Here is a 144,179-nt window from a genome sequence, read left to right on the forward strand (position 1 = left end):
GTAAAGCTACTGAGAAGTCAGAGGTATGGACTATTCATTTTATCTGCAACAGCCCATGTTCCTCATAATGAGGATCTCATTCCCGATTTTGTGTAGATGATAAGGGTTGTTTGTCCCCCATTATGTAATCATTGTATTTCTATATGTTATCTAAATTATAAAGGCCCCCTTAGTATAAATAAGAATCATAGAAATCATGAGGGACAGAGAGAATAATCAGACACTGCCATTTTAAGAAAATAATCAGAGTGTGGTCATGGAGTAGGTATCGTTCTGGCCGAACCACATAAAAATTTCGGTGTTGACTCACGTCTAAAAAACCTTCGTATTCTTCTTCTTGGCACTTTGGACTTACCGCGGCCCAAAATGAATTAGGGTCAGATGAAATTGAACGTCGACAAAGACTTATCTGCAAAATATCAGATAAATTTATTTGAATCAAATACATTTATCTTGAAAGAGAGAGATAAGAGGTCACATGAGATCTTTTTCAAAGATAATCAGATAAGTTTAACAAGCACGTTAAAAAGGACAAATATCCGAAATGATTCCTATATCTGATCTTTTCTCCATCTTATCTTGATTAACAAACACCCTCTAAGAGTAAATTAATCGTAGACTCTTTGAATTTTAATTCTTTGACTTTAACACTTTTAAAATTTTTTTAAAATTTTTTCAATCAATTTATATATTTTTTTAAATTAACGACGACACCATTAGAAGGGCCAAAATTTTGTAGTAGTTTTAGAGAATTTTGAAAAGTTTAAGAATTAAATGGGTGAATTCTAAAATTTAGATGATATCAAAGATAAACGAGCAATGTTTTAAAAAATGTCTGGTTGAGTCACTATTTAATGAATTATTTGACATGTTTGATATAACCTTCTTACTTATGAAAAAAAACTCATATATTTGGTTACAAGACTACAAGTAATTTTTCAGGTGAAAAACTCAACCTAATTATTAGATTTTTAATAATACTTATAGAGCTCTTAATTTATTAAAAAATAAATAAAATCATTAATAAGTAACTTTTCATATTATTATATACAAACTTCTGAAAAAATCTATAAGTTTAAACTCGGTGTGGGTCCCACAATCCTTATTATTATGCATAATTTTATTGTTACAAATCAATTAAAAATAAAAATACTAAACTTACCTTAAATGAAGGAAAGAACTAATGATTTGAGAGAGAAAAATATAAAAAAAAATATAACTACGAATCTTAATATGTTTTTAAAAATAAGTAAAATTATAATTTATGTCTAAAGAAATGAAAAATAAATCAATTTATAACAATTCATCGTTGAATTGTAGAAGCATGTTAGTCTTTAGTTTATCTTTGAACTGCGAAAATAAAATAATTTTTAAAATTTAAAATTAGAAGCACAAATATGGTGTTCGAAAATTCAATCAAAAATTATATTCACTAAGATAAAAATTCAAAGAAAAATTATGTGCTTGAAAATTCAATCAAACATCATATTTATGAAGGAAAAACAACAAAATCTAGTCAAAAAATTCAATTCTTTGAGATTATTTTGCTTCCATAATTTAAAATAACCATTTGGTTACATTTTTTTTTCTCTCCATTTTCTCTTTCAAATAACCATTTGGAATTATTTTTCTTCACTTAAGGGTAAGTTTCGTATTTTTATTTTTAATTAATTTATAATAATAAAATTATGCGTACTTATTTAAAGTTATTAAGAAATTTAATAACTTGTTATGTGTTTGCAAACATCAAACTATTTACATATTAAAAATAAAATTAAAAATAGAAAAAAAAATATTGATTTCGTCAAATTGAATTATTGAAGTGGCTTGCTTCCGTCCACTTGGGTTGGGCCCAAGGCCCATACTCAAACTAAAGCTCAGACAAATAGGTTGAGCTTTATTATTATTATTATTATCATTCAAATAATTTCATGTAATATAATTTACAAGTTTATAATGTATGAATTAATGATGATGTTAAATATAATCTCATGATATGATATTAGGATTGGCTAGAGATGATATTAGGATAGATACATCCCAGCTTGGTTGTCGTTGTTGTCTCTTTTTTCGCTACCTCCAACTTCTAGATCAACTACTTAACGTTGTTATTGTCGTCATCGCTCCATCCCTAACCTTTCTCTCTCTCTCTCTCTCTATATATATATATATATATATATTTTTAACATATCATTTTTTTTTATTTTTTCACGTGTACACGAGGCCCACTCAAATGTTTTTTTCATGACAGGTAGCGTGCCACGTCATCAATGACATGTGTTTCAAAATGATTTCGAGTGTTGGATAAAATTACACCTAATTAAACCAATTGAGATACAATTGACAAAATTGAAACGTTTGGATTAGATTGCAAAAATACAAAAATATTTGAATTTTTGCTACTATTACCCCTTATTTTTAATATTTGAATATAACAAACCAAAAACAATGGAAAATTGAAATAATCTAAAAAATGTGATGTAAGATCACAACATTGCTAGAGAAATTGATGGAGTTAGTCAGTTAGGGTTCGATTTTCATTTCTTTGGAACCCAACCCAAATCCTTGGGTTCCCAATGGAATCCAATATCGAACTTAGTTGGGTAAAAAAGATGGATGGATCTTTTGCTATCGTCATCCTCATTTCCCAAGAAGACAATAGCCAATGTCGCAATTTCTTTCTTTACTTCTCTATTTGTCTCTTTCTACATTAGTGCCAATAAAATTTTTTTAGTTAAGAATTGCTCTAAACCACAAGAGAAAGAGAGAGAGAAAAAGGGGGGGGGTACTTTTGATATTTAGAGGAATCTAATGATGGTATGTTAACGACAAGAAAAAACTACAACATAACATTAAAGCTTAAGATTATTTATTATAATTTTTCAAATGTAGGGTTATTGCTTGCTATATCCTAAACCTTAGAGGTATTGGGCACATTTTTTCCTTATTAAAATGAATACCTCAACCAACATATGGGGTGGTAATCTAGTGATAGATTGCGTTAATGAAGAATACAATAATATGGAGAATATAAATAAGAAAAATATAAAAAAATAATAATAATTTGAGCTAAGACATAGGTATTTTACTTTATCGAAAGAGATTCAAACTCTTTACGGTAAGTTTGTATCCCTAAATAATGTAGTAGAACCTCTTGTGACTCTCTCCTCCAAGATACAATAGGTTGATCGAAATGTCGAGCGATTCAAATAACTTAATTTCTGCATAAGAACTTGAGTCTCAAACTCTATTAAAATTATCTTACTTTATTAAAAGAGATTCAAACCCTTTATGATAGGATTTTATCCATAAGTAACGTAATAGAACCTCTTTTGACTCATCTCCTCTAAGATATAATAGGTCGATCGAAATATCGTGTAATTCAAATAACTCTTTATACAAGAACTTGAGTCTCAAACTCTACCAAAATAGCACTTTTCCCAAACTAGTAAATTATTGCACTAAAGAAATAGAAACTCGTGATGGTCCAAAAGAAAGTCTATTTATAGACTCTCGTGACCTCCAAGATTAAATACGAAAATTAATATAAAAAAAAATAAAGATTTCATATTCTTATAAATGATAGATTACAAATTTACAAGAATGTAAATTATAAATTTAAACTTAAATTTACAGTGTAACCCACCAAATAAATGCAAGATATAATGCCTGTAACCATTAATTTTTCATGAACACTCCACGTAATGCACAAGAGTTCTATACGAAATTCAAATATTTACGTAATTCTTAAAATTAGAATACATAATTACCAATAAATTGTAAACATGGGTGGTTAGGTTGAGTCCAAATCTTGTGAGTGCGACAAATCCCTAAATAACGTGTAATTTATTTATTTATTTATTTTTTTGAAGGTGTAATTTTCAGCTATTGGTTGGTTGGATATAAGGGGCAGGAATGGAGCCACGATGATTGTGGTGCCATTCTTCTTCAAGGGTGGCCCCACCCATGAAATTATATTATTATGGGATTTAAGGACGAAGCTACAATTCAAACTTAATAAATGCAATTAGTGATTACCATTTACCCAACCAAAGACCTGCCTAACCATAGCAATTAAATTACACTTAATTCAAGTGTGTTAATAATTCCAACCATCAATTTATCTATTTATAAAATGAATAAGAAATCATTTTTAAAGGTAACCCTTAATGTGTTATAACGAAAATTTGCATTAATATATTATTATATTAAATATATCTAAATAAGGTTTGAAAGGGAGAGCTTGCATTTGACCAAAACCTAATTTTGTGGGCATCCATATATATGTGGGCATGTCCATGCTTTAATGCAACCGTTAACTGTAAGAGTGGGGGCCTTTTCATTAAATTACATACCTATAGCTCACCTACTCCTGCCCCCTACCCTTCCTTATGGAAAATATTAAGGTATTTTAAGTGGATGTTATATATATATATATATAAAATGTTCGTTGTTGCTCTCTCTCTCTCTCTCTCTCTCTCTCTCTCTCTCATGCTTTCTGGCTGGCCACTGCCTATAGTCACTCCGATCCCCTGATCATATATTCATATAACCCCAAATGTGTCTGCTTCCCCAAAAGCAAGCTCCTTAGTCTCCTTCCTCTTTTAACAAATTAATAAATTAAAGCTGCTCTGCTGCAGCCCACCTGCCTTGCCTGCAGCTGTGTGTGTGTGTGTGTTCGTGGAGATGGCGGCGGCAATGGGAGGCGATGGGGAGTTGAGGGGTGGAGGGACGGCGTACTTGGTGTGGGAAGATCTGACGGTGGTGCTTCCCAACTTCGGGCATGGCCCTCCCAAGCGCTTGCTCGGTGGGCTGAATGGCTATGCTCAGCCCGCCCGCCTTACGGCCATTATGGGCCCCTCTGGCTCCGGTAAATCCACCCTTCTCGATTCCCTCTCAGGTACATATACATCTCTCTCTCTCTCTCTCTCTCTCGATATATATATATATATATATTTGGAGATTTATATATACAGTTATATTGAAGCAAATATCTGGTATTGATTTGCGTCCAAATCCAAGTGAGCCTTATGAAAATCAATAAAATTGTGAGTTGATTTGGCTATAGATTTTATCTCTCTCTCTCCTTTTCTTTATTGTTGCTTCGTTGAACATAAAGTTTTAAAAAGGAAAATGCTATCGGTACACCCAAATTGGGATGTTATAAATTCTGAAAACTTATAAATTATTAATTTCGTGCAAATAATAAATTTTCTTTGTTATTTTTGTTTCCCAAATTGGGATGTTAAAAGATTCGTGGGTATGGCAGATCAAGGGTATTTTCGTCAAATACAAAGTGAATTATTGTGTGTATTCAATCATTAATCACCATATAAAATAAATAAAATCTTTCTCATGTACTATTTTTTTAAAATGAATAATATAAAATTATATCAAAATAAGGTTTGAATACTTTCTGAATCAAGATATAGAATAGCTGAAAAATATTTTAAATTTTTTATTAAATTATTTATTAAATTTTTTGAAATGCACTGAAGGGTATATGTGTCATTTTTTTTTCTTATCTATGAGAATTAAGATAAATTTATCTAAAGAAAAAAAAATAAATTTATCTGAAAAAATCTAAATAAGAAATCATGTGACTTTTTTTTCAAGAGTCACTAAATAAATTTAATAAATATAATAAAAAATACTTTTATCTGAAATATTTTTCATATGTCAATTTTTTTTGTCTACATCTTAGTTAACAAACACTATCTTAAAAGACGTAAGATTTTGCTTTTATTTTTAGAGTTTCAAATGAAAAGTTTAATTTTTAATTATTCTAATAAAAAATAAAATTTGAAATAATTCAAATGATTGAAAATTTGGCAAAATAGTATAAATAGTTATAGAACTTTACTCTAAAGTACAAAAACTCAATGAACTTCAATTTGCAATTAAAAGGTTACTGAACTTCAATTTAGTATATAATTTCATAACTATCGTCAATTACCATTAAAAGAGGTTAACGAAATATTGACGTTTTTCTACTTTAGTACAAAGTTCAGTGACTTTTTTGTTCTTTTGTGCAAAGTTCAGTGACTTTTTTGTATTTTTGTGTAAAGTTCAGTAACTATTTGTGTTATTTAGCAATCCAATTTATTACCTACGTCAATATTCCGTTTCTTTAGTTAACAATTGATGGTAGTTATGGAATTATATACTAAATTAAAGTTTAGTGACCATTTAGGTACAGATTGAAATTCAACAATCTCTTTGTACCTTAGCGTGCAGTTCAGTAACTATTTATATTATTTATCCTTAAAAATCCTATATTATTCTTTGTAAGATTTAATTTTAATCCATTAACAATGAAATAATTCTTCAGCATTTTAAGTGAATAATGTTTCACAATCCAAGACTATTCTGTGAAGAACTTCTTACACTTTGATTGCATTCAAATTAAACTCTTTCTTTCATCCATTGAGGTTTTAAAGGTAATCTCTTTGGCCTCTTTAATCAAATGGAGCTGAAACAAAGTTAGGGGACCAGCAAAACAGTAACAATAATTTCACCCAAACAAAAGAGAGGACCCAATAGCAACAATCAACAAATAATAATAGAATGGATGGGAGAAGAAATCATCGAAAAACATAATTTTTGTTCAACATACAATACTTGCAGGTCTCCAAATTCAAATCCCACAGTCGAGATTGAAGAATAAAGAGTCTAGAAGCTCCTGTCCAAAACTCAGATTGATTCCAAAACTCATATCAATCGGACCATAGATCACCAAAATGTTCACAATTGCGCAAAGCTGGAAACACCCGCAAAACAGCTTCTTTCCAAAAACAAAGTACTGTTCTAAGTAAAAATAGTATGTCTATAGAACTCAAAAACAAGATCTAACCATTCAAATTAAAGCTCCACGAGAGTAGAGCACTAAGTCCAAAAATCGCGAAGATTGGACCACGGGATACTTTGAATCGGCTGTTTGGTCACAACTGAGTTTTTCTCTCTTTTTTCTTCTCTCTTACTACTTCTCTTTCTACGGACTTAATTACAGCAAAGGTGTTATAAGCACAAAATTGGACCAAGAAAAAGAGCTTCTAAAGTGGGCTTTTGTCCACCAAATCTGGGCTTTTCTGCACATAGGAAGGGAGCCCAACCCAACAACCTTAAACTTCAATTATAACACCAACACAGGGCAGCTACATGACAGTTAGCAACAAAAATGTCGCAGGCTCGCTTGTGCATTGCGCCAAAAAAACAGAAAGAAAAACACATCAACTCTCCTGTGGTCCAAGTTGAAGTACACAATATTATTAACTGAAAAATTAGAAGATGAATTATGCACTCTGTGGTAAAACAAAATGTTGACATTGCTGCAGGCAGGCTGTCAAGAAATGTTGTGATGACTGGAGATGTTCTTCTTAACGGGAAGAAGAGAAGTCTTGATTATGGAGTAGTGGTAAGCCACTTTTACATATCCTTTTGAGCTTTTGAAATATGTCAAGGCTGTAGATTAAAAATGTTAAACTTCCTTTGAAATCTTTGACATGTAATTGTTTCTTTTAACATTTTCTTCTACTCCCCTGGGAAATTTCAGGCTTATGTCACACAGGAAAACGTATTGTTGGGAACCCTCACTGTTAGGGAAACCATCACATACTCAGCCCATTTGAGGCTTCCAACCACTATGTCCAAAGACAAGATACAATGCGTGGTGGAGGCAACGCTCGAGGAGATGGGACTTCAAGAGTGTGCAGACAGGCTGATCGGGAATTGGCACATAAGAGGTATTAGTGGTGGGGAGAAGAAGAGACTCAGCATTGCTCTTGAAATTCTTACACGGCCCCCTCTCTTGTTTCTCGATGAACCCACAAGTGGCCTCGACAGTGCATCAGCCTTCTTCGTGATCCAAACCATTAGAACGGTTGCTCGTGATGGAAGAACAATCATCTGTTCAATCCATCAGCCTAGTAGTGAAGTTTTTACACTCTTTGATGACCTCATTTTACTGTCTGCGGGTGAATGTGTGTACTTCGGGGAGGCAAAGATGGCTGTACAGGTATGGAAGACTAAATCTATCTTCATAGATAAAGGATTATGATGGCAGGAAGGATCGTGGTTTTAGTCATGTTAAAATTCACAGCTGGTGACTAAAATTTCATAACTATCTTACCTTTTTCATCAGATCCACAGCCAGTGTTTCATCTACACATGATGATAAAAGGTTTTGTTATCATGAGTCTAATGTTGTTTTTTTTCTTGCAATTTCTGTTCTCAGTTCTTTGCTGAAGCGGGGTTTCCATGTCCAAGTAGGAGAAATCCTTCTGATCACTTCTTGCGATGTATTAATTCAGACTTCGATATTGTAACAGCCACGTTGAAAGGATCACAAAGACTTCGTGTAAGTATTTCTGTTGGTTGTTGTACTATCTTCTTTGTTATACTTATTGTCTTAGGCTGGCATGTTTGTGGATGCTGCATTAGGAGGTGCATTGGAGTTTGAATCTGTCCACAAGAAAAAGGGTCGTTCCCTGAACACCAGACTCCCTGCTTTGCAAGGGTCGAGGAAGGGTCGCCTTTACCTTTGCCTTGCGAAAAGGCTCTTAATAGTTATTGAACTAACTAAAAAATTGATGCAATTCTGTTGGGATGGATTGTCAGAGCATGCTTGCTAGTGCTTTTGGATCGTGCTAAACGGAGGTCATAAGCAAACGGCTATAACAACCGGATTAAACACGATTTCCTTCAGAAGTGGATGGCAAAATATAGTAAAGTTTGGAGTTCGTTTATTTATTTTTTTGTTCTTGGTCTTCTTGCAGGAAATTAGCAGTTCTTCAGATCCTTTCATGGACTTGGCAACAGTTGAGATCAGAGGCATGCTTGTTGAGAAATACAAGTACTCAGAGTATGCCACAAGGGCTAGAGCTAGGATCCAAGAACTGTCTGTAATAGTAAGCATTTCGAACTTTCTATTTGTATCCTGTCCAAGTAAGGAACCTTGTCGTATATATTTGGAACCGAACCCATTTTGAGAAATTTAAAAGGGCGCTATGTCATTGAAATAAATATGCCCTTTCTCAAAGCATTTAGTCCTTAAAAAAAAGTAAGGATCCTTGAACCTCTTTCATGCTCATGTCATGCCGGGGCAATGCTCTCCACACACAGTTGCTTTTGCTATGCCAACGTTTCACCTTTTGCCTGAAACATGAAAAAATGGAAGAGGAAGAAGAAGAAGGAAGTGGAAAGAAACTAAGATGATGACAATTAATATGCAGAGACTGATGTACAATTCATAGCTACGAACAATTTCTAAAACAAGTTGATGGATTGCAGCAGGGACATGAGATTGAAAGAAAAGGGGGAAGCCAACCAGGATTCTGGAAGCAACTTGCAATTTTGACGAGGAGATCTTCAGTGAATATGTCCAGAGACATAGGATATTACTGGCTACGGATGATCATCTATATAGTCGTTTCTATTTGTGTTGGCACCATCTACTTCGACGTAGGCACCAGCTACACAGCAATCTTGGCCCGGGGGGCTTGCGGTGGATTCATATCGGGTTTCATGACATTCATGTCCATTGGAGGTTTTCCATCCTTCATAGAAGAAATGAAGGTAATAACTCCCTTAAGACTAACAAGTTCATCATTTTACACACAAGGGGGAAAAGTGATGCTATGTTGCTGTGGATTTAGTTTAAGCTTTCCATGTTTGATTCTCTTTGGGAACAGGTGTTTTACCGAGAAAGGCTCAATGGACATTACGGAGTTGCTCTGTTTATCCTATCAAATTTCCTCTCTTCGATGCCATTCTTGGTTTCGATCGCAGTCTGCACAGGGAGTATCACTTACTACATGGTAAAATTTCGGTCAGGATTTTCTCACTACGTCTACTTTTGCTGCAATCTTTTCCTCTGCATAGCTGTCGTGGAGAGCTGTATGATGGTCGTAGCTTCATTGGTTCCCAACTTTCTAATGGGAATTATAACAGGGGCCGGGATTATTGTAAGTACTTAGACCTTTCTCGAGTTCTTGTCAGCAAATATTCTTCCTCCAGTAGGATCATATATATGTATATAGTTACACCCAGAGTCCTGTATGCAGGGAATAATGATGATGACAGCTGGGTTTTTCCGGTTGCTGCCTGATCTTCCAAAGGCGTTCTGGCGCTACCCGGTTTCATATATCAGTTACGGGGCATGGGCGCTACAGGTATTTACTCAAGATTTATGGAGTCGAGTCATTTCATCATAACATGGAGATCTGCACAAACATGGCATTTTAACATCTGTACACTGAAATGAGAACATTAGATTCAATCAATCTGATGCTGCTGACGATGATGATGAATCTAGATGAAAACATAATGCTACTGTGCCTGTTTGTGAAACCATTCAAGAAAGCGATGCCCTTAAAATGGGTTAGGAGAAAAATTCATTTAGTTAAGTGAAAGGAAGGCAGTTGGTCTGAGTGAGTGAATAAATAGATTTGATGAGTCTGATGATGATGCAAAATGCAGGGTGCATACAAGAACGACTTGATCGGGCTGGAGTTCGATCCCCTGGTGCCAGGTGACCCGAAACTGAAGGGCGAAGATGTCATTAAAAACATGTTCGGGATTCCTCTAGATCATTCCAAATGGTGGGACTTGTTTGCTGTGCTGGTCATCCTCATATCTTACAGACTCGCCTTCTTCATTGTCCTCAAGCTCAAGGAGAGAGTTGCGCCGCGCCTTCAGTTGCTTTACGCCAAGAGAACCCTTCGTCGTCTCAAGAAGAGCCCTTCTCTCAGGAGAAAACCGTCCATCTCTTCAAAGAGGCATCAGCATCAACCTCTCCATTCCCTGTCTGCGCAGGAAGGTCTGTCTTCTCCTGTTGTCTGAAAGCAGCCCGGCTTGTGCTGTTTATAATTTGTAACACAAATGACCCCATCTTGTCAATATGTTGTAGCATATAATTAAAGATGGAGTGGAGATTCATCCATATATTATATGCCTATGTCCAGACACTGAAAAAGCAGTGTTGTTTGGTTCAATAATGTTTGCTATTCTTTCAATCAAGCATATAAAATGATAGTGCTGTTGCAATCAGTTGCATGATCCTCAAATGTACATATCTACGTATATATTGAACTTCAAATTTATTTTTTTTGTAAAATGAGTTTTAGGGTCCATTCCAATAGTAAAGCAGCTTCCTATTTGTGTCTTGGCTGGATGCTACTCCCCCTCCTCTTGTCCAGGGGTTGGTTGCCTTGAAAGCCATTCTTCTTTTGTATTAATCTTTTGCTTATATGGCTGCATGTGTCCTTTAATATTAAGCCATGCTGGGATTTTGTTCTTCAGATTAATATACATACTTTTATACTGTTCCCCATCTGGGAAATGGACGAAGAATCATAAAAGGCAAAACCCAAGATCAAATGATATATATCTTGGGTTTTGAAAAGTGAAATATATAACAAGTTAAATTATATATTTCAAGATGAAATAGCAGAAGGTGCAGCAATTTGGATTGTCTTGTGAAAAGCTTGCAGAGGACCACAACTGTTGGATAAATATATATATATATATATATATATATCCAATAAGGTAAAGTTCATTGTGAGGTAAAAAGTGACTAATAAAAAAAGGTCAGAAAAGTCCATTGTCAAAGAGTCTCTTGCTAAGACTACTCGACGAAAATAATACTCTTTCTTTTGAAATATTCAAAGGAAATAGTGGATAACAATTGATATATATATATAGACAAGGCCCATTTTCAAAAGCCTGCGAAAGATAAGCAAAAAATAAAGCATAAGGGGTTAAAAGCCACACAAAGAGGTTGGTATACCCTCTCACAAACTCGCACAGGGGAAAATTAAGAGATTTCGTAAGGTCTCTTAGAGACCCTTTCGTGGGGGTATTCCCATGATAGATATGTAAATAGTTACCTTCAAATCGTCTTTAAAAATTGTGTAATGGATGAGAATTATTTAAAAGAATCTTACTTCTAAAATATAGGGATTATTATCATTTTTTAGAAATTTCAATTATAAATAGAGAATACTTCATTCTCTCAGGGAAGTCATTTTTTATTCATTTAAGAGCTCGATAACTTCTTTTCATTTTAAAAAATTTAACCCAACCATCGAAATGTTTGCCCAGGAAATGTCTTACACCCTCTGATCAGTTTCATTTTTGTAAATTTCTTGGAGTTTGAAGACGAATTCTTTAGTGTAAATTCTATTATTATATTTGAGTCACAATAAAAAGTTTAACGATTATTATATGAAAAATTATAAAGTACAAAAATATTTTGTTGCAGGCTATAAAGTTAGAACTAATTATATTATTTACCCTAAAAATGATCATTTTTCCCTTTCATTTTGGTTACGAAAGCCATTGGCCAATAAAATGAAATCAAATAAAACAAATTAAAAATAAAATAGGAGAAACAGAAAACAACTATGAAGCTTGAAATTAATAGACAAACTGATTTAGCAAAAAGGAAAATAACATTAAATTGAAAAGATAAAGGCAATTGAATATTTATGTTAATCCAGCAACTTACAAGCTTCTGATCAAAACCCTAATCCCCTTCTCTTTCATACATCACTATATCTAATAAAATATTTATGTTAGTATTAAAAATGATTGTCACTCATCACTTAGAAGGAGTGTCTACTTCTTGACCCACACTGATGGAAGAGATTTTGATAGACTTTGGGGTATATATATATGGTGAGAAGTGTCACATACAGTAGTAATAATAATCTCAAGTCTAAATATTTTAACACAATCTGCAAATATGCCAAAATATATAATTAGAGAAAGATATATTTAGTCTAGAAATTATATTTAAATTAAAAAATAAGAATATCATGGGTGCATAAAAGGAAATCATACCTACTCCACTCCAACCAAACCATTAACACCAATCTCAATGGGAACTCTAAGTTGGGTCTTATGTGTCACTTATATATAATATCTATCACAGATTTTCACTTAAATGAGTTGTTTTCCTCCCTCAAAAGTGCTATCTAGATTAATTTTATATTAATTTTAACTACCTTACTCCCACATATATGTCACTTATAATATTATTATAATATTACAAGCTCTCTCGCTTAAGTTGTTAATTTAATTGTTAGCTTAAGGGAAGATTCATGCATGGAAGCAGCTTAGACCCACTAAAAAGTTCAGTTTTCATATAACCCTCTCTCTCTCTCTCTCTCTCTCTCTCTCTCTCTCTCTTCATATATATATATATATATATATTCTAAATCTACTTAGAACTTCAATAACAAATGTTTGCTCTTTGCATCTCAAGATCAATGTCATGAACTTATAAACAAAAGACAACAGAAAAAAACAGAAAAAGGATTGCTCAAACATTAACAGATCATGGGATTTGACTAAAACACATAACCAACAAACACAAAAACCAATCCAAAAGCACAATCTGGTTTAAGATTGGAAACTTCCTAGAGATCGAAAGGGTCAGATGAATACATTCCAAAAGAGTTTCAACGAAATATATACTGACAAGAACAACATATCTAAGCAAATTAATATATTCAATAATAGTCAACTAATAAACCAAATCGAATATTAAAATAAAAATAGATTGAATTAAGAGTAGGGATGCAACAGAACCATTCAACGATATTTGGCGTTACAAGGTTGAAACAATATCGGGTTAATTAGCAATAGAAATACTTGGGATATTGTGAAGCAAAGAGCAATCACTGTGTGATATTCAGTGAAAAGGACACGCCATGCAATGAGCTGATAAGTCATTGTGAGAGCTAATCCTGGGACTACCTATGACGTGCAAACGAGGTGTCACCTAGTGCTAAAGTATAGGTATTCTCCCATTTATTCTAAACCTTTGGTCCATCCATTATCGTTGAAATGGTGTTTGTTCTATTAATTTTGACTATGAAATACTCATTTTTAAGTCAAATGTTAAAAGTGTCGATTTGATGATATTACTTGTCGACCAATTATTGTACTATCTCTTTAATAAAGCTTTTCATAGTTAAAAATTGTTAATCAATTTGTAAAAGTTATCGATCGTTTGTTTTGCATGCTCTCAGTCTCTTGTTGACAACTGTAACGGTGTCATTTTTGGTCAAAAGTTTTAAGAATTATCAAACAGTTAAAATTTTGAAAAGCAATCAACCGATTACTCATATTCTCAAATCAATTAACCAATTTTGTCACAGAAATTCTAATGACTAACTGTACTTGATCTCTGCAGGTTGGATTTCTCAATACTTTTGTCTCCAACAACTATATCTTCAAGAAGAGATGACAAAACCTATATATAGAAGAATATTTAAAGTTTGAGAAGTGAGATTGACAATTGGGTTTTCAAGTTTTGTATTATATATTCTCAAGTTTTCATGTGCTTCATCTTTCACTCTTATTTTTAGTCAATTCTATTTTTCTTTCATTGTAAAGCTTTTTTCAAAGCCTTGTATTAGCTTGATATCTTAGAAAATGGTGTGCTTTTGAGAATGGTTGCTTGCATTATTTGTATTGTATTATATACTTCCTAATGGTTGTACTAAAAGAACTAGCTTGGGAGTCGTCGGTGTAAAAAGTTGTATTTTGCAACTTGAAAATTACTTAATGGATTTCAAAATCTCTAATGCGGAGCTAGAATAGTGGATATAGATTGCGTTGAGTCGAACTATTCTAAATTCTTGTGTCGATTACATACTTTGATTTTTATCCTTTTGCATTTATCTTACTACTTTCATATTTCTCTTGAAATCTTTTACAAATTTTGAAAAAATAAAAACACGCAATTCAACTCTTAGGTGTGTGGTGCCATTCTATCACACAAACCTAACAGTGTCAACTAGTCATTATTATTGATGGGGTGTTACTTGTATAGGAAAAATACTAGGGTGTATTGTTCGTACTATGGGAATTGATGGACGTGGGTGATTGTTAAGGTTGTGAATGAATGATCTAGGGTTTGTTTGGTATCAGACAAGCACCCCGATATACTTAATCATGTGGATGACCCTCCACATTGATGGTATGAGCAACGAGCCCATGGAACATCACATATATTGCATTGGCTACATAGCTAACAAACCTTAATAAATTAAAAGATGGTGTCATTCAACTAGAGGCACAAGTTGAATGTTGATGTAATACCAAATTTGTTTTTGAAAATTTTCAAAGAATTAATAAATTAAAAAAAAAAGTAAGGCAAAGGGGTATTGTGTTAATTTTGTAAAGGTTAAGAACCTTTCGAGGGTATTTTGATAATATTGCAAAGGCTTAAAACTCATCGATGGTGTTTTATTTATTAATTTAGTAAGGGGTTCTAATGTAAAGTTGTTATAAAAATTTGGGGTCGTAGTGCAAACTTTCAAAAGTTGTGTACTAGTAAAAGTTCAAGGTGAAATTAAAATCTAAAACCATGAAGGGCTTTTGTGCCATTTTTTAAACCTTGGGGGTAATCAAGCAAGAGCTAAAACAAAAATAGATCAAACCCAACAAGGTCGAATTGCAATTTTCAAAAATTATAGAAATTTGCAATGCAACAGTACTTCAACTACCATCTTGTAGTTTGGCAAGCCTTGCTAGCCATGTGACAACCACGATAACTAGCCATAGGGCCATCATAGCCTAAGAATGAGACTTAGGATAGAAGAATTAGCAAGTAAGAATAAAGGATTTTGATAATGTACCATCGCAAAAATCCCAACATTGGACTATGCACAAATCTCCAAATCTTTAGGCTATGACAAGATTTCAGCTCGATATGGCTTTGGGAAGGGAGATACATTCTAATTAGCTAGATATGGCCTTGGGAAAGGAGATACATTCTAATTGGTGGCATGAAGTGATATAGGCAATAAAAGATGGCAGGTTTTGAGGCACAATTGAACTCCATCTAGTTTGAAGAAGTTTAAGTTGTTTTTAAAAAAAAAAGTTGTTAAAGGCCTTTGTTTCTAGGGGTTGCGAGGAAAAATAATGGTGGTTTTAGGAGGTATTTTGGTAAGGAATGTAATATCCTAGTATTTTGAGAATAATAGTAATTAATTTTTTGTGTTATTTTTGACATCAATTAGAGATTATAATTGAAAAAAAACTAATGGGTTTAGAGTTAGTGGGCTAAGTTGAAAAAGAAAATGCTAAGTAAATGGGCTTAGAGTTAATGGACTAAGCTAAGTAAATGAGTTTAGAGTTAGTAGGCTAAGAAAGTGGGCTTAAAATTAATGAATTAAATAAAAGAATAATATATTTAAAAGAAGATTTAGTGAAAAATAATTAAGAAATGTGACAAAATAATTAAAGATAGTGGGTGAACTAATTGAGAAATGTGGGAGACAAAATAGGGTATGGATAAATAATTAAATATTATGGATGAGATTTAGTGAGAAATAATTAAGAAATGCGACAAAATAATTAAAGATAATAGGTAAAATAATTGAGAAATGTGGGAGACAAAGTAGGGTGTGGACAAATAATCAAAGATAATGGGTGAAATAATTAAGAAATGTGGGAGACAAAGTAGGGTGTGGACAAATAATTAAAGATTATGTATGAGATTTAGTGGAAAATAATTAGGAAATGTGATAAAATAATTAAAGATAATGGGTGAAATAATTAAAAAATGTGGAAGACAAAGTAGGGTGTGGACAAATAATCAAAGATAATGGGTGAAATAATTAAGAAATGTGGGAGACAAAGTAGGGTGTGGACAAGTAATTAAATATTATGAGTGAGATTTAGTGAAAAATAATTAAAAAATGTGACAAAATAATTAAAGATAATGAGTCACTACAATTATGCTAAGCTTAATTCAACCTCCTATAAATAGAGGAAACTTGAAAGATTTGAGGACTTAAATTAGAAGGAGAAAGGTTGAAAGAAAGATTTAAGAGTGAGAGAGAGATTTGAAAAAGAGAAAGAAAAAAAAGAAAAAATATATATAGAGAGAGAGAGAAAAATATCAAAAAAATTTTAAAAAAATCCTATAGAATAGAGTTAGTAGTTCGTGTGAAAATTTGTGATAGAAGGCATTGTTGGATACGCAAATCGTGGCTTCATCGCAGTATAGAAGAATACTGAATCACTCCGCGGGAAGGTGAGTTATCTTCGAAAATTTCTTCAAAAATTTCAGAAACATGAGAATGATATTTTAGAATTTTTGGTGATGAAATTGGAAGATAAATGCATGATTGGTATTTATTATGGATTTTTTTTAGGTAATAGATGCTTGAAAATCAAAGAGAAAATGAGAATAAATAGAACATGGATTCTGAAAATTATGAGAAAATTTTTAGGACTTAGGAATATTGTTTTAGGAATTATTGTGAAAAGAAATTGAAATTTTTTTATGAGAAAGTATTTATTTCATAATCTTAAGAAAATAATAGGAGTAAATGGGAGAAATTAGGAAAATTAGAGAAAATTAGAAATCTGATTTTCTTAAGTAATTATGATGCCCAGGATACGTCAAGGTTCATAATTGAGTACAATTGGAATTCTGACGCGAATTTGAGGTAAAATTATACTAAGGGCAAAATTGTCTTTTTGCAAGGTAAGTGGTACTTCCCAACTAGACTAAGTGTTATGATCTTATCATGTTGTCATGCCTTGTTATAAATATGTCATGTAGATTGCATTTACATGTTTTAATTTATGAAATATGCATATGAGTATAATGAGATTCACGGTCATACGTAGCATGGGTTTGGGATTATGTACTGGCTCCGTTACTTTGTCAATGGTACACCCATACACCCCGGTCTGGCAGGAAGACTGAAAAAATGACGGGTAATCTTAAGATGCAATCGACCCAAACATGAGAGTTATGATATTATGTGCATTGCATACATACATGAGCATTAAATGTATTGTTTCCCTTACTTAGATGATTCATCATCTAACTTGGGCTTTGCCCCTGAAATATTCAAACATTCCAGATGGAGATTGTAGCAGAAACGAGGATGAATGAGGCATAAAATGGCACTTAGCAAAGTGCATGATGAGTTGTATGATGAGTTGAATGTATGTTATGTAGCTCATGTATTGATGTTCTGCTACTTCGAATTCTGAACGTTTTGAGGAATGATGATGTAGAACCCTATTTAGGGGTTAATGTTAGTTGGGAAATCATGTTATGTATTAAGTCATGTTGAGAAATTTATATTCCCGTGATGTAAGAACTGATTTATAACTAATGTTATGATATTAGGTTCGATTATAGCTTCTACATTTGATATTTATGATGATTCTCCTTGGAGATAAATGGATAAAAATTTTGGGATGGATAAGAGCAATGATATGGTTTAGTCTTAGTTTTAATAGTATTAAAAAAAATATTCTAAAATTGTCCTGAGTTATAACGCACTCGAAAAACGAGACGTTACAAGGAACATCGATGTTTGGTTTTCATCGAAGAATTACTTATCAAAAAAGATAGTTAGATTCTAGATGTGTGTTCTTCAGGGTTGGTTTAATGTAGTAGTAGAAAGGAAATAAATAGTATAAAATAAGTGAAGAGATAAGGTAAAAAAAATACTAAATTTGCAGTTTATGGTGAAAATTTCATTGGGAAATTAAGTAGATTGGAGCATTAGGCATGTGGGCTATATCGAATGTGCATGAGGTAAGAAAAAATAAAAAAAAATGCTTCAATTGAGGTTTTATCTATACTACAATCCATGTTAATCTTTATCTAATTGTTTTACCTTGTATTTGATGATATTTTTAGGTTAAGGGGCATAAAAGAAATTCTAGAAACTTTTAAGGTATTAAGTGTAATAAAAAAAAATTCCAAACATTCCTATGTTTTAACAGGCCTTGACTTTTGTCACAACTAACAATATAACATCCATACAAGAAGAGTAAGGTAAAATATAAAAACAACCAGGGGTGAATCTAGGGGCTGAGATTGACACGAGTTTCATTTATCTATGTAAAGATTGGCATTGATAGTTTACATGTATATATTTGTGAAGGGGCTGAGGTTGGCACGGGCTGAAGTCCAATCCAATCTTTCTCTAGATTTGCATGCCTTTGACAACAATCATAATAGATCCAACTATATAACATCCAAAGAAAACCATCTTAAAGCCACAACTCCCAATAAAACTAATATAAATTGAGGTAAAGAGGAAGCTAATTTAGATAAATATATAAAACTCTGCCTAAGGGTAACTTTCCTTTGTCTCTCAGGCTACTAAATAGAACGTTGCTTGTGCACAATTTTGATGTGTTGCAATATCCTTGGGGCCAAGTTAGGTAGAATGTGTCGATTGTGGGGTTTACCAAACCTTTAGCCTCTTCCAGCTCTGGCTTAACTTCTAATAGTCAAAACCATCTACAACCCTAAGCTCATTACCAACTAGCACCTTATCATCCATTCTTTGGTCATGCTCTTTGAAATGTGGGCAATGTCCTACTTGTGTAGTACCATCTGTTCCACATGTTGAAAATCCGCAGCAGCATGCACCAATGGTGCTAATCTAGCCTTTGAGATAGAAGACATGATGCCATGACATGCCCTATTGTACATATTGTGAATGATCTCAAACTCCAAAGGCCAAGACATATGAGATTGAAGCAACTAATATCATACAAGGTATTAATCATGAGTCGATGATATAAAGTTGGAAAGCCATAAAGTTTTACCATGGCAAAATAGTATCTTTTTGCCGAATGGAATCTCATAGGTTGTAGCTCTCTCAATGGTGATGATATCAATCGTCGAGTGATGTATTTGTACCACCTAAGATAATCTACATGTGATGGATGATCTAAAGGACCGTGTACCCTATTGACAATGCGATCATGCCGACTTGCCCATATATTAATGTACTGAGAATGTGTTGGTGTAAAATAAGTATAGAATAAAAGGAAGAAGTTGATTCTTCAAGGATTTATTTTATTCAATCGTAAACTTCAATTTATACAGCAAAAATGTAAACTGAAATAAAAAAACAACTTCCTAATATTAAGCCATAATTAAAAACAGAAAATATTCTCTAAAGACTTAGTATGTTGACCTATTATTCAACAACTCTCTAACTGAAGCACTAAGGCACGTTGTCAACAAATCTCCTTCTTGCCTTAGTAGCTGTAAATGCAAATTTTTAATTTTTGTATGTCTTAGATATAAGCATATGGGCATTTTATGATTTATGGTTATGAAGCATAGGTATAGTTATGGGGCATAGGCATTTTTTGGGTATAGACATGAATATGATTTTGAGTAGAGTTAAAATAAGTCATCCTCCTCCGGTTGGCTAATGGCTATTCATTGCTACTTTGGCTTCATTTTATTGTTAATTTTAGCATACTCTCTCCATATGACCTAATTGACAACACTTATTGCATTTGACATCTAGTCTCCACTAACACTTGTTTTTTGGATGATTTGTCTTTTTACAATGAGCGCAAATAGGATGATTTCTGATTAGTGGTTAATTTTGTAAAAATTTTGTTATAATTATACCCTTCTTTCGATCTTAAATATGGTTTAAATTAGATATTAATATATATTTTATGGTTATATGTAAATTTAAATTGAAAGATGAATGAAATGAAGTTCTAAAGTAAATAATAATAATATATAAAATTATATATAATACATATATATCATTATATGCATGCATGTAATATATATATAATATAATCTAATATATATATGTGCCATGTGTAATACATATATATAATATATAATTTATTAATAACATTAAATTATTTTTATTTTTTTTTAGGCATGAAGAATTCAAGCCCATGAAGACTTAAAGTCCATGAAGAATTCAAGTCCATGAAGAAATCAAACCCATGGAGAAATCAAGTCCATGAAGAATTCAAATCCATGAAGAAATCAAACCCATGAAAAATTAAAGTCCATGAAAAATTCAAGCCCATGAAGAATTAAGGCCCAATTTGAGCAACCTATGGAAGATATTATTTGGAGAAGGCCCAAGGATTATTTTTAATCCTAATGAAGATTAAAAATCAATTTATAGAAATCTATTTTTATTTTTTATGTGAGAGCTTTATTAGGTGTGTTTTTTAGCTAAAATCCATTTAACTATTAGGTGGATATTATAGCTAAAATCCATTTAACTTTATGAATGCTTTATTAGGTATGTATTTTAGCTAAAATCCATTTAATATTAGGTGTGTATTATAGCTAAAATCCATTTAACTTTAAGTGTGTGAGTGCCCATTAGATATAATTATGTCTAATTGAATAATTGAAATTGTGTGGTTTGTATTGCATCTTGTGGCCTATAAATAGATCACTTGATTGCATTTGTAAGTGTGATTATTATTCTTGAATAAAAGTTTAGTTGTTTCCTTATAATTCTCTCTTTGAGAATTGTTCTTGTTCTTTCTCATTTTCTTTAGTACTTTCTCTTATAATCTTACTTTTTTTTCTTTCTTCTTTTAAATTCTTATGTCATTTATTATTACTTTATTATTCACCACCTAAATGGCCAGTTAATTTGTGCCTTTAAATTTCTGTAATTTTAATTCTTGTCATTTAATTATTCACCGCCTAAATGGCCGGTTAGTTTATGCAATTTTAATTCTTGTCATTTAATTATCCACCGCCTAAATGGCCGGTTAGTTTATGCTTTTAAATTTCTTGTCATTTAAATTCTGTTATTTAAATTACGTCATTTAAATTTTTGTCAATTAACTTTCAAATAAAAATGAGTAGTTAAATCTAATCTTGGGTTAAGACAAGGACAGTGTCCAATGCCAATGATTCCCAAAGAAAACTGCGCTTTAAATAAGTAACATTAATTTAAATTTCAGTATGAGTGTGTATTAATTATTAAAAAATCACTAGGTTTGGATTGGAGCGTAAGCCTAACTTAGAGCTTTCATGCCATGTATGAGAGTTACTAGAACTGGAAACGCTATCATACCCAAACCCGGATGATTAATTTAGTTGTTTTGTATATTAATTGTAATTGGATTTATGGTAGTTGCTTAAATTAGAATCCCGCATATCATGTATGGGGATTGCTTAACCTAGAACTATCATCATCTCTAATTGCATTTAATAACAAACCCTCATATCTGAAATTAAATTAATGTTGCTAATCTTATATGCTAAAATTTGGGAATCAACGGGTTGGTACTGAAATTGTCTTAACTCAAGCACTATCCAAATTCATATTTTTACGTTTAATGTTTATTTCAATTTTTGCCTTACTTTATTTTCTAGTATCTGTTGTCTAAAAACAAAACCATAAAAAATCTTGTTGTCAATTTGTCCAAATGCGTGTGCGTGTGTGTGACATTCTTTTTCTTTTGCCATAAATAAATCTCTCAGTGGACGACCTGGATTCATCCAGAAAATATAAATTTAAATTTGGACTACAACTGCACTCGTACACTGGCGAGTATAAACCTCTCACTAAAATAAAAAAAATATAAAATTTTTATTATGATTTGTTTTTATTGTGTTTTAATTGCAGGGTGAGAGTGCAGTCAATTTCCCTTATTGTTCTTCATTGACTTTGCTTGAAAATCCCCCTTAACAAATCTTTCTTGCCTCATAAGCCTCCTTTGTTCTTGTGCTTATAAAGCATTTAGCAATTCTGTCAAAGTGATACTTGACAGATCTTTAGTGTTTTTTAGAGCTGAGATTGTAGTTTCAAACCTTTCTAGAATAGTAACAAGAATTTTTTGCACAATTCTTAAATCAGTAAACTTTGAACCTAACAACCTGACCTTGTTGACAGTGCTCAGAAATTTGTTTGAATACTCTTTTATAATTTCAGACTCCTTCATCTTTTGCATTTTAAATTCCTTTATTAAGTTTAAAACCTGTATACCTTTTATTCTTTCATTCCCAGCATACTCACTTTTAAGGAAGTTTCATATCTCAAAAGCTTATTTCAAAGTCATTATCCTTGTAAAGATGGATGATGAAACTGCAGCAAAAAGTGTAGCTCTGGCCTTGGACTTTTTTGACTTTCTCTCCTTGTTGTTCCTCATTTGTGCCACCGTGGGATTCTTAGGTAGTGGAGGAACTACATACTCATCTTCAACAATCTCCCATAGATCATTAGCCTCTAGGTGTGCTTTCATTCTTGCAGACCAAATATGGTAGTTTTCACCACAAAAAACTAGTGGTACAAAAGCTATAAATGGTACTTCTGAATCCATTGATGTAAAGAAGCAAGTGTTTTGTTGAATTTGTGTGTGGCTGATGTTCTTAACTTTGGCTATGGATTACAAGTCCCTTAAGAATGAGGGTTATGATACCATTTGTTGGTGTAAAATAAGTATAAAACAGAGAAAAGAAGTTTATTCTTCAAGGATTTATTTTATTTAATCATAAAATTCAATTTATACAGCAAAAATGTAAATTAAAATAAAAAACAACTTCCTAATATTAAGCCATAATTAAAAACAAAAAATATTCCCTAAAGACTTGGTTTGTTGACCTATTATTTAGCAACTTCCTAACTGAAACACTATGGCACGTTGCTAACAAAATGGAAGGTCTCCCAGTTCTTAGTGTGTTGGCCTCTTCTATCCATGTCGTGTAGTGTCCTATCCATCTCAGGGACTATCGGCATAGTTTGAACCATGTCGAATTGCCTCATAACACAATCAAGGAAGTGCCACTTAGTTATATTAAAACAAATAAGAGGCACATTCGCTCGCCAGATGTGTTACACCTTGGTGCATATTGCTAGCAATTGCTGTAGGACATTATAAGTGTAGGGATGCCATATAATCTACAAAATCATGTAAATTACATGTTAGTTATATGTACTCCACAACATAACTTATAGAAAAGTGTGAGGTTAAAAGTGAGAATGTACCTAATTGTTGTCTTGGAGATCTAATTCATTTCTATAAAACATATGGTGATGAGGCCTAGGATTTCTTTGCTGAAGAAATCGAGAAAAGAATATTGGTCACGACTCTCGAGTTTTTCTAGCAAAAAAACAAAGTGAGGAAGAAAGAGGAAGAGGTCAAGTTATATTCGACCTCCCCTTAAACTAAAACAACGTCATCTTCTTAAAATGAGTTGCTTATGCCAAGTGGCTCATTTAACAACTGACACTTATTTATTGATTTTTTCTTCTAAATGTCAGACTAAAGCCACTTGTGACACAAACGGCTCTACTTCAAAGGCCAATCACTTGTAACAATAATGACTCTTGCTAAAACCATAGTCGTTACAAGCGGTGATGTTTGGGTTAACATGCCATGTTGGCAACCTTCTCCAATGTGGCACCTAGGTACCAAAAACGTATTTTGGTAATAGTTCGATTTTGGTGATAAATTTTTTGTTTTTCTTTTTTTTTAAAAGAGGTAACTTTGTGAAAAACTTAATCACAACTAATGTTTTTTTTTTCTTTGTTATGAAAAATCACCTTCTAACGTTAGATAATCTATGTTTTACCCTTCATTTTTTGAATTAATTAACATCAAATAAACTAATTTATTAAGAAATGGTTAATTAATTTTCTAAATTAATAAATCATTGACCTTATTTGTCCTTTTTCTCAATATATTGAGCCAGTGTAATACCCCATATCTGTTTGAGGTCATCACGTAATTTAGATGAATTTAAAATACCGAAAAGTATGTTTAAAAGTAAAATAAATCGTCGAATGGACCGAAGAGAGTACCTCGGACCCTAGATAATTAATAAAATGGTATAGCATAATCAAGTAATATAAGTTATGATTTTTGGTAATGAAAGAAATTGGATCGGGAACAATTTTCGGTACAACTGTTGACCGGGCTGAGAAAATCGAATCGACGTAAGAGACGTCTGAATAGTCAATGAAGCATGTCAATAACTAATATTTTATGTATAGAACAATCCTTAAGTGATTTCGGATTGAATCGAGTGGATTTAAGGTTAAAATAATCAATCGGGCCTAAGTGCAATTTTCTGAATTTACCCAAGGGAGGTCAAAACAGTAATTTTTTGGAAGTTTCAAGGGAGAAATAAGAAGTGCAAATCTTGAGGGTCTTAGTGATGATGTTGGGAAGATCAGGGGCTTGAGGATAAGGGCCAAAATGTAAAAGGAAGTTCAAGGGGGGCCAAACTGCAATTTTCAAAAATCAGCACATGCATGGTCGATTTGGCTGTGGATTTGGCTAGAAAATTCGGGAAAAATGACAGAAAATCTCGTCAGGGCATGGCCAAGGACAGTCTATGAGGCGTGTGGGAGAAGTTTTAGTCGGAAATTGGCCACGTGGGGGTCGATTTTGGCCTATAAATAGCCAAGGGTTTTGGCTGAATTTGGAGTAGCAAATCGCTCAAGTTTGAGGGTGAATCGAGGGAAGCTAATAAGGGGCTTTTGATCCTTGAGGCAAGAGGAGAATTTCTGGTAAGTTTCATGAGATTTAGAGGTGTTTTGAGGGTGTTTCAAGGGCAGATCAGAAAATGGAGGCGGACCATCGCGCCGCACCTGTAACTGCCCGATCGGGGGCTTTACCGGTGGCCTTTCAGCCTGAAACCGATGGCATTGGGATCGACTAGAGATGGGCTTTCGATCGGTGTAAGAAAATCCGGCATCGGAGCATCGCCGGCGACCGAAAAAAAGAAGAAGATGACCGGCGCGTGACTGTCACGCGCCAACCAAATTCTCCAGCCCACTCGCCTATGCGTGGGGGCGCGTGCCACATAGGTAATTTCTGAAATTTTTTTTCCAAAATTCTTGAAAAATTATTTTATGAATAGTTATGTAAAAATATTTGAGAAAATAGTTGTGTAGATAACTATTTTGGATTATTAGTGATAAAAAATAGGAGAAAATGAGAAAAAGTGAAAAAATTAAGGAGAAAATTATATTCTGATAATTATTGGATGATTATGGTACCTTACGGCTTGAGGTGAAGTGACTCGTGCGAAGTTCGAGGTGGGCACGCAAATCGAGGCGTACTGCGCTTTTCGAGGAAACCAAGTTGCGTCTAAAAGTGAGTGGTTCTATCGAAAAATTGGTTTGTGGCATATAAATGGTTTACTATGAGTGTTCATCCCCATGGCCAGGTTTATTGATGGTTTTACAAATGATTATTTACACCTGTATTAGATTTTGTACGGTAAATAGCATACATTGAGATGTTGATTTTATGCATGTTATGATTTTTCGGCATTGGCATGTTGTGTTGTGGGTTGTAATCCTGTGACGTAACCCTCGAGTGACAGCACTCGGGATGCGTGCCAAGGATTATTGCTATGTGACCCACTTGAGACGAGGCTGAGACGGATTTCACCCTACGGTACTTAAGTGGCGGGGCTGAGAGTGGACACCACCCCGGGTTCCTTTGAGCAATAGCATTAATACCGAGGTGTCGTCGATTCCGAGGATAGTGCTGATGTGATACTCTTGGGGCTACAGTTACGTTGGGTTTTGGAATGCTTTTGAATGGGAGCGTAATGCCTAACAATGACAATGGGGTGGTTCCCGGGTTCATATGTCGAGGTTATCCCTCTTAAGCAAGATTGTGTTTGCCAATTAGTCAATGTGGTCGTGTCGCCTTTAGAGAGATTGCATTTTCCCCGATTATGGCTAAATGCTATGTGGGATTCTCTTAGATTAGGGCATGTCAGGATTTGTCGATTTTATATATGATTTTGCACATCTGCATGAAAATATTTTTGAACTCTCACTTAGATGATTCAGCATCTAATTTGGACTATGTTCTTGGAATATTCAAACGTTCTAAGTGAAAGCAATGGCGCCAAGGGAAAGGATGTCGTCGAGATGTAGCTGTTTTCATAGGTCTTTGTCTATGATTGCGATGTTCAAAGATTATGTAGTATTTTGATATTTTCATGTGAAACATCGATTTGGTTATTGTAAAAAGAATTGTTAGTTATATATCATTGAGGTTTCGATCTTGCTTCCACTGATGTGATTGATAATACATGTCTTAGTCTATTAATTATTAAATTTTGATATGCTGAAAAGGTACGATCGGGATTGTCGAGAAATAACTATGATGAAGGTATGTATGTCGAGAGGCTTATGTTGTGTATATGATATTTAAAAAAAAAAAAATCTAAAATCTCGAGATAATGCACGTTCTGGGAAAACGGGGCGTTACAGCCAACCTCTATATTTTTTCTCAACATATTAAACCACCATCTCAACTCAATGGGGGTAACTCGTCAAAATGACTTGTCTACCCTTACATTAGTTTCTTCAATCGCTTGATTGCTGAAACTTATGCAAGGGCAAATTAGTAATTTAACCAGTCAAACATCATATTCAACCGAAGTTTTGGACACTCATATTCTTGTTAAACCAATATATATAATAAAAACATGTAGCATAAAGGTATTATCAATATTAATTTGGTCTAAAAAAACTAGATTGCGACCTCGTGGCATAGTTTGTATTATAGATAGAATCTTTAAATATTTGTTAAAATAATAATAAATTAATTAATTGTAGAATAGTCCTTAAAACAATGACTATTAAATTTATTTTTGAGTAATTTATGTTGCTTTTTATAATGTAATATATAAGTAGTTTTAAAACAATATCAAATAATCAATAAATTTATAAATTATCTTAACCAATTTAAAACAATTCTTTTCACTTAGGGAAATTTATTTTTAGATAATTTTTTTATTCATAGTTCAAAACGAAAAATTGAATATAAAAAATTTTAAAATTTTTTTAGTAAATTGAAAAAAAATTAAGATGCTTATATTTTAAAAGTTTTAATAGTAAATTAATTTTTTTATAACCTGAAAATATTTAATCAAAAGTTTAGAGATTTTTTTTAATGAACAAATTAAAGCAATTGATTTGAGATAATTTCTTAGTTAACATTTATTGACTATTTATTCATAGTTTAAAATAACAATAAAATAGTGAAAATAATAAATAATAAATTAACTTTATTGTTGATAGGTGAGAAAAAATTTAAAAAAGAAATCTACATCAGACAAAGAGCCGTGTCGCTAGATATTTTTTAGGATAAGATATGTCTCACCATCACAAGCACAATTTAGATATAGGACAATCAATTAAGTCATTATCTTGAGGCAGTTTTTAATATCGGCTAAATGTCTTAACTTGAGACAATCCTTATAATTTAAGGAACAAATAGGACAAACCTACTACTAGGTGTTATAGGATAGGCATTCTAAGACTTCTTAGTTTCACGTGTCTTCACCTCTATAAACCTAGATTAATATACTCCACACTAACCCAACAATTTCGAATCCAACTCAATTGCAAACTCTTAAAAACATTAGAAATCAACTAATCCTCAACAATATGGGTGAGACTAGCTCATTCTCGACACAAAACTCATCCCAAAAGGTATAAAAAAAATTAAAAAGGGTAAGCACAATATATGATATTCAACACTATTTTTATACAACATATCTCTTGAATTCTTTATTGACTTAAGTATTTGAGTGGCATTATCTCAGCGGAGTCCCAAGCTAATTATTCTTTTTTTGTTTATACAGAAACCTCAAATCTAGGTCATTTTGGCACTTGGTCAACATTTCGTTTAAAGTCTTATAAATTCAATTGGTGACTAATTCTTTTGTGATCAATTGTATTAATTGAATTTATTTACTTTTAAAATTTTATAATTATTTGATATGTCCAAATAATAATACGAAGAGTTTGATTCAATATCATCGAAATTTATATCCATAAAAATTTTCAAAGAAGAAGTAAAAACCCAAAGATAGATTTTTTCATCACTAGGTCTATAAGAATGGTTACCAACAATGGCTATCGACAATTGCTTCTTTTGTAAATTTTACTTTTTTATTTTATTATTTTTTTAATTTTATAGCATATATTTGTCAAATTTTAAATTCATTTATCCATAAAAAAGTTCTAAAAATTGCAAACTGAATATAATATCAAATGTGAATAATTCAAACTAAACGTTTTTATAGAGAATTGTTTAATGCATAAATATTTATATAAAAAAAAAAAAGATAATCCGAAACTGCAAAAATAAAATGAAGTCCATCCGAAAGTGTAAATTTCTGAAACTTGGGGGGGTGGCTCGTGGCAAAGGTGACGTGGGAGAGACAACGTGAGCGGTGACGCGGATGTGGGGCCCGCCGAGCGGAACGCGAAAAATCGAGGAGGCGAAGGGCAAAATGGGAAAATCAGGCGGGCATATTACGAGTGGACGGCGAGAGAGCCTGCGTCGTCTCCTTCGGTCTGGTCGTTGCTTTCATGGATACCGAGGAGAGGGGGGTGAGCTGTCCGCGAGAGGATGGGGACACGTGTCGAGCGGAGAGGCCATGTCGTACGTTGCCAGCTGGAATGGCAGCTGGACAGCAGCCCCGTTTCAAGAAACGTGCGAGCTGTCATTGGTTTCGACACCGACACTGCCTTTTATCTCCTGCTTTCTTTCTACTTGCTGCTACTGTTGCCGCCGCCGCAGCCGCCCACCCCGCTCCGATGGGCCCCACAACTAAAATTAATTTTGAGATAATAATGTAACCCGGATTGATTTTTAAGGATGATATTAAAATGACCGTTTCCTTAATTAACAACATCCGGTTACATCTTTTATGGTTTAAAAAAAATTATTTTTATTAAATTATCCTTTCATAATTAATTTTATTACATTAATTTAAATTATTTTAATTAAATTAAAATAAAAATAAAAAATATCGGTTGAAACTCATTGCCAACGATAATTCTAATTGCTTGTAAGAATCACATTAGCAATGAGTTTCAAAGATTTTAGAAGTTTTTAGAGCTCATTTAGTGATAGTGCAAAATTCATTGATCATAAAATATCATCAATGGATTTTAGTGGAAAGAATAGAAAAAAGAATAAAAAGGAGAAGGATGAATCGACACTAAGACAATATGTGTCGTCCTTATTAATTTTTATTTGATTTAGTTTTAATCAGAAAACTCGATGCCATTGTATGAAATGACGTATTGTTGAAACCGAAAAAGAATCTATTGAAGGGTTTCAAACTTTTTTGATACTTTTTTTTTTTCTATCTCTCTTTTTATTTCTCTTGTGTTTATTAATACATAATTTATGGTCTAATGATACTTCAAGTATTAAAGAAAAGAAAAAAAATTGTGATAACTCAATTCCACATGAGTTATTTATTGAAAGGTCTACAAATGTTAAGTGAGATTTTCATCAACTTCACTATATAAATCTATCTAATGTATTACTTTTCTCAGTATTCTTTAGATTTTTGACATAAGTATTAACAGTTGTGATGTCAACCTTCGATTATTCACCAAAATAAGCACTCACTCAGAGTGCAAAACATATACTTATAATTTGAATCATTATTTGACGTGAAAGTTGGTATTAAAAAGAACTTACAATTACTAATTTTTAAGTATCTATTAAATAAACTTATCAAAGCGTATAATAATAATCCTTAAATCACACGCATCTAATAAAGCCACAAAAAATTTGGGCATGAATTTTTGTCAAAATACTATGATTACTATTTGATGGTAAACCAAATTCTAATTAAAAAGTTGATGTTAGTATGGTCAATTCAATAAATAGAAGTACATATTTGACAATCAAATAAACTTTTGGCCAAAACGAGCAACTTGATGATCAATTTTCCACATTGGGGATTTATCATATCTCATACAGTTGTAAGTTGTTACTGATGTTATTTTTAATAGTCAAAAGTAATGTAATTGTGACAAAAAGATAATGGTACCTTAGATGATTACTATATTTGCTAATTATTTTCAATGAGACAAGTGGATGCATTCGAAATGAACCAACCTGGTCAGGTCAGGGGAGGTGATGGTGAGATATTGTTTTATTTTTAATTTTGATTCGAAATTTAAATTTGACTGAGATTGAAATTCTTAATTTGATTTTAGTTAGAATATTGTTAAATTTAATTTTGATTGAAATTTATTTTATTTGAAAGAATATCTTCATAAATTATCTTCTCATTTAGATATAATTTTCTGTGTACATTTATAGATGATTTTAAATCTATAAGTAAATGCCCAATGCTCTAGATTTAGTTGTAGCAATATTATATTAGTGATACTTAGGTGTGACAATATTACTTTTGTTGTAATAATATTTACTTAGTGATATTTATTTTTTCTATTCGTAGTTTTCTTTATTTAGGTTTTTCACGTTAAATTATATATTTGTGTGTATGATTGATGGTTTGTATTCAATCTAATTTTGCAATAGATGCTATTTTTTTTTATATAAAAATATAGTTATGAGAATTTATAAATAGTTCACATTTTTTTATAGTATGATTGATAGTAAGATGATCAATAATAAGACGATTACTGACAATTATTAATAATAATAAGAATATGAGAGGGTATTTTATCCACTTAAATCGTTCAATAAACTTAATTTGCTAAATAATGTTCATAATATATGCTTATAATGAATAATGCTATTCATTTAGATTGGAGAAGAATTTTCAGTTTAGGTGACACATTTTTATTGGACAATAAAAATGTGTAAGTGTCAATATTTATTATGCATATTTTTATTGTCCAATTAAAATGTGTCACCTAGACTGGAGATTCATTTCTAATCTAGATGAATAGCATTATTCCCATATAATATGATACGAGTAGCATGAAATAATAGTTATTTTGATTTAAATTAAAAGTTGAAAAATACGTAGATTTTTCATAAGATATTTTTTGGGCTTGGACCAAATTCCAGATTCTGCCACAACATTTGCTGGGAAAAAGAGGGAAAACGAAAGTTGTTATCTTTCTTGTTTGTTTCTTGAATTTGTTGTTAGATTTGATTTGTTATAACATATGAGGGCAAAAATGTCTTTTATTGCATTAACATATTAAACATTTTTAAGAAAAAATTTGTTCCCTTCTAACAAAAAGGGAGATCGGAGGCAAACCTGCAAAGGCGAGGAATGAGCCCCAATAATCAATCTGATGGGGATAGTTGACATCTGCAAATACTTCGATGCTCGAATGAGTAAAGAGTAAGAAGTGGTAGGATATCAGTGGGTCAGAGAGAATAACATACATTAGTTCTGAGAAGAGCAGATTCATATAAAAGGAGCAGGGTCTTTCTGTGCATTTGCAAGTGATGAGATTGAATATTCGACATCGGTGGAGATTCTCAGGTGGGCAGCATGGTGTCAACGGAATCCTTATTAATATGGACGGGATTCGCCATTAATGAGAATAAGATTTAAACAAGCGTTTGAATACTCAATATAGGGGTTGCAATGATGCTACTGCAAGTTGGCATGGGGTCAAGGCCAAGCCAAGATTAGGCCGGGACAGTCCAAATTTCATGATTATTTAAAATTTATCTAAATTGCATAAATTATTCTTATATTTTTATTTTTTTTTGTATAAAAGGGCAATAGTAACTCTTCATTCAAACATTAAGGGAAATAATAAAATTATTTATAAAATTAATTATTATTTAACAGATTTATTCTCATGTCCATATCGATTTTGTTTGACTCAAATATTCGCTTCAAACAAATATTATGTTATTCGGTGCGAATAATGAGAATTTGAAATCTCATTAATTAATTAATTTTTATTTATTTATTAGGTAATATATATAATATTTAAATATATAGAGAGAGATAGAGAGATGACAAAGGGGGGTTGAAAAGATGAGGCTGAGATCTGATTTTGGGAGAATAGGAGGGAGGGAGAGATGATTATGACTTAAGGTTGACGATGACATTACAGATGATGTTACATATATGCATGCATTAGAGGGCTTTTGGTAATAAATGAGGGCCAGTCCTCCTCTAAATTAAAGGTCAAACCCACTCAATTTGATGCATTTGATAGTGAAATTTCTTCCTCTCTTTAAACAACATTAAATGACTCTTCTCTCTCTCTCTCTCTCTCAAATTTTTTAAAACTTTTAACTCAAGATTTTGATTAATTTCTAATTGGGGTCGGGGTGGGAATGGGTTTAGGGTGCCTTAATCTTGTTAGACACGAGAAATATTAGCTAATTTTCTATATATATGGATATATAGATTCGTATTTTAAAACTCCTTGCCCTATCTCTTTTTAAGTTTTATGAAAATAAGTTTAGGGTGTCTTAATCTTGTCCTATATTCAGTCAAAATGCGAGACAAAATATTGGATTCAAGATCAGAAACATGATAATCTTGCTGTTTGTTATTGTCAACGATAATATTAAATATTTTCAAATATAAACATATCTAATTTATTATATAGCTAACTATGCATAATCGATGCCATCAATTGGTGTGACATAAACCACGACACAACACAATGGGCCATATGAATGTTAACCAAATTAGAATCATTAAAATATTATTAACAAGATTAATATAAGATTTGATGGGACCATTCATCCATCGTGAGTCTTTAATTGGAAAAGAATAGTCATTATGATGGATGTGTGACAATTTTTTTCCCTAAAGTCATCCATTTGCATGCCACCGTCACCGTCACCGTCACCGGCAAGCTAAGCTTAGCCAGTGAAATTTATCAATCAATCCAGTATTAATTCAAAAAGGACAATTAAATTAATTAAAAAAAAGTATTTTTTAGCGTCATGCATGGATACGGCCGGGTTAAAGAGGAGCAGCAGCATCGGGTCGTGATGGAGCGCCAGTCACGTGATCATTATTTATGGTCAAACCCATTTCACGAGCAAATACTTTTTCTCTTCAAGAGGCAGGATCCAGTGTGCTCGCCCTCACCGTCTCACTATCAAGGAGATTCAAATTAAGATTGAGATGCATTTTGATGTAAAAGAACGGAAATGTGTAAATAAAAAATATTAATTTATTTCAAATAAATTATAAAAAAAGTTAAAAATTTTGAACCAGGGACGAAAAAAATTTCATTTATACTCGAAGATGAAAATAAGATTTCAAATCGAAAACGTGTTTTTAATATTTTTTTAATATTATAAAACAGTTGCAACAAATTTTTTAAATTGTAAAAGTATCCAAAAACGTCGTCGGTGTTTTGGAAACAAAAAAGTTTTGCAGACATCGAAACGTCGTTTTCGAAAAAATTTCATACATTGTGGCTTAAAGATGATGTAAAAAATACAATCAAACTAGTCCCTAGAGGCATAGTCGAGTGGCAAAAGGGCAGGCTGAAAGCTTGTTTGAAGGTTTCAGTATGGATTCGATTTCTGAAAAAAGTAGAATGTTTCCTTATGGGAACGACCTTGGGAATAACATTGATGGTGCCAAAGTTTACTACCCTAATTATTCGGGCATATCTCTCGATTTACTTTTTCAGTGTAACTCTAGAAACAGAATAGCTGAGAATACCAATAATGAGATGTAATTGAAAAAAAAATATAATCAAATTAATTCGTTAATTTGAACTCACAAAACTCAGTTGCAACTGCATTGACGGCTAAGGTGTGAGTCAACGAGTATTTGTAATAAATTGGAGATTTTATTATGATTTGAAATAAAATGAAAAAAAGGGGGCATTTCTGGGCACAGCTGGAAAATGGGGAAGACAGCTGGCGGGGTACGGATGAGTTGGATACGCAGCTACACCGTCGCCGTTCTGCCCCCTCCCCTCTCTCTCTCAGTCCATCATCCCCACCTTTTCCCTTCCCAATTTCTGGTCTTCACTTTTATGTCCTTTTCTTTTCCACAAATGCCTCTTCGGTCCCCACATTCTTATTCCTATTTCCCCTTCAAATTCATCCCTCTTCGCATCATAATCTTCATCATTATCATTCATCAATTCCTCCCCTTCTTCACTTTTTTTACCATTAAGCCATTGCCCCTCCAATTTTTTACCATTATGCCATTGCCCCAATTGTGGAAAGCAACGGCCAAACCAACCCACTAATCTTACTTTAATATAGTTTGTTAACAAATATACATATTTTTATTATATTTATTTAATAATTTTTTTAAAAAATTATGTAACTTCTTATATATAATTATTTAAATAAATTTATCTTAAACTTTACAAATAAAAAAAAATGACTCATATGTCTCTCAATACATTTTAAAAAATTTAACAAATAGTAAAATACAAATCTTAAAATTTTTTCTATCCTTATTTTGACCATTTCATTATTTTAATTTAAAAAATATTTTAATTTTATCTTGATACAATTTTATATGACTTATTTTAACAAACGTTACCTTAACTTATACAACACAACACAAAGTAAGATTTCATTTTTTAAATTTGTTTACACTTTGTGATTTTACATAGACATTTTTGAGCCTTTCATAATGGGCCCGACTCATTTTTTTGAGCCATTTAATGGTGTTCTTTTAATTAATATTTGGTTCAATGTTTTGTTTAATTTATGTTCAATTAGGTTTTAAAATTTTAAACTTTGATTTCTAAATTTAGTTTTAAATGGAGACTGAAAAGGAAAAGGCATTATTACGGGGGGCACAAGCAGCAATCTCGTAAACTATTGGGGCAAAAGTGCGGACAGCCAAACCCGGGGGGGGGGGGTGTAAAGGGACAAAAGGCAAAGGGCAGTGGCAAAAGCGTGATAAGGGGGAAATGGGAGGGTGAATTGCAGGGAGCAAGGCTGAGAAGAAAGGGTGGAGGTGGGGGCGGGGGAATGGACAGAAAATCAAATCAAAATGGTCGATTTCGATTAACTCCAACGTGGTGTAGTAATAGAATTGAAACGGTAATAAAAAGTTAAACAAATCCGGAATTTCACAGCGGGCTGAGGGGCAAATCCGTCATTAGAACAGTGATATAAATATCGAGCAGTTCGCTTTCCAACACACCACTCTATATACTCTACATTAGTGCCAAAGACCGCCACCAACAAACTCTCTCTCTCTCTCTCTCTCTCTCTCTTTCTCTCTCTCTCTAGAAACTCTCACTTCCTCCCTCTCTCTCTCCAACTCGCATTCACGCCTTTACGGTGAGTCAGGCGGCCTCAATCTCGACTGCTCCCGGCGGCGGCGGCGGCGGGGGTTGTGGAATCGGGGTGCCGAGATGGGAGGGCTGATTGTGTGAGAGATGGGGAAGGTGGCGGCGGTGGCGGCCGTGGGGTGGGCGGTGGCCACGTGCGCGATGGCGGCGGTGATGGTGGGGCGGAGGGTCAGGAGCCGCCGGCGGTGGCGGAGGGTGGCGGCCGTGCTGGAGGACTTGGAGAAGGGCTGCGCCACCTCCGTGGGGCGGCTCCGGCAGGTGGTTGACGCTATGGCGGTGGAGATGCACGCCGGATTGGCCTCCGAGGGCGGCAGTAAGCTCAAGATGCTCCTTACTTTCATCGATAGTCTTCCCAATGGGTGCGTTTTCTTAATTAATTCGCATTCGTAACTCCACATTCGTCCCAAATCTCCGGGGCGTGGGCTTTTCTTGCTAGTGAATTCTATGATTTGATGTTCTTTTTGGGGATTTCTCTTTTTCCATCACATTGTTCGTGTATTTTACCAATTTGAAGTTTTCTGCTTGTCGAGCCTGATTTTTGCTCCGCTTTGGTGTTTGGTACTTGATCTAATTTTTCTTTCAAATTTGTTCCTCCTTTCTGTCTCCTCACCATTCTGTGTTGGCTCATTTTAATAGTCGGTCAGTGCATTATTATTTTCTGCTTAATGCCGTATTTTTTGGCTTATATCAAGTGTTCTCAAGGCATATTTGTTGGTATATACACACACGCATATATATATATATATTTATATATATGGTGGTTGGTTTCTTCTTTCTGACGATCGTGATAAAAGGGGTTTCATGTGGACAGATTTCTTGGACCACTTACTGATACTTTTGTTCAATTTTGGGATTTTTATAATAATTTGTGCGGTTACTTTAAATTGTTCTTTTGACGTTCTACATTCTAATAGAGGAATACCTTTTTCTCAATTTGAGGATTTTGTGTTATACTTTAAGAATCTAGCACTAGAATTTCTATGGTTAGCTTTTGATTTTGTTTGCTTTCTCTTCTGGTTGTATAAAATGTCTAGGCTTTCCCATGGGTTCCGCAGTTGGAATTAGTTGGCTGTCTCTGTTGGATTTTGTTACTCAGACACCAATTTTACTGAATCCTAATCAGGATAAATCATTTCTTCAGCTCTCATCCTCAGTTGTTTGGTCTGACCATGTTGTTTGAATACGTACGTATGAGTGTTTAAATATTCATATAATTGGATGTCTTGCTAATACTTAAAGGTTCATTCATGCCTTCCTATAAGAGTGTGCATTTTCATGCATTGCATATTGCGGGTAGTTAATGTTTCCAATTATGAAGTGATTTGATTTCTTTGTAGCTTTCACAATGGCCTGCCTGTTGCTAATAATTATGGAATTCATTGCTGTGATAACTGGGAAAGGAGGCAGGAAGGAACTGCAGGATTTCCTTGTGGAAATAAATGATCCTGGAATGTCTTTGTCCTGTTCGTATTATTGAGGGAATGTTTTTGTTTGTGTCGCCTTAAATTCCTTTGTCCTCGATCCTAACGTGTCTGTGGAAATATAATTTACTTGAAATTTGTTTGTATTATTCATTTAATCCAACTTCTTGCTTTTTTTAGCATGCAAAATTAATGATGCCTTAACTTTGTTCAGGAGTGAAAGCGGCACCTATTATGCTCTAGATCTTGGTGGCACATATTTTAGGGTCCTACGGGTTCAACCAAGTGGTGATAATTCATCTATTCTTGGATGTGAAGTGGAGCGCCAACCAATTCCTCAACATCTAATGACTGGCACAAGCGAGGTGACCAGTCTGTACCTCATGTTCTACTTGTTTGAGTATTGCTTTTCAATTTCTGTTGGTGGTTATTGAAATTTGAATGATTTTCGGGCAGGATCTTTTTGATTTTATTGCCACCTCGCTAAAAGAGTTTGTGGAAAAGGAAGGAGTTTCTGAGCTATCAAAAAGAAGGGAACTTGGATTTACATTCTCATTTCCTGTAAAACAAATATCCATCTCATCCGGCATGCTGATTAAATGGACAAAAGGTTTTTCCATTGAAGACATGGTTAGTTGGATGATTATCTAATTATAACGTGTTACTAGGAATAATTCCCTGTGCATTGTAAAGTTGGGATTACCCATCCAACTTATGTTTCATTATGCAGCAGTTAAATCATTCAAGCCCGAGTGGTTGTGCTAAATGCAATTTAACATCATATTTGTGTAACTTGTTAAAATAATAGCTTTAGTGGTAATATTGAATATTTGAGAATATACTTGTTGCGGAGATTTGTTGGCCTGAAACTTACACATACATATACATAAATCTTTATCCTTTCAGGTTGGAAGAGATGTTTCTGCATGTTTACAACAGGCAATGTATAGAAGAGGACTACATATGGAAGTAGCAGCCCTTGTAAGCAGTTCCCTTCTCAGTGATCTTCCTGTCTCCATATATAATACTGAATGCATAATCACTTTATGAAAGTGCTGTTTTTCTATTTGAGTATGTATCTACTGCTAGTTCATTCATGTCTTCTGTCATCTTTTCCTTCTCTTCTACTCATTGGAGTTGCATTTTGGGCTTTTAAATGAACTGTATTGTTATTGATATTGGCAAGATACAAAGGTAATAACTTGAAATAAGGATGAGAATATGTGTTATAAGCCAAAACAATGTTATCATGAATATGCTTTAGACTCAAGTAATTTACATTTTATGGTGAAATTCTTATCCTTTAAATGCCAGACAGCTGTATAGTCATTAAGGTGCTTTTATCACTTGAATCTCTTGAGCATGTCAGTGTTTGCCCACCTCACCTACATCTATGGGCGCTAAGAAGTATAGTTACTTCCAAGAAATGATGTGTACGCTTCAAATACTCCCAGATATGTGCAAAGATGCTCATCCAAATATATCCTATATTTTCTATTTGTAATGTTGTTTGTTAAATTTACTTAGAACCAGACACTCTTCTAACACTTGAAGGTTATGGGTCCATTTTGAGCATAGCCATGTGCAGTAGTTAGTACAAGTACTTCATTGCATGCTACCAACTTGGATTTAATAATAAAATAAGAAAATATATAACTGTACCATTTTTTTTTTTTTTTGCTGCAATATAAATTGTACCTATTCATCTTATATGTGTGTGTGTATATATATATATATATATATTCGTTTTTAATTTAAGAATTCTGATAGTAAAACTTGAAATTTGTTAATAAATAGAGCTCTGAAATAAACTTTAAACTGGTAAGGGATTGAATTTGTAACATCAATTTTAATGGTTCTGAAATGTCTTCCTTCTAATACACTAATGCTTTTGTGATACATGGAGTAAATGCTATTTTCAGTTCCCATACCAACTTTATGTTTGAAGGGAAAATAAAAATTTAGTCTACAATCAACATTATAGGTAATCTCCTCATACGTGCACTTTGATATACCTTTATATTTGTAATCAGTACTTAAATGTAGAAAAATTGTTTGGCTTAATATCCCTTTGATTCTTTTTATTAAACATCTTTAACTCAGAAAACATTCTAGATAAATTTATCTTGTACTTTCAAGTGTCTAAATGGCAATTACTTCTCCTATCATTTCTTAGCGTTAATTTTTTTCATTTACCACATTAGGATTCAAGTAGTTTGAGTCATTTAGTATATGTCCTTGAGATAAATGCCCGATAGAGCTGCCACAAAGGTAATAATCCTGCTGAATGTGCTTCGGTCATGCATTCTTTTGTTTCATGCAGAAGATACCTGATGCATATTTACATGTTTTATTTGAATTTTCTCATTTACATTTTCAACATTGAGTTGATAAGTCATTTCTTAGTTCTTCACAATTGTTAAATGTCTGAATTCATATACATATTTAGTTGGTAGTATGCTTTCTTTCTGTCTTTTTGAAGGCTATTGTAGTATCTTTTCTTGATTAGTTATCAGGTTCTTATTTGGTTTTCAGCTCAGGTACATATGGGGAAGCAAAAAACACCACGCTAAAGTATAATCTGAATATTCTGCAAATTTGTCATTTATCTGTTGATTAAGCTTTATATTTAAGAAGTGGATTTGGCTGCACAAAATACGTGATAGTGCCTACTAAACTTAGTTGTAAATATAGGAGCTGATTGTGTGTGCAGAATTTTTCAAGATAGGGAATAAGATTTTGAGAAAGATTTGGTTTGTACTTTTGTATTTCAAGATTTTGTCTTTTCTTGCTCTGACATATGCCATTTCACAAGTGAGATTATCATGGGATTCATGTATATATATATATATATATTCTATATATATATCTCAATTCTTTTGTTTGCACCAGTATATGGACTATTTGGTGGCATCAAAAGGATATATTGGTTAATCTTGTTTTATATATGAAGTTCTTGCAAAAGTTTAGTGTCTCCATCAATCTATCTTTTGAAAGGATATCTCTGGATGCATGTCTTGGTAAGACTGAATGGATGCTTTCTTTACATAATCATATTAGCTGGAGTCTCAAAATGTTCAGTCTGTTGTTTGTTGGATTGTCATCGTTAGGATATACTATGATTTGTTTCTATCTATTTTATCCATATTGTGTTTAGAATGATAAGATATTGAGCTTGAGCTTGTGGGGTAACCTGTAACTTAAGTTTGCATATTTTTTTCTCGTCTTTATTCCTTTGTCTAAATCAGGGATCACATGTTACCTCATTCAATATGTCCATTTCTCCATTTTACGTGTAGATTGGCCCTTGCTGGATATCAATAGTAGTCATAGAAATTGGATGCTAGTTGATTCTCCATCTGGCAGCTATTTTTTTAATCTTGCACCTTTAGCAGTCATCATCATGGATGTATGTATGCATGCATATGTGCATAGACATGTATATGTGTTTCTTACTTGATTTTGAAGTGTAAATTCAACCATGATAACTTAGGAATTAGTATTGTCTGTTCCATTCCATTCTAAGCAGATAAATGATACCGTGGGAACGTTAGCACTTGGACATTATCATGACGAAGACACAGTTGCTGCAGTGATAATTGGAACGGGTACAAATGCATGCTATATGGAGCGAGCTGATGCTATTATCAAATGTCAAGGCTTGCTTACTACTTCAGGAGGCATGGTATATTCTATTTTGGGTTCCCCACTGATGTGGCATGTGGCTAAATTCAGGAAAAGGAAGCTGATAGCTAAACTTGTGTTCTTTTCTTGTATTACTAGGTAGTTAACATGGAATGGGGAAATTTCTGGTCATCTCATTTGCCAAGAACGTCATATGATATTGATTTGGATGCTGAAAGCCCAAACCCCAATGATCAAGTAAGGGTCAGATATTGCTAAATTTCATTTACTGTTAATATATTTCCTCCTCCCCCTCTTCAGTAAATAAATAAATACATAAAAGAAAGGAAAAAAAAAAAAAAAGGTCATCACATTGTAAGAAGAATTATATCATAACGTTCTTGCTGCAGGGCTTTGAGAAAATGATAGCAGGAATGTATCTGGGTGACATTGTAAGAAGAGTTATTCTCAGGATGTCACAGGAGTTGGATATTTTTGGATCTGCATCTTCTCAACTATCAGTGCCTTTTGTTTTGAGGTATATTTCTGTGTTTTTACTAACCCCCCACCCCAGTATTTAGTCCTTTCATGCTTTACATTCTACATAATCAGCTACTATTTTTTATTCATCATCACGAGGCTAAAACTGTGATATGCAATTTTTTTGGCTTCATGTCTACAAGGTTACACCCTCCTGTGGTGCCTTTTAATATTATTGTATTTATTTTTATCAACCTCAAAAAAAAAAAAAAAAAGAAAAGAAAAACATTTAACTTGTATTGTTATTTTTGGTGTGATCAATGTTCAATTTGTTATATAAGTTATTTATTCAACTTGCTACAACTACAAATGCTGTAAATGATATTGATTTTTCTTTTTCTTTTTTCTCATCTAAATGATGTTGACTTAAACCCAATGACATAAGTGACGTGAGTATTCAGCCCAAAAATGGGGACCCGTTTGTCAATTGGTTTTTAGCTTAGCCTATTTTTTAAAGCTATCTGGGGTATGTTTCTTGTTAACTAGATGTATGTTGGGGTGACATTTTCTGTAGTGTTTAACTGTATTTCACTTTGCCATTGATGTTCAGAACACCGTTAATGGCTGCTATGCACGAGGATGATTCCTCAGACTTGGGGGAAGTGGCTAGAATTCTGAGTGAGGAGCTGGAGGTAGATGAGTTTGCATCATTAATCATGTGGCTTGGCTCCTCATGAACCTCATCAATGCGTGCTTATTTGTTCTTTTTGTTTGGTGTTTTCCTGTCTCTGATTTCAGGTCCCAGACGTCCCTCTGAAGGTTCGGAAGTTTATTGTAAGAGTGTGCGATGTGATTACCCGGAGGGCTGCCCGATTGGCAGCTGCTGGCATTGTGGGAATTCTGAAGAAGATTGGTCGCGATGGTAGTGGTGGTGTTACAAGTGGAAGAAGCAAAGGAGGAAGCCGTGGAAAGATGAGAAGAACAGTGGTGGCAATAGAAGGGGGTCTGTATACAAGTTATTCAATGTTCAGACAATACCTGAATGAAGCCGTGACCGAAATCTTAGGGGAAGAGACCTCCCGGCATGTAGTTCTCAAGGTTATGGAAGATGGGTCAGGTATCGGGGCTGCCCTCCTCGCAGCCGCTCGCATGCATGGAAGGGTGTAGATAGGGTACAGTTGCCATAGATGATACATAACCCCGCATATACAGCAGCTCCCTCCTGTAAATTGTAGAAATCATTCTCAAAATTCTATCAAGCCATATAATATAAGGAAAAGAAAGGTGATGTAAATGTTGGTCATGTACTTAGCATGACAGATTTCATATCATCATCATATTTTATAAACAAAGTTTAATTCATTTTTTTCAAATGTTTATATATATGTGTGTGTAATGCAATGGTAGTGGGTTGTTTTTAACTCTGGGCTAGTTATTTCAATGTGTATGTGCATTCAGACTACTACTACTACTACTACCGTGTATGATGCATGCAGTTCTAGCATGGCTTAACATTGGCCTCCAGATTTCATATTCGGAATGAGATCTCTTCCAGTCTTTCCCACCCAGCTCTGCTGCCTTAACCTTTAAAATTTGTGCAGGGTTTTGTTTGATTCAAGTGACAGTTAATATTCTCATCTACATATATGTGTGTGTGATGTGCCTTTGTACGCCAGGGGAGACGTGTTGATGACATTACATATGATGAAGGAAGGAAGGAAGGAAGAAGAGCCTGGAGTTTACCTACCTAGAAGGTTCTGGAAGGAAGGCGCTAAGTTCAGACGATCCTATAAGGTTCTGTAGGAGGCTATCTTAGAGGGTGTGGTGGGTTTGTAGGGTCGTCTTCCAAGTTCTGGAATGAGCCTCTAGGATAGGGTCCAGGTGGTTCTAGCTAGGGTTATCTGGAACGACCTTAGCAGATTTGACATTTGAGGGCGTGACAAGTAGCTGTGGCTGGCTTGTGCAATAGTTGGGCAATGGTGGGTTTCACAATGATCGACGGCGGCGGCGGCGGCAGAGTTAGACTTAAAGAGGTGTGGTGTTAAATGGGTGGTGGTGGTGGGGGTGTTTGACTTATGAATAGTGTGTCAAACCATGTGTAGACAGACAGTAGACTCTACCTACCTACCTACCTACCCCAGCCGTAAGTCATGTTACAGGTTAAAAGTATATCACGCTAAGTAAACATTATTCTATAATTAAAAAAATTTATGTAATATTATTAACAAAATTTTATGATAAAAGTAAAGTAAAATAAAATTCGAGACCAAACATTTAAATTACAATTCAAGAATTAAACAAAATCATTGATATTGGTATTCAAATAATAGAGATATCAACTCCCTTTATATGTCTCAAATTATTATTATAACATTTTAAAATAAAATAAAAATATAAACAAAAAACCTTGATAGCTTCAACTATGATTTGATCGTGGCCTTAAAAAAAAGGGTCATTTTTTTTAATCGGTTATTCGCCATGAACTAAGCTGGTTTTCTAATTGATTTGTTTTCATATAGTTGTTAACTTTTTCATTTGTTAGTATTTTACTCAAAATAATTTGAGGTTTTATTGAATACAAAAAAAAAAAATAAACATATATTCTTGTGTTTACTCTGAATATCGTGTCGTATTGATCACAAAATAGTATTAAATTTGCTTGATATTATTTCGGTCAATATCAATTATATCAGTTTGTATAAAATAAAATTTTTAGATACCAAGTTGTATTATCCAATATTAGTTATCGAGTATTTTTTTTTTTAAAGATTTATTTTTTTATTTTATTTTTTATAATTTATGTCTCATTTCAGTCATGAAATAGTATTAAATATACCATTCCGGTCAATTATCAATCATACTAGTTAGTACTGAACAAAATCTTTAAATACCAATTGGTATTGCCGGGTACCAATTACCAAATATATTTTTTAAATATTTAATTTTTATTTTACTTTTGGTGGTTTACCTCTCATTCTCTTTTAGCAAAGTCAAACTCAAACTAAAAATCTTAAACCCTTAATTGGTCTCAAAACTATTTAAAAAAATACAAATCTTATGTATGTTTAAGTTGATTATTTAATTTTAAAATATTATAATTTTGTTAGGTTATGTTAAATTAGGTATTTAGGCAAAATTAATTATTTCAAATAAGTGATGTACACCTTGTTTTGGCAACATTAATTATTATTTTGTTTAGGTCACTTATATTTATGGCTAGTTATGATATTTATTATGTTTATGCATTTTTATAATTTATATTACTAATTTATTATAAATCCGAAATAATACATTGATAGCACCCAATACTTAAATTATACTGTAATAATGGAAAATTCGATGGTTCAATATTGACAACTATGTTCTTGTTTGCTATTTTATAATATTTTTTTTAAATTTTTCAAAAAATTAAAACATGTGTGACATGAAGGCTGGCCGTTAAAGATCAATGGCGAGTGGTGGTGTAAGATGAGGAAGAATTAGAAGAAAAGGATAAACTAAGCCCTAGTTAGCTTATCATTGGGGGTGAGAAATGGTGTGGTAACAAGACTTAGGCTTTGTTTGGGTAAGGGTTTGTGTATGAGGTTTGTTTCTCTTTGTTTAGATAATAGATTAGACGATAAGTGAACACAAAAATGGTCAAATTTAGGTTTTGAGAAGGTTGTAGTGCCCTAGTTACTCCCTCGAGTTGGTGTGTGGCACGAACCCTCTTGGTGCTAAGCTAGCCTTTTTTGAGCCTTACAACTTGGAAACTAGTTATCTTTTAAGAGAGGTACTCTAGAATGCTTTGATTATAAAACTTAACAAGTATACAATGGATGGTAAAAATAACATACACCCATCCACCTCATTCAATGGTCCAAATTAACATGATCCAACGACCAGGGTCGGACCTTTCATGAGGCCCATGAAAATTTGGCTATTTGGGGGCTCATAAATTGGAAACCCCCACTTGATAAGGGCTCGGTCGACCAGCCCAGCCGCCCACGGAACCACGGTCTACCTCCTCTCCCTCTCGCTTTCCCCTCCCTCTCTCGCTCTGTAACTCCATATCCGTCACTCTCGTCCTCGCGCCTCGCCTTTGTCAGCTCGCCTTCCCCGTCGGTGGCTCGCCCTGGCTCTCGCCTCTCTCTCATCTCCCTGTTTCTTCGGATCATCGCCCTTCCCCATCGTCGAGCTCGCCCTGGCTTTCTTGCCTATTACTGCTCGGTCAACGATTGCTCGCCCTCGTGGCCGGTCACCGATAGCTCGCTGCCTCGCTCAGACACTCTCCGTCGCTCTAGCCTCCAGATTCAGTCTCTTGTCTCCGCTTGCGCTGCCTCAGATAATCAAATTTAGTCTTTGAAGTAGATTTGCTTCTCCAGAATCCAGATCTACTTACTGCTTAGCTTCAACGAATCAACTTTTAGCGGTTACGGTTAGTTTCTCCTTCATGAATCATTTCATTTTTCGTTTATGATACATTGGGAGATTTGGATTATTTGATAGCTATGTCTATTTTATTGATATTGGCAGAACAACTTGATTATATAAACTTGATTGATATTTTTGCCTCCAAAACTGCAAGGATAGGAGTTTTTAATTGATAATTTAGAAAATTGTTAATTTTATTCGTTGATATGATATAAATATTTATTTTTATATTTTATTATGAAAAAATAAAATTTAAATGTACTCTATGATTTGGGGGTCCATTTTTACATTTCGTCTCAAGGCCCCCAAATCTCGAGTACGACACTGCCAATGACTTATCAAAAAAAAGACTTATATAAGTGACTCGTGACCTTCCAACTACTTAACTTTTCACATTAAGAGAGCTACTAGACTACATTAAGCAATTTTGGAATATTTTAGAACATACAAGACTACTAGAATAATGCGCGTGACAAAAGTGTCACAATTGAGTTTTTGAATAGCATTTTTGGATTAGAATAATGTGAAATGAATGTGTTGGAATAGACAAAAGTGTCACATAGAGTCCAACAATTGAAAAATCAAATAAAAAAGCCTCAAATCTTCAAAACAAATCATGCTACCTTCAAAATGCAATAGTTGAAAATCATTAATAGTTGATGAATCCAAAAATGCCCAAGTCTTGTAAACAAATAAGGTGAAAATCAAATCAAAACTCAATCTCAAACTCAAGCTCCAAGGAGCCTAATTGAATCTAAATAAATAATTTGGAAACCTAATCAAAAGTCAATCTTTAACAAACTTAAAAATTGAAACATGATGGTTTCCGTATGTATACGTCGGGCAAAACTTTACCCTCAACCAAAATCATGCAAAGCAATTAGGTTCAATTGAGAACATCGTTAGTCAAAGCAAGATGGTTTTCATATGTATATGTCAAGCAAAACTCACCCCAACCAAAATCATGCAAAGTAACAAGGTTCAATTGAGAACCCACATCAACAGGGTTCGATTTCCAAAGAGTCGCAAGTTCTCAATCGACACCCAACACTATGGTTGCAAGATGCAAGAGAGAAAGAACTGGTAACAAGGAGAACTAAGAGTTAAAAATAATGGCTAATGACGAAAATAGTGTGATTGTCGATGATTAATAATTAATGACAAAGAGAGAAAGGTCGTCTTTATGTGTTTGTTAACAATGGGGGAGATCTTTGTATTGCCTTTTTACTAAAGATATTTTGTGAAGTTTGTTTGTGCAAGAATTATATCACAATAACAATTTTATAAAATCTAGTTTTTGTGTTTTCAATTTGTTGAGCACACCTCCTTATTGTAATTTTGTTATTTAAATTTTGCCAAAATAATAACATAAACAAAAAAAAAAAAAAATTATTGTAGTCAGAACCCATCAAAATAAAAACAAAATTAAGACAACAACACAATAAAGAAATCAATTTCTTGTCTTCTTCTTCTTTCTTTTCTCATGGCCTCAAGAGGGGGGGTTACACCATTACTAATTCAGGGGCTCTTTAAAAGATAATAAAAAATAATTCAGGGGTTAGGGGTAGCCATTATTAATTCAGAGGTCCTTTAAAAAATAATAAAAAATAATTTTTTTTTATAATTGCTTCTTTCTCTCTTATCAATTTTCAATTAAAAGTAAAAAAAATTTAGACAATAGTCTCTTTTTTGGGTAACAGACAACGTTGATTTTTTAAAACTTTTTAGGGCCCTGGACATAGGCTTTAGTGACATTCCCCTTGAGTCGGTCGCTTCTCTTCTTCTCTTTTATTTTTATTTATATATCTATAATTTTATAAATTATTTTTATAAAATTCTCTTTTATCTCAAGTTAAAGTTGGATCCACACACACAAGAACAAGGCAAAAAAGAGTAAACAATCAGCCAAAGTAGAAATTGATTTCAAGAGAATTAACTAAAAGTTTGAACTAGGAACATTATCATCGAGAGAGAGAGAGAGAGAGAGAGAGCTGTGGGTAAACTTCAAAACACATTCCACATGTCTCCAGAGCTATGCAGTGGGCTTGTATAACTTCTCCACCATCTTCCTGTATTCTGCAGCACATAAAAACAAAAGAGTTTTTACTTTTTCGGTTATTTATGACTAAAATGAGCTCCAAGGCATGAGAAACGGAAAATAGAGAGCAAAGACCATTTTACCTTCTTGGTTGCACCAAAGGGCTGCTGCCTGTGGGTTCAGGGGGGAGCTTATATTTGGTTCTAGAGATCAGAAAAGAAAATCAAATATCAGAAATATAGCCAGAAAAATCATATGGGTATTCGGGAATGGTAAAATGATCCAACAGTTTAATTACCCCCAAGCAGACTCTGGATTGAGAGCAGGATGGTCCTCACATCATAAGCAGAAGACCACTTATCCTGAAAATTCAACCGCACCCACCACCAAGCAATAAGTTAACATATATGGTTACACCAAATCAAATACTGTTATGATGATAATAAGTTTTAGATTCAACAACCTGAAGGATATCCAAGCAAATGTTGCCATAAACATCTACATTGGGATGGAAACAGCTTGTCTCAAATTTGACTTTTGGAGGCTTAAATGGATAATCATTGGGAAAAGAGAGGGATAGCCTGTATTCTGTTCCTTCAAAGACAGTGTCTTTGCTTCCAGTGATGGTCCCTTTCCAGCAGAATATGTTATCCTCCTCAGGGAATGCAGATATCCCCGAGTCTCCACTCATCTTCACATTCACCCAAACAAACAAAACCACAGAATTCATTTTGTCAGCAACACCACTTGTTACCAAGAAGAATACAAATCAAATTCCAAAGCAATGATTATTAATTACCATCAGTGCCATCAATTCAGACTGCAACCTGTTTTGTTGAAGCAAAACACCCAAAAAGGTCAGATTCCAAAACCATAGATTAATATTAACAGATGAACAGAAAGGAAGTAAACAAATTAGACGAAGAATATGCAAAATGACATCTTTTTGTTATGAGAGCCCACAGCCTTGGGGATTATATATATAGAGTGACATTTGTTTCAGGGGAAATAGATAAGCAAGAAGGTCCAAAGAAACCCTAGAAAAGAGTACGTTACTCGAATGAAGGAAAATTCATCACATCTAGACCAGTTAAGACAAAGACCTAAAGGGGCGGGGCCAGATCCAACACAAAACCCTAATCAAGAAACGGCACTTTCAACTCATACAGACAGAAATTAATGGAAATCCAAGTAAAGAGAAGAAGAAACTGCACTTTTGATTTGAAGACGTATGTATGTATGTACCTCTTGAGAACAGACTGGGTGTCAACGGTCTTTGCTGTGGTTAGAGGCTGCTTGGAGATCGGGACAGCCGGAGCCGGAGCCGGAGTGTTGATGTCTTGGTGGTGGCGGTTGCTGCCGGTAGTAGTCATTTTCTTCCTATTCAAACGCAGTAGTCTGAGGCTGCTGCCTTCACAGTGAATAGAAATCAAATGCCGTCGAGAGAGAATAGATTCACAGCCTTTCTTCCTCTTCTGGCAAAGGGTTTGCAGAGAGAGGAAGAGCTGTTACAGAGAGAGAGAGAGAGAGAGAGAGATGAGAAGAAGGGCTTGATTTAAAAGAACTTTAACTGAGAGTTTGTCCAAGAAATTCAAGATCGCATTTTTTGAACGTTACATTCACGCCGCAATGTACCTTTTGTTTTGTCTTCTCTCTCCTGTTTTGAATTCATTTCACATAACGGCTAGTTTCCACTGGGCATCATCGTCTATCTAGGGGGGTTTCTTTTCTTCAAGGGCCTTGTTCTTGGATTCTAACCGTCTAGTGTCTGAATGAGTGAAATAGTGGGCCTTGGCCTTTATTCTTTGAACGAATGGTGGTATTCTTTGCCCTGGAAAAAGATGAAGTAAATATATTAATAGTTAGAGGGATAGCCCAATCCCAATTGTTCCTACTTTTGAAATTGGCTCGCTCCGAGCAAGCAAACATTATATTGTCCAACGTAATAATTTCGTATTTCATAATATAATTAGTCTCAAAACTTAAAATGTTAAATATTTAGTGGCACTTCACTTGATAACATATAAAATAATTTTATACATGGTAGAAGCAATTTCTTTTATATTGGAAAGGAAATAAAAAAAAAAAAAAGTATTGATGCCTCTTATAACAAAAAGTAAAATTTGAAAGCCAACAAATCAAAGGGAAACAGAATTGAGTTGAGAAGGTAGTGGAACCATTGGAGTACAGACCAACATCGTCGCACTAAGGTGCTTAATTGCTTCTCACCCAGTACAAATGTGCTTAATTGCTTCTCACCCAGTACATGCCATTGCCAACTTCTTGTTCATCTCACCTTTGGCAGACAACATTACAATGCACTAACTACTAACATGAAAAAGAAAAGAGAAACAGCTTGTGACAGCAACATGAACTCGACCAAGATCACAAAAAACTATGTTCCCTGCGAGTATATGTTTACTGTTTGAAAATCAAACTAGACAGAAATACAACAGAAGCCAGAAGAATCGACTGATCGGTTCTGGCAATTAGATAAACGATGTTGGTGTTTTGCATGACCTGCACATTAAGCCCAAAAGAAAGGACCGCCTTGTGGTGGAGAAACAGAATATAATTCCTAAGTTGGGTAGCAAAGGATGCATTAATGTCATCAGCAAGGCTTGATAACTCGGGATATCCTCTCAAAAAAGATAGGGCACATCCTCAAACTAAATACAATCACCTCTCTCATCCACTCCGGTGCCACTCTCTCAAATGTACCCAACGACAACACGCGATACAGCACCTCCACCTCGTCTCCCCCTGCCTTATTTGCCCATGTCAGACTGAATGAGTAACCTGTGACAACCACAACCTTGCCATGGTAAGATACAGTTGCAAATAATGCTTACTTGAAAAACCGTTCAATTATTTTGAACGTATATTTTGCCCCGAAAAAGTGACAAACAAAAAAACAATGGTTAGCAGTCCTTTTTACTAAATCAGAAGTTGACCGCAAGATATTGGAAAGAGTTTTATTGTGGACTGTGGACTCCCTTCTATTGTAATAAACATATTAATTTACATCGGAGACCATTACAGGGTGCATGACAACTGTGGGAATAAGAACATATCCCCATGCCTTACCATAGATGAAAAGGATAATCCCTGTAACAAATATTGATTCCTCTTCAACCTTGCAGGACATTCTTTACAAGTTATAAGAAACATGTGGGTTGAAGCTTTTGGAAGGAAATATGCTAATGGATTGAGTCCACGGTCTATTAGCTAAATCTGCAGCTAATGCCTTCAAAGACTTCTGTCCTTGCCAACCTATGTTTAGGCTAGGGCCCGAGAGAACCCTTCGATCTCTTGCGCACAAAGTATGCAGAAAAAAATTCATTTTTCTGATCCCTTGCAGTATTTACAGGAGATTATTTATAAGAAAGCCCTATAAGAGAAGACTCCTACTAGGACACTGCACCTGCTAGCAACCAAATTTTAAAAAGTCTCCTATCACACAAAGACTCCTTGTACTAATGAAAAACTGAAAATTGACAAAATCGGAATAGGAACAAGAATAACTCTGATCTTCCTTAACCAAACCCAGAATAGGCATAATCTATTCAGTTTTCTGCTTAATGTTCTGACGCTTATATGTGTTATGAATTGGAGGTCTAGGAATCTCAACCATAACAAAATAATAAATTATTAGTTTGTTTAAGTAACCTTTTAAGAAGGAAAGGGAGATGTACGAAGGATTAAGAGGTGTAGATGGCACAATCATTTTAAGCATGTTACCTTCCCTTTTCTTCCTGTTTTGGGAGGAAATGGAGGAAAGTGAAGTGTTCAGAATTTTAATATTTTTAAATGTCAATTATATCTCAATTTTTACAAAATAACTACAAAATCGTATTTAGAATTTTATTTATATACCTTACTTCACTTTCTCTCATAATTTGTTACAAACCAAAAATGTTCCCTTCACTTCCCCTTATCTAACCAAACAACATACCAATTTTTCATTAATATCGATCTATGACCTTGCCTTTGTAAGGCCCATATAATTAATGTCAAACCTAAGTGCCTCTGACTAATATTTTTTGCATCTTTCTCTACCTATTTTTCTAAATAATTGTTTTATTCCGTCCACTCTCCTTCACTTTCATTCAATTTTTTTATTATTATTTTTACTTCAACCCAAACAGTGTAAAAAATTGCAACTCAAGTATCACAACATCCATATTTTAATACACGGATAGAGATCTCAAGACATAAATTCAACTGATGCACACAGATATTTAAGTATCTGGAATCAGACTCATGCTCTTGAAAATGTGTAGACAGACTGAAATTCTCTAGTAAAAGAAATTAGCCAAAAAACATGACAATTTTTAAAAAGAGATAATCATTAGATTCAGATCATAGTAAGCAGAGCAGTTCATATGAAGTATCTAGCCACCTACAAGAATGCCAGCATAATAAAGAAATCCAAGAAAGAGATCACCTACAATTACAATGCAGGAACTTGTAGAAAGTTGTTTATGCCAATTGCCTAGTTTTTATTACCAGTTGCCATGTGCAGGAAAAAAAGAATGCAAGTTAAATAACAGATGAGACATATTGAAAACAAATAGAGTTTTTGCCCCCTCCCAACAGCAAAAATTGTGGCCTGCTAACTGTAGGATACATTGCTCTCAGGAATAATTGCCAGGGCTGCCAGCAACATATAAAACATAACCAAAACATTGACAGAAAACATGCATGTCAACAGTATCATTTTCTTTTGGTTCCAAATACATGCATTAGAATTCAAGAATGTTCAGAAATTTCAAGGGATGGTGAAGCATCAACAAGTGCACCATGAAATTTTCATATTCTTAGAAAAGTATATATTAAAACAAAAGTAAAGCATATGCCCAATTACTGGGAAAGAATGAACATATATCCAGATTTGAGAATTACCACTTGATTGATGTAGTGCTGAGATACATATTCCTTCAGTTTGGGTAGCAGTGGATAATTTCATGTCAAGTAAGCACTCAGTAAGTTCTTGAAAAATGCAGTTGGACGGACCAGTGGCAGCTACACCACCTATAGCATTTAGTTGAAACAAATGTTCAGACAAATGAAAGTAATTCATAGCAGAATAAAAGAAAATTCAGACTCCTGAATATGTACCTGAAAGGCCAATCTTTCTTCTACAGCACTCAGGCTAAATTTGCACCTTAAATTAGTCAGGAAAACAAAGAAAAAGAAACAATAGGTTCTGAGAGAAACAAGTTAGATTATCATATATACCTGATCAATGTCCAAATCACTAGTACTAGACACAATTTGCTTGGATGGACCACTTGGTGTTTCATTCACAGGGTCACACCGAACTTGATCAATGGAGCATGGAATAACCATAACTTCTGCATCAGCCTCATTATTCCTGCTGCGTTTTCTTGGGACCTTCATGTTTAAACCATCATATGTGTCTGATCCAATTTGAGAGCTTCCAAACATATTCAGTTGCCCATTTTCATTTTTTTCATCCATTGCACTTTGCAGGTTCTGAAGCCTCTCAATTTCTTCTGAAAGCTGTTTAACTGCAGTAGAATTGAGCCGCTTAATACTGAAGGATTAATCAATACATATAGACATTCAGTAAAATACAGAGAAACCAGTGGCTGGCACAATAGTTGTTCATGCAACGAATGACATTCAGATATCAAAATTCTTGTCCAGCAAACAGAGGAATGATGAAACAACAAACAAGTGTCAACCCGGTAGAAATCTCCAAGAAGTCTTGAAAGGTGTACTGATTGACAACAAACATCATCCAGAGTGCGAGGGTCCTACAAGTTTTCCTAGCCAAACCCAAAAATATTTGCTAATCATTATCTCCCAGTAAACTAAGGGTTCCCACCAAGTTTTCTTTAGCTTTCCTCTACCTCTTTTGCTACAAAATTCTTTGCCTATCCATCCACATACCTCATAAGTGTGTTCACACATGTCCAAACCATCTAAATTGAGTCTAACAGATCTTATTTTTAATAGGCATCATTCCCACCTCATTACAGAAAATCTTGTTTCTATTTCAGTCTTTTTTTATAAAGCCACATATACACAGTAAAACCCCCTATGCTCATAAACATTGAATTAAAAAAATGTTTTTCCCCGTATTACATTTTTAGTACTTTCTGGTTGTATCCCAATTGCTTCCAAGTTTCTGTGATCCACAAATCACATTTATGAAATCTGATAAGTACTTAGACTGCAGATGGATAAACAAACAGATAAACACTTAAACTACAGAGGATTATTTGGTGCAAACATGACCTATTTGTGAAACTGGTTTCTTACGAATGGCTGCAATCGAACTGCCATGATCAATGTCCTGCAGAAAACATCCCAACCCCCCCCCCCCCCCTTCCTGGGGGGCCACAAACATACACAAAGGAAAAAAATTGGAGGCAACATTGCAAAATCTCCAACTAGTTTGGTCCCAACAATACATGAGACAGAAGAATAACTAACTTTAAAGATCATTTGGTGTGAACACAACCTATTTATGAAACTTTATTTTTGCATTCATGCAATTCAACTGCCATGACAAGCGTCCAGCAGACACATCCATTTGTAGCCTCCCCACAATCCCATCAATGGTTGCGACACATGACCACTCCAACAAAATCATGAAATGTGAAACTATGATATTTCTTTTAGATTTCTGCAATTCAACTTCCATATCTGAAATTCATTTGGCCCTTTAGAGACAACACTTCATAGCCTCACCAACAAACTTCTTTTTTAATTTTTGGAAGGGGGAGCTGGGGGATAAGTACCTCAATTCAGAATATGTAAACACTTGAATTAAATCATACGTTAATCTCAACTCAAGTATCCACGTAGAATGCATTTCCTGTTGGAAGCTGTCAACAAGCAACAACTTCTTAAACCTAGATTCTGGTGTCTTAAAACTTTTGAGAATGCTGTTGCCTGAATTAATTATAGAAGATACTGTGCACACATGCAGAAATGCAACCAACATGCATATAGACAGTAGCATAGACATAAAAGAAAATTATACAGTTTATATCTTTACTAAGTTGAAAAACCCACTACTTGTTCCTTTCAGAAAACCTAAATATTGCTGCTAGAGATAACAGAAGAAAAATAACAATTTCACTCCAATACCTAGGTCTTTGAAAGCAACACATGAAGTCAGAAATGCAGAAAATATATGAAACTGTTTTGGATAAGGAAAATAGAATTGAAAATGTCCAATAAGTAAAATGTACTCTTGTTGCTACTATTTAGAACACAGTTATATTCCTTAGAAATAAAACAGATAGCAGAGTGCATATGAGGTCACAAAATGAAGAAGTCAACAAAATAGTGGGTTTCTCATCCACATGCAAGTTAGTTTGTCTTTGATTGATCAATCAAAAAATTTATAATGTGAAAAAATAGGGTAAGAAGATGCAAAAATATATGGCTAGGGTCGGCAAAGAACTACAATAAGAGTGTACACTAGAATACAAGAATTGGAAAGTTAACAGAATTAGTGGGTCTCATCATAAGCAAATTAGGTCATGATGATTTCTTATAGCCATGATGGACAATTTCCAAAAGAATAACTTGATAAAATTTTACATATATCCAGCATATTTAGACACCAAAATGCACCAGCATTAAGCCACTGAGGGAAGCAGAAAATTAAGTTCTCCCAGGTGTAGACATACCCTCACCACAATTGCAACCTCAAGGAACCCTCAAGCCTGAATATAACAACTTCTAAATTTGTATGTAGAACATAAATAGAAATTATCTTGTCACATGATTGCCATGTAACGAACACAAAGTGGATCTCCTAGTCATGCCAAATAAGGGGCATTATGAGACTGATGCTCATGACAAATGCTCAGGTTAAGTATGAGCAGGACAGTGGGAACCGCAATGTCAACCGGTATCTGAGCAATTACCCGGACAAACAAATCATTAGCTGAATTATCCAGCTAGGAAGTGCAGATAATATTTACCATTTACTATTTAACGCATTAAGAACAAAACTGGTAATTGGATCCAGAACCAATGTCAATAAAATAGTCAGCAATCATCCAATTGCAGGAATATTAGGGTTTAGTGGCTTGATGAATTGAAACAAAGGTTTGTCTCAATTTAGTATGTCAAACGAGCTTGGACACAAGAAAGCTGATGGACTTGGAGAGGAAGACTGCTATAATAACCCTACCAGGTATGGGCTTTGAAGGGATAAGGTTATAAGGCCTGTTCAAAGGAACATTTAACCCATTCGAACTCCAACTCATCCCAGATAGGCTTTTAGGCATTAACCCGAATCAACCCAATCGAGATTATGTTGCAATGGGATCCGCAAACCTAGAAGAGGATCATTCCACAACTAAACAATACACTTCACCTCTCTCCATCACTTGTGTCTCTGTCTATGACCTTGTCTGCCCTCAGATTTTCTGCTGTTTTGACCACAAGTAGATGATCAATTCCCCCAAACCAGGCTTACAACAGGCAGCAATATGTTGCAATCAAGATTTGGTTAAAGGAAACATTAAATCAAGGTACTTACTAGTATTTGTATCAGATTACTGATACAAGAGAAAGAATAAGTGGCACAGAACAGAAGGCAGCAGAATTATTACAATATCAGCACTATCAGCCACGGCAGAGCTCCAGCTTTTCAATTTAAGGCATTGATATGATCTTGATCCACTAAAGTGTCAATTATCATCTTTGTTGCAGAATCCATACCAGGGCCTCTTTTTACATGAACTCAGGTATAGGCATTGGGTTCAAGTATGCGTCCAAGTAACAGGCAGGCCCATCTTATTCTTGTGTCCAACGACACAAAGATGCAGATAAGTTTCTAAATTTTGAATTACCTTTTCATTTAATCAATGTGTTCTATGTTGCACAGAAATGGAAACAAGAAATGGGTACAATACAAAACGAAAACGGGAAAATGACATTTTTCAAAAAAGTAGGAAACGTAAATGCGGGAGAAATGAGTAAATAAAAAAATATGAGGGTCTTTCTGTAAATATAAATTTTAATAAAAAAATTATAAAAATAATTATTCAATCATACAAAAAACATAAATTTTATCATGCATTCAAAAAAACATAAACACAAGTTGCTTCTATCTCTAATGTGGTCACCGGGATAGTAGACGGAATTGCTTTCGTCTTTAACATGGTCGTGGAACAAAAATGTGTTTCCAAATCAAAAACGTGCTTCCAATATTTTTCTAATATTGTGAAACGGTCCCGAAATGTTTCTAAAATTACAAAAACAGCCCAGAAATGTTTTTTTAGTATTTCTTGGTGTTTCGGGGTAGGAAACATTTCGAAAATGCCAAAACGACACTTTCCGATGTTTCCATGCAATAGAGGTTGTGTTTATAAACTAGGATATAACATTTTATGCATAGAATGAGAGCCCTATGCTTATTTTCATAGAGAACTTTCTTTTAACATATTTATTGAGCTTACAACCAACCTAATTGGTAATAATATCCTATACCTATCGAAGTTTCATGTGCCCGGCATAGATACTAATCAATTTAGATGAGTTCATATAATGTAAACTAAGAATGGGCAAATCATCATTTAAAAAAAAAAAATATTCCAATGAACAACCTAGAGATTTCAGGAATTTGCTAATTTCCTGTTAAACAGAATTTCACCAGCCAAATAGCTTTAACAACATTTTCAAGTCTTTATTTTATAGGATATTGAACTTTTTTTTTGCTTAGCATGGAGCTGTTTAGTTTTTACAAAAAACAGAATGAGTCAATGATCCTAGATCAAAATATGGTAGAAATCTCACCATCTGTAATTCCAAAAGAACAATTAATTATTTAAAAGCAGAAGGCAGATCAAAAAATCATTTGAAGATGGGAGCACCAATGACTCAACTTTACAAATATTAAAATTTTTAAATAATTAATTCCAATGTCACTTACAGTCTTGTTTACGTAGCCAGTCCCAGTGGATGCACAAGAGGAAATTCATTAACTTTTTGCATTGAACTCTCATTTAGCATGGCAGATATCACTTTGGTTGAATAACACTACACAAATAAACCCCTTCCAGAACTAGGGCTAAATGGTCTAGCATTCAGTTAGGTCTTGAAACTAAAACCTAAAGAACAACCACCACCAACAGCAATAAAGAAAAGCAAAACAAAAACAAAGTTATTTCAAATGGGTATTTATAAAATGAGATCAACTTCTCTAGAAAGAACATAATAATTAAAATATTCATAACAAGTTTTCAAGAGAAAAACAGCTATGCACCTTAGCTATCCTAAGTGATCAAAATACCCACACACACTGAATAATAATTGGAGAAGTAGTAACTTGAGCAACAACAAAACAGAGTTTATATTGACCAAAAACCATCTTACATCATGCACAACCCACACCCTAAATAGTAAGGGTTGAAAGAGGATGTGCATTCCTAACAAGTAATGCTACCACATCAAACTGAACCATAGATAAAAGTTTCTAAAAATTTTCTCGTTCCAATATATATTCTTTTGCTGCCATTCTAAAGGATGGAGTGGAATTCCATACTTAGTCATTTTAATTTATCTTCTACATTAAAGTTCTACTTTGAAAATATGGTCACTAAACACTGAGCAATGCCCAAAAGTTGACACACCATACACTTCGTCTCTTGATAAACATGCAAAAATTCTCTAAGACAGTCTTGGGTAGAACATAATGCCTGATTAGACATTAGAAGTAATTGGCATACCAATTCTTCCACAATAACCAAATATTGTGTTGAGAATCCATATTATTATACTAGCTTAGGTACTGTATACAGTAGTTGTACCTAGCTTAGCTGGCTTGTACATAGAAGTTACAGCAAGTTGGTATAAATACTTGTAATCTCTGTCTGAATATATCAGTTAGTTTTTCCTCCAATCTCTCTTTTCCCTGTATTCTTTTCTCTCAGCTCTGCATACTATTTCTCAAACCACACCAAGACAATCATGGATATAAATTCTATGGCAAAAGAAATTTTAATATTATGCTAGTGTAAGAGTTAAAATGCACAAAAAAAAAAACTCATTAAATAATCAAATACTCTTACTCTTCTGGTCCTCTTCCATTAAAAGCTTTTGATATGCAGCCTGCTGTTCATCCTTTGTTGACCTGCTGCCAAACATGTGCTTACAATACCACTATATGAATTTTCCAAACAGAACAAAGATTGTTTGCAAAATATTTACCTGATTGAAGCTGCTTCATGTCTCAAATCATTTATTTGTGCACGTAGCCTGTCATTTTCATTTCTCAAGTGTTCAACCAATTCATCTGCAGCTGCAGTATGAAATACCAAACATAAAGTGTAAATTACTTGTATGCTTAAGTTCTCTTACCATTTCCTACACAATTAGGATCTTCACATTTCTTCAAAAATCTCATTGGATATATATCTAACCAAAGGCAGCATTATTAAAATCATATAAATTTAAGTTCCATCCAGAATCCAGCGTAATGACAGTAGGACAGCTGATTCTGAACATCAAGCAACTAACAAGTTATGTTCAGGACATTGGATAGTGCAACAGTGATTATGCATATCACACAAGATTCAATAGAAAAGATGTTGATAGCAGTTATCACATATTTCAACTCAAAATTTTAACTGCTGTGCATATCCACCAAACAAAAAGGAAACAAATAACAAAATTGTAAAGAGATTCTTTGCCAAACTATTTAGATATGCCTCCACATAGACATGATTGAAGCCCTATTGCTGCCAAATAAAATGAAGGGTTTAAAACACCTGCAGCACACATATATATTCCATACAATCCAATTCCAGCTGTAATGTGCATATTCAAACATGAGGAAAAGAAAAGGAACATGGCATGTCTCATGCTCTAAAATATAATATCACCAAAATTTAGCAGCAAGAAGTGTCTCCATCACAATGATGAATTGATGTGTCTGCAAAAACACACAGGATGAAGTCCTGTGTTGTATATAAATCTTCCACTATAGTGAAAGGTTCCAGATGTTCCAAACACACTTGTAGACATATGATCTAAACCATCCCATTTGGCAAGATAGCTCAATTTCCATATCATCATGAAAATGAATCCAAAAGATTACATGGCCTCAAAAGAGATGGAACAGATGTCCACCACCTCTAGGATGTATGAACATTCATCAAGGTCACTGATCCCATTCTCCTGAACCCTAACAGATCTGAGAGACGAAGAGAAAAATCTCCACTATAAGACAATTGCCAAAAGTCAAGATCTTTTTGCACACCTACAAACATGTTAAGCCAAGTTCTCTAATAAACCAAGTAACTCCTCTTTCTTCTGCTTGATGATAGATGTACTTGATAACCTGTATATGAACAATTAGGACTCATTTATTCTCTAATACCTTCCACAAGACTTCTCCAATGACTGTCATAGGCTCTTTCCAAGTCTATAAATGTGATATGTAAATTTATTTATCTATCTATGGACCTGTACATTAGACATTTCAATAAGTAGATAGCTTCCATTGTTGACCTACCATGCATAAAACCAAATTGGCTTCCAGAGGCCCTAATTCTTTTCTTAACCTTTGTTCAATTACCCTCTCCCCAAGTTTCATAGTGTTGACTCATTAACTTGATCTCTCTATAATTTCACAACTATGAACATTTCCTTTATTCTTAAAGATAGGCACTAAAGTGGTCTTCCCTCACTCGTTCGACAACCTTTTTAATTGAAGGATCACATTAAGTAATTCTTTTAACCAAAAAACATGCTCTTCTCCCATGCATTTTCTTGCTTCTATCAGAATATTATCTTGTCTAACTCTTTTGCTGTTTTTCTCTTTTTCATAAGTTTCTTTATTCTATTTGGACAAATATGTATATAGAAAATGTGCTTCCTAAGTTTTTGGGAGTTACTATGATGTCGCAACATAACACCTGTTTCTCCACCTTCATCTCAAGAAATACTCTTTCTGTCTCTCCTTGATCACCACCTTATTTGCTAGGACTCTTTGATTAGCGTCATTAGGCATTTCACTTGGCTCAAATCTCTCTCGTTTTTTTATTTCTCTCCCTTCAAGTAACTTCATATATATATATATATGTATATATCTTTTGTTATTCTTCCTCCATTTTTTTATCATTACATTCGCCACTTCCATAAATTTTTATGTCATTTCATGATCTAATCCTTAACCTCTAAACAAATAGTTAAAACCAATTGATGATGGAAAAAAAAAGTGCTAATGATGGAAAAAGTCCCTTGACTATCCATGGGAGAAGATTCAAATACGAAATTGTGCCGCCAATTACAAACATGCTTCAGTAAGATCAAAGTTATATAAATTCACTGATAAATGATAATATCAGCCAAAAAGTTAAATTTCCATATATGTCCCATATCCAAATTATATGTCAAGGTTCTCTACATACAATTAAAGCGTAAAATAATTAGAGTTATCTAATCATAATCAACCCTTAGTGCAACAATAATTAAACTAAAAAAAACATTTAGAAGGTACTTTAAGGTCATGAAACTGAGTGCTCCATGGTCAGCAGATACACTATTGGCATTCATCATCAAGGGCAAGGACTAGTCCTACAACATTGTGTAGGAGTACAAACGGAACACCCACAGAAATGGCATGTTTACCATTAAAAAACCTTCATAAAGCCTTTGAGTTCATGAATTCCTTGAATGCTCAGACAATGTACTTTCGACTTTAATCAACAAGGGTAAATACTTACTATAAGACAGGTTTTTCAGTTACATCAAGTGGATGCTAAACCACAACAGATGGGGAAGTTTTTCAGTAAAATATAAAATACTGATTACTTGTACAAATAAACTAAATTTTATAACATATTGGGCCAAGTTACATTATTTTCAGCCTAACCACTACATGCTCTGCTAAGCTCGGAAAATCTGGATAGATAGGTTAAATCTATCACAACAAGCCATCAATCATAAGATTCAATTGCTCTGAACATAGCTCTTTCCAATAAGCACATGAATCTTAAACCCTGTTGTGTCATGTTCTCTGCAATAGTGGGTTTTGTAAGAACAATTCTCAAGAGAGTGTAATTCTCCATCTAATTGAGTGTTTAGTCATGTAAATTTTGAGCATGTGATAATTGAACAGACACCTTTTAGCATAACACACATTTTTAATAAAAAATTTACAAAAATTAGTTAAATAACTATAAAAGACCATAAGCATAAGTTGAAGAAATGAATACCAGAAACATAGTTCATAAATTTAACTTCCTGATCACGGCTAATTTTGTCTATTTCAGACTCTTTTTTGATCTGCAAGCAAACATGACATCAAATTTAGTTAGCAGAAAAGTGAATTAAAGTGAAACAAAGAGCTAAAATTGAGGATATACTTGTTTGGGGAAAAAAAAAAAAAATTCCTCCTGACAAATGCTTCCAGGAATTTTACCCATAAACTAGTTAAGTCAAGACGAGACATAGGCTAAACCAAAAACTATATGAGAAAGTACACGGGTGCTTACATGCTTCTATATATCTACACATACAGAGAAAGAGAGAGAACTCATACTTTAAGTTTAGTGTACTTATCATAGAGCTTTGCGTAAATGACCTCCATCTGAGACAAAAATTAACCAACATTTTAGCTAAAACAGAAAAGCAATAACATAAACAAAAATTATAATTGAATATGGAGGCCGTCAACAACAAATCCACCAACCTGATCGGGAAATAGCAAGACGGAGTAGAAATTTCTAGCAAAGTTGTCAGAGCACCAAGGCTAGAATCAGTCGTAGAAAAAAAAAAAAAAACCCCTAATTTTGAGAGGCCGCAAAGATGGCAACGAGAAGGTGCATAACGAAACGAAGAAACACTACTAAAATCAGTTGTAGAAAAAAAAAAACAAAAACCCTAATTTTGAGAGGCCGCAAAGATGGCAACGAGAAGGTGCATAATGAAACGAAGAAACACTACTAGATCTCTGAAGACGAGGACAGTATTCACCTAAACGAAAGGAAAATGAAGAGTTGGAAGAATTCAACGCCAGTTGCGAAGAAGCTAGCACCACACTGCGAGAACTGGAATTCAAACTCCCAGCCCTAGCCGTCCCGAATAGAGAGCCTTAAAATGATGCAGAACTATAAAATGTTGCACTTTAACCCCTCATTTTATGAAAAATTGTTGTTCTACGAAACGAAAACGGGAAAAGGGCATTTTTTCAAAAAGGTAGAAAACGAAAACGTGGGGCAAACTGTAAATTTAAAAAATATAGGGGTATATGTGAAAATAGTTAAAAATATAAATGTTAGAATAAAATAAATAAGGGTGTATGTGAAATTAGTATAATTTATATGATATAAGTATTATTATAACTTATTGTTAAAATGTTGTCTAGAATATAGGTTCATAAGATCAGTTATAGCATTGTATTTGAGGGCCAATGAAGTATTAAATAGAAGTTGTAACCCAAACTGTAATTAGTGTTAAGTTGAGAGGTTAAACTGTAAATATTTTATGTCTTCATTGGGATATCTACCCACTATTATAAATAAAGGGCAAGGGGTAGCAAATGAAGAGAAAGTTCTCATTTTTCTGTTTGTAACGAGTGCTGATTGTTTCTAAGAGAAAGGCTAGGTGTTGTTAGCTTTGTAATCTTGGGGAAAACAATTGGGGCGTTCGGGAAATAGAAGGGAGAGAAGGGCCACTACTGTGTTGATCGATTTTTGGAAATGAAGACTGCTCTCGGGAGGTTTTTAGAGGTTGGATGTAATGCCATTCACATGGCATGAACTAGGATAATCTAAGTGTTCTTGTGCATGTGTGGTTTGTGTTTCTTGTTTGGTTTAATTATGTTTCAGTTTATATTTTCTATTGATTCTATTAAATTTGTTTCTAAGATCTAATCCATGAGTGTGTGAGAGCAAGTGTGGTAGAATTCCTATCCAAGAAAGTAGTTCTAGCAGCCCTAGGTATAACACTTATAAGTTGCAAACCCTAATTAGAAATTTGCAACCGTTTGTTGAAGCTGGAGCCTGAAGGTTTGGAACTTTGAAATAGCATTGTCGTTGTCGCCGCCATCGCTTGCCGACCCAGGTCCACTGCTCTCGCCACTGGCCTATCTCGCCGCCTACCCGCTGCATCTGCAAACCCATATCGCTGCTCGCCGCCAACCGTCGACACATCAACTCATTACTTTGGTCGCCGCCTTACCTCTCACCACTGACCCATCTTGCCTTTCGTCGTCGCCGCCGATCGCCGCCTCACCTCTCTCGCCATGGCATCCTTCAATCTAGCCACAGCCTAGCCTCTCCGTGGCCCGAGTTGCAGATTTGGTGAGTCGCCCTCATCTTCCCCATTGCAGGTGATTGCTTCACTGCGGACACTCTGGTCGCCGCCTTACCTTTCATCGCTGACCCATCTTGCCTCTCGTCGTCGCCGATCGCCGCCTCACCTCTCTGGCCGCTACATCCTCTAATCTGGCCACAACCTAGCCTTTATGTGGCCTAAGTTGCAGATTTGGTGAGTCGCCCTTATCTTTCCCACTGCAAGCGATTGCTTCACTACAGTTGCTAGAAACGCATTTTCAGAGGAAAACACGCTTCCCACTTTTTTCTGTAAATTCTGAAACAACCCCGAAACATTTCGCAATTTACAGAAACGGCTCGAATGCCGTTTGGGGACGTCTTCGCCAAACATTTCGCAATTTACAGAAACGGCTCGAATGCCGTTTGGGGACGTCTTCGCCGTTTCCCGTTTCCGAAACGGGAAACGGTTCGAAAACGCCGAAACGGCATCTCCGAGTCGTTTCCGTGCTTCACAGTCTAGGTGCATAGAACAACAATTTTTCATAAAAAAACGAAGGGTTAAAATGCAACATTTTATAGTTCTACAGCATTTTAAGACTCACTGTTCGAGACGATTGGGGCAGGGAGTTTGATTCCAGTTCCCGCGGTGCGGTGCTGGCTTCTTCGCAATTGGAGTTGAATTCTTGCAACTCTCCATTTTCCTTTCGTTTAGGTGAATTATGTCCTCTTCTTCAGAGATCCAATAGCGTTTCTTTTCTTCGTTCTCCTCGTTACCATCTTTGCAGCCTCTCAAAACTAGGGTTTTCTTTTTCTCTTCTTTTTTTTGTTTTGAATTCTACAACTGATTTTAGCCTTGGTGCTCTGACAACTTTGCTAGAAATTTCTACTCCGTCTTGCTATTTCTTGACTAGGTTGGTGGATTTGCTGTTGATGGCCTCCATATTCAATTATAATTTTCGTTTATGTTATTGCTTTTCTATTTTAGCTAAAACGTTGGTTAATTTTTACTACCAGATGGAGGCCATTTACGCAAAGCTCTATGATAAGTATACTAAACTTAAAGTATGAGTTCTCTCTCTTTCTCTCTATGTGTGTAGATATATAGAAACACGTAAGCACCCGTGTACTTTCTCGTATAGTTTCTGGTTTAGCCTATGTCTCGTCTTGACTTAACTAGGTAAAATTCCTACAAGCATTTGTCAGGAGGAAGTTTTTTTTTTTTTTCCCCAAACAAGTATATCCTCAATTTCAGCTCTTTGTTTCACTTTAATTCACTTTTCTGCTAACTAAATTTGATGTCATGTTTGCTTGCAAACCAAAAAAGAGTCTAAAATAGACAAAATCAGCCATGATCAGGAAATCAAATTTATGAACTATGTTTCCAGTATTCATTTCTTCAACTTATGCTTATGGTCTTTTATAATTATTTAACTAATTTTTGTAAATTTTTTATTAAAAATGTGTGTTATGCTAAAAGGTATATGTTCAATTATCACATGCTCAAAATTTACATGACTAAACACTCAATTAGATGGAGAACTACACTCTCTTGAGAATTGTTCTTAAAGTGTTGTACAACTATAAAATATTGCACTTTAACCCCTCCTTTTATGAAAAATTGTTGTTCTACGCATAGACTGTAAAACACGAAAAGGGCTCAGAAAAAATGACATTTCCAAATCGTTTCTCGTTTCGAAAATGGCAAAGACGTCTCCAAACGACTTTTGGGCCGTTTCTATAAATTACGAAACAGTTCGGGACCGTCTTGCAATTTACAGAAAAAAGTGGGAGACGTGTTTCCTTGGAAAGGAGTTTCCAACAACCGCAGTGAAGCAATTGCTTGCAGCGAGGAAGATGAGGGCGACTCACCAGCAACTCAAGCCACCAAGAGGCTAGGCAGCAGCCAGATCGGAGGATGCAGTGGTGAGAGAGGTGAGGCAGTGGTCGGCGACAACGGCGATGGCAAGAGGCAAGATGGGTCAGCGGTGAGAGGCAAGGCGACGAACAGAGTGACGAGTCGATGCATCGACAGTTGGGGCGAGCAGCGATATGGGTCGGCAGATGCAGCGGTGAGCGGGTACGCAGCGAGATGGGTTGGCGGCGAGAGCAGCAGGCCTGGGTCAGCACGGCTGCGGCAACGAGAATGCTGCTCCAAAGTTCCAAACCTTCAGGCTTCAGCTTCAAAGGGTTGCAAACGAACCGAGCTTCCCTAAGCTCAGCTCGGCTCGATAACATTTACCACTGGCTCGAGCTCGAGTCGAGCCTGAAATGTGGGCTCGAGCTCGAGCTCGAGCTCGATAACATTTCTTGAGCTCGGGCTCGGGCTCGGCTGAAAGCTGGAAAAAACTCCAAGGCTCGGAGTGGGAAAAGAAACTTACCAGTCTCTGCAAAAAACTCCAAGGCGACGAGGACCCGAGGCAGAGGCGGAGGCGGAGACGACCCGCGGCAGATCTGGAGGCGGCGATGACGACCCGCGGCAGATCTCGAGGCGGCGACGACCACCGAAGACGGGGGCGGAGGGGCCGACAAGGACCGAAGGCGGAGGCCGATCTGGATGCGGCGCTGCGACCCGGCGGCAGATCTCGAGGCTGCAACGACGGCCGAAGACGGAGGCGGAGGGGCCGACGGCGGGACAGAGAGAGAGAGAGGGGAGCAAGGGAGTTTAGGGTTTTGGTTTTCAACTTCTCGCAAATCGGAAATGAGAATTCGGGGGCGGGGGGGAATTTTCGATTTGGCATTTTAAATTTTTTTAATATTTAGTTATTTAATAAAAATAATAATATTAATAATTATTTAATTAATAAAAATAAAAAGATTTATACAATAATATTAATAATTATTACAATTTTTAATTCTATAGATAAATATTTTATATTTTTAAAATTAATTTTACATTTTATAAAATAATTCACCTCAAATTGTATCATTTTATTTTATTATTTTATCAATCAACTGCAATTCTTCATAACAAATAAAAAATAAAATAAAATGATAACAACTTAAAAAATGCTTTCAATCCAATTCTCATTATTACAACTTAATAAATCATACAAAAAGTAAAAAAAAAAAAAAATCTAATTCTCCTACAATAACTTTGAATTTTACCAATGGTCAGTGTTGATGATAATTGTCAAATACAACGGATTCAAATTTATCGATGTTTTCTTTTAGGATGACTGGGTTTTCAAAACCCCATATATGATTTGAATCGTGTCGAAAATTAACTTCTTGAAAATCAGAAAATGAAACATTTTATTTTAGAATGTGTCCAAAATTACTTGTGAAACTCAAATTGAGTTTTGAAAAATATTTTGAATTGGTTTACGGGTAAACCAATTTTAAACATTTTGAAAGTTTACACAAGAGTATGCAAACTTCTTTAAAAATACTAGATAAACTTGTAGATTATTAACCTAAAAATCACATGTAATTAGCAAATTAAGTTTAAAAACTCAAAAAATTAAGGATAATTTTTTTGATCAAAATGAGATGTGGTCTAAAAAGACAGTGGTTTCGTTAAACCTCAAGACCTTGACATAGCACGATAAGGTATCAACCATATAAAGATATCTCGTATTGACAATAAAAAACACATGATTGAAAAATATAAAATATTTTTCAATGAAAGATTAAATATAGTGGTTTGTCATACTTGTTGTTGGAGGGCAAAAATTTCGAATACACAACCATATATAGGATCTTGAAGACTAGCTTGAGCTTTATCTGAGAGTGCAATGACAACCGCATAACGATCACTTACCAGAAGCTTGACCAGGAGCTTAGAAACATTTCTGACACCCAAAATTGCGTGGATAGCTGCAAAAGAAGTAGGTCATTGTTCATGGTTGAAGTAAGGGGCAAAGACACATTATTGGATACATCTTCTTCTCAAGAACCTGCGAGCACCACATTGAGAACCAGATGCCATGGCAACTAGCAGAAGGAATATGATAATGGTATTTGCTCTATGTTTTTAGACATAAGGAATACTAAGAAAATGAACTGGCCCCTCGATTTTCAGCTTGCAGAAGAGCTCTTGGTTTTTGTCTAACTTTGAGCAAAATGGACGGGTTTTGATTATATAACCGGACCCACCTGACATGGAGACAGACACTCTAGGAAACCAACCACAAAATCTACAGAAAATTCGTGAGATGTGCTAAAGAGAAACACGCAAAGGAAAATCAGAAAGACTGTTGGGACCCCACGACAACATCTAGATGCGTGTAGAAATTATGGAAATTTGCTAGAACAATAATGGAATATATTAATTAAATTAATTGATTAGAAAATAAAAAAGAGTTAATATATATTTTTTAATTTTTTTATATATTTTCTAAAAATTTGCAACTATTAAATTTATTATTAAATAAATAAATTTTGTGATGATTAAGAATGTTAATAACTATTGCAAATAGTTAATTATTATATATTTAATATATATTTTAATTTATTATAAATTTTTGCCCTCCAACAAAATTCTCATAATATGTTAAAAAAATAAAGTTTAATTACATTTTTATTTGTGTAATTAAACTATGTAAAAGAGTAAGCCTTAGTGGGCTCATTCCCCACCATCATCTTTGTAAAGTTGGATGTTTGCATTCAAAACTAAAAGAAGCTTTGGGGTGGAAACACTTTATATTTACATTTTAATTTATTTTTATATATATTATCAATAGTTAGTTATTATATATTTAATTTATTTTTTATTTTATGCACATGAAATATATTAATTGATATATTTAGAATTTAAATAAATATATTTATTACTTTGATATTTAAATTAAATGTTATAGTTACTAAATCAATGTAATCTACCACTTAGTTGAATAATCATTTGATATCATTAATAGAATATGTTGATAAAATAATAATCAAACTATTAAATTTATATATTAATTAATTAATTTGAAGTCATAACAAATTTATTTATCAACACATTCTATTAATCATTTTATTAATATATTTATAAATAAGCATACTCAAAATTATAAATAATTTTATTAATGCATTTATAAATAAACTCATTCACAAGTCAGCTCGCGAACTTCTAATCGAATTAGCTCGCGATCCTGTAATCGAGCTATCTTGCGAGCTTTTAAACGAGCTAGCTCGCGAGCTAGTATTCGAGCCAACTCGCGAGCCGCTAATTGAGCTAGCTCGCGAGCCCATAATTGAGTCAGCTCATGAGCTTATCGAATCGAATTTCACTTAGCTCAAGCTCAACTCGTTAACAAATCGAGCTTCAAATTTAGGCTTAAGCTCAGCTCATTTACTTTAACAAACGAACCCAAATGAACTTTTACGGAACCAAGTACCGAACTGAGCCCGAATAGCTCGGCTCATTTGCGTCCCTAGCTTCAACAAACAGTTGCAAATTTCTAATTAGGGTTTGCAACTTATAAGTTATAATAATACTTATATCATAAAAATTATACTAATTTCACATATACCCTTATTTGTTTTATTCTAACATTTGTATTTTTAACTATTTTCCCATATACCCCTATATATATTTTTTAAAATTTATAACTTACCCTGCGTTTTTATTCCCTACCTTTTTAAAAAAATACCGTTTTCCGTTATCGTTTCCGTCTTTAGTTGATGATAAATCGCGTTTACACCCTGAGATTAAAAGTTGTTTAAGAACCTGCTGACATTAATTAGATTTTAATAATATTAAATTAAATTAATGAAAAAAATATAAACGGCTAGCAATGATTCTAATAACTATAATCTTTGTTAGTTGGAAGTCACGAGTTCTTCATATGAAACCCATAAAAAGAAAAAGAAAAAAATTAAAGAAACATTTTTTTGTTAAAATGTTTAATTTTCTTTAGTCTAAAATATTTAAAATTGATAATAAATTGCACTCATTTATCAAAATGACACTCTTTGTCATTTAAAAAATAACAGTTATCTCCCTTAATTTTATGATTCTAATTCCATTATTTCTCAAGAAATTATTAATATAACGAAAGTGTCGTCTTCTTCATTCCTTTTATCGTCATCTTTTTCTGTTGGATGAGCAAGTTCAAATCAAACAATTTACTGATCTCTTTCTCTCCACTAACTGTTGGAAAAATAAAATTTCAAACTCCATTTTTATGTGGACTGAATTGTACATTTACAGAAAATAAAATTAAAATTGAGAACTATTAGGTTATGTTCTCTAAACTGTTTTTAAGTTATTTTTAATTTTTAATTTTTTAAAATAATAAAAACATGTTCTTTTACTATTTTTAAAAATATATTTTTAAATACAAAAAAAATTTATAAAAAAAATTTAAAACAAAAAAAAATTATTTTAAGTGTTTTCGTCCAAAACAAAATCTAAACTCAACACACATTTAAGTTATTCATATTTTATTATTATAATAAAAAAATATTACAAAATTCATTAACTTTAAAATATATATATTTTTAATAATATATTAACATTAAATATTTCTAATTTACTGAATAATCAAATTTATTGAATAAAATATTATTAAAAAATTATTTTCAAAATTTTAAAGATAACGCGTTTTTTAATTTTTTATTTTGAGAAATAATTTTTTAAAATAACAAAGAGAACGTATTTTCAATTTTTTAAAAATAAACTATCAAAACAGAAAATTGAAAAATGAATTCAAAACTCAAAATTAAAAATTAAAAAATAAAAAAAATACAGCCTTAATTTCTCAGGATCTCAAAGGGAAATTACTTAACAGAACACAGGAATTACTCAAAATGTGGCTGCACAAAACTGGAATAAGAAGAGATCAAGAGCTCTTCAAAGCAGATAAAGCTTCTCTGGTGGTGGCTGATATAACAGCATCTGAAGCATTTGGCAAGTAGTAATACTTCCCTGCAAACACACATCACAGCTTTCATGAAAACTAATGGAAAAGAATGAGATATAAACCTTTTTTTTGGGTTCATAATTATTCTTGAGCTTTTCGAAATGGTATACTTTGCCCTCTCAGATGTTAGGTTTCCATTCGGTTTGCCCCTTAAATAGTAATTTTTTTACTCAAATTCACCCTTGAATTAAACCAGTCAGAAAAGTTCATGAGTGAAGTATTAGGTAAAAGAAAAAAAAAAAGGTCAGAGGCTAAATTGAGCAAAATCGAGAAGTTAAGTTGAGAGGGCCAAAGTATCCTTTCTTTTTTCAAAATTAATCAGGCGGCAGGAAACTCACAACAGAACAGAAGATAAAAATTCAAAGAGCATGAATAATCATCAAAACCTTGAGCAACTCTTGCAATCTCTTTGGCAAAGCCTGTGGAGACAAACTTGTTTTCCGTGTCAATGACAAGGAGAGACATCCCAGCTTTGTATATCTTACCCGCCACTTCAAGAATCTCATCCTTCAACATAACAAAACAGAAAAAACATCACCATTATATATATATATATATAGTTAAATTATACAAGGGGCTCTTTCTTTTTCTTCTTCTTCTTCTTTATCCTCCCTGGAAACTGACAAAAACATAAAAAAGATCAAATCCCCGAGAGAGTTCGCATGCTTCCTGTTTGGTGCACAAAGTTACCTTCAATTCTTGGGCAGAAGGTCTAGGTGCATCAGATGTGGCAGCTTCAGGATCAGTGGATCTTTTCAGTGATATGTTGGCTCTACCATCAGTGATTGCAACGATCATTATTCGTCCAACATCGCCACTTTTCTCTGCATTTAGGCCAACCCTGACAGCCTAAGGGAGATTCAGGTTAGTACAACCGCAAGAATAACTGTAGAGTGACAAAATTTGGGTCTGGGATTCATTTGAAAGTCCAAGTTACTGATGGAAGCAACACAGATAGGAGTCGAACAGATATTACCATCACTATCTCTCAGCAAGATTACATTGAGATAAACTGTATACATCCTCATGAAATACAAGGGCAGATGATTTGATAACAAAAGCATAATGGAAACTTCTTATATTTCTTCAGCTACTAAATTTACGTTTTTATATCTTTCCTGAGATGCTAGCTAGAATAGGACTCAGATAAACTTGCATACCGTGGTAAGCCCATGAGCTAGAGGGGAACCTCCACCGCATGGAAGTCTCTCAAGACGTTTTCTAGCCATTGCAATTGACCTGGAAGGAGGCAACAGAACTTCTGCAGAGTCCCCACGGAAAGGAATGATAGAAACCTACTTAGATTTACAGCAAACAAAATCAGAATGACAACTGCAGAAGAAAAAGTACTAGACAAAAATCTAATACATATAACTTCAGACCAATTCATTTGATATATGATGGTAACTGACAAATGTGGGAAGAATTTATAACTTTGAGCTTGGGCAAAAAATCAGAAAAACAAAGCAAAGGGGAGAAAAGAAAAAAAAAAAATTGTTTTGACAAAAGTCTCAGGGATTATGTCTTCCAAGCCCAGGACTAAACTCCCTCCATTTGATCTGCATGGAAATGAAGGTATCATACATAGGTCAATTGCACTGGAATAAAAGATGACAATTTTTTATGATTACTGATAACAAGTAGTTCATAAGGATTTCCTTGAAATCCATCTACATCCCTTCAGGGCTTCTTTCCACATATATCAGAAGAGAGAACCTCTTGCATGAAACATCAGTTACAAGATTTCCAATACAAAAAACTTTTCATTTGATTTGAATGTTTTTTTTTTCAAATAAACTTTACATATAAAACTACTTTTTGATTTGAATGTCCAGAGCAGATTCATTTTAGGGGGAGGAAATAAAAAAATTCAAGTACCACACCGGAGCTTAAGTTTACCACACTCCCAGACGTAAGAAGTAACACAGAAAGGCAAACCACAATATAAGCTGCTTGGAATAGTCAACACATCTTTATGCTATAAATGCACCTGATCTCTGCTTGTATAGCTCTCTGCCAGTAATTTAAGTGCAGCTCCTTTTGCATTTTGCATGCGGTTCAATGCCATACTTCCACTAGCATCAACCACAAATATTACCTGCATTGAACAACATTCCCAGACATACAAATTAATGGCCATGTAAGTTCTCTAGTCCCTGTGAATTTGAACACTAACATTACATGTTTAATATCTGGATGAAAGCCTTACAGTTACAGGGATATGGTCTCATTTTAATTCTTGGTATTTTGAAGAACAAACTTCACTTGGAATTTACAAAATTTTCTTATCACTGAATTGGATTAGACTTCATATAACCAGTAACATTTTCTTCCTCCAGCCCTATTTAATGACTTCTTGTTAAACAGTAGACTTAAAGTTTTGATGATGTTTCCTTAGTAAATGGTAATCAATAGCAGAAGCCGGAGCTTCAATTTCAAAACTTTACAACAATCACAAGCATTAATACCACTAGGTGCTGTTGGTTACATGAATTCTAAACCACCAGCCATATCAATCTATGGCGATATCCAATATCAAAACTTTGTTCTAAGAAAAAAATAAAACCACATAATATTTACTTAAGGGAAAGAAACAAAAAAGAACTGTTAAGGCATTCAAAAAATTCAGAACACTATAAACAATTTTAAACAAGATCAGAGAAGAAAAAGGTAAATGCAAAGGTTTGGTGCAAGCAATAAACTACCAGCGCTCCTGCTTTTCGTGCCATTCTTTTAGCTCTCATGTCTGTTTTCTCTACAAAAACTTTCCTAGTCTTTTGAGTATCCTTCTCCCTTCGCAACTTCTGATATGGTGCAGCTGCCCTAAGAGTTGCATCAACAGCTAATCTCCTTACAGGACCCTGCTTAAGATTGTGGAATTTGGTCAGGGAAGTGGATTGCAGAAATATTTTGTTTCCCCAAAGAAAAACAGCTTTAGATTCTGACACGAAAAAGAAAGAGCTCCTTCGTCAACTAACTTCATGAATGAAAGACTAACCATTGTTCTAAGGACAAATATAAGCCTCTTAATTCCTTCATATAAAACAAGAGAAGTTCAGAAAGCACACAAGATCAGTATCATAGACTATATCTGTTCTTTTCCCTCGTCTTCTACAATGATGAAAGAAGGGGGTAGGAGAGCTTACCTTTGGAAGCATTGGTTTGATATAACGGCCTCTATCCTCTGAAAATATAACATTCTTTGCCCTCCCAGCTTTTCCTCGGCGTCTCTGTGCTTGTTGTGCAAAGAAGAGGAGTTTCTCATCTACCAGACCCCCTTCTGCATCAAAGATAAACTCCTCTGGTATTTGCTCCTGTTGTTGCTCATTGTCTTCATCATTTTCATCCTAGAAATGAAGTGAGCACATCATTGAAATAGCACAATCAGTCAGTATGGAGGTTTCTTTTGTAGTAGAAGACAAACCCAAAGAAATGAACCAACCCAATGGCCAAGGGGAATTGATTTCTGCCGCTAACAGGTAAAACTAAAGAAGACAAAAATTTTGCAGTCTTGGACATCAATATAAATTTTTTGAAAAATCAACAAACCTCTTGTTCTTCCTCTTCATTCTGCTCCTCAGAAGAATCTTGGTCTTGTGGAGGGGGTGGGGGAGGTGGAGGTTGTTGATTTTGCTGGTCAGGTGGGTTCTCATTGATTATTGACCGAGGAAGAATGACAAGTTCAACCTGTATCAAATAAAATATCATAACAGAATTAATTCTGGCCCAGAGCGATTTAAGACTCAAAACTAAGAGCGATTAAGCTAATAATACAAGTACTTCATAACATCATGAAATTTGATATAGAAGTTGATCAGTATTAACCAATTATTGCTTGTGTTTTGAATTCCATATCATGTGGTTATGTTAGAGCTTTCCTTTTTAGAACTCATCACCTATTCCCTTAAATTGCCAATGAACATGAGATTTAGATCTAAATTATGGTGGATAAAATCAACACCAGATGTTGAGCTTTGAAGCTTGACTAGTCCGCAAAATGGCTTTGCTATCTCTAGAGAAATCACATTCACTTGACATTATTTAACTTCATAAAGTGACGTGGGAATTTATTGGTTGGTCTACTTATTCTTTCTTCTCACAGAAAAACTAGGATTAAATGAAGAATGCAATTCCAAGAGGAAAAATCTTTTTAGCCATTCTACTTGTTGAAGGCATACGCAATTTCTCCATATGCAAGAGGTCAAATTCATTCACGACCTAATATATTCTAGCACATGAGATCAAATTAGTACTTCAACAATAAAGCACACAACAGACAATTTTCAGAAACTTTGCACTGCTAGTATGCCAAATTTAAACCAACCAATGGGCCTTTTTCTATTTAAAGATTATGGAATCCCATTCTGCTGTCAACTTTTCTTCTCCCCCTTCACTAACTACACAATGGTCAACTATATACGCAGAGCAACACTGGATAGTATTTATTGCTACTAACTCAGTAGCCGAAATATAATTATATATTTTGCAGCTACAGCTTGTGGTGGAAGTCCTAAGAAGATGATATTTGAAACAAACAAGAGCCATAAAAGAACCAAACAGTTTAGGCACTAGATCACCAGATAAAATTATTAAGAGGCTATGAAAGAGAATATACTCCGAGCTTCCCTAAGAAAGGCTTGTGTAAACAGTCCTACTACCGTCTGCAAGACAAAACAGTTGCAGGCACAGGGAAACTGCAAGATTTGGAAATAAGTTCAAAATTTTGGCTCAAGATCAAAAGAAATTTGGAAGTGCATGAACATTGAGAAATTGAAACAGATTTATCTGTTCAAATGGAGACTCTCTTCAAAGGCGAGCCTTGGTTGCAACAGTAAGGTGGCTCCTTTTGAATAAAAGGTCACAGGTTCAAGTTGTAGAAAGTGAAAATAGCCTCTTTGCAAAGCAAGGGTAAGGCTGCATACACAAATAACTCTCCCCTGCCCTCAAGCAAGGACCTAGTCTGCTGGGGTGCCCATAACAAAAGCCTCTCTTTGTTTGGCTATTAGGCACACTAGCAGTGGAGGAAATAAAACACAAAGCCAGTAGAATAAATTTATTTTCTTTGTTTGGTTGCTACAAAAGTATGAAAGGAAAAGAAAAATCAATTCTTGAAGAAATCATTTCTTTTTATCGTGCTCAGTGAGGAACATAAGGGGGAAGCACAATAGCAAAAGGGTTATAAGCACTTTGTGCCTAGCCCTGCCAAAAAAAGGACAATGTGCGGAAATGCAGGGCAATAGATGTCAATCGCTGTCCAAACAAAATAAATGAAGGGAAACAAATTCTATTCCATATAAGTTTTTTCCAATTAACTTTCTCCAAAATGGGAAATGAAAAGACATGATGTTCCCTTCCTTTTTCCAGGAAATAACACATGGCATTAAACAGAGCAAGGAAGAAAAAATGTGACCTTTTGCAGTTTAAGATATCTAGATAAAAGGAAAAAGAAACTTAACAGCTTTCTTCAGATCTTCCACATTGACTTTATCACGTCCTTCTAAAGCAGCCAAGCATTTGGCAACACGGGCAGCATATAGCTCCGCTCTATGTCCCTGTTATTAACAGATATAAGTAGAGAACTGACAGCAGAACCTTCCAATAATATCGTCAAATACTATTGTGGAAAAGATCACCTTCACAAATCAGATATAATTATCATGAAACATGCATTCATCAGTGTCACTCAAGTCAATTTTATGGTCTGGTTACACATTAAATCTCTTTCATTTTTCTTGTATTTTTTGAGCTCGGAAATCTTTTTCTTTTTCTTTTTTGCTAATTAAATCTCTTTTATCATTGCTATATGCCTAATCTAACCATTTAACATAAATTAAGCAAGGGTTCCATAAATAAGAACCTGGCAACCACCTCGAAGGGCTTCCAAAACAAGATACTTCAATTGCTCTCTGCTGATAGTAACATCCTTCAAATACTCTCTTGCCAAGATAATCTGTATGAGATGCCAGTCAATAAATTAACTAAAAAACTAAGTTTTCCTAATAAAAGAAAAGGATAACAAATGAACCCAAAATATTTATTGAAGACACTTGAATATCACATACAGAACTGCAAAGATCTGCAGTTTAGGGTAATAGAAATCATTTTAACATATATTGTAGATATTGTCATCCATTAATCTCTCTCATTCCTGAAAGTAGTTTAGAACAGTTTTAGAGACCTGAAGGCAAATCTGCCGTCTAGATGATTTTTCCATGGTGCCCTGGGGGTGAAAGGCATCTAAATGTTGAGTTATATAAGGGAGATTAAATTTTCCAAGGAACAGGTTATGTTGGGTTTGATTTTGATAAGTAGCAGATTGCAGGATTGCTGCATTTAATTGCTGGGTTAATATGAAGAACAGCATTTTAGTGATGTTATACTGTGGATTTGGTGGCAACTGGGCAGAAGAAAAGGAAAAGGATGCAGATGATTTGACTTTGAGTGGTTGGGACTTTTTGTGTGTGTGTGTGTGTTTGGGGGGGGGGGGGGAGGTTATCTAAAACCTGAGAAAGTACATGAAAGGCATGGATCTTATAGCATCATCTATAATGATTAGAAAAATTCACAAAAATGTGTCTTTCAGAGTTCCAGCCACCGCAACAAGATCCATGGATCCAAGCTAACAAAAACAATTTAAATTCTTATAAACTCTTAGTTCTATATAAGTTTGTGTTAATCCCACTCTAACTTTGATTTCAGTATGGGAAAGTAGACAGACCTTTTGATTTCAGTATGGGAAAGTAGACAGACCTTTTGAATAAAAAGAGTATCTAGAATGATATATCCTCCATACAATGACCTGATTAATAGCTTGACTGACAAACAAGATGATGCTAGAAAGTCAGTCATTGACGCCTTGATTGATTGGATGATACAAACAATTATTACTATTCACCTTCCTCCTACACAATATGGGACAATAGTGATGTTCCCAATACTGAAAGTGCAGCAAAAATGAGAAACCATTTCACAAGGAAAACTTGGAATAATACTTGTGTGCTGCAGCAGATTTTATATATGCTAACCATGAGCAAACAATGTCCAAGCAGTGGCATAACAAGGGATTCTCAAACAGAATAGTGTCCAATCAAGGATTAACCCAAAAACAACAGATTGGCAACTGGTAAGAAAGGAGCACAGGAGATGGGACTTTGGCGGCAGGTTCACAAGCAATAGGCTATCTCTAAGGGTGATATTCAGCAGAAAAAGTATAAGTCTGTCTGAACAATGTTCTTAAACTGTGAGCGCTAGTTTCTCTTTGTTGAAATAGTGATTTGACACTTTTCCATAACTAAAGACGCTTCATGCTGACTGATTTCTCCTAGGTTCTGAGACCATACTTCTCCTATACCATGAATACACCAAAACTGGAGAATGCACCAATAGGCAATAGGACCACCTCCCTTTTATGTATATTACTAGAGTACATACAAAGACACTTATACCCTCATAATCTGCACAATCCATTCAAAGACCTATGCCACTTAAAGTCCCAGGACTGCTAATACCATATTAAAATGAAGATGGAACTTTCAGTATTTATATGATGAGTGATTCCACAAAAAGGTTAATTATGTGCAGAGCAATAGTAGCTGCATATAGCTATGATAATCAATTGTAGGCACTGCACAAAACAATCAATGAATAGATGACTATTGTAGGCAGTGCACAAAACAATCAATGAATAGATGACTAAGGCTTTCATTTATATAACAACATAACACCTTGTAGTCTCAAATTCATATGATACAACATGCTGCAATCTTGTCCTGAAAGAAACTTTTGAAACTTCCATCCAGCATAGGGACTGTTCTTTAGATATAAAGTTTCCTGTCTAAAGTTTATGAAATTCTTAGCATGATTCCTAGAGAAATGCCAATAATAAAGGATTGCAACCCTCCATCCTTCCCCCAATACTAGAAAAAAGAAAAAATGAGACCATTTATTACCATTCAACACATTGGACGCCTTCAAACCTAGACAGGGCAGTGATTAATAATTTACTAGAGGGGTCGCCCATGCTATGCACATGCAAATAAAAAGAAAATAGAAGATTCAAATGAAAGCCCACCTTCAGGGGGGGGGGTGAGGCTTGGCATTTGTAGTTTAGTTTTTGTTTTTGTTTAGGAAAATTTTAAATGAAGATAAGCTTTGGCGCAATGGTAAGGTTGCTCTCAAATCCATTGGGATTTACAGGTTCAAGTCAGCAAGCAACTTCTTTAATTGTGTTTTTTTCATTTTTTAAGTAAAATATAGTAAGGGTCTTTTCGGAATTTTGGGCTTTGAATACTAAATCTGGTGTTTGCTTAATAATAGAATAGATAAGTCCAGCAGTATTTCCCAAAACCTCAGGAAAAAATGATCAAATAAGAAGGAGAACCTAGGCCACAATAGACAGCCAATATCAATTGGAACAACTGAGTTACAAAGCTCAAAACTTGTCTATACAGCAAGTAATTTCAATAACTTGTGCTTTTAAGACGGTCAAGGAATAAGTAGCAGAACCACAAACTTTCCAAGATTTTCATTTTATATAATTTTAGGAATTAGAATCGAAGAATGATGCTACTGGAATGTCTACTTCATTTAAACTTGAAGATGAGAGCAGACCTACGAATATTAAAATTATATATGTTTTAGTTTCACTAACTTCCAGGTTTTTGAATTTGGCTGTGTGTTAGGTTCCGGGTAAGAAGGATGTGAATAGCCCGCATCAGTAGGCCAGCATTTCAGGGCTGTGCAGGGGGATGTCCACAATTGGGTCATTTGTGAAATGATATGTTTGGTTATCAGTGTAAAAATACTTGGCCAACTCAAAACCATGATTTAGAAAAAGGGCACTAAAAAGTCAAGGGCACTCAAAGCTGGAGTATTTTTACATACAAAAGTGATAACTAATTGTTTGGCTTCTATGTTTACACATTGATCTACATCTTATCATATTAAAATAGCAAGAAAACATTTCAAGCATCTTATATTGGAAACGAAGTGTGAAGATAAAGGTCTAAAGATAGATTATAAAAGATGAGAGACTAAACAAATAGTTCTGATGCTTTTATTTTACCTGTGAATTACGTTATGTTCTTGTTGATTCATGGGTAGAAGATAAGGAAGATTGGCTATAATCTCAAAGAGATTTGTTAGTCAAATCATCCTTAGTTTATGAGTTAATCTTATCTTTGGTTTCTTGGAAACTGCTAAGATTATCCTCTAATCATATTTAGGATACTTTCTTATTCTTGTACAGTCAAACTTTCCTATGTTTGTACAGCCATATCTTTCCTAGTTTTTAGCAAGTGTAATCTTTCCTATGATGTAATCTTAGACCCTGTAAATAGGGCTGTATCTCTTATGTAATAAAGTGAAGCACAGTTTATCTCCCAACATGGTATCAGAGCCACAGTTTTTCCTCCTGTGGTCTGGTCCGATTACTGTGTGCCTTAATTGCCACAGTATTGTCTTTTTCTGTATTACTTTGCCAGCCTTCTATTGACTTAAATCATGTCAGAAATCTCCGAAACCACACCTCCTATGGCTGCAGGAGATGTTGTTCCATTTGATCAACCAATTGGGAATGCTCCTACCAGTGAGCTACCAGGGATGCATAATTCATACTGTCTAAATGGCACGAATTATCTCCGGTGGTCTCAACTTGTGAGGACCTTCCTAAAGAGCCGAGGGAAGATATAGCCCCCATTTGATAGAACCAACACCCAAGACCTCTAATCACGCATTCACTGCATGGGATATTGAGGACTCAATGATAATGTCCTGGCTATGGAGCTCTATGCAGCCGAAGGTAAGCAAGAATTACATGTTTTTATCTTCAGCCAAGGATATTTGGGAAATGATTAAACAAACTTATTCTAAAGTGCAAGATGCTTCTGTGATCTTTGAGAATAAAACAAAAATAAGTAGAACCAAGCAAGGATCATTGTCAGTAATTGGCTATTGCAATAGGATGAATGACTATCGGCTTGAGTTGGATCATTATTAGGATATTAAAATAGTGTGTAGTGAGGATGTAACTACCCTTACTTCCATATGTGAGAGAGACAGAATTTTAGAGTTCTTGGCTGGCCTTAATACCGAGTATGATCAAGTGAGAGTACAGATTCTTGGTAGGGAGAAACTGTCAAGCCTTAATGAGGTATTTTCTATGATCGGTAGTGAGGAACATAGAAGAATAGCTTTGTTTAATGAGTTTAATTCTGAGGGGTTTTCCATAGTTTCCAACAAGGTGGATGGATCTCGTTTCAAGTCTCAGTAGGGGAACACACTAAACAACAAAACCGGGAAGGTTTGTGGTTCACATTGCAAGAAATCTAAGCACACCAGAGAAACATGTTTTAAACTGTATGGAAATAAGGTAGTTCTAAGTAAGATGGGAGGCACCTGAGGTGTGCAATCTAGAAATCAAGCACATGCCCATCTCACAACCAAGGAGTAGAATTTTGTTCAAAGGTTTCAATGTTACTAGTTTTCATTGTGATGTGTGTGAATTCTCTAAGCACCATCAAGTGTCCTATCTGATCAGTAATAAACTGTCTTCTATTCCTTTTTCTTTAATGAACTCTGATGTTTGGGGGCCATCTATGGCTCCTAAATGTTCCGGGACAAAGTGATTCATCTCATTTATTGATGACTGTACACGGATGACTTGGGTGTATCTCTTAAAGGATAAAACATCCATTAGCACAATTTTGCCATTATTTCATAAGATGATTTCCACCCAATTTGCATTCGTGATTAGAAGATTTTGTACAAATAATGCCAAGGATTATTTTAATCACTATCTTCATCAGTTCTTTTAGCAAGTAGGAATAGTACATGAATCTTCCTACATTGATTCCCCTCAACAAAATGGGGTGGCTGAAAGGAAAATGTGACATTTACTCAATATTACTAGAGCTCTTTTACACCATCATCATGTTCCTAAACATTTTCGTGGAGAAACAATTTTAATTGTAGCCTATCTTATTAATAGAGTTCCCTCTAAACTCCTCAAAAATTAGAGTCCCTTACAATGCCTTTCTTTCTATTTTCCTAATGTTCGACTTCATACTACTCTTCCTCTTTGAGTATTTGGCTATGTATCTTTTGTTCATATTCCTAAACACCACAGGGACAAGCTTGATTCCCGAGCCCTTAAGTGTATCTTTCTTGGTTATTCTCCTTCCCAAAAGAGATACAAGTGCTACCATCCCCTCTCTCGAAAATTCAGTGTTCGAAGATGTTACTTTTGTTGAAACTCAATCCTTTTTTGAGTCTACTCTTCCTGGTCACCAGGGGAAGGGTGTTAGTAGTGGTGACAAGGGTGATCTTCCTACTTTAGATTTAGCTCCTTTGATACAAACAGAGACCGAGACAATTGCTCAACATGAACTTGGCTCACATGCTCTTGTTTCTCCCAGCTCAAGTGAGCAGGACATGCTAGAACAAGGAGCACAACCATTGCCACTGATGCCATCTCCTATCAGGTTTAAAGGCTCCCCCTATGTCTTCAAGAGAAGGTCTCAGTCCATTCCGAACCCTCAGCATGGGCCAACATATGTTTCTAGTCCAGGCATTGAACTGTCTCGCTCATCTATTCCTTCTAATCCTATTCCTAATGATTTGGACTTACCTATTGCTATTCAAAAAGGGATTAGAAGCTGTACATAACATCCCTTGGCCAACTATATTTCTTACCATCGACTCTCATTAAGGCATAGGAGCTTCCTATCTTCTCTTGATTCCCTTGTCATTCCTAAAACAATTGATGAGGCATTAAAGGATCAAAATTGGACCCAAGAAATATAAGGAGAGATGAAGTCTTTGGAAAAGAATCAAACTTGGGAGATGGTGCCTAAACCAAAGGAAGTTCAATCTGTGGGCTGCAAGTGGGTGTTTAACTTGAAATACAATGCAGATGGCACATTGGAAAGATATAAGGCCAAGTTGGTTGCTAAAGGGTACATCTAGACTTATGAAATTGATTACCTAGAGACCTTTGCACCCGTGGCCAAGATGACAACTGTTTGGGTACTTTTATCTCTAGTTGCATGTTGTGGTTGGCAACTGCAGCATCTAGACTTAAAGTCAACAATGTTTTCCTACATGGAGATTTAGAGGAAAAGGTTTTTACAAAGCAAACACCAAGATTTGATAAAGAAGCCTTAGGTAGAATATGCAAACTTAAAAAGGCACTATATGGGCTTAAACAGTCACTAAGAGCTTGGTTTAACAAATTTTCTAAGGCTATGAGATAGATGGGTTGTTGTGTTTCCATATTGTACTTATTGGTTTCGCCATGTCAACTAAGTGATGGAACACAACTATATCAATTATCTTCATTCACCACCATCTCATGAAACTTCTCCATATGAAGATGGTGTTGAAACTTCATTTTATCATTACTCCGCCAGGGGATGTTATCCACTGTCGGTCCCAAGCCCGGATAAAGGAGGAAGGTTGCGTTAGGTAGCCGACAGCCAGTGTAAAACCTAGTCGGATCCAAATATGAATTCTAGACAAACTATCTATTGGGGCGTAACCCACATAGAAGTCTAGAATTCATGTAGCCAACCCCACATAGTGGGATAAAGGCTAGATATGTTGTTGTTGTTGTATGAGATAGATGGGATATCAACAAAGTAGGGGAGATCATACCTTATTTATCAAACATTCAATGAAGGAGAAGTTGACAGCCTTGCTTGTGTATGTAGATGATATAATAGTTACTGGAAATGATGCTAAGGAGCAACAACAACTAAAGGAAAGCCTAGCCAAAAACATTTGAGATTAAGGATCTTGGTAAGCTCAAATATTTTTTGGGAATAAAGGTAGCCTACTCCAAGGAAGGAATCTTTTTGTCACAAAGAAAGTATATATTGGATTTGCTAAAGGAGACTAGAATGTTGGGAGGAAAAGGAACTAGCACACTGGTAGAACCAAACCTCAAACTCAGTGAAAACCCTAACTGTCAGCCAGTAGACAAGGGAAGGTACCAAAGGTTGGTGGGTCGCCTAATATATCTATCTCATACTAGACTTGACATTGTATTTGTTGTCAGCCTGGTTAGTCAATTTAAGCACAATCCAATAGAAGAACATATGCAAGTAGTTAGAAGAATTTTGTGTTATCTAAAAAGCACACTTGGGAAAGGGATTTTGTTTAGATTAGGGGGTGACTTGACTATTATAGGGTATACAAATGCTGATTATGTAGGTTCCTTAGTTGATAGGCGGTCTACAACCGGCTATTGTGTGTTTCTACGAGGGAATTTGGTATCTTGGCTAAGCAAGAAGCAAAATATAGTGGCTAGGTCAAGTGTTGAGGCTGAATTTAGGGCTATGGCTCTTGGTTTGTGTGAGTTGTGTCAAAATGTGATTCTGACAAGAAGGGATTTTGTCGCAATTCAATGGGAATTGTGCAGGAATTGGTAGATCAAGAGAGAAGAGAGAAGAGAGAATAGAAAGCTAGAGAGAGAGAGAGAAGTTGAAGGGGAAAGAGAGATCGAGAAGCTTGAGAGTTGAGAGGGAAAAAGAATCAACTGTATTATCAATGAATGCCTTTAAGGGTCGCAAAGGTTGGTTTATATACCAAGCCTTGGCGCCAACATTTGAAATTTGATCCATGTGCTATATAACTACCTTCTATTCTCGTATTACAATAATACCCCCTATCCTTCTGGCTTATTAATCTCCTTATTGACATTATAGTCCCGTTACAAGTTGTTGTGGCTGAGGATTGTTTTGGATGATCTAATTGCTAGCAGTGGATCAATCAATCTATTTTGTGATAAGAAGTTAGCTATCAACATTGCACACAATCCAATGCAACATGGTAGAACCAAACATGTTGAAATAAACCGACATTTTATAAAGAAGAAGTTAGAAGCTGGATTGATTTGTATACCTTATGTTCCCTCGGAAAAACAGTTGGCTGATATATTGACAAAGGGGTTGCTTGCTAAAAGGTTTGAGGAATTTGTGTGCAAGTTGAGAATGACAGATATTCATTCACCAGCTTGAGGAGGGAATGTTGATTCCACAAGTAGAAGATAAGGAAGATTGGCTATAATCTCAAAGAGATTTGTTAGTCAAATCATCCTTAGTTCAGGAGTTAATCTTATCTTTGGTTTCTTGGAAACTGCTAAAATTATCCTCTAATCATATTTAGGATACTTTCTTATTCTTGTATAGTCAAACTTTCCTATGTTTGTACAGCCATATCTTTCCTAGTTTTTAGCAAGTGTAATCTTTCCAATGATGTAATCTTAGACCCTATAAATAAGGCTGTATCTCTTACGAGGGACAGGCTGCTTTATCTTGACATAGATAGAAGTTGCGCACTCTATGGGGCTGATGTGGAGACCAACAACCACCTTTTCTTCCAATGCCCCTTCAGCGCATCTGTTTGGGGCAGCATCCGTGAATGGCTGGGCCTATTGAGGCTCATGAGCACTATACCTAGTGCTTTAAAATGGTTAAAGAAGGAAGCTCGAGGATCATCGTGGCAAGCCAAGGTCAAGAGGATTGCCCTTGCCTGCACTGTTTACTACCTTTGGAACACAAGGAATAGGAAGATTTTTGAAGACAATTTGCCTTGTATTGACTCTGTCATTCGTAGGATCAAAACACAAGTATACAGGGTCACTTTTATTTTGTATCTTCATGTTTTGATTCAATTTGAGACCCTCTCTATGGGCCATTGATTGTTTTCCTGGGTATGCCCAGTGTACTTGTACAGTTCTTTTGATCTTTATACATTTACCTTTTGATAAAAAAAAAAAAATATTTCTATTATTGCTCATAAGCTTTCTCTCCTCATTTTCTCTCTCTCCTTTTGCCTTCTCCAACTAAATTCAATTGTTTAAATAGTTGTGATGGAACTTAATAAAACCCAATTGCCTATAAATTTTCCCATCTAATTCAAGAATGGTAGTTTCAATATTGAAAATTTCTTATTCCATTAGTATCTTTTTTACTTTTTATAAAAATTTAAAAAAATAAATTGTAAAAACACTAAAATTCATAATGAACTTTTAATTTATGTAATTCTTTCAATAAACTTGTAAGTTCATTACAATCACAAACTTTGTCTCGAGCGATTAGTCTTTACCATTAAATGATAATTTATTAGATTAGTTAGATAGAGAAAAACATGACATAGATGAAGATTTGGCTTCTAATTGCTATATTATTTTTACAAAATAATTCTTATTTCCAAATAAAAAAAAAAGAAACAAACAAAACTAAAAAATTTAAAATCATCATACATCTCACACTTTTACTTTTTTTTTGTCCAACTAATTCAAGAAATCATTATTTAATAATAAAACTAGCAATTTTTAACAATGTTTTATCATTGTAACAAAACTTACAAATTTAATAATTGAATTTAGAAATTAAAAATTCATTTCAATTTTTTAATAAGCCTACAAATTTAACATTTTAAAATATAATTGAACTTTGTACTGTTATAACAATTACAAATTACACTTTTCCAAGGTGAAATAATACCATCATTTTTTGGGGGGTAATTTATCTTTTTTAACAAATATCATTGAAAAAGTCCCTAAATAATTCATTTTTAGGGGGGTAATTTTTTTAATTAATTTTTTAACAAATATTATTCAACAATAACATGAGGATACAATAATACCCTCTATCCTTCTGCCTTATTAATCTCCTTATTGACATTATAGTCCCGTTACAAGTTGTTGTGGCTGAGGATTGTTTTGGATGATCTAATTGCTAGCAGTGGATCAATCAATCTATTTTGTGATAAGAAGTTAGCTATCAACATTGCACACAATCCAATGCAACATGGTAGAACTAAACATGTTGAAATAAACCGACATTTTATAAAGAAGAAGTTAGAAGCTGGATTGATTTGTATACCCTATGTTCCCTCGGAAAAACAGTTGGCTGATATATTGACAAAGGGGTTGCTTGCTAAAAGGTTTGAGGAATTTGTGTGCAAGTTGAGAATGACAGATATTCATTCACCAGCTTGAGGAGGGAATGCTGATTCCACAAGTAGAAGATAAGGAAGATTGGCTATAATCTCAAAGAGATTTGTTAGTCAAATCATCCTTAGTTCAGGAGTTAATCTTATCTTTGGTTTCTTGGAAACTGCTAAAATTATCCTCTAATCATATTTAGGATACTTTCTTATTCTTGTATAGTCAAACTTTCCTATGTTTGTACAGCCATATCTTTCCTAGTTTTTAGCAAGTGTAATCTTTCCAATGATGTAATCTTAGACCCTATAAATAGGGCTGTATCTCTTATGTAATAAAGTGAAGAACAGTTTATTTCTCAACAGTTCTTCAAACTATGGTTCATGCATATCTAAGCAACAGACATGCGTGCCTTCAGGTATTGAGGCATGTCCAGTTCTTAAAAGTTGATAAATAATCTGACAGGTTTCTCCAAGCTTGACACTGTCAGGATCATTGATGTCAAGCCACGCCCAAGATAGTTGCACCAACCTCTAGTGAGTGTTTATCCTTCTCAGGTTTCTGAACAGGGCTTTATTTTAATTCTAAGTTTTAACTACTTGTTCTCTGTAGGAATTAGGAAATAAATTGAATCAGTATAAGATAATAACAGAAGGAAAACTTCAACGCCATACCTCTATTTGGAAGCTTAAACTTTATTGGCAAAATTGTATGGGCATTTTTTTTGCTAACAATAAAAGTTCTATGCACTATTCAAAGCACAAAATTTCAGTTGTTGACCAAGAAGTTTGATAAAAACTCTTGGCGTACTTCTCATCCTTTATGCTTTCATAAAAGGTTTATACCTTAATACCACTTCCAAAATTCTTGCATGGTTCTTTTTAGCTCCAGCAGACTTTCCAAATTTAACCCTAAGCTACAGAAGGACCATTCGTCCAGCAAGTTACTGCCCACAATCATGAATTTTTACTTTCATTAAAAATCTAAAACTCTAGTACAATCAATCAACTTGGATATTTACCTGAGTCTTTGCATAATCCATTTCCTCCTCAACCATTTTTAGAACATCACTGCTTTGTTCCTGAAACTGTGTAGCAATTCCAACTGCTGCAACACGATCTTCAAAACTCATTGGAAGATCTGCACTGCAGAAAAATGGTGTGATTTGTAGGTCTCAATGTATCAAAATAATCAGTGAAAGTACAAAGAACAGGGATAAAAATGATAAGTGCAAATGCATAAAACAATCACAAGAAAAAAGTAATTTGCAACCAGACACTCAGATAGCAAATAGCTGAGTTAGATCTTCAGGGTACAAAAAGCCTGCCTGTTGAATGGACCCCATGGGACAGTCAACTACCGTCAAATGTAAACAAGGAAACCTTCATGGAAATAGAATATGCTGATTAAAAATTGTACCTCAAATTGATTGCAATCCTGTCAAGTAAATGTTCCCTGACAGCACCCTCTTCTGGGTTGTAAGTAGCAATCAAAAGTGGCTTGCATGGGTGCCGAAAGCTTATCCCCTCTCTTTCCACAATATTAACTCCCTCAGTTAACACATTTAGAAGCAAATTACTAATACCCTCATCTAACAGATTAATCTCATCAACATATAGAACTCCTCTATGAGCTTCAGCAAGAAGGCCTGGCTGGAAAACAGTTGTTCCAGTTTTCACAGACTCCTCAACATCAACAGATCCAATAAGTCTATCTTCTGTGACACCAAGGGGAATCTGTGACACAAATCGAACTAGGATAATTGAGGTCCAAAAATATGTGAATATAGGTGGATTCTAGAATAAGAATTACCTGTACAAAAGGAGATCTGACAATCTTAGTCTTGACATTACTGGCAGAGTCATATTCGACTTTGTCAACTAGTCCGTCTTCCCACCTTCAAATGGTAGAATAAAAGTATAACTGTATAAGTATGTTGAAAGCAATAATTGCACATGATAGAAATGGTAATTGCTAAGAATCAACTGATTTGAAAACTAAAAACTGCTCAGGAGAGGTGAAACCTATTATTTTTGTCTTAACACTCCCTCATTTGTAGGCCCTTGGGGCATGTAATCTAGATGAACTAGTTTTCCCAGTGGTAATAAAGCAGGTGGTGAGTCAACAGAATACCTCCCTGCTTTAAGATCATGCTAACTTGTTAACGCCAGCTCATGTAAAAGCCTAAGCTGTTTTGAAAAAATGCAACTGAATTATTTGTCTTGGCACTCACTTTATGTGTGGCTGTCCACATGGATGGGTCCTGTTTATGGTTACAAGGAAAAGGCATCAAAAGAAAAAATACTGCTAAAATGATAATGGACCTCTGAGGGAAGTTGTGGCTGGCACCAATGTGTCTAAGGACCACTGAAGATGCCAGTGTAAACAAGGTAGAGAAAAGATATGAATGGCACCAATGTGTCTCAAGTTTATCTAAAAGAGTGTGGTTTGGCATTCACTTCTTCCTTAATGGATAAACTTTCTATGCACAGAAAGGGCTTAAACCTACAGAGCGGAATCCCTACAGATTAGCAGTAAATGCTAGGCAACATGTGGATCTTTTGCATTTGTCTAACCAGGAAATTACATAGTAGTGCAGCATCACATCCATGATAAATAAGTCTGATGTGATTGGGCCTCCCAAAGTTGGTAAATCCAATTGGATGTCACCTGATACCATGGTGCCATATTTCTTCTGATATCCCCAATATTATGATGCCACATGTCCCTCCATTATAAGATACTATTTGAAAAAACTGTATCTGTTGCATTCTCTTGGAGAATGGAGAATGGTTGAGGCAAGAGTTCCCTTGAGGGGCAGAGAGAGCAATGTGTCAATGAAAATTCATCTAGCAGATAAGTAAATGTTCTTAGATTTAAGGATGACATTAAGTAATTTCATTAAACAAAAAATGTGCAAAATTTATCATGGAGTAAAAACAAGTGTCAAATATGCAGAGGAGATGGTGAGACTTTTCAAATTAAGATTGGATTATAATATCTTCATTAAGCCCTTACCTCTTTGCCCTGGTGATGGATGAGCTCACTAAACGTATTGAAGCAGAGCTGTCTCAGTGTATGCTACTTCTAGATGACATTGTGTTGGTTGATGAGGCAAAATAAGGTAGGAATATTAAGCTAGAGGTATGGAAGAACACATTAAAATCTGAAGGTTTTAAGTAAAGCTGATTGAAAAACAAATATATCGCATGGAAGCTTAGTAAAAATATAAGGGTGGTTGTTGTTGTGGCAAAACTTGAAAATCAAGTCATACTAAGAAAAGATTAGTTCAGATATCTTGGATCAATTATCCGAAAAGAGGGAGACTAAAGAGGATGTTACCCATATAATAAAGTCATAATGGTTAAAATAAAAAAGTGCATCCAGTGTTCTATGTGATATTAAGATTCCATTAAAGCTAAAAGGAAAATTTATAAGATAATTATAAGATTAACTTTGTTGTGTGGCACAGAAAATATTGGGCACTAAAGCACCAACATGTACAAAATATAAGCACGGCGAAAATGAGGATGTTAAGATGAATGTTTACCATAAAAGAAAAGATAAAATTAGAATGAATGTTATTCATAATAAGATCGGAGCCACTCCTATTGAAGATTATATAAGTGAAACACGATTAAGATAATTTGAACACACAAGAAGAAGATATACAAAAGCTCTTGTAAGGAGAGTGGAGGGAATGGAACAAGTACATACCAAAAGGGGTAGAGGAAGACCAAGAAAAACTTTGTGGGAGACTCTGGCATACGATATGAGTAATAATGGCCTTATAGAAAATAAGACCATACAGATAAATGATTGGCGAGCTAGAATTCATGTAGTTGACCTCACATCGTGGAATTAAGACTTGATATGTGGCGGTTGTTGTTATTCTAAGTTGTGTGAGGGTGACTCTTGTTATTTGGAGATTGCCTTAGTAATTTTGGAAGTCTTTGGAGCACGCCCTTGAGATGCATGATCATGATCATGAGGGTAGTTTTCTATGCAGCCTTACCCTTCCTTTTCAAAATTCTAGTTTACTATTTGATGCATTACTATACTTACATTCAAATTTAATAGAAAAACATATATATCTCTGTGTAGATGCAACTAAATTTAGTGATCTTACCCTTCTGGGCAAGCTGGATCAGCATTTGCAATTGAACCAGCAACTGCTTCAATTGGCGGCAGAACCGCATGCAACCCACGTGCCATCACTGTTTTGGCTGTTCCTCTCTTTCCAGATATAGCAATACCTCCAATTTCACGGTCAATTGCCCCAAGAAGAAGAGCAGTTTTGATAGCATCCTATAAAAAGAGTGAAATTTTTATAAAATAAGACAGAAAATATTCTACAATTTATCTCTTGGAGCAACTTTCCAGATAAAATTTTGTAGATTGCCATTTTAGTGGGGCCAATCATTGTCTCCAATAAGGAGGTTCTTCTGGTAAATTCTCTTTGTTTCCAGAAGAGCAGTTCATCCAAGAAATCCATTGTGCCATAGCCATTAACAATTGAGAGTTGAAATTAATATTTACCTTCTTTTTACAATAGCAATTCAAAATTACCTATTCAGATGTTTTCATATGGGAAGATCTAGGGCTTACTTGGAAGGAACTAATATATTCAAGAACTCTCTAAAACATCTCTCTTATTTACCTATACAACATTTCAGAGATGAATCAAACAGTCCAAACAAAAAGGGCAAATACTCTCAAAAGCCCATGTTAAGAAATTTATGGTGCATGCTACCTTTGGTGTTCATCGTCATGTCCCCCCTGCTAGTAGAGTTTAAGCATTGGTCAGTGGGGGTTTGTCAAGCAAGGGCACTAAAGAGGTTCAGAAGCAAAGATTGTTGCATTGCATTGTGCATGTGGATGGAGAGAGGCAAGAGGAATACTACTGACATGATGATATCATCTGATGGGCCAAAAAAGCTCACATTGAACAGCACAAAGTTGGTCCCCTCTAGGAAATTTTAGTTCTATGGGAGTTCATTGGGAGATTTGACCTTTGGACAGAATCTTCCAGGTTTTAAGCACAAACAACATATGCATACCCTAAGAAGAATGGGCACACATACAAATAAGAGGTAACTAATAATATAGAGCAACAGATTGGGGGGGGGGGGGGGGGGGGGGTAGCAAGGATATGAGAAAGGTAGCCATACAACAAGAAGCTACAATTTTTTATATTTTTGGTATTGATTTCTAGGGAAAGGGCTCCTGCCACTGCAAGGTGTAGGAAGGATTGGATTTAGGCAAACTATACCACATGTCGGGTTTTAGCCCCATGACCAAAGTCAAAATGGACAACTGTTATTGTTACTCCAAAGATTTGTGATGTAACCAATATATCATTAAAGGAGTGTCAAAACAAGGGAGCACAATTGTGTGCATTATCTATACAAAAGTGTAAATCAAAATATCTATCTAGATATGTAAATCATTGAAAGAGGACAACCAAAAAGGGATCCTCCCTTTTAAACCAAGAAAGATGCTCAAGCCAAAGGCCAGGTAATGCTAAACAAAGAAAACCTTGCATCCAAAGGGCCAAACCATCAAACAAGCATGTATTCCTCTTCCACCATAGGCACCATATCAATCACAAAGCAGATGTCACCCAAGCTTTTCCATTCCCATCTGATGGTGGCAGGCACCAGCCGAGCAACACTAAAATTGATAAGATACCACACGTGCATTGTCACCAGCCTGGAGCAAGATGGTTTAGACCTTTTCTTTCCATCTTGCACATGTAGCATCTATTCAGAACGAAGAGCCTCTTTTTTCCTTAAACTAGTATTCTAGTAAAATGATGAGCACATCTAGCATCTGTGCACATTAGAATTAGGTTGTTCAACACATAGACACGTACCCACACCCAACACTTATACAAAAGTATAGATAAAATTAAGCATAAGCTTGTAGACGGAATTAATCTGAAAGGAGATACTGGGATGCATGTTCATTGAAAGTTCAGCATCAAACACGTGTTCAACATGGATGTGGCACTCTTAGAGTTAATCCTTGTGTTCTTTCAAATGTAAACTGAATTTTAAGCTTTTCTGCTCTAAGTCTATAAAATAGTTAACCTGCTCAAAAGCAAGGACTAACCTTGCTGCAGACAAACAGGCAGGTTAACAAACTCCGCAACATATAAAACTTAAGAGGTTTAATTGGAATTCATCTTTGGATCAGATTGGTCAAGCACCCAAATTATATAAACATGTCACCGCCATATACATGCATATACATAGATACATATATGTAACCACCTAAACAACCATCCGTACTGTACCCAAACCCACGACACTACAACCACGCAAGACCACAATCCGGGAGATTCGGAGAACATATGCCACAGGAAGAGAGTGACCTATTAAGGATTTCGCAAAGCAACGGAGAAAACTGGAACCAAAACAAACAGTAGACATTCTTCAATTGGCAGCGAGAACTAGAGAGAGGTATGAAGATGGAGAGACCTGTCCAACGACGGCCGCTAAAGGGAAATACCGCCTTCCGTAGGGGTTGGTTTGATCCTTCTCGGGGGAGACAGAAACAGCACCATTTCCGGATTCAAGAGTGGCAGTTGCACGAACTCGAAGCCGATTGGGGGAGCGCTTGGGCTTGAAAGAGACGGAGACGGAGATGAAGGACAGCAAGGGGTGAGGTTTGAAGGAGGGAATGAGAGTGGAGGATGTGAGGTTAGAGAGAGAAGAACATGCTGGAGCAGAACGCGCCATTGGGATTACAGCATTGCTTTCCGTTCTGTGAATGGAAAGAAAAAAAGGAAATAAGGGAAGAAGAAGAAGAAGCGACTTCGCGGTTACGCTCCCACCCTCTCTTATCCAATCAGAATTTCTGTTGGGGGTAATGCTGCGGCTAATGCCATGTCAATCCCATTTTCAATTTTTTTTTTTTATAAATTTGATTAAATTGCACCAACCTCTCAAATGTTTTAAAATACGACCCAAACGTCGTAAGGGCGATAATCTTAAGTAAAATGTGACCAATTTGTCTTGAGATAATTATTGTATATCGCAAATCTCTTATTCAAACCTAAGACATACACAGATGTGCAGAGAATAATTAATATTATAATAAAATCTTATTATTGTTTCTATCGAAAATATTCGTGTGAAATTTTCAATAACTATATTGCAAAAGTTTATCTAAATTAGAGAAAGAAAAATAATGAGAGTAAGAGAAAGAAAGAGAAGAAGAAGAATAAACCCCTATTGCAATCTAGATAAGGTTTCTAACCATTAATTAAGGTTGCAATGCCAGTGACAATTGTAAGGGTTTTTGCAAGAAAAATGAAATAAAAAAAAGGAAGAAAAATAGAAATCAAAGAAGAATAGAAAGTTATTAGATGGAAGCAGCTACCAACATGTAGGAGATGACATAAAAAGAGAGATGATAGATAAGAGAAAAAAAAATTAAATATAAGATTAAAACAGTCAATTATTTAATTTAAGGGTCGCGTTATTCGTACAGAATGGGTTCACAAAACCTTTTCGCAGAAGCGATATGTAAAAAAAACCATACTACCCTTTATTATTCTCTTTTCTCTATTTCTTTTTCTTACATTTTTCTCCCAATTCCTTTTTGTTACAAAGGCCATGACTTTTAGAGACCAAGTAATGAAACCCTTTTACCTAGAATAATTATTGAAAACAAGTTGCAGAGGCCACGATGTTTGCCCTTCTCTATTTTTTTATGCAAATGCCACGATTTTTGGTGACAAGTAGTCGGCCCCCCCTTATTTTGCTCTCTTTTATCATTTTTTTTCATCAATGACGAACTTTGTCGCGATGGTGTTTCTGTAGAAAAAACCTATCTCTTTCTTATATAATCCTTTCTCATGCATTTCTCATTGGTTGCTTGAGATTTTGTTATTGATTCCCTTTCTAGGTTTTTTTTTTTTTACATAATTGATATTGGGGGGTTGGGTTGCAATTTGAATTGATAATAGGAAAGTGAAAGAGATAGATGAGAGGAGGACGAGAGAGAAAGACGACAATAATAATAGTAACAGTGCTTCTTCATGATAGTGATAGAAATGGTACATTTCTTATTCTTTAATCCCTCTCATATATTTCTCAATCTTGTAAGTTGATTGCTTTCATTGGGTTCTAACAATGGAACCTAGTTACAACAACAATGGTTGGGGGTGGAGGGAGGGTGAGGAAGAGATGGAAAAAGATAACAAAACGAGTGTGTGTTTTTAATATTATTATCATTTTCAAAATTATACCAACATTTATTAACTTTTGAAAATTCTTGCTCCCTAATATTATGTAACTACAACTAATTTTTTCAAAATGCTAAAATTATCGTTAGGATTTCAACATTTTAACTCTATCCTCACCCCTCCCCCCTTATAAAAAATATTCCATAAAAACCCTTTATTTGCAAATTGAACACTACTACTGGGTTGAGAAAAAGAAGAATATGAGATAATTGGTGATCCACCATATCATTGCAAATTGAACGCCTCTTTACTAAAAAAAAAAATCTTTCTTTTCAAATCAAATGTCATAGTTATGTTGAGAGAGAAGATGAAAGAATTGATGACTTTAGTATCATTGATGGTGAAGAAAGAAACACCGTATGTTAAAAAATCTTTCTTTGTAAATCAAACTTCATCGCTTCTTCGAGAAAGAGAGAGAAGATAAAAGAATAAGTGATTTTATTATCATTGACAATGAAGAGGAAAAAAAGATACTATCACCGTCGCCTTTGTCACCAATATTTCTATTATTGCTCATAAGTTTTCTCTCCTCATTTTCGCTCTCTCCCTTTGCCTTCTCCAACTAAATTCAATTGTTTAAATAGTTGTGATGGAACTTAATAAAACCCAATCGCCTATAAATTTTCCCATCTAATTCAAGAATGGTAGTTTCAATATTGAAAATTTCTTATTCCATTAGTATCTTTTTTACTTTTTATAAAAATTTAAAAAAATAAATTATAAAAATACTAAAATTCATAATGAACTTTTAATTTATGTAATTCTTTCAATAAACTTGTAAGTTCATTACAATCACAAACTTTGTCTCGAGCAATTAGTCTTTACCATTAAATGATAATTTATTAGATTAGTTAGATAGAGAAAAACATGACATAGATGAAGATTTGGCTTCTAATTGCTATATTATTTTTACAAAATAATTCTTATTTCCAAATAAAAAAAAAGAAACAAACAAAACTAAAAAATTTAAAATCATCATACATCTCACACTTTTACTTTTTTTTGTCCAACTAATTCAAGAAATCATTATTTAATAATAAAACTAGCAATTTTTAACAATGTTTTATCATTGTAACAAAATTTACAAATTTAATAATTGAATTTAGAAATTAAAAATTCATTTCAATTTTTTAATAAGCCTACAAATTTAACATTTTAAAATATAATTGAACTTTGTACTGTTATAACAATTACAAATTACACTTTTCCAAGGCGAAATAATACCATCATTTTTTGGGGGGGTAATTTATCTTTTTTAACAAATATCATTGAAAAAGTCCCTAAATAATTCATTTTTTTGGGGGTAATTTTTTTAATTAATTTTTTAACAAATATTATTCAACAATAACATGAAAAATTAGTACAATAAAATTCACAAACCAATAAAATCGAGAATAAATTGCCCTTATATTTAACCCTATTTTGAAAATAAACTGTTTCTATAACTCAAATTATTTACAACAAATTTTGCATGTATAACTTTCTATGAACAACTAAATTTGGCAAATGCCAAGCCAGGATCCCAAATTACAATTTACTTCGTGGTCAAATGCAATCCCAAATTTTGCAAAGAGGTAAAAAGAAAATAGGAAATTACAAAAAAGGGAAGATGCAAACCATAATCTAAACTCCTTATTTTTCGATCATTTCTATGTAATTGTTCAATTTTCAGATAACATCTAAATGACATTTTCTTTCCCCATCATTTATTTACCTGTTTTGAACTACATTGGAAATTCACATAAATTGGTCATCAAGATTAACAAAGGGTGAGTTTCTATCTGTGTCAACACAGTAAATACGTTTTCTCTGCTTATTAACAAAACGACACATGCATATATAGTAGCATAGGCTTGCCAATATCAAACAACCCATTAATCAGTCAACTAACTATAACCACTAACTGCTTTCTGGAACAAACAACAATTACCAATGGGTAGCTAAGCAATCCATTACATTACAACATATAAGAGCCAATCAGAAACCAAGAATTCTGACTGTCCTAATCAATTTCTCACCCAGATTTTTCAATTTACTGCTTCTAAGGTTGTTTTCTTTCCTTTAACAGTCACAATGTGTGATAGGCATCTTCTTTGTTCTCAAAGCTTCTTCACAATCCTCCTATCACAGCCCATCTGGTTAGACTTGTCATCAAAAGACGGAAGCTTCGCATCTATTAGCATAGAACTTATGCTCTTCTAATTCCTTGGCTGGAAGATCAACAACATTTGAGACATCCTCATCTACAATGGAGTTGGCCACTGCCTCACTATTCAAATTGCCAAGGCCTTGTCACTTGTCTTTGTGTGTAAATGGGGGCAAATAGGAGATGCCCATTACGAAACTCGTGGCACCCAACTCCAATGAGATTATTGATGTTTTCCACGATAAGCCCAGAAGCATCTCCATGATACCATTTTCCCAAATATTTGAAAATAATGTACAAATTTAACAGATTAATAGTGAATGAATGCATTCTCGAAGTTAAAAGGACCTTAGAGCTGATAAATATTTTTGCTTCAAAGACCAAATATTTATCTTAAATCCACAATATAATAACAAAGAAAATTTAGAAGGCTATTATATACCTCCGCAGATTTCACAAGAAACATACCCTTTACGTCGATCCAAATTCCTACTATCTATAGAGAGTGCATTTGGGTTAATCAAGGAGGTTAGTCAACTGTTCAAATGGGCAACAAAATTTCTATTTCTGAAGTGCATAACTCGCTCATCATCTGTTTTTTTTTATAATGAGAGACCATTGAGCTAATAAGCATGATACATTGGTGCTCTTTTCCTCCGCCAAGTGCCTTTCTTTGGTTTCATTAATATCACTTTCCAGGATTTGATTTGTTTCCTTTCTTGTGTCCTCCATGCCTTTTCTTTTGCAAACCAACACATTTAATTTCCTTAGAAGAACATTGGAGAGGTAACACTATGGTATCCTTTTTAGTTTTCTACTTCAGAGGCGTTTTATTTCTTTACTAACTTTCTTACTAATTCCGAGGTGCAATATCCTCATGTTCTTGGTATCAACCTTCACAGAGTTCCCATTGTGGTACTTATACTAAATGAGAGATTTGAACTTAATCATTATTAATTATGAACTTAATTACTTGTTATGATCCTAGGGTTTACCTAGGGTTCTAATAGGAAAATGCCGAGGAATTTGGTAGAAATCGGGAAAGAGAGAACATAAACGGAGGGAGGATTAGACAGAATTGGGAGGGAAATGCAGACAGAACAAAACCAAGAGAGAATCAGAGGGATTGGAAGAGAGATCTGAACATCATCTTTGGATTTTGAAGATTATAAGTTAGTGAAGTTGGGGGAAGGTTACGAGCACATCATGAGGGAAATAAGAATTCAAATGTCACTCTTCCTATGTCTTTTCTCTAACTAACCTAACCTAACCTATTTATAGGCTACAACAACAACAACGTAGAACAACAATGTACAACCTACTACAACACATATAATATATAATTCCAATTATATCTTTGGGGATCGTTGGGGTCTTGCCAATTCCCCTTATAATCTTCAAATTCCAAAGATGATGTGCTTGTAACCTTCCCCAACTTCACAACATCTTTTTCTTCCTACTTGCTTGTGTACACCAAATATTTATCTTCAACAAATTTTTCCTCCAATGGTGTAGGGTGACTACTCCTGCAACTATCATTCCTATCTGGACATCCTGATTGCATAGGAAGAGATGAGAAAGTTCAGCAGGTTTCTCAATGGCCGAAACATGGCCTTCATCACAACTTTCATCTCCACAATGATTTATAGCCAAAATATCTAATGAATCAATATTTTTTTCCCATTCATATTGTTCCTTAGTCTCCTGTAAGTTAGAATTCGGAGGAAGTAATCCAACACCAATCTTGTAATACCCTAAGATCCCAGAGAAGGTTAGTATATATCAAGAATAGTGTAAGGAATAAAATAATACCATCTGGATACCTTTTAGGTTGCATGTAAGCAAAGAACTCTCGGGTTAAGTGTGCTTGAGCTGGGAAAGCTCAGGGATGAGTGACCCCTGGGAAGTTCGTATAGGCCCATCAGGGTAAGTTGTTTCGATCCTTCCTATCGCTCGATGCAGGATGTTACAGGTGGTATCAAGGCTAGCTCTTAGTGAAGGCGGTTCGATGAGGGCGAGGAGTGGCGCTGGGGCTCAAGGCGTCCAAGGAGAGGCTTCTGACAGGCTTCTAGGACGACAGCTCCCAAAGAGAAGAAGATCTGGGACCAGTTGTAAGGTCAATGATGAGGACGTCATGTGCTCACTGGGGGGAGAGTGTAATACCTCGAGAGCCCAGAGAAGGGTAGTATATATCGAGGATAATTAAAAAAGCAAACAACACCAGTTGGATATTTTTTGGGCTGAATGTAGGCAAAAAACTCCCAGGTTAAGCGCGCTTTAGCTTGGGAAGCTCAAGGATGGGTGACATCCTGGGAAGTCCTCGTGTTGCACCCTGAGTTGTATGTCATATTCCAATTCCTAGAACATTACTACCGTATTCTTTGATTGTGTCTATGTCGGGGAATGTGAAATTGGTATGTATTGAAATTTATAGGGATTGTAAAATTATGGTGCATGATAAGGAGTTGCCAGGAAATTTGGTGGTATCAGAGCAACCCGGGCCGTGTGTTAGGACCGTGTACTAGCCAAAGGCTCGGGGTACTGGACTGAGGACCGTGTACTAGCTAAATGCTAGGGGTATTGGACTGGGGATACTGGACGGGAGAGAGCTAAGACTAATTGTAAGGTTGTATGACGAGGACGTCATGTGCTCAAGGGGGGGAGAATGTAATACCCCAAGAGCCCAGAGAATGTTAGTATATATCGATGATAGTGTAAGAAAGGAAATAACACCAATTGGATACCTTTTGGGTTGAATGTAGGCAAAGAACTCCGGAGTTATGTGTGCTTGAGCTGGAGAAGCTCAGGGATGGATGACCCCTGGGAAGTTCGCGTAGGCCCATCAGGGTAAGTTGTTTTAGTCTTTCCTATTGCTCGATACGGAATGTTACAAGTGGTATTAGAGCCGACCCTTGGTGAAGGCGGTCTGATGAGGGCAGGGAGTGGCGTCGGGGCTCGGTGGCCTATACAAGGAGCGACTTCTGGCAGGTTTCTAGGACGACAACCCCTAAAGGGAAGAAGATATGAGACTAGTTGTAAGGTCAATGACAAGGACATCATGTGCTCAATGGGGGGAGAATGTAATACCCCGAGAGCCCAGAAAAGGGTAGTATATATTGAGGATAAGTAAGGAATGAAACAATACCAGCTGGATACCTTTTGGGTTGAGTGTAGACAAAGAACTCCCGAATTAAGTGTGCTTGAGTTGGGGAAGCTCAAGGATGGTTGACCCCCTGGGAAGTTTGCGTAAGCCCATCAGAGTAAGTTGTTTCGGTCTTTCCTATCGCTCGATGTGGGATGTCACAAATCTTCTCACAGATGAATAATCCTTTAGTCGGAATCACCTGAAACTTCTTTGCAAGATAGATCAACAAGTCATCCAACACTTCAATCTTTTGGTCGAATGTTTTCTTCAATGATTGTACACTTCTTTACAAGGAGTGCATAGCTTATTTGTCAATGCCATTTCCTCAATTCAAATTCTTCGAATTGAATCTGCCTTTGAATCAGTCTAAAAAAAAAAAAATACCTGACACCTAACTTTAGTAACTGAGGATCGCCTAAGATCAGCTTTAGGGATCGCTTGGCTTTGCTCGTTTCCCAAGTCGGATTGCTTGAATCAATAGCCTCCTGTGACTCAATCGGTTCACCGCAACCTGAATTCGGTAAACCTAATCCGCCTCTCTATTGGATAATCGATCGCCTCACAGCAATTGCCTAGGTCAAATAGCCGAGAATTCCCCTGGCCTGGCTTAGCCTTTAAGTCTGAGCTACAACCTAGGTCAAGATGCAGTAGTCGAGAATCAACATCTATGAATCTGTTTCGCCTTCAAATTCCAAGCCTCAATTATCAGCTGAGAATCAACCGCTTGATATCGCCCACTGATAATTCAACGCGCTTTGTTGCAGCTAAGAGAATCATTGGATCACCGTCAGAAATCGCCTGAATGTTAGCTGAAGATGCTTGTGCAACAAGTGTTTTTCCATTATAACTATAAATAATCCTTAAGAGTATTTATATGCTTTTAGCAAAAATCTTCACCAAATTACGTGGTGGCCTATAAAAAGCTTGAAATAGGAGAATTTCTATGTTTTTCAATAAATGCTCCATAGATATAAGCCAAACCCACACACCCTTAGAAATAGTCCAAGTGTTGGCGAGGGTGGAAAACAAGATTGCTTATAAACGCTTGAATGGTGAAACTATTGGAAACGCCCCTTGAGCGTTTTTAAGGTATCTAGTATGCTTGGTTTATAGACTTCTAATAGAGGCATTTATATGTTAAATCAATAACGACGATTGTGAAGCCCACTCATGGACCTTTCTCGATCAATCTCAGCATTCTCTTTTATCCACGGTTGTGCATATACTTGACAAAATCTATATTGATATATATACACGCACATGCATTTTTCATCTTTATATGTGTAAATTGTCACTGTTTTATACATATCTATACATCCCAAAGCTGGTTTTATGTAACCCATTTTTGCTTGTTAGAAAATTTAAAGTAGTTATTTTGGAATTTATTACATGTATGTATATGTAAATATAAGGAGGCTGAAACTAGGGACTACTTAGTAGATGTATGTACATGTATCATCTACCTTCTTGCTACTAGAGAAAACTTAGGGACAAAGATATGTAAAATCTCACCAATGCTAATAGGCTTAGATATATAGTAATAGGCATGAGTAAAAAAGTTAGATCGCTCAAAGGTTGCTATTCTCCTATCCTTTGTTTCTCTCTTATTTTTAGTGGTTGTGCAAGATGGATACTCATATAATAAGAGTTTTGTGTTAATAGAAAGGACACTGGTAGAGGTTGGCCCAACCTTGCATCATATACATCATGGGGGAGCAAAAATTGTTCAAAATAAGGAGGGGAGGGGTGCACGAGGAAGTACTAGGCTTGACATGTGACAAGGTGGGAGTTGTTGACTTGGAGTAAGAAGAAGTGACGATTGTGGCAATTTTGACTCATGGTGGTGGGACATATGAGAACAAGATTATCGAGGATAGTAGTTCATTTGAGATGGCTACTAAGGTTCATGACGAGACGTTTTCCAAGTTCCTATGCATCTATTTGGATAAGAAAGTGAGACAACCCATGAGAACGGCAAGGACAACCCGTGGGGAGAGTTTCCTAGTAGCCCACTCTGCAACTAGTGCATTGCTTTGTACCCCAAACATTGAGACCATAAACCCGTACAACAATAGATCACTTGCCTAGAGTCTTAGGGTGTCCATACATTGTTTGAGACTCGTGGCAAGGGCAATTCCTGGATTGTGCGAATTGTTGTTGCCACAAGTCTCAAATGCCCGTAGACTCAAGCCAAGTTTATATTGTTGTGCGGGTTCATGGTCTCAATGCTATGGGAACAGAGCGGTGCGCTAAATGTGGTGCAAGTTACTAGGCAACTCTCCACTTGGGTAATCGCTATCATTCTCACAGGTTGTCTCGCTTTCTTATTCAAGTAGATGCATATGAACTTGAAAAGCATCTTGTGAAAGACCTCAATAGCCATCACCAACCAACTATCATGCTCTATAGTCATATCTTCATAAGTCCGATCACCCCAAGTTAAGATTACCACAATCATCACTTCTTCCAATTCCAAGTCAATCCCCCCACCTTATCATATGTTAAGCTGTAGTAGCTCCTCATACGTCTTTCCCATCTTCATTTTGAACAATTTTTTCTTCCCCCCCAACATACATCATGCTAAGTTGGGCGAACTTCTCCCAGTGTCCATTCTAATAACACTACCCTTATGGTTTGGGTATCTATCTTGCACAAGCACTGAAAATGAGAAGAATATGAGAGAAAAAAATGAAAGAAAAAGAGCAAACCTTTGGGTGATAAACCTTCTTTAGCCATGCCTATTATTGCATATCTAAGCTTATTAGCATAGGTGAGATGTTACTTATCCTTATCATTCTTTTTTCTCTGAGTTTTCTCTAGCACCAAGAAGGTTGTTGATACATATACATATACCAAGTTAAGCCTAGTCTTAGCCTCCATACACATACATACATGTAAGATAAATTCCACAAGAATTACATCAAATTCCCCAACAAACCAAAAAAAAGGAGGCATAAATAAGACCAACATTAAAATGTATTTATACATATAAAACATTAATAAAATGTACACATATGAAGTTAAAAGTTGTGTGTCAAAGTGTGCATTTGTACATATATCAATATGGATTGTGCCAAGTATATACACCACTGTAGGTGGAAGAGACTGATCGTGGGTGGAAGAGAATGTTGAGATTGTGATTGATTGGGAGAGGTCCACAAGTGGGCTGCACAATTGAGTGTGTTAAAGAGGATGTGAGCAATTGAGATTTGGATTTAGAAAGAATGTTGAGATCTAGACTTGAGAAAGGTTTTGGGTTTTTGCAACAATAAACGGGGGACGATGGACAACTATGATTGCTAATGGGTTTTGTGTTGATTTCGGGTCAAGTAAAATGATGTCGTTTAGTGATTTAACATATAAATGTTCCTACTAGATATGTTTATAAGCTAACCCCCATTACAAGCCTTCAAGGAAGGGGCATTTTTAATAGTTCCACCATAAATGCTCCTATTACAAGCATTTATAGGAAAGTCCTCTTATAGGCAATCTTGTTCTCCACCCTTACCATCCAACATTTGGAAAGTTTCTAAGGGTGGGTGGGTGGATTTGGCTTATATCTATGGAGCATTTATTCAGAAAGATAGAAACTATCCTCTTTGAAGCGTTTTATAGAGCACCACACAATTTGGTGAAAATTGTTATTGAAAGCATATAAACACTCCAAGAAAGAACCTTTCTAGTTCAAAAGGAAAAAAAGCATGTAGCACAAGCCTTTTTACCTCACCCTCACCATGTGGACATTTGTTGCCCATGTGGCATGATCATTGCCATCCCAATACTATTTTTGTAAGTAGTTTGGGATGAATACTCTTTTGGTAATTAATTTATAATTAATACTAATTAGGAAAAATCTCCAATTGAAGCAGTATAACTAGATACAAACTCATCATAACATATAAAATGAAAGAAAGAAAGTTGGTAAACCCCAATTGTTGAGATTCATTGGAAGTGTAGGACCACTTAAGAAGTTACAACCACTGACAAAAGCATTTTTTCATCTAATTGGTCATAGCAACTATTGTTGAGGGAGAGAGAGAGAGAGAGAGAGAGAGAGAGAGAAAGAGTCAATGTCTCCTCAAGGAGTGAGATTTAATGAAACTCGCCCTTATCACTAGCGTCTTCCATGTTAAACCAACCCACCTAAAACCACAAATTGAGTTGGTATGTTAATCAACCAAATCACTTGTAAGTCATTCGCTACCATTTTTCCTTTTGTAAATCTGAACCACGTCTGTGTGTGCCTCTTTCCGTCTCCATTGATTTTTTGGGTGGATTAGTAGCAAATTGGATTACATTTATGATTTTTATTTTTGTAATACATAGTTGTCTTCGAATTCTAAGTTTGTTGTTATTGTTGTTATTACAAGTGGAAGCAAGTTTCCTATACATCATGCTTGATTGTTGCATCCACAGGGCATTACTTGTTTCAGGAAGTGGTTTCAAAGGATTTATGCTTTGGAGAATAGTGGTTTCAAATAAAGAAAGCATAGGGAGGTTATGCATGAGAACCAGAGAACAAATTGAAAAATTAAGGAAAAAATATGAAGTTGAAGACGTTGTTGCAAGCTTTGGGAAAGACGTTGGTGCCTATGCTGAGGATAAACTTGTGGTGACGAGATCCGTTGATCTGGCAGAGATAGTTTGAAATATGGAATATGAAGAAGAAGGTGATAGTGATCAATGAAGTAAATGCCCCTTGTAGGGGCAAGTTTCTTTCAATCTCGCTCCTGGGAGGAGCGAGATTCAAGCACCCAAATGCCATATTGTACCGTAACAATGTGGATTGCAACATCGTTAGAGTTGTAGCATTTTTAGAAATTGTTTTGAACATGTAGCATTATTTTAAGTTTAAAATTATAGTATTTATAAAAAAATTTCATAAACCATTACCACACCAGTCTTAAAGCATTTCTAAGTTGATTTTGCTAACATTCAACAGATAATTTAAGGTACATTGTGTAGAAGATTGAAAAATAGGAACTATAACAACTAAGAACAAACCTAGGAACATGAACTATAGCAACTAAGACTCCAAAAATAATCTTCAAGAAGCTTTTTCTTTCTTTCTTTTCTTTTTCTAGCGAACAAGAGCAGTGTTGTCTATATAATGTTCATCAAAGTTTGTGAAATAACTAAATCCAACAGAAATAAAAAGGAAATGTTGCAACCACTTGAAGCCACCAAGTGGTGGGTCGCAAATATTCAGTTTCTGGATGCACATCAGGTGAAAAACCATTCAGATGAAAAATTAGATACCCTATGTTCCTAACAATAAGTAATTTTCTCAATCTGGGATAAACACCATACCAAACTAAAAACAAATGGTTCTAATACCAGAAAATAGTACCAAACTAGACATAAATGGTTTTATGACATGAATGTACCAAATGGATCTTTTCCCTTCATAATAAATTCTTTCAAAAAAATAAGTGCAAGTGTCAAAAGACTGAAAACAACATAGAATAATCAATATACAACTGACTTCAAACGACCAAACATTGAATTTGTTAAATTATTATCCACCATACATTTTAAGAACTTAAAGCTGTTAAAGAAATTGGTATATATATATATTACAATAGCATTAATACTCTTAACACAACACGTTCCCCCTAGTGAGGCCAAACTTTCCTTCGTAATTGGACAAACATGTGGAACTATTCAAATATTGAGTTGGTAGAGAGTAAATATGAAAATCTTTTGCCCATTCTGGTTTTGTACTAAACTATTAACCACTAACCTACCTAAAAACTCAGACAGATAGTATGTTTTTAAAAAATGAAACTGTATAAAATGAAAAGTTAGTAGTATCGGTAGTGGAGATCAGGACGATAAAGGCAACAAGAGAACAAGAAACAAACACGAACATAGAAAATTAAAAAGCAAAAAGAGGGAAAACAGGAATAAATATGCAGTACAAGTGTAACATAAGGGAAAAAAAATACAAAAATAAAAAGCCAATAGTCAAGGCATTCAAAACCCTAAGAATCAAAACCAGAAATTGATTGAGGACATTCAAGCTGTAAGAATTAAAATTGGGAATTGATGGTGAGGGTTTCAATTGGAGGCAGCCGAAGGTCTGGCATTGAGAAAGTTAGGGGAGAGGAAAGATAAAGATATGATGGTAGAGATCAATTCAATATGGTTTGAAGGTGAAGGTCTATAAATACCAGTTATAGAAGGGGTGGCAGCAAATCATCGAGCAGTGTATGCCCAATCTGAGAAGTGAAAGAATTTTGGAGAGTTTGCGAAGACTAATAGAAGAAATCGGGGTAGACAAGAACTGGTGGTTCACGATAATTCACAAGGAGAAAGAAAACAGAGATTGAGGGAGAGAAGTGTCCACAACTGTGAAGGGGAAAAAAAGAAGAAAAAGAGAAAAGGCGTACCGGCGAAAGCAACGGGAGTAAAACTCGCTTCCTTTATTTATTTTATTTGCTGTTATAAACTGTTGTGCTGGTCATCTTTCCGATGGACCATGCTACTTGTACATCAAGGGCTATGCCTTGGGTTACACCCGCGCAAATGACTAAAATACCCTTCACGCCTTACCGCTTTGGGTGAGAGATATTTTTGTCATTTTAGCTCCATTGTGTACCCCAAAGTGTAGTCCAAGGAGTACAAATAGCATTTTCCTTCCAAAAATCTGAAAAAACCTAAGTACCTGATTCTCAATAATGGCCACATGGCCCTCGCGACGCCTTGGCTAATCAGAAAGGGAAAATACTATTTGTACTCCTTGGGTTTCACAATGCAGCTAAAATGAAAAAAATACCCCTCACCCAAGGCGGTAAGACGCGAGGGGTATTTTAATCATTTGTGCGCGTGTGTAGCTCAAGGTGTATAAGTAGCATGGTTCTTTTTGGAATAGGAACTCACAGTTCTGCATTGGTGATTACAAATAAGGTGCAAAAAGACCTAATTTCACAAAGTCAATTAACCCAATGGACCGTGGACCCGACCCATATGATAAGATTTTTGCAATTTGCCCTATGTCTTATGTTATTTACACTTGAACTCTTAATTTTTTGAAAATTTCATAAAAGGCCTCAAATTTCTAAGATCATACGAAACCCCCAAATTTCCAAAAATTACAAAACATCCCCTTAGTTTCAAAAATTACAAAAATACCCTCAGGTATGGTAAATGGTAGGAAAGCTCTGTAGGTCTTAGTAATGATAGAATCACCCTTGAGTTTCAAAAACCAAGAAAATATTCCTACATTGCATTTAGGCTAGATTTTCTTAGATAAAAGGAATTTTATTAATATGGGATGTCGAGAGCAAATTGATAATATAGAAGGTAAAGTAATCCTCTATTTAATAACTCAAATTTTTAGATAGATAGTGATTAAAAATTCAACATGAGATTACAATGTTTGTTCGAATAAATTATTGAAAAATAGATTGTAGGGATTATACAATACAAAGACCAAATGAGTATTTATATTGCAGTATGTATGTTTTCAAAAGTATTCTGATGCATGTTATGAAATGTTTAAAACAATGTTATGTGTTCTCATAGTTACTTGATTTTGTACATTATATGATAAAAAATGATATAAACTAAGAACATAAAAGATATTTTCTAGTGTTTAGCTTGTGATTACTTGTTATTGAACCATTATGCTAAATGCTATGAGGCAACTCCATTGGATACTAAAAGGATAGGACCCAGGCTTGATCCTGTTCCCCCCTCCCCCCACTATATAGGATCTTAGAGCTTGATATACTATTATTGATGGTTTTATTATTTAAATGTGATTAATGATTTTATGTGCTTATTGTGTTATATATATTGAAATGGTTAATTGTTACTTTGTCATGGCTATAGCATGTTACTTGATCTAAACTATTGTATTGGGAATATTTGGAAAATATTTATTTGTTTACACATGAAAGGTAGTGTCTTTTGCTTTATGATTTAACATATGTAGAAAACCCTCAATGAGATGTCAAACTTATCCTACCACTTAATATATTTCAAGTGACCAGCAAGATGCCTAGGGATGGACTCAGATTGAGGGACTAGAAGTGGACTATTAGAACTATCTTGTTATCTTATTTTCTTTATTTATCATATAATGCTAAGACTCAAAAGCTTTTATATAAGTCATTGTTGGCCCTCTGAGTTTTAATGATTTAAGAAGATCAGTGGATGCTAATGTTCGTGTTCCTTGAGTTTTGACTTGGGGTATATGATCAGTCATGCTTCTCCCTAGAGGGGAGTGTGACAACAATTGTCCTTCAACAACTTAACACTCAAGTTGAGCTTCAAAGTTTTCATGTTCACAGAAAGAACCTCAAATGCATCATAAGAGTTCGAATCATACATCATACCAATCATCTAATTGACATAGCATTCCCCATACTATGTTTCAAACTCACGTTTGTTGTACATTCCTAAATGTAAAACAACCTTGGACTCTACAGGTAGCTCAAATTAGTATCAATCCTGGCTTATGACCAATAGATACACAAGCTTCAGGACTAATTTTAGACAAGACAAAAATGCAACAAAACTAGCTTTTACTAATTGAATACAGAATCAGTGAGATGGTTGGCCAAGTAATTAATCAAATATTTACCTTATAATAAAAATTTGTGAAAGTTTTCTTGTAATCAAGTATATATTTACCTTTACAATGCTGGTAGCTCACAGCTTCCCTGCAAAGCAAGAGGAAAGATAACAAATTAGAAACTTGCAATTAGTTTAAAAGGGTAAAACAAAACATAAATCAAGTTTGAATGCATCATCTACACAAGTGGTACAGCTACATATTTACTCTTTACTCAACATTCCTCAAGTATAAATAGAGGTTTATTGTGGTAAACAGGGGAATGACACATATGTACTGTAGGAGTAGAAAAGGCCAGTAAAGCAACAAAAACAATCAACAGGACTGCTAATGGCAAAACAATTACATAGACGTGTTCAACTGTACCATGAAATCTCATATAGAAAGTTATCTTTGTTTCCTAATCACATGTTTTATGCAGCACCAAAAGTTACCACGTAGGGACACTTCATTGTGGCTAAATTCATGCAAAAATGCACGAATTCTAGCATAATGGCCATTTGTAAAACAACTCTTCCCTCAGAATCAATTTGGGAAGCTTACCTCAAACTTTACCTACTTCAAAAGATTAGAAATTTTCACTAATTTACCACTTCAAAAAAAAAAAAAAAAATGACTAAATGCCACCCTTACGAAATTTTTTTACCAAAACACCACCTTCCCCACCACCTAGGATGCCACACCAGATAAGGGGCTAGTGTGGTTGGTTAGTCAACACAGAACTGCCCACGTCATAGGTGGTTCTTGCTGAAGAGTTAGACAAAAATCATCCAAATGTTTGTGTTATTAATGAAGTTTTAGAGTTGCTTGTGATACAAACAACTATAAGTTATAGCCACGTGGGATGCAAGTGGATATTGGTGTCATGCTTTCCTTTCAACTAAAAATTGAAGTAACATAGAATTTCTTGTTCTCTGTCACGGCAATCACGCTGAACAGCTTTTATCCTTTTGTCTCTAGTTCCTTGGAAAAATCTTTTTAGGGTTTCTGGTATATTTGATGCGGGACAGCAATGAAGAATTGCAGAAAATAGGGAAGAAAAAGAAGAGACTAAGAAGAAGAAGAAGAAGTAAGGCCGAGAGAGAGAACAATCAAGAGAGGAAATCTAGGTTAAAAGTAAGCCTAACTACAATATGCTTAGGAATCTAAATCCTAATATGATTCCAATCTAAATCCTAAATCCTATAATATCTCTTTCCATCTAAGAAAAAGGGAAACACATCAAAATAATAAGAGAACAAAATAAATCCTAATCTTCTAAAATTAAATTAGGAAAAACATAAAAAATAGTCCTATCATTATCCTTATCAGGAACACCCAAAAGTTTTAAAGGAAAAATCAACCATAGCCTAGAGAGGTACTTTCCCTAGGTGAGCATTGCAGGTTCCCACCAGGCATTGGAGAGGGAGATTTGGGCAATCTTAGTCTAAATAGACTAATCATAAGACAACATTTCCAATACCACAACAGAAGTATGCTTTAGCACACTTCCAGTTTCAGAGGTTTTTGTACTAACATAACTTTTCAAAAATTTTACCTTCATAGTCTACATGCCACTAAAATTATCTGTAACTTTTTCAAAGTTAAGAATAATCAAGCATCCATAGGCCAGTAATAACATAACCATTGAATATGGAGTTGAGAACTCCCTAGCAGAGGCCAGGACTCTGAGAAGTATTAAGTACAAACAACACAACAATCACAAGCCTTAATCCCACTAGGTAAGCAGGAGTATGTACCAATATGAGTATAATTCTATGGGATAAAATAATGACTCGGTACCTGATCAAAACATCTTTCCTACAGTGCACGCCCTGATAATACTTGGATTTTTCTACTTTAGTGAAAAGGTATTCAAATCCTCTGCCCTTTGGGATTTTCTTTGTTATCCTACCACTCTCGTTAATTTTCCCAGAGCACATCTTGTCAAATTTGCCGGCTATTATCTTCTCTTCAAAAGCTTTCAAGAAATGTAAAGGAACAAGAGATTCTTCCAGCCAATATGTTTTTCTTCTGCTGGAGGGTTTTTCAACCTTGGATTCACGAGTCACAATGACGTCAGGGGTAAATCTTCTCTTGCCAAAATCTAGAAGATATTTCTCAATTATTCCTTCAGTGCATTTTTGATGGATTATAACTTTTTTGAAGTGTTCTATTAATATCCTAAATTGGATCACCTTTGAAAGAAGATCAGTATTCTCAATGTCATCCCATCTAATATTTGCATCGAGCTCTCTAACATGAAAATATTATACAAATCAAACACACTGAAACTTCAAAAATCAATAGAATATTAAATTCTATGAGAAACATCTTTTAGTTAGCAAGTAGCTAAGGTAATCTAGCAAATCTCTTGTGCAAGAATGAAACCTTGTTCCAAATAAGTTCAAATTGGTGATGCACAAATATTCACTAGAGGATGATCTAAATAAAGCTATTCTGGATACAAGTGGACCATGTAATGCCATAATGGGAACTAGGAGGCAAGTGGAAACCATGTCATGGAAAATTCTGACTGCTCTTACCTTTTGGCCTTGGCTGACCTTAGTGGGTGCCTTCTAAAAACTAAGTTGGGTTACCCATAGGGGTAGGTAGGCCAGGGAGGCAATGCCCCACACATGCAAAGTGAAAAATTAGGAGCACACACCTGGAGAGCAAGTTGTTCCACAATTTTTGAATGCAACAGCTCGCCAAGCAATATATTGGCTTCTTCTAGCAAATTCTGAACTAATAGGATATGATATGCCTTCCATCTTTGTACGGCTGCATATTCAAGGCATCCAACAAATTTAGATATTATCAACTTCAGGAAAAACAGAAGACTACAAAGCAAAGATACTGGGAATGTTATGTCCTGACAGTTCAGAATTTGCTAAAAGGAGACAATATGTTGCTTCATGAGCTACTGTTGAGAAATCAAAAAGTATTGAACAGCTTGTTCGCCAAGTGTATGCTCCTGAATTTTCACTTTGAATGTTCAGGTAGGGCATTCCCTCCCTGCTCTTCAGTTTTAACCTAACCTGACTTCAGCAAGCTCCTTCTCCAAACCAAGCTGGGATACCCACAGGGGTATGTAGGCAAGGGAAGGCAATGCCACACCTAAACATGCAAAGGAAAAAATCAGGAGCACACTCTAAGAAAGCAAGCTCTTCCACACTTTTTGACTGCTCAACAGCAGCTCACCAGGCAACATATTGGCTTCTTCTAGCAACTTACGAATTCTCAGGACATAATATTCCAAGTATCTTTGTATATCCACTTGCATTGTTTAAGGCTTCCAACAAGTTCAGGAAAAACAGAAGACTATAGAGACACCAAGAATATATGAATTTGTTGGAAGCCTTGAATAATGCAGGTGAATGTACAGAGATGCAAGGAATATTATATCCTGAGTTCAGAATTTGCAAGAAGAAGCCAATATGTTGCCTGGTGAGCTACTGTTGAGCATTCAAAAAGTGTGGAACAACATGCTATCTGGGTGTGTGCTCTTGATTTTTCCATTTGCAATTAGGAATGGCATTGCCTTTCCAACTCTTCAGTTTTGATCTTGGCTGACCACAACAGTCTCCTTTTGCAAGGTAAGGTGGCTTACCCATAAGGGTAGGTCGGACCAGGGAGGGCAATGCCCCACTCGTGAAAAATCATACGTGGAAAGCATGTTGTTCCACACCTTTTTCTTTCTCAGCGATAGCTCGCCAGGTAACATAATGGCTTCCTTTTGCAAATTCTGAATGTTACGATATAATATTCCTATATATTTGTACACCTACCTGCATTATTCAAGGATTTATGGTATTGTACATGCTTAGACTTGTAGATAGTGCTTCACAAGTTGTAACTAGCAGAGTGTATATATATCTAATACATTGAACTTTTTTGTCTCTTTCTAAAAAAATGGTATAAGAGCCAAGAAAGTCACAAAAATCCTAACCCTAACCTCGCCTCCTACGCCGCCGCCTATTCACTGCTAGTGGGTTCTCTCTATTGTGCCTCTCTCTATTACCACCACCACTATCTCTCTCTCTCTCTCTATATATATATATATATATTTCGCACCTCCCCTTGTCACACGACTCTTCTGCTACTACAGCCACCTGTGACGATGACCTGCATCCAGTGCCCCATTGTGACAGCCACCTGTCCCATCTAGCGACTCAGTAGTGGCCAAATTTGTGATCTTCAAATCTGTCACTTTCAGATCTACATGTGACCTCCATTTCGTCCCTTCTCCATCTGCGACCTTCAGGTCTTTCTCAGTCAGTCGTGGTCCCCTGTTGATATTCTCTTCAGATCTAGTTTGGGTCGATTATTATTGTTGCCTCAATTTGTGAGATATGGTATCATCAAATCCTTGAGTTGTGCGCTCTTCTTCATTTGGAACTGATCCTGTGACTGCGCTGTCATTTTTTAGTATTCCTGCTATTACACTGAAAATTTGACTGGCAAGAACTATTTATTATAGTCAACCTCTGTTCGCATGTGGTTTTAAGGACACAGTGTGAGTGACAATTTGACTATGGAATTCTCTGACATTATTGTGTCTAATTGGATTGTATGGGATCACGTGGATGCACAATTGGTTACTTAGTTGTGGCAATCGATAGATGTTGAGTTGATCCCATTATTTCGTGTCTATGAGAATTGTTTTGATATTTGGTCCCATGCCCAATAGCTGTACACTAATGATATTGTACGCTTATACAATATCATCAATAATTATTCTATCTTCAAAAGGGAGATTTCGATGTGGTTACATACTGAGGTTGCATTCAGTCCGCTGTGGCAGACTTTAGTGCAATGCTCCCTGTTACAACCAATCTTATAGAGCAAAAGAAATAAAGGATAAATTGTTTCCGCTGCTTACTCTAGCAGGCCTTGGGGCTGATATGGAGGGTGTTTGTACCCAGATTTTAAGTAGTCCCTCCATACCTACTATGGAAGAGGTATTTGCTTGAATTCTCCGTAACACAGACTTTTTTTGATGTTTCAGTTGGAGAGAGATCCGTACTTGCCTATCAGACTCAGGGCTCTTTTTTTAAGATTGGATCTGAAGGTGGCTGTGATAGGGGTGTTGGTGTGGCTAGGATGGTAAACAACCTTATTGTAACTACTATCGTCGCTCTGGTCATTATAAGGAAACTTGTTATCCACTCCATGGTTGACCTCCTAAGGCCAATATTATCATTCCTAAGGGTGCAAAAGTGCAGTTAGTGGTACTTGATACTTCTTCCCATACTAGAGACTAGCTCCTAGATACATGATCTTTGCTAAGGAGTTAATGGACTATCATCAATTACAAGTGGCTCAACATGCATCTTCTCCTATAGCTACCCAGACATCTTTTCCTTTTGCTCAATTATCTACTGGTAATCCTCATATATGCCTTCCTCATGCTCCACTTAGTCTTTGGATTCTTGATTCTATTGCTTCAGAGCATATTTCTAGGAATAAATATTTATTTTCTCATTTTGATTCATCTGCCTCCCTCCTGCCAATCACTGTGGCCAATGGCTCTAAAACTATTTCCAAAGGTAGCGGTAAGGTTGTTCCGCTCCATTTATTTCTCTTAATTTTGTTTTACTTCCTAGTTGTCCATATAGTCTCATTTTTATTGTCACCTCACTTGATCTTTGAATCGTAGTGTTGTCTTTGATTCTGATTCCATTCTTGTGTAGGACTGAGGTGCGAGATGGATGATTGGCACCGAACATGAGTTCAAGGGACTCTACCATCTTGCTTTGCCTTTGACGTCTGCTTGTTCTATTATGGGGCCCTCTCCTCTTTAGATTCATTCCTGCCTTGGTCATCCTCACCTATCTACTCTGCGCAAGATGGTCCCTTTATTATCCTCCTTGACCATTCTAGAATGCGAGTCTTGTCAATTAGGAAAACATGTCGTACTTATTCGAGTTATCTTAATAAACGAGATGAGGCTTCTTTTGATCTTGTACACTAATATTTGGCATCCTAATAAAGTTAAATCTAGACAGGGTTTCCCCTATTTTGTTACATTCATTGATGATCATTCTTATTGTACTTGACTTTACTTAATGAAAGATCGTACTGAATTGCAATCTTTGTTCACTTCTTTCTGCAATGAAATTTCTACTCAATTTGGTTCCAATTTGGATTCTTTAAAGTGATAATGTTGAGGAATATTGTTCTATTACATTTCGGGCTTTTCCCCCATCTCGAGGTATTGTTCATCAGTTATTTTGTTCTTATACACCACAACAAAATGGGATAGCCGAACGTAAAAATTGTCATCTCATTGAGACTGCCTGCACACTTCTTCACATGAATGTTCCTATTTCCTTTTGGGACGAGGCTATTCTTACCTCTAGTTGTTTGATCAACTGTATGCCATCCTCTATTTTGAATGGGGTCAATCCCCATATCTTACTTTTTCCTCGTGATCCTATCTATCCTCTCCCCCCCATCTTTGGCATAACTTGTTTTGTCCATCTTCTTTCCCCTTGTCGTGACAAACTATCTCCTCGCTCTATCAAATGTGTGTTTTTGGGCTACTCTCGTCTTCAAAAGGGTTACAACCGATACTCCCTTGATCTTAGTAGGTACTTTCTCTCTTTTAATGTCACCTTTTTCAAGTCTACCCCATTTTTTTCTCTTTTTCATTTGATGTCTTGTCCTCCTTTCTACATGAGGTTCTTCCGGTCCCATCTTTTCCTTCTTTACTCCCCCTTCCTATTCTTGCTCCTCTTCAAACTGATCAGCATCGTTTTAAGTCACCATTTGTGCCTCCTGTCGTCCCTCCACCACTACCTATTGTAGATCTTGATGTTCCTTCCAATGGTGCCATTCTTCCGTCTCCTAGTTTTGTCCATACACTTGTTCACCATGGTACACATTCCACTCAGAATCCTCATCCCATTTATACTTTTGTGAGTTCTCATTGTTTGTCCCTTGTTTATTCTGCTTTTGTCTCTGCTCTTTTTTCTGTCTCTATTCCTAAGACTAATGCAGAACCTCTATCTCACCCTAGGTGGTGTCATGCTAAGGAGGAGGGGATGTCTGCCTTGTTGGCTAACGAGACATGGGATCTTGTTCCTCTCCGACCAAGAAAGTTTATTTTTGATTGTCGGTGGGTGTCCGGATGGCACTATTGATCATTTATAAGCCTAGTTGGTTCCCAAGGGCTATACTCAAATTTTTAGTCTTAATTATGCTGATACCTTCTCCTTAGTGGCAAAGATTGTTTTTATTCAAGTTTTTCTTACTATTGCCACTATTCAGTAGTGGCCTCCTAGTCATCTAGATATCAAAAATGTTTTTCTTCATGGTGACCTTCAGGAGGAGATTTGTATGGAGCAACCACTTTAGTTATTGCTCAAGGGGAGTCTAGCTTAGTATGTCGCCTGCGAAAATCTTTATATGGTCTAAAACAATCTCCTTGGTGTTAGTTTGGTCATTTCAGTTCTATCATCTAGTCCTTTGGCATGACTAGAAGTGAAATTGATCATTTTGTGTTTTATCACCATTCTACTGGTGGAGTAATATTCTTGGTGGTGGTGTATGTAGATGGTATTGTTATTATCGGAGATGATGAGGTTGGTATTGGGAAATTGAAGACTCACTTGCACTCTCATTTTTAGATTAATGACTTAGATAGGTTAAAAGTATTTCCTTGGCATTGAGGTTGCTCAATCTGTACATGGAGTGTGCATCTCTCAACTGAAATATGGCTTGGATGTTTTGGAAGAGACTGGTATGCTTGATTCTTGGCCGACAAATACTCTTATGGATTCTAATGTTGAGCTTGTACCAGGAGAAGGCAAGACATTGAAGGATCCTTGGTATAGGAGACTAGTTAGGAAGCTTAAGTACCTCACTATTACTTGACTCGACATCTTTTTTGCTGCTAGTGGTGAGTTAGTTCTTGGACACCCCTTCTGATAGCCACAGGCATGCTTTAGTGCATATCTTGAAGTACATTAAGAGTGCTCTTGGTAAAGGCTTGTTTGACAACAAAGGACACAAACAAGTGGTTGGATATTTTGATGCTGATTGGGTTGGTTGTTCTACAGATAGACGCTCTACCTCTGGCTATTGCGTCTTGGTTGGAGTTAATTTAGTGTCTTGAAAATGTGAGAAGCAAAATGTTGTGGCTAGATCTAGCACACAAGCAGAGTATCGGGCCATGGCTTTAGCTGCATGTGAGTTGGTATGGCTCAAACAACTTCTTAAAAGTCAATATTTAGAGATTCAAGGCCTATGCAGCTTATTTGTGATAATCAAGCAGGTCTTCATATTGCCTCTAATCCAATTTTTCATGAGAGGTTTTTATATTAATAAATCTTACTTACAGAAAAAAAAAAAAAAATTCACGAGCGAACTAAACACATAGAGATAGACTATCATTTTGTGATACAAAAGTTGATTTCTAGAGAAATTACTATCTCATTTGTTGGCTCTAATGACTAGCTGACTGATCTTCTTACAAAGGCACTTCGGGCCCATAGCTCGATACATTCGTACCAAGCTAGGCACATATGATGTGTATATATATGCCTGCTTGAGGGGAATTGTTAGCTTTGTAGTATTGTACATGCTTAGACTTGAACATAGCGCTTCCTAAGTTATACCTAGTAGAGTATATATATACCTAATACACATGACTTTTTTGTCTCTTTCTCAAAACACATACATATTATTATAGTTAAGCTGACATAATGCTTAAAATACCATAGAGGGAGAATTTAAAGAAGACAGAAAAATGTAACCCTTGCACATTTCCTTTAAGATTTTTAAGATTCACTTTGTCACAGTTTTAAGTGATATGTTATACCAAAAATTACAAGTTCAACGAACTGCAGATCTTGTTGGTTTTGACCCTTGTAAGCATTAAAGATCCATCGCCTAATTTTGTTTCTAGTTGAATTTGTTTATGTTATTAGCCTCTGTGAGCTCACCAAAGTGGTGTTAGTATTTGCACCCATTAATTTAATACTTTATTAGATCTATATTCTAGGGTACTTGACATGTCCAATATCCTGCATGCATCTACTACCCATTCTTTCAATATAACACCCGATAACATATCTGGTAGCATGTGAACTATTCATCACAAAGATCAGTAGATAAACAAGATCCAGGGTGATACCAGGAGTTTAAGGTGGTGCTTCCTATTGTAGTCTTCATTCAATGTTTAACAAGTAAAATATTCTTCTAGAAACAACTCTTTTTTTTACCAAGAAGAGTGCTTTCATCTGCCTACCTACCCAATATGTAAGGTTTTTCCCCATCAACCATCCCAAAATAAGTAGTTGACAGAAATCCTGGTATTTCAAACCAGCATTTTGAGCAACTTGTCAGTTAAAAAGCCAAAACACTTTCAAACCCAGTTTACCCTTTCCACCGTTTTAGACAACCTACAAACTTCCATTATCTTCGGCTGATCAAACAAGTGCTTGTACCTTGAAGAAATTTTATTACAGTTTGGAACAATCTGCATAGATCACAAGATGCAACCCATGTTATTTCAACTAACTTCTGACCAAGCCTACAATAGAGATAATCTTTAGTAATTCCAAACCAAGACCAAGTGGACACAAAATAATAAGGTTTGGATGAAAGATGGTAATCCCTAGAATGGATGAAAATGAGAAATGACTTGAAACTGGAACAGGTTATCAAAAGAGAACTGTGAGAAAATAACCCAGGTAGGAGAAATATAACCAAGATAACTACTCGTAATTTATTTGGTATATATATCAACCAACAAAAATTAATTTATCTACACAATCCATCAGCGGTACCCCAAATCATGGACAAAAACTAAAAACGTGAGATTAAATAAAAATCAACGGATCTAAAATAATGCAATATATATAGATGAAAATTAGGTTGAATATAGATTTGTGGAATGCCCTTTGAACATATCCAGCAGATTCACACGTAATGGCAACCCAAGTTTTTGAGAACTACAATTGACAGGTTATTTCAAAAACAAGGAAAATAATCTTACCATGAGCAGAAAATGTTTCAATGAAGTACATCAGATGCCTTGACAATACTCTTGCGCCAAATCTTGGTATATTGTGAACTTTGCCTTGGGCCCGATAGCAAACCATGCAGCCGATCTTCAATTGAGACAATATAGCCCATGGTTTCAACAAGATAGCCTTTGTTTTTCCATTTTGAACAAAGACCAAGCTTTAGTTTGTGTTTGGGTTCGTCTATTAAGCTCTAACCTTATGGCTTGCATTTCAATCACATCATTGCATGGACACCAACGTATCTCAATCTTTACTGGTGCTGGTTGTTTGTAGTGGCCGCTGTCAAGTACATTCAATTTACAAAGATCAAAACCAGGTCTCAATGCAGAACCATGAATAAGCAGGTATTCCACCATAAAGACGGGCCATACGATCACATCCATTAACTCCTGGTTAAGGTTTCTTTAGTTAAACATCTTTAAGTAGATAAGCTTAAGAGGAAGACATTTCAAACCGTGGAATGGACAACTCTTAGAGAAGGGAGGATAGCATACCTGAGGCAATTAGAGCAGACACGGAATTTTCAGCAGAAAGAAGTTCCAAATGCAACCTCAAAGTCTGCAAAAGAAAAACATGGATGAAATCTAATGACAAGTTAGGGAGCTTCACATCTTAGGGCTGCCACAAAGTCCTCCAACTCAAAGGGACTCAAAAATAATAATGTACTAAATGAACTCAAACAAGCATAAACAGAGAAAGGATGAAATATGGGATTCCCATCCAAACTCAAGTCCTCTTCATCTAATACCATACTTAAATCAAAACAATGTTTTCTTTTTTGAGTTTCTGCACCAAGATTCCTCAAATCACCCTCTTCTAAATTCTCTTCAAATTCATCATTTGCATCAAATTGAGATCAATACAAGCATTTATCATTCAGTGATATTTGGAATGAACATTTAAATTCAACCCAACATTTAAATCTAACCCATTATTTAACTTAACCCCCATTACAGGCACGATAACTCAAATTCCCCATAGTTAAAACAATAAATATCTTTTGAAAACCCCTTTTGGCTTGGACCATCCTGCCTTAGAATAACCTCCTCACCACTCTCCGTCAAACAAGTTTCACTGATGAAATTAGCAAAATTTTTATTACCTGAATCAGCAAGAAGATGACACCATTTCTTGGGCTTTTGGCAGACCTGAGGCTCCTTTGTGAGTCCAAACTCAGAAGCACTAGTAGCAGATTGATTATTGATCATGATTTTTGTTCCCACTCCCAGCCATCAAAAGGTGTAGAAACCTTAGATAATTCTAGCTCCTTAGAATCTCTGTCTTTGTACAAGATCTCGAAGAACCTTGTCAAAGGGTTGTACAGATTTATGACTCCAAAGAAAACCCTGAGCCCTTGAAACTCCTTCACTGTTTTTCCCACGAAATCCACTATCTTCTCCAACAATTAACTATAGCTTTCTTCTGAGAAGCAATTGATCACAACCATAATAAGAAATCAAATTCCCCTTTGTGATCTCAGTGCTAAGATCACAGGGAACTTCTTTCTCTTTGCTTCTCTCTCAATAAAAACAATGATCTTAAGGAGAGTAGTCCTGAGATAAAAGGGAGAAAAGGACTCTCTCTCTCGCGTAAAAAATTCTCTCTATGTGCTTCTCTAAATAAAACAATGGTCTTAAGAAGGGCAATTTTGAGAGGAAAAGGGAGAAAAGGACAATTTGAATAACTCTCTCTTACGCATTAGAACTTCTCTCTCACGCAGATCACGAGGAACTCTCACTCATACAGATCACGAGGAACTCTCTCTCACAAGATCACGAGGAACTTCTCTCTCTTTGCTTCTCTCAACAAAACAATGGTCTTAAGGAGAGCAATTTTGAGAGAAAAAGGGAGAAAAGGACAATCTGAGTAACTCTTTCTCTCATGCAGATCACGAGGAACTCTCACTCATACAGATCACGAGGAGCTTTCTCTCACGAGATCACGAGGAACTTCTCTCTCTTTGCTTCTCTCAACAAAACAATGGTCTTAAGGAGAGTAGTTTTGAGAGGAAAAGGGAGAAAAGGACAATTTGAGTAACATTTTCTCTTACACATTAGAACTTCTCTCTCACGCAGATCACGAGGAATTCTCACTCATACAGATCACGAGGAGCTCTCTCTCATGAGATCACGAGGAACTTCTCTTTCTTTGCTTCTCTCAACAAAACAATGGTCTTAAGGAGAGCAGTTTTGAGAGGAAAAGGGAGAAAAGGACAATTTGAGTAACTCTCTCTCTTACGCATTAGAACTTCTCTCTCACACAGATCATGAGGAACTCTCACTCACACAAATCACGAGGAGCTCTCTCTCTCACAAGATCACGAGGAACTTCTCTCTCTTTGCTTCTCTCAACAAAACAATGGTCTTAAGGAGAGCAGCTTTGAGAGGAAAAGGGAGAAAAGGACAATTTGAGTAACTCTCTTTCTCTCTCTCTCTCGTGTTAGAACTTCTCTCTTTGCTTCTCTTCTAACAAACCCAATGGTCTTATTGAGGGCAGTTTTGAGAGAAAAATGGAGAAAAAGACAACTTAAATCTCTCCCTCTCTCTCTCTCTCACACACACACATACACACACAGATCACAAGGAACTTCTCTCCCAATAAAAACAATGGTCTTAAGGAGAGCAGTTTTGATAGAAAAGGGAGAAAATGACTCTTTTTCTATCTGTTGTCAAAACTTCTCTCTCTGCTTCTGTCTTAATAAAACCAATGGTCTTAAAGAGTGCAGTTTTGAGAGGAAAAAGGAGAAAAGGACAAATTTGAGTAAGTGTCCCTCTCTCTCTGTATCTCTCTCTCTCTCTCTCTCTCATCATAACTTCACTCTCAACAAATACAATGGTCTTAAGGAGGGCAGTTTTATAAAAAAAGGGAGAAAAAAAAATTTAACTCTGTTTGTCTATTTGTCTCTCCTCTCATAAGAACTTCTCCCCATTTTGCTTCTCTCTCAATAAATACAATGGTCTTAAGGGGGGAAATTTTGAGAGGAAAAGGGAGAAAAAACAATTCGAGTAACTCTCACTCTCTAGCTTGTTAGCACTCTTTGCTTCTCTCTCAATAAATACAATGGTCTTAAGGGTGGTGGTTTTGAGAGGAAAAGGGAGAAAAAGACAATTTGAGCAACTCTTTCTCTCTAGCTTGTTAGCATTTCAATTTTTAAATTTATACAGAAAGAAGAAAGGGAAGGGGAAAGGGCTGCATAAGGTGGGTAGCACTGGCCAAGAAAATCAAATCTCCAAAATGGTTCAATTTTGGTCGAGGGGTTCAACAGATTAGTCTCTCTCTCTCTCTCTCTTTGTGCAAGAGAAATTCAAAGACAGAATGCACTAACTCTCTCCCACTAAAACCCCTTTGAAAAAATCCTTTTCAAATATAGATGCTTAAATAAATATTTTAATTATTGGGAGTAAAAATAATAATATAAAAAATAAAGTTAACCCTCCATCTAATAGCTTAAACTTTTAGATTAGATGGTGGTTAACAAATTAACATGGTTTCAGAGAGCAGGCAAAGGTCTTTAGTTTAAACCCTCATCACTAACCTAATATTTAAATTGTTGTACATGTTTTGACTAGTTATGAAATAAAGCCTGGTCGTACGTGAGGAGGCGTATTGAGAGTAAAAATAATGATGGTTAATAATTTAAACACTAATTATGAGTGATTTTTATCTATTTTATTTGAACATGTCAAAAGTAGCCGATCATCCAATGTATTCCTTATTGTAGGGTTACAAGATTATATACAGTTGATCAATGAGAAAAATTAATCTAAATCTTCCACAATAGGCAATTTCCTAATTAGATCCTGCTAAAATTAGGAAATAAAGATACAGTCAAGATAGGATCTCCTAGGAGAAAAATATATAATGAAAATATGGAAACATAGAGCAAGCATATAGATCTCTAAATATGGACCAGATGGGAATCTTAGTTTTTTCTAACAGAACATATAAACGATAGTAATTTATAGTAGTAAATACATAAATATTGAAATTTTTGGAATGAATGTGTTGAGAATTGAGTCATATGGTGGGTAATGGGTGTTGGATGAGAAGTTTAAGTAGTCATCTTGTGTCTTCGACGACTCTAACAACCATTCCAATTATGAAAAGGAATAAGCATCAAATATAAATGATTTATAAGGAAAATATAGTTAATTGCCTTTTAATTGGTTATGTTTTATAAAGAAAAATATTCTCAAAATTGCATTTGGGCATTAAATAAGTAGGAAAAGGGTTATTGCCAAACATTTTTTTTCAAAAAAATAAATAAATAATTAATTAATTAATTATTTTTAGAGTTAGAAAACGATGATAACAACAATCACAAATCCTAATCTTATTAGGTGAAGTCAATTACATGAATTTTCTTTCTAGCAAGATGGTTTGTTAATTGTTTTCGAATGAGTCATTCAATATAAATTTGTTATACACATTTGTTGCACGGACATTAACCCCAATACTTTTGTCAATGGCCAAAATAGCCTTGGATCTAACAATGTACAAAGGGACCCAGTAATTTCCCTAGGATCGACCCTAAGTATACAGTGGAGCATGACCAAAATATATTAGATCATTTCCTCCCATTGAGAAACTAAAATTTCCATGGCACTGTATTGGTAGCTAAATTTCAGTTGCTAGAGTAACCCTTGGACTTTTCCAATGGTTTCAACACAATTTATTATACTTTTTTCAAAAAATATTATAAATCCTCATTCTTGTTTCCAAATCAATAGTTCAAGCATATATATCAAGTAATAGAATTGAGAACAATTTTTCAATCATGCATGGCTATAATTAGCAAAACATACTAGTGCAGAAATAGCCCCTCATCTAACCCCTTTGTAGAGAAAATCCACAAATATCCTATGACTTGTTTTCCATTGATTCCCATAACTTAAAAGTTTGATGATTTGATCCTCCTCTAAACTTGTACTTATACTTCCTAGGCTTCAACAAATTCCACTATGGTTTTGGATTCAATTTCCTCTTTTGTTTCTAATTCTCCAATTAATCATGATCCTTATCAAATCCTAATCAAATAATACATAGGTTTTTCTTTTAATTTATCATCAAAATTCCCATCTTTAATCCTAATCCCTCTTTTAAAACAGAATTGTTTCAAATTTTGGATAAACAATTCCCTCTTCTACAAAGAATTGATTTATTTTCAATTCCTTAATTAATCCTAATCCTTCTCAATCATATTAAGATAATATCCATATATGTTCTTAATTTATTTCTCCCACTTTGCCTCTCAATCTCCATTTAGAATTTAAACTCAATGCCTAATCTCTTTGAAATTGTGATTAAATTAGCCTGATGCAAGATAATAGAAAAAATTGTAGAAAGAAGGAAAGAAAGAGGAGATTAAAAAGAAAAAGATTGAGAAGAACAAGAGAGAAGAAGAGAAGAACAAGATTAGCCAATAGAAATTCAATATCAAGAAGTAAATAAAAAGCTAAATCATGAGCCTTATCTATATGCCAAAACTAAATCAAAATGGAAACAAATCACATAATCAATATGATTCCAATCCAATCTAATAAAAATGGAAACAAATCAAAATAATAAGATAACAAAATAAATCCCAATCGCAAAAATTAAAACAGGAAATAATCAAAATAGGAAACATACCAAAATAGTCCTATCATTATCCCTATCATAGTCTAACTAACCTACAATGGCTTCAACAATCATATTTTCTCGCGAGTTTATTTTTTCTTCAAAAATTTGAGTGTTATATTACTTGAGTAAACATCATCCAAGTCAAGTTAGAAGCGGATTTGGGAACCCGGGGGGGGGGGGGGTTGGCAAGGCCATGACCCCCCCTTAAATTTTGGAATTTTTTTTGTAATGTATAGTATATTTAATATATTAGATATAAAAATAAATTTATTGGATTTCCTTTAGGTGGAGTTTAGTATGAGGAAAGTGAGTTACTTTCTCAGGAATGTGATCCTACCAATTAAATTCCTAAGTTTGATATGCCACATTCCTAAGAAAGTGATTTTACCATGGGAAACAGTTTCACATGTTTTATGGGAACATGATTCCCACAAAAATAAGTTGTAAAGTTACTTTCCCAAGTGATGGGAAAGTGAACCCAAATTTTTTAGACAAAATTGCCCTTTCAGATTTATTGCAAAAAAAGACAAAAACCTAATATTATACTACTTCATTAAAACTTTAAATATGCTACTTTATTTTGAAAATATATAATATGTATTTTATTATATGTAATACTATATATTCATATAATATTACATTTACAGAAAAAAAAAAGATATAATATTACATATATTATATAAATAACAGAATATATAATATATTATTATCTATATATAATATAAATAAAAATACAATATATATTATATAATTATGCATATATAACATATTATTATTACTATATAATAACATAATGTGTATTATTATATACAATAATATATATTCATATATATTATATATCACATTTTATCTATAACATATCATATGTTATTTATTTTATTTATAAATAATAGATAATAGATATCATAAGTTATCATATTATAACATATATAATATGTATAAGTTTATATATTTTCTTATCTTATATATAATATATTTATAATAATAAATATATATTTTCATAATATACATGATATATTATATATCATATTTTATTCATAGTATATTATATTACACATTTTATTTATACATAACATATAATATGTTATTATATTATATGTAGAAGTTTATAATATAGGAATTAAATCACTTACACATGATATATTGTATATTAACATAATAACATAATATATTGTATATTATATATATTACAAAAATAAAATATATAATATATATTTATATGTGACCTTATTTTGGATTATCAATACTTAATAAATATCCTTTAAGAACATGAGATTTCATTTGAAGTCATAGGGGTGTTTCCAGGATTATGAAGTACTTAACAAGGAAAGTGTTAACAATACCAAACACAACAATGTTACTTCCATAGGATTTTAATTCATACTTTTTCATGTGTACCAAACACAAGAATCTTACTTTCTCATGAATGCGATTCCTGAGAATGACATTCTCAGCAATCACATTCCCAGGAAAGTAAAAGTTGGGAAGGCACTAAATGTCACCTTATGTTTTAGAAAAGTCAAAGCATGAGATTAAAGAGAAAAGGATTAGAAAGCTAAGTGGGTCCCATACCCACATGTTTCCAATCTCACATTCTCAATCTAAAAGTCTCATTTTTCTTTTTCAATTTTAGTATTATTAAGATGTTAAGATATTATCCAATTCAAATAGGATTAAAATTCTAAAACAGTATCTTTTGCCTTATTATATGGGAATTGCTCTCTCTCTCTCTCTCTCTATATTCTAAGTCCAACTCCAAACCAAAAATTAACAAGTTTTCCTTGGCATTTCCTATAAATAATGGTAAATTATTGAAATAATTTTTTAATGAGTTGATTTGCACAAGTTTTCCTTCTCCACAAGTGGTTGGAATTTTGAAACGCTCCAATGACTTCATTCTTTGCCTTCAAAAAATAAACCCAACTCTTGCGAGTAAAATCATCAATGAAAAGCAAGAAATAATTTGATTTACCACTTGAAGTTTGCTTCATTGGTCCACACGCATCTGCATGTACAGGTTGGAGCGGTTGATTTGCTCTCCACGTGGCTTCCTTAGGAAAAATTTTCCTAGTTTGCTTGCCATAGAGACATCCTTGATATAATTGATTGGGGATTGGGATGGCTGATAACAGACATGTTCACCATCTTCTTTTCCACCAAAGCTTTAAGACCACCAAAAATCAAGTGACCAAACCTCAAATGCCACAACCAAGATGTGTCCTTTTACACAAATTTTCAGCATTTCAAATGATTGACTTGAATGTTAAACAGGAACATCCTATTCTTTGCCATAGGCACCTTCGGAATCAAGCTATTTGTTTCATCTCTCAAAGTAAGATAACCATTTTTGAATCGGATATGATAACTCTTTTTAAGCATTTATCCCAAAAAATATTTCAAAGAGGGAATAAGATCAACTTCAAAAATAAGTTGATGACTTCCATTTTTGGCATGAATAAGAACATTACCCTTTCCTTATACTGGCGCCTTAATATCATCCCAAAGACAATATTGCCTATAACCTTTTCATCAAATGAGGCAAATAAACTCTTGTCCCCAGTCATATGGTTGTTGGAAGCTGTATCAAGATACCAACCATCAATATCTTCTTCTCCATTGCTTGCCTTTAACAAGACTTGCTCTTCCTTTGTATCTCCTTCGCCTTCCTTTTCTCGCATTTCTATTTCCCCGGCCTCTTGTTGATTGAAATTGTTGGTTTGGCTTATGCTGATCAGAATGTTGACTACTGCTACTTCTTCCTCGACCTTGGTTTTCTCCTCTCTCTTTTGATTGGGTCATGTTCCTTATCTTTATCATTCAAGGAAAGCTTTGCTTGAAGAACATGTACCACTAGTTCTTCTTTCTTTTTCAATCTTTCTTCATAAGCTTGCAAAGAACCCAACAATTCATCAATGGTCATATCTTCTAGTTCATTGGACTCCTCAATGGCAATTGAAAGAAAGGCCAACTTTGAATCAAGTGATCAAAGAATTTTCTCAATTACATGAATATCATCAAGCTTTTCACCATATGTATTCATTTGGTTAACAACAACCAACATTCCAGTTAAAAAATCAAAAATAGATTTTGATTCCTTCATTTGAAGAGATTCAAACTCACATCTTAAAGTTTGAAGGCAGACCTTTTACAATTTATCAACTCCTTTAAGACAATTGTGAAGTATCTCCCATGCTTCTTTCATCTTTGTTGTAGGAGCTATTTTTTTTAACATTGCATCATCCAAACTACTATGAATGATGGTCAAGGCATGCTAATCCAACTTGGAATTCTTATGCAAGACATTCTTTTGGGTTTGATTGAGGCATTCTTCATTTTCAGGCTCATTGTATCCTTTCTCTACAAAGCCACACCCTGTTGAGCACCAAGTATGGCCTTCATTTTAAGACACCAAGTTCCATAGTTCTCCTTCATGAGTTTTGGAATGGGATAAGGACTGCTCATTCTCGTGGCCAAGCTTATCAAGAAATTAAAAATACAGCTTCACTTATAATCTGTATTTTCTGAACCCAAAATGACTCAAGTACTATGGTTTATATAGATCCGTGATAGACTGAATCCATTCAACTAACCTTTACAGTAAATGAACTAACCTAAGATGCATGAATTGTTAAATACCATGAACCTTCCAAATACATGAATTATAGAAATACATGTATCATAATCAACATGGACACATGAATTTTAATCAAGTTTACTTTCCAACAGGGAAGAGGGCCCCAATGAAAGACTTCAAAAAGGGGGATGAGTTCTAAATTTTGCTGAAACAAAAATGTGCAAGGTAACAGCCAGGATTGTGAAGCAGATAAAAAACCTCATGTAAACAGCTGGAATTAAAATTAATTTTTGGGACTACAGTTTATCAAGCAAGGATTAGTACAGTCCCAAATCTAGGAAATCTGCAGTATTGGAGGAAGTGGCAATTCAAGAGCTGGCCTCCTTGCTCTTCAGTTTGGATCTAGGCTGACTTCAGCAAGCTCCCTTCTGCAAACTAAGCTGGGTTACCCACAGTGTTATGTAGGCAAGGAGGGTGATGCCACACCTAACATGGAAAAAGAAAAAGTAGGAGCACAGACTTAGAGTGAAACCTGTTCCACTATCTCTGAATGATCAACAGCAGACTGCAAGGTAACACATTGGCTTCTTCTAGGAAATTGTGAACTATCAGATATAATATTCCCGGCATCTTTGTACATCCACCTCCATTATTCAAGGCCTCCAACAAATTCAGATATCCTGAATTTGTTGGAAGCCTTGAATAATGCAGGTGGATGTACAAAGATGCTAGGAATATTATATCCTAATAGTTCAAAAATTGCTAGAAGAAGCCAATATGTTGCCTTGCGAGCTGCTATTGACCATTCAAAAAGTGTGGAACAGCTTGCTCTCCAGGTGTGTGCTCCTGATTTTTCCCTTTCCAAGTTCAGGCATGACCTTTCCCTTCCTGCTCTTCAGTTTAGACATTGGTTCACCTCAGCAAGCTCCTTCAAACTTTGCAGATGACTGTGCCTCATTACCTGCAATATATGCTGCTCAACGTGAAATATTATTTTGAGGATTAAGACAAGCTGCTATACGACTGCTTCTCCTCAACACCGTTTCCACAGCAGAATTTGACAGCTTCTTTCTCCTTTTTCTGTGTCTTTCATCGCAAGTTGTTCTGGTATTGACTTGATAACTGCTATCTTCTGAAGCGCCAGTGCCAATGCCAATGCAAGTAAATCCCTCCTTCAGTTGAAAATCAGAAGATAAAATACTTGTATCAACCGTAGCCCCAGGAGAAGCACCTCCTTCCAATCCTCCACTGACACCTTTTTCCTTTTCCTTTTCAGCTGCTTCTTGCAATCCCACATTTGAACTAGCCATAGCTAGTCTCTGGCTGCGTCTCCTCGGCATTGCTTCTTTAACAGAACTAATATTTTCAGAAGTTTTACTTCTCTTCATTCTGTTTCTTTCTTTGCACATGATTCCAGAATCTAACTCAGAAAGTTCCTTCTTCTGCTGAACTTGAGAAGCTATAGAATCAATGGCATTTGTAGCTAGAGCACCACCTCCTTTGAAACCTCCACTAACACCATCTCCTTTTTCGACTTCTTTTATCATTCCAACAAATGAATCTCCCACCACACCAACAGCTTCTACTTGAGTTCCAACAAGAAGTCCAAAACAAGCTTGATCTTCACTTCTAACATCACCTACTGCTAGAGGTTGCTCACCACCTCCATTGCCCCCCTGCTTTTGGGTTTCCTCACAGTTAGAATCTAGATTGTTGCCCTCGTCATCTAATTCCATATTTAAATCAAAATGACACATTCTCTTCTGACATTCCAGACCAGGATTCCCCAAATCACCCTCTTTTAAGTTCTCTTCAAAGTCACCATTCACATCAGAATCTAAATTCTTACCTTCTTCATCTAATGCCACATTTAAATCAAAGTGGAACTTTCTCTTCCGAGTTTCCACGCCAGGATTCCACAAATCACCCTCCTTTAACTTTGGTTCAAATTCACCATTTGCTCCAGAATCTGAATTCTTGCCCCCTTCATCTAATTCCATATTTAAATCAAAACAACACATTTTCTTCTGAGTTTCCGCTACATGATTCCCCAAATCACCATCTTTTAACTTCTCATCAAATTCACCATTCACATCCAAATTGAGATCAATGCATGCATTTTTCTTTGAATAGTCTTCAGAATCAATGTTTATATTAAATCCCTCATTTAAATTCAAACCCCTAGTTAAATTCAACCCAACATTTAAATCCAACCCATTTTTACAGTCACCAGAACTCAAGTTCCCCATGGCTGCAACATTATCTTCTGAAAACCCCTTTTGGGTTGGACCATCCTGCCTTAAAATAATCTCCTCACCACTCTCTGTCAAACAATTTTCACTAAAGAAATTAGCAAAATTTGTGTTACCTGAATCAGCAAGATGATGGCGCCATTTATTTGGCTTCTGACAAACCCTAGGCTCATTTGCGAATTCAAACTTAGAAGCACCAGCAGCAGATTGATCATTGATCGCAGCTTTTGCCCCTGTTCCCATCCCCAATCCCACTCTATGAAAAATCGAAGCAACCACAGATAGTTCCAGCTCCTCAAAATCTCCGTTTTCATACAAGATCTTGAAGAACCCAGTCGAAGGGTCATACGAATTCACGACTCCAGAGAGAACCCTGAGCCCTTGAAACCGCTTCTTCACCGTTTTCCCCACAAAGTCCATTCTCTTCTCCAATAATTAACTTTTGCTCTCTTTCGAGAAGGATTTGCTTAGAACCACAAAAGAATTTGAGATGCCTTGCGAGATCTATGTTCTAAAACTACGAGAAACGTCTCTCTCTTTGCTTCTCCCTCAACAAATACAATGGTCTTCAGGAGAGCAGTTTGAGAGGAAAAGGGAGAAAAAGGCAATTTGAGTATCACGAGGAACATCTCTCTTTGCTTCTCTCTCAATAAATACAATGGTCTTAAGGAGGGCAGTTTTGAGAGGAAAAGGGAGAAAAAGGTAATTGAGTAACTCTCTCTCTCTCTAGTCAACAATTCAATTTTTAATTGCACAAAGAGAGAATAGAGAGAAAGGTTTGCATAAGGTGAGGCAAAATTGCCTAAGAAAATCAAATCTCCAAAATTGGAACAGAAATTGACAAAAGGAACCCACTACTTCTCTCTCCCACACAAAAAACCCCTTTTGAACAAATGGCTTAAGAAATGTGTAATCTTTTCAAAGATAAATTCTATCCTAAAAGAAATGTTATATAAAAAAAATACATGAAATAATAAAACTATCATATTATTTTATAGAAAAATTATATAGAATATTTTCAAAATATATAAGAAAATTTGAATACAATTCTCATTCAAATCTTTGAAATTATGATTATTCTTATAAATATATATTTGAATGTATAAGTAGTAATCATTTATGTCATTAAATAGATAAATATTGAATTTTAGGAATGAATGTATTTCAAATTTAGAGTCAAGGTGGGTAATGTGTGTTGGGCGAGAAATTAAAGCAATCCACTTGAGTCTTCTTCTCCTTTGACTTAGATGACCATTCCAAGTCTAAAAAGGAATGAACATTAAATATAAATTATTGAATTGTTAACCACAACTTAAGTTGTTAGATAGAAGATTAACTTTATTTTTTATATTATTATTTTTACTCTCAACATGCCTCATGTGCGGCCAAACTTCACTGTATAACTGGTCCAAACACATGCCACCATTTAAATATTGGCTCAGCGGCAAGGTTCGAAGTTAGGATTTTTGCGCACTCTAATATAATGTTGAATTATTAACCACCATTTCATTTAAAATCTTAAATTGTTAGATTGAGGGTTTAACTTTACCCTTTATATTATTATTTTTGCTCTCAAGATAAATGTTTTATGAGCTAAATATAATTAATTACTTTTAATTTTTCATATTTCATAAAGAGAAACATTCTCGAAATTCAATTTGGGCAATAAATAAGAAGGAAAAGGGTTGAGGTCAAACATATTTAAAATAATTAAATGAATAAATAATTATTTTCATATTTAGGAAATGATGAAAATAACAATCATAAATCCTAATCTCATTAGGTGAAGTTAATTATATAAATTCTAGGCTCCAACCATCTCGATTCATGGTTACATCATCTATAAGGTCATTATATTTTATGTCATGTTTAAACATTTTTTACCAAATTATTTTTGGTCTTCCTCTTCCTCTTTTAGTATAAACCTTTTCTATTTCATCTATCCAATGTACAAATAAAGGTGTTCACTATTTTAGGTAGATTTGAAAACCAACCCTAACTAAGGTGATTCAGTCTATTTGGTTTTGCTGACCAAAAGCAATCACCTTTTATAAAAATCACCTAAGTTTTTTGTCATACTTTGTACTAATATAAAAATCCCCTTGAATTTCTCCCTCTGTTTTTTAGGGTGGGGAAATTCATTCTAGCATGATGGTTTGTTAATTGTTTTCAAATGAGTTGCTCAATATAAGTTTCCCAATAATTTTGTTGCATGTACATTTTGTTGATTATACAACTATTGGAATGAAGACTAGACTCTATCATACCTAATTCTGATTGGGTTAGGTTGGTTCTATTTTACCTCATAACTAGGAGCGTTCTAGGTCTAAAATTATAAACCCGAGTATGATTGAGTTGGGATTAGCAGGTTCACAAGATAAGCCATTCATACCCTCCCTTCCCTAATATAAGCCTTTCAAACCCTCCCTTTTCTACAAAGGAATTGTAACAACCATATCATGTATTGTAGGTCTTGAGATCTGTCTTTGAATGAAACATCTCATAAAAGTCAACAATACCAAAGGAAAATGTAGACTTTGCGGTCATTTTATTGTGTCAATGATGATCTTTGCCAATATGGTTAACTATTCTAAACAAGTTAGTTATACATGAGAAAACCCCTCCTTCAACCCAAACACTTATAAAACAACCTAATTGAATGCACATCTCCTTCATTTTCTAAGCAATAAAAAAAAAAAAAGCACATGTTTTAAAAACACACAATAACAAATTGTCCAAAGAGCCAAATGAGGACTCTATCATATCAATATTGCCAACTCTCTCACTATTAAAAAAGGACGAGGACACCATAAAGAGCTCGTCACCTATTTGTCTAGAGATGACACTTCAATCTCCTTACATGCAATTATCAAGATAAGTCACCTAGATACCCTTAAGGCCTTGTGACAATCTTTTCATACCCAATTTGCATTTGAAAGTTTTCAAAACATAGACTAGCATATGCAATAACTCATTATATTACCTCAACCCACCATCTATCCTTGGTTCAACCATTTCAAATGATTTAATTTGTTCCAAGAAAAGGCATATCTTCCATCTCTCAAGCCATGACCCTCCACAAATTATATATACAAAAAGGATGTCCCTTGTGCATGAGGCTCCCCGCTTTGCAAGGGTCATAGTTGTATGTAGATTTCCCCTTACCTTTTCGTAATCAGGATATTTCCACAACTCCAACCTATAACACCCAAATTTTGAGTGAAAAAGAAAAAGAAATAAATAGGAGGGAAATTTGAGATGGCAAAAACTGGGAATGATAATCAATAAAATGAAGTTATGGAAATTGGAGATTTAGATGAGATAGGCTGGATTAAGATTGAGCTCAAAATGTGATTGAGACAGCTGGAAATTGGAGATTTAGATGAGATAGGATAGACTAAGTTTTGAACCTAGGAGAGGGTGTAGCCGGTGAATAGGAGAAGGTTATGGTTAAGGGCTGCCTTCATGAAATGTGTGGATAATATTATGATTGTGTGATTGCATTTCCATAACATGCCTTACTAAGAATTCCATCGCCATGCATTGCATTTTAACATTCTAGACCATGCAAGGGATGGGGAGATCAATCAACCAGGGGTTAAAGGATAAGAAAAGATATGCAAGATATTATGCATGTGCTTTTGATATAATATTTTGTAGAACTTAAAACCTGTTGTACTTGATTGAATATGTGATATTAAATGCTATGTTTTGGAATCATGCTTGGAATTGTACTACTCTATAGGCTCAGTTAGATAACAAAATTATAAACAAATAAAATAAGGGTCACTTCTAAGGAGGAGGTTGCAATAAGAGTAAGTCCTACTCAAGGACACAAGGACTTTTCATGTCATCACAACCCAAGGATGTACCTTGGCTTTGTGACCTAGGTTGATCTATAGGGCGTCATAGGTCACAACCACAATGATGCACTCAAAGATAAGTCAAATAATAGGCACACCTTGTAATGGAGATGGGGCATTGCAACACCACAATATTGTATGATGAAGTGGAAGAGCTCCAAAGTCGGCATATTTGGTAAGCTTATCCACCACAACCAAAACCGTGCAATAGCCTTGCAATTTTGGAAGCCCAACCATGAAATCCATAGATGGGCCTTCAAAAAGCTCAAGAATTGGGTAATCATCGTAGGAGACCCCAGGTTTGGTGGTGGGGTACTTGATTTGCTGATATACATGTCACTCTTGAACATATCGTTGCATATCTTTCCTTAGTTGTAACCAGCAAAAACTTGCAGAAATTCACATATAAGTTTTATGCCTTCTCTCCCAATGGAACGTCATGGAACTCTTGTATGATATGGGATGTTAAGGGAATCTATAGCCACTATTACCTTACCTCTATAGCACAAGATTTCATTATTGTTAGTGTACTCATTGGTAGATAACTTTTTGACCACCAAAAGTTTATGAAGGTTAACAAGTTCAAGATGACTAATATTCTCATATTTTAAAAGCTCTAATAAACCACTTGTTAGTCAAGATAATGCCAGCACCAACACACTTGAGGTGAGTGTCACGGTCTGGTCGTGATAGAGTCGTCCTCCTAATTTCGATGTGAATTAGGAAGATGCAAGAACAGAACAAGAGAAGAGAAGAGAGAATTGAGAGAGAGAGAGATTAGAAGTAGGAAGAAATTCAGAATTCTATTCCACGATAATTCTCCCAAGAGAGCCTTGGAGAGAATATACACTCGACAGTGGAAGCGTAGGCCCGCTACAACAGATCCTATTCCCTCTTTCTATTGCAACCAACCTTTTTGTCATTTTCCAGCCATTACACATGGGCCCTATAGGCTAAACAAATTCTTAACAGAAAATGACAGCAAGAGAAACTAACAAATTACAGCAGTAAAGAAATAACAAAAGTTACAGCCATGAAGAAGTTAAAATTTGGGTAAGCTGGGTTCTTCTCGTGACAATTCTCCCCCCTTAACAGATTTATTGTCCTCAAGAAATCCTGAGAAGGCTGGCAAATCTCAGAAACTATTTGAGTAAATCAGGCAAGTACTCCCAGGAGTTGCTCTCTATTGATCCTTCCTTCCATTTTTCTAACACTTGAATGAGTGGGGCTCCCTGACTGTAAATTACCCTCTTGTCTAGTATAGCATTCGGGTTTTCTACCCTATTCCCTTCCTTAGGAAGTGTGGGCAATGCTGGATTCACCAATTTAGTACCCACTGCCCTCTTCAAGAGAGAGATGCGAAAAACTGGGTGAATTTGGGACTCTTTAGGAAGTTGCAACCGGTAGGCCACCTTCCCCACCTTAGCCAATATAGTAAAGGGCCCATAATACTGGGGACTGAGCTTAGATACCTGCCCTCATGTGATTGATTTCAGATGGGAGTGTTTCAGCCTTAGATACACCTTCTTCCCCACCGTAAACTCTCTATCACTCCTTCTTCGATCAGCCACCTGCTTCATTCGATTCTAAGCGGATGCCAATTCCTGTTTCAGCTGTCGTAATACTCCTCTCCTCTGTTGTAAATACTCCTCAATCGAGGTATGATCTCTTATAGCAAGTAGGAGGGGTGGTTTATACCCAAAGAGAGCCTCGAACAGTGACATTTTTAGGGAGGAGTGGTGGTTAGAGTTATACCACCACTGAGCTAAAGACAGCCACCTATGCCAGCCCTTAGGTTGTAGGATACGCACACACCTCAAATATGTTTCCAAACTATGATTCACCCTCTCAGTTTGCCCATCCGATTGAGGATGATAAGCTATTGACATATTCAGTTTAATTCCCAGTGCCTTCATGAGTTCCTGCCACAAGAGGCTTGTGAAAATCTTATCACGATCTAAAATTATCGTCTTAGGAACCCCATGTAATGCCACCACCTGATCCAAGAAAACCCTGGCCACCTCTTTGGTTGTATAGGGATGGGCAAGCCCTATAAATTGGGCAAACTTGGTTAATCGGTAACTATTACCAAAATAATGTCCTTTCCTTCTGACTTTGGCAAACCTTCAATAAAATCCATTGATACACTAGACCAAGCCTGTTCGGGTATTAGTAGAGGTTGCAATAGTCCCAGGTAAGCTACATTTTCATACTTGCATCTCTTGCGAGTGTCACAAGCTAGCACAAACTCTTTTACTTTTGTCTTTAGCCTTAGCTAATGGAATAGTTGTTTCACCCATCGATGTGTGTTTTGAATCCCAGAATGTCCCCCTATTGGAGATTCATGCAGGGCTTGCAAAATCTTTCTCTTGAGGCTAGCACTATTACCAATCACAACCTTGCCTTCATACCTCAGTAATCCATCCACTAATGTGTACCTCTCCAATTCCTCGGGCCCCACAACCAATCTTTCCAACACCTCCTTCACCTTTTCATCCCCCTCATAGCTGTGTATTACCTCCAGGCACCAATCTGGGATTACAACAGTCATAGCTGCATTACTTCCTTACTTCCTTCTTCGTGACACCTCGACAGTGCATCCGCTACCTTATTTTCTTTACCCTTCTTATACTAGATTGAGTAATCCATACCCATTAACTTGGCCATCCCTTTCTTTTGCAACCAAGTTTGAAGTTTTTGTTGCAGTAGAGACTTCAAACTTTCGTGATCGGTCTTGATCACAAACTTGCCTCCTACTAGGTAATGCCTCCATCTGTCCATTGCCATTAATACCACTATGAATTCCTTCTCATATATGCTGAGCCCTTGATGTTTAGGGCTTAAGACCTGGCTTAGGAATGCCAACGGTCTTCCTTCTTGTACCAATACTGCCCCAATACCAGTCCCACTTGCATCTGTTTCCAGCACAAAGGATTTCGTGAAATCTGGCAGTCCCAATACTGACACCTTGCTCATGGCTTTTTCAACCTCTCAAAAGCCTCTTCAACTGCAATATCCTAGCTGAACCCCCCCTTCTTCAGCAAATTGGTTAAAGATTTGCTAATGGTTCCATAGTTCTGTACAAACCGATGGTAGTATCCGGTTAATCCTAGGAATCCCCTTAGGGACCTCACAGAGGCCGGCCTTGGCCAAGTTACCATTGCTTCTACCTTCTTTGGGTCGGTGCTAACTCCTTCCTTTGATATAATATGCCCTAAATACTCTACCTATCCATGACCAAATGCACACTTAGATTTCTTAATAAAGAGTTGGATACATCTAAGGATATCAAGGGTGGTTCTAAGATGAATCAAGTGTTGATCAAAGGTAGGTGTGAAAGCATATTGTATTAGCAACAGTTAGTGTATTAGCAACAATACTCTTTTCTATTTGGTTTATTTTACTCTGTTGTATTGATTTATATTAATTCATTAAGCCATGTAAGTTGTTAAGTCAATGTAAGAGGCTTGTTGTCATATATATATACAACAATGTGCTCCATTTCAGTTAGTTTTTCAGTTTGAATGAAATACAAAGTTAGTTCCTCCTTCAAATTCTCTCTTTGCTCTGTTTGTAATTTTCCCTAGGGTTTTCCTAAGAACTTTTCATGGCATCAGAGCCTTAAACGAAAGTCATGGCATCTAATCCTTCGCACAGTACCTCTTATTCTCTTCCTCCTCCTCGATCATCCTCCTCGCTTTCTACTGCTTCGCAATTTGATTTTGGTGCAATTGCGAAGGCTCTGAATTTCATTTTGATTAAACTCGATTCAGGAAATTATATTTTCTGGAAAGCTAAAGTGTTGGCTACCATTCAAGCATTTGATCTAGTACCGTTATTACACAAATCGACTCCTCCTAAGTATGTAGTTGATCCAGAAAGTAGTAATGTTGAGGCTACGAGATTGAACGAGGATTATATGAATTGGTTGAGATCTGATCAACTTCTCATTGGCAAGTTGTTTTCAACTATTGAATGAGAAGTTTTAGCTCAGGTAATTCAGTGCAAATCTGCTACATAGGTATGGTCTACACTAGAAAATTTATATTCTAGACAGACAATTGCAAAATCTTTTCAATTAAAGCAGCAGTTATGTTCCATCAAGAAATCTGATCTCTCCATTAATGACTACATATTAAAGATCAAGACGATAGGTCATTCTTAAACAGCTATAGGAGAACCTTTACAAGATAAAGAACTGTTGTTGGCGATTTTAAACGGCTTGGATCATGACTATGAAACTGTAGTTGGTCTTATAACCTATCAAATGGATGAGATAGACTTAGAGAAGGTTCTAATGCATGAGCAGAGATTAGCTTCACAAAATTTGCCATTGTCATCTGTTGTTTTTGATTCATCTATGTCTTCAATGTCTGTAAATGTGGCTTCCTATTCATCTCAAGGAGGAAATGGATCTATAAATAATTCTAGAGGAGGTTATAACACTCTAGAGGAGGAAATTATGGTGCTAGAGGAGGTCGAGGTAGATCATCTGGTTGGAAAAAGAATATATTGTCAACTTTGTGGAAAATCGGGGCATTTTGTTGATAGATGCTATCACAGATTTGATAAAAAAATTTAGAGGAACTCTAGTCAGTCTTTTGAAAGAGGTGGTTCAACTGGTCCTCGTGCCTATCTAGCCTCTCATCGTGACTCTCACGAAGCCTACATGACTGAAATAGGATCTACTCATGGCATTCCTTATGGAACCATTTCTCAGCCACCAAAAACTTATCAATCTCCACCTGTTCACTCTGATTCTTCCTGGTTTGTGGATTCAAGTGCCACAAATCACATTACTTCAAATCTCAACAACCTGTCTCTTCATTCTCCTTATCATGGTGGTGACAAAGTGACTGTTGGTAATGGTAAGTCTTTACCTATCTCAAGTGTTGGTGTCACTCAGTTTTCTTCACTTGTTTCATTACCTAATGTTCTTCATGTTCCTCACATTAAAAAGAACTTGATTAGTGTATCTTAGTTAACTCGTGATAACAATGTCATAATTGAGTTTGATTCAAATTCTTGTGTGGTCAAGGACAAGGACTTCGAACTGGTGCTACTCCACGATCACCTTAAGGATGGACTATACTAGTTGGATTCAGCATTTGTTCTTGCTACAACCAGGAACTCCGTTCATCCTATTGAGTCTGTTGTTTCCATTCAGCCTAATACTTCCTTGAATACATGTAATAAACAATTTAGAAATGCATGTAATCAATCACACTCATTTTGTCATGAGTTGCCAAATTACTGTATCAATGTAGCTCTTACAGATTCTTCACTTTGTAAACAATGGCATGCACGATTGGGGCGTCCATCATCTCGTGTATTGCGACATACTTTGAAGAAAACTCAAGTTCCTTGTTCATCTTCTATTACATTTTGTGACTCTTGTAAAGTTAGGAAATTAAATCAGCTTCCATTTAGAGATTGTGATATTACAGCTACAAAACCATTGGAACTTGTCTATTCAGACTTATGGGGACCATCTCCAAGTTTGTCCATAGAGGGCTATAGATACTGTTGGAAGATAAAGAGGAGATGGGTTCTAGATAAGGGCTATCAACAAGCAATTATTTATCAAAACTAATCTGTAAATTAGTATTTAAATATTGTAAAATCTATTCCTAGAAAATAGGAGATAAGTAGGAGTTATTCTTGGAGATTATTTAGGAGATTTATTGTATATATATTTCCTTAAACTAGTGAAGAGATACATGATGAAATTAATTTCATTCCATACGAATTTCAGCATGGTATCAGAGACTGGTACCTGTGCCTTTCGAGCGCTGGAACTCTAGTTCATTCGCTTCTGATCGCGACATGGAAGAAAATCCATCAGCCAGCATAGCTTCGAATCTCCTTCCGGCCACAACGAGGACCACCCAAGTTCCAACCTACCCGATGGCAACTGAGAGTCACTCGCTTCAAATCACCCAACACAAATTGGATGGAACCAACTTCAGAGAGTGGTTCCAATCTGTGTTGTTGGTCATCCGCAGAAAGGGACGCGAAGGCTACCTGACAGGGGATATCCCAAAGCCCAGCTCTGATGCAGCCAATTTTGGTGTGTGGGAGGCCGAGAATGCCATCATCATGGCATGGCTGATTAATTCCATGGAGCCTAGCATCGGACGGACTTATTTGTTCTACAAATCAGCATGCGAAATATGGCAAGCAGTTCAGGAGACTTACTCTGACTTAGAGAACACCACCCAAAGCTTCCAAATCTGATCAAATATTCGAACCACCAGGCAAGACTCTAATTCAGTTACAGCATACTTTAACATTCTAACAATCTTATGGCAGGAGATAGATCTCTTTTATGAGATCAAGTGGGAATGTTCAAAGGATGGCAGGAAGTATAGCAAGATGGTGGAGAAAGAGCGAGTCTTCGATTTCCTTCATGGCTTGAATCTTGAATTGGATGAAGTAAGAGGAAGATTGCTCGGGACAAAGTCGTTTCCATCCATGCGTGAGGTCTTTGCTGAAGTAAGGTGTGAAGAAAGCAGGAGGAAGGTTATGTTATCACCTTCTATTCACTCAAACTATGAGGTAAATACTCAAAATTCTGCCCTAAACACTTATCGGATGAAGCCTACAGCATCTAAGGGTGAACTCCAGAAAGATAGGCAGTGGTGTGACCACTGCAACAAGCCCTATCATACTAGGGAAACCTGCTGGAAAATTCATAGTAAACCGACAAGATGGAAACCAAGGAATCAAAGGCGAGGAGGACCAGTTGCATATGCAACCGAGGCTGAAAAAGGGACTCCAACAAATATCTCCCTAACTGAAAACCAAATTGAAGCCCTACAACACCTTCTTAGTCAAACAAAAATGCAGAAAGCAGAAAGTGAAAACCCCCCAGCTGTTTCCCTAGCAAAAACAAGTAACACAAGCTATTCCCTATTCTCTCAAACGTCCAATTCAACCAGTTGGATTGTAGATACTAGCGCAATAGACCATATGACAGGTTCTATTAAACTCTTGTCTAATTTTGAACCAAGTGGTCAAGGAATAGCTGTAATTATGGCTGATGGTACAACTTCTATGGCTAAGGGAAGAGGGACTGCATACAAATCTAGATTAGTGTTACAATCAGTTCTATATGTCCCAAATTTAACATGTAACCTGCTGTCTGTGAGTAAAATAACAAGAGAAAGAGGTTGCGCACTGATCTTTTCTCAATCTTCTTGTGTTTTTCAGGACCTATCATCGAGGAAGATGATTGGCAGTGTTGAGGAAAGCAGGGGGCTCTACCAGATCTCAAGTCCTAATCATTCTACTGGAACTAGGTCTTATTTTCAATCTTCTTTAGCTACTTTTTCAGATTCGGACATTGTGTTATGGCATCAAAGATTAGGCCATCCTAGTTTTGAGTATCTTTGTTTTTTGTACCCATCATTTTCCAAAAATAAAATTCAGCATTTCCAGTGTGAGAATTGTATCCTTGCAAAACACACTAAGAGTTCTCATCCGAATCACCTTTATAAAGCCTCAAAACCGTTTCATTTGATTCATAGCGATGTGTGGGGGCCAGCTAGGGTTCCTAATCTCACTAACACTAGATGGTTCATTACATTCATAGATGACCATACTAGGGTTAGCTGGGTATTTCTAATGAAGGACAAATCCAAAGCATACTCTTTATTCAAAAGTTTTCACCAAATGGTCCAAAAATGCTTTTCAATCAACTATACACATCTTGCGGACTGATAATGGCCGAGAATACTTTTCTAATGACTTCAATCAATACCTCCTCGAGCATGGTATTATTCACCAAAGCTCTTGTCCATACAACCCTCAACAAAATAGGGTAGCAGAACGAAAGAACCGTCACTTCCTTGAGACAGCTAGGGCTTTGATGTTTACAAAATCAGTTCCCTATACTTATTGGGGCGAAGCGGTTCTCACTGCAACCTACCTCATTAACCGACTTCCTTCCAAAGTTCTGAAATTTCAAACACCCTTGAATGTCCTTCTTGAGAACTTTCCCCATCATACCAAAGTCTTGAACTCTCTTCCTCCTAAGATTTTTGGCTGCATTGTTTTCATACATAAAAATCAACCTCAGTCAAAATTGGATCCTAAAGCCCTCAAGTGCATCTTTATTGGATACTCTCCAACACAACAAGGATATAAATGTTATCATCCTCCTACAAGAAAATTCATTCACCTGTGATGTCTCATTTGTCGAGCATCAATCATATTTCCAAAATAACCCCATAGAGGTTGACTATCATTGCAATCTAGTCAGTCTCATACCTGCTACTCTACCTAATCTGCCTAATACAGTTGATGGTTTCGGGTCTGATATCTCTACCCCACACCATCAAGGGGGAGAGAAAGAAAGCACTATAGTTCTAGCAGCAGATCAGCCACCATTAAAAGTATATTCATGCAAACCGCGCGATCCTCAGCATACCAAACCATCTGAACCGGTGGTAAGTCCAGAAAACAAAAATTCGAGTGATGTTGAAGTCCCAAATAGAGTGGAGCATGAAGAAAATACTCCAGGTAATCTTGAACTTCCAATTGCCCTAAGGAAAGGTGTGAGATCCTACACACAACACCCCATCTCTAATTTTTTGGGGTATTCTAAGTTGTCTCCAAAATTCAAATTGTTCACTACTAACCTGGATAATATAGCTATTCCAAGGGATATATATCATGCATTACAGGATGATAGGTGGAATGCAGCAGTTCTAGAAGAAATGCGGGCCTTAAAAAAAAATGGAACATGGGAAGTTATGGACTTACCAGATAGCAAAAATACAGTGGGCAGCAAATGGATATTTACTGTAAAATACAAAGCTGATGGAAGTATTAACAGATTGAATGCCAGACTTGTAGCTCAAGGATTGGACTATGAGGAAATGTTTGCACTTGTGGCCAAGCTAAATACCATCCGGGTATTGCTATCCTTGGCAGCCAACCTCGACTGGAAATTACATCAACTGGATGTAAAAAATGCATTCTTAAATGGTGAGCTAGAAGAAGAAATATACTTGAGAATACCCTCAGACTTCGAAGAAGATTATGCTAAAGGCAAGGTGTGCAGGTTGAAAAAATCATTGTATAGCCTCAAGCAATCTCCTAGAGCGTGGTTCAAAAGATTCAGTGACACCTTACATCAACTGGGATACCAGCAGGGACAAGCAGATCATACTCTCTTTACAAAGGTAGAAAGTGATGGCAGAAGAACGGTGTTGATAGTGTATGTTGATGACATTATCATCACTAGTGATAACCACCATGAGATAGAGAAATTGAAGCAACAACTAAGAGGCATTTAAAGTAAAAGATTTGGGAGAATTAAGATATTTCTTGGGCTTGGAAGTGACGAGAAGTAAGGAAGGTATATTTATAACTCAGAGAAAATACACCTTAGATCTTTTAAAAGAAACAGGCAAACTAGGGTGAAAACTTGCCAACACTCCTCTAGAGCCAAATTGGAAGAATAAAGAAGGAAAAGAAGAGCATCTAGTTGATAAAGGAATGTACCAACGCTTAGTAGGGAAACTTATTTATTTATCTCATATAAGGCCAGACATTGCCTATGTTGTGAGTATCAGCAGCCAATATATGCATCTTCCTACTAAGAGACATTTGGAAGCAGCTTATCACATCCTCAGGTATCTCAAAGGAACACCAAGAAAAGGGCTATTCTTTAAGAAAAATCAGGATATAAGTATTTGGGGTTTTGCTGATTCTGATTGGGCAGGATCTATTGAGGATAGTAGATCAACATCAGGGTATTGTACCAAGCTATGGGGGAACCTGGTAACTTGGAGAAGTAAGAAACAACAGGTAGTTGCTCGAAGTAGTGCCAAGCCTAAATATCGTGCAATTGCTAAAAGTAT

At 35.3% G+C, this 144,179-nt stretch overlaps 5 protein-coding genes and 1 long non-coding RNA gene across 10 annotated transcripts; 2 read left to right on the plus strand and 4 right to left on the minus strand.

Annotated features, from left to right (window-relative positions):
* Nucleotides 1-4,468: 4,468 nt before the first annotated feature.
* Nucleotides 4,469-11,046, plus strand: LOC127813304 (ABC transporter G family member 15-like). Of its 2 annotated transcripts, none has more exons than XM_052354232.1 (9): nt 4,469-4,900; nt 7,335-7,414; nt 7,553-8,014; nt 8,234-8,356; nt 8,775-8,906; nt 9,292-9,573; nt 9,690-9,962; nt 10,062-10,169; nt 10,477-11,046. In XM_052354232.1, the coding sequence occupies exons 1-9, from the start codon at nt 4,687-4,689 to the stop codon at nt 10,837-10,839; spliced, it is 2,037 nt and encodes a 678-aa protein (XP_052210192.1). In that variant the 5' UTR covers nt 4,469-4,686; the 3' UTR covers nt 10,840-11,046. The 2 variants fall into 2 exon arrangements, with proteins under 2 accessions (XP_052210192.1, XP_052210183.1); XM_052354223.1 differs by having other exon boundaries at nt 4,470-4,900; nt 9,289-9,573.
* A 24,627-nt stretch (nt 11,047-35,673) lies between these two features.
* On the plus strand, nt 35,674-42,733 carry LOC127792846 (hexokinase-3-like). Its single transcript, XM_052323464.1, has 9 exons — nt 35,674-36,166; nt 37,443-37,593; nt 37,685-37,858; nt 38,135-38,209; nt 40,758-40,913; nt 41,012-41,110; nt 41,263-41,390; nt 41,943-42,024; nt 42,131-42,733. Exons 1-9 carry the CDS (start codon nt 35,895-35,897, stop codon nt 42,497-42,499), a joined length of 1,506 nt encoding a protein of 501 aa, XP_052179424.1. The 5' UTR covers nt 35,674-35,894; the 3' UTR covers nt 42,500-42,733.
* Nucleotides 42,734-47,639: 4,906 nt separating this feature from the next.
* LOC127797307 (ubiquitin-conjugating enzyme E2 20) lies at nt 47,640-49,829 on the minus strand. Its single transcript, XM_052330106.1, has 7 exons — nt 49,419-49,829; nt 49,029-49,288; nt 48,583-48,610; nt 48,247-48,474; nt 48,082-48,145; nt 47,927-47,986; nt 47,640-47,821 (listed from the first exon to the last, which is right to left on the minus strand). Exons 2-7 carry the CDS (start codon nt 49,154-49,156, stop codon nt 47,778-47,780), a joined length of 552 nt encoding a protein of 183 aa, XP_052186066.1. The 5' UTR covers nt 49,157-49,288; nt 49,419-49,829; the 3' UTR covers nt 47,640-47,777.
* A 139-nt stretch (nt 49,830-49,968) lies between these two features.
* LOC127797293 (uncharacterized) lies at nt 49,969-66,768 on the minus strand. 3 transcript variants are annotated; one of them, XM_052330078.1, is made up of 9 exons: nt 66,439-66,768; nt 62,326-62,373; nt 62,000-62,069; nt 58,989-59,079; nt 58,850-58,911; nt 53,025-53,317; nt 52,905-52,938; nt 52,689-52,817; nt 49,969-50,582 (listed from the first exon to the last, which is right to left on the minus strand). In XM_052330078.1, exons 2-9 carry the CDS (start codon nt 62,371-62,373, stop codon nt 50,395-50,397), a joined length of 915 nt encoding a protein of 304 aa, XP_052186038.1. In that variant the 5' UTR covers nt 66,439-66,768; the 3' UTR covers nt 49,969-50,394. The 3 variants fall into 3 exon arrangements, with proteins under 3 accessions (XP_052186038.1, XP_052186046.1, XP_052186053.1); XM_052330086.1 differs by lacking the exon at nt 66,439-66,768 and adding an exon at nt 62,476-63,336; XM_052330093.1 differs by lacking the exon at nt 62,000-62,069 and having other exon boundaries at nt 58,989-59,085; nt 62,345-62,373.
* Nucleotides 66,769-70,707: 3,939 nt separating this feature from the next.
* Nucleotides 70,708-93,705, minus strand: LOC127792156 (magnesium-chelatase subunit ChlD, chloroplastic). Its single transcript, XM_052322555.1, has 15 exons — nt 93,340-93,705; nt 90,987-91,165; nt 88,670-88,754; nt 88,277-88,593; nt 87,879-88,002; nt 76,766-76,858; nt 76,365-76,460; nt 74,458-74,595; nt 74,055-74,255; nt 73,614-73,769; nt 72,899-73,006; nt 72,069-72,203; nt 71,599-71,757; nt 71,295-71,415; nt 70,708-70,913 (listed from the first exon to the last, which is right to left on the minus strand). Exons 1-15 carry the CDS (start codon nt 93,598-93,600, stop codon nt 70,828-70,830), a joined length of 2,259 nt encoding a protein of 752 aa, XP_052178515.1. The 5' UTR covers nt 93,601-93,705; the 3' UTR covers nt 70,708-70,827.
* A 3,186-nt stretch (nt 93,706-96,891) lies between these two features.
* Nucleotides 96,892-127,051, minus strand: LOC127809914 (uncharacterized). Of its 2 annotated transcripts, none has more exons than XR_008025310.1 (5): nt 126,594-127,051; nt 119,494-119,557; nt 118,969-119,278; nt 111,631-111,746; nt 96,892-109,071 (listed from the first exon to the last, which is right to left on the minus strand). It is a non-coding gene; the product is annotated as an uncharacterized LOC127809914 (long non-coding RNA). The 2 variants fall into 2 exon arrangements; XR_008025305.1 differs by having other exon boundaries at nt 118,969-119,388.
* Nucleotides 127,052-144,179: the final 17,128 nt, after the last annotated feature.

Source organism: Diospyros lotus, chromosome 1, assembly GCF_014633365.1.
Source record: "Diospyros lotus cultivar Yz01 chromosome 1, ASM1463336v1, whole genome shotgun sequence".
NCBI classification, from domain to species: Eukaryota; Viridiplantae; Streptophyta; class Magnoliopsida; order Ericales; family Ebenaceae; genus Diospyros; species Diospyros lotus.

Coding starts and splice junctions, on each gene's coding strand:
- LOC127813304 (XM_052354223.1), top strand. CDS start 4,687: ATGGCGGCGGCAATGGGAGGCGATGGGGAGTTGAGGGGTGGAGGGACG. Junction 8,357..8,774: donor AAGGATCACAAAGACTTCGT/GTAAGTATTTCT, acceptor GTCTTCTTGCAG/GAAATTAGCAGTTCTTCAGA. Junction 10,170..10,476: donor ACGGGGCATGGGCGCTACAG/GTATTTACTCAA, acceptor TGCAAAATGCAG/GGTGCATACAAGAACGACTT.
- LOC127792846 (XM_052323464.1), top strand. CDS start 35,895: ATGGGGAAGGTGGCGGCGGTGGCGGCCGTGGGGTGGGCGGTGGCCACG. Junction 37,859..38,134: donor GTTTTTCCATTGAAGACATG/GTTAGTTGGATG, acceptor TTATCCTTTCAG/GTTGGAAGAGATGTTTCTGC. Junction 38,210..40,757: donor ATATGGAAGTAGCAGCCCTT/GTAAGCAGTTCC, acceptor CATTCTAAGCAG/ATAAATGATACCGTGGGAAC.
- LOC127797307 (XM_052330106.1), bottom strand. CDS start 49,156: ATGACTACTACCGGCAGCAACCGCCACCACCAAGACATCAACACTCCG. Junction 48,611..49,028: donor ACCCAGTCTGTTCTCAAGAG/GTACATACATAC, acceptor TCAACAAAACAG/GTTGCAGTCTGAATTGATGG. Junction 48,146..48,246: donor TTTGCTTGGATATCCTTCAG/GTTGTTGAATCT, acceptor TTGAATTTTCAG/GATAAGTGGTCTTCTGCTTA.
- LOC127797293 (XM_052330078.1), bottom strand. CDS start 62,373: ATGGAGGTCATTTACGCAAAGCTCTATGATAAGTACACTAAACTTAAA. Junction 52,939..53,024: donor GTGATTTGGACATTGATCAG/GTATATATGATA, acceptor GTGCAAATTTAG/CCTGAGTGCTGTAGAAGAAA. Junction 50,583..52,688: donor AGCACTACATCAATCAAGTG/GTAATTCTCAAA, acceptor TGGTTGTCACAG/GTTACTCATTCAGTCTGACA.
- LOC127792156 (XM_052322555.1), bottom strand. CDS start 93,600: ATGGCGCGTTCTGCTCCAGCATGTTCTTCTCTCTCTAACCTCACATCC. Junction 91,166..93,339: donor TAGCGGCCGTCGTTGGACAG/GTCTCTCCATCT, acceptor CTCTTTTTATAG/GATGCTATCAAAACTGCTCT. Junction 76,859..87,878: donor TGGATTATGCAAAGACTCAG/GTAAATATCCAA, acceptor CATCTCATACAG/ATTATCTTGGCAAGAGAGTA.